Below are 134,000 nucleotides of genomic sequence, written 5' to 3'. Positions count from 1 at the left end.
AGATCTCCTGGAACCGTAAGTGACCAAGATAGCTTGACAAGGCCTATGGCCATACCCCCCCGTCGGTTCTTGCGATGGGCTGACCTTGGCCCCATTCCCCCCCTGGCCGTGGTGTAACGTGGAAGCTGGGTCCCTGGCTTCCAGTTTTCACGCTAGGATGGGGGAATGGGCAGTCCTTTGGGGGTGATGTTGCAAGGGCTGATGCCGAGGGGATACGCCTTGGTCGGGAAGGTGGTGGAGTGATGGGTCAGCTCCCAGATACCTTCTTGGTGGTTGCCGGTGAGTGAGGTTTGTCTCCTCTTCTGAGGGAGGAGTGACGTAGGCAAGGGCAGGGCTAGGAATCTGTGACCGGCAAGCCCATTTTTCAAGTGCCCGAGGAAAGTGACTTGGTGGACAAGAAGGCTGGGTTTCCCCCGGACCTTGCGCCTGGGGAATTCAGCAGAGCTCTTGGATCTCTCTGAGCCCACGTAAGGTGAAGACGTAGGGGATGGAGGCAAAGAGGAGGTGAAATGAAAGGTGATCCTTAGAGAAGGGCTCAGGGGAAGGGAGGGCAGCTGCCCCCCAGTCTCTCCCCCTCCCTCTGGCAGAGAAGCTCCCCTGGGCAGGAAGGATGGGATGCTGAGGAAAAGGCTCATTAAAGACAAGGCTGCGAAGAGCCCTCTGGCCCGGGGCTGCAGCCTGGCTCCGAAACGGCTCCAGCAGGAGGCATTTCTTTCTGGGAGGAACTGCCCGGGCAGGTGAAAGCAAAGGAGCTCCTGGGGGCGCAGCGCAAGCGCACGCAGAGGGAGCCGAGCCTGGGCCCTGCATCTGCAGCGTGGAGGGGCCGAGGGGCACCTCAGCCAGGTCCCAAACTGCCGTGGGCAAAGCGCAGACCCTTTGCCCTCCTCCCCGCGAGGGCTGGCACGGGGCTCGGGACCTCTGCGCGCTGCCCGCCCCCTGGGGCGGGGGGTTAGACCCGGTCCCCCACCCGGCTTCAAGCGCCAAGCGGGGCGCTTGGGCCCGTCCGCTCCCCGCCAGCGCAGCCCCCCCCCCGCCGCCGTTCTCCGGGGGCTGATGGCGATGCTTTAACTGCACTCAGGACGTGTCTGAGGCAGCTCCGCCACGTCCCCCCCCCCCGGCCTCCCCGCCCCGCCCCGCCCCGCCCCGCCGCGGGGATTAACGCTGCCGGGCTCCCGCCTGCTGACTCCCGCTTCTCTCCCGGCAGCCGGGAGCGCCGGGGCTGCACCCAGCCCTGGGAGCGGGGCCGCAGGCGGGGGCCGCCCGCGCGGCCGCTCTGCCCCGTGGCTCCAGGGCTGTGGTTGGGATTGCCCCCGGCTGGGGAAGGGGCCTTGAGGCCCCTCCGTCACTCCTAGCGAGCGTTCAGGATCTCCCCTCTTTGCTCCTCTGGATGTCCAGGTCCCCTCCTTGCTGCTGCGCCTATTCCATTTCCCTCGCCCCCTCCATCTCCCTTCTGGCCCCTGGACCCGTCATCCTTGCGCTCAGAGCCCCTCCTTTTGCCCCCCATCTTCCTTCTCCGCACGTTCTCATCCCCTCCCTCAGTGCTCGGGTACCTCCCGCTCCCCTCCGCAGGCTTGCACGAAGCAAAGTGGAAGGGGGAAGAGCAGGAGCAAAGGGGAACGACCGGGTCCGAGTACAGATCGAGGGGAGCGCAGAAAAGTGGGCACGTGCCGGAAGGCAACTTCTCCCAGTTTCGTTTCCAAACCTTGTAATTTTGGACTGGACAAGGAACTGGGGTTCAGGGGGAGATCCGGTGGCTTCACCCCCTTCCACCCCTCTTCCATTTTACGGAGTTTATCTACAAATGCCAGCCTCCGGGGGGATCTGGGGTGACGCACGCACACCCTGACGCTTGGGCGAGTTGCAAAAAAGCTGTCGAATCCTGTGGTTGAACTATATGACAGAAATCGCCAGGTCAGCCGATTTGGCGATTGCCCCAAGAGCCCAAAAGCCAAGATTTCACAAACCTCTTTCCCCGTGCAGCTGCGCCATCAGGGTGATTAGAAAAGGGAATCACTGTAGAATCTTCTGTCAGGTTAACATCCATCCCCTGTAATTCCTCCAAGCGGTCAGATGTAAAAGGAAAGAACTTCTGGTAAAGCACATGTAATTGAAATTTCAGTTTTGGAAAACTTTTGCTCTCCTAAGATAAAAGCAACAAGCAGTCAAACGACCGACCTGTTTTAACCCAGCTTTCAAATATTTCCCCGCTCTGACTACTAGGTAACAGGCATTGCACTTGGTAATCCAAACAATTCTGTACTGTCCAAATGTAGGCTGGTAGTAGAGGACTCTTCCTTGAACAATTCACAGACAGTAATGCTCTCCAAAACACGCCACTGTTAAAAACACTCCTATATTTACAAACGAGTGCTGATGCTCTGGCTCTCCTGCAGCTGGAGGCTGTGGTCTCTCCGGGCAAAGCTACGTTCAAGTACCCAATCTCAGAAGCTTGCGAGGGGGACAAGCCTGAGGATGAGTCTTGGCTTGCGGCTTCTCCTTCAGGCTTCACGTCTCGCGTGGCCTGCAGGGTGCTGAGAGAGCCTGGTGGTTCTCGTGATGGGGAGCTGAAAACAAAACAAAGTTCCTCTCCTGAGTCATTCTGCAAACTCCATCTGAGCCTCCGCCACCCGCACGGCCCCAACGCTCCTCCCAGCCTCTCTGTGAGGCAGCGCAGGGCGACAGTCGGTGCCTTTCGCTTGGACCAAGTCTGGGATACTCCTCCTCCTCCAGCCAAGGAGCTGGCGGCCCTCATCTACCCCAGAGCCTCCTCAGACTGTCCGTCACCCTCCATGGCACCCGCAGGCCGTCACCGAGTCCACTGGGCTGGGTCTCCAGCAGGCAGGGAGCGGAGCTGCAGAGCCCCTCTGCCTTCCCTTGCCCATCTGGCGCGGATCGTGGGGATCCCGGCTACACCAGCAGAGAAACAGCTCGAGCTCCCTCCTGCCCCATAGCCTGGGACGTGAGTCACGCAGTCCTGGGCAGCAGCGGTCCTCTACGGCTCATCACCTCTTGTGTGAAGACACGCTTCCAAAAAGCCTGGGCACCAAGCTGATCTCTAAATCCCACCGTGGGCCCCGACAGAGTTTGAAAATGTCACTCCTCCGTCCCATTAGCTTCAGTCTTTAAACACAGTCTTTAGAAACGGAGTCAGCCGCCAGCACGGCATCTCCCCGGCTGAGGAGGACCCGTCTGTGCGGCAGCTCACCTCGCTCCAGTCGGTCTTGGCTGGCAGCTCCGTCTGGGTCTTGGCCAGCGACGTCTCCGTCCCCCAAATGCTGGAGCTGCTGCTGCAGCTCCTCCACCTGCTGCTCCAGGGGCTTCCTAAAAGCACGTTGGGCTGACAGTGAGACACTGACATGGAGGCCTGCCTCCGTGAATTTAAGGCTGGCTGGGATCTAAACCCAACACCACGCTGCTCTGCACCTGCCCTGGGCAACAGCGAGGGCAGAAAGAAATCAGGACGTCCTGGCTGTCCCCACCTCCCAGTGGCACGTGAAAGGTGCGTGCTGTGTCCGGGATCCTCAATGCCAGCGGCACAAGAAAGGGCCCTGCCGGCAGCTGGAGGGTAAACCAAATCACTGGGCTGGCAGGAGGGGCCACGCACCTTCTGAGGCAGCTGAAGCCTCCAAAGCTCTTTCAAATCTGACACAGAGGGGATGTGGGGAGCTCTGCCAGGGACACTGGCAGGTCCAAAGGACACAAAGGAGGTAAAACCCGTGCTGCCCTGACTCCTTGAGCCCGCCTAGGGCCAGCCGTGGAGCTGCAGCAGGGAGCTGCAGGCTGGCCCAGCAGCATTTGCTGGCACACGCCTCCCCTCCGCACCCAGCACAGCCCTTCCCCAGCTCTGGGTACCTGTTCAGCCGCTCCTCGTGAAGTTCTTGCTGCGCACAAGCTTCATTTGCTCGGGTCCCCTTCAGTTCCCCCTCCGGGAGTTTCTTGTCTGAAACACGGGCCTCTGCCAGCAGGAGTTGGTGTTCTGAATCCTTTAGCTTTTGCTGCAGCTTTGAAATCTCGGACTGAATTTGGACATGGATTAAAAACCTTCTGAATGTATAGGCCAGGATCTGATACGGATCCCTTTGATCCCTCCCTGTCTGAGTCACAGGAACAAAAGGTTTCCATGCTTCTACTCAAAGCACTTCTGCACGTCTTGGTGTCAAAGCCCATGAGAAGCACCACCTCTCCAATGGCTACCAGACACTTTATCAGGAATTAGCAATAATAATCCTTTTCTGCACCTCATTTGATCCTGCACACTTCAGAACCCAACCCACTGATTAGTGCAAGAACACGGCAGAAGTGATGCCACGGAAAACACAAGCTTTTGCCATTTACCAGGTAGCAAACTGCAGCACATCTCCTCGGCAAGAAGGTGGTCTGGGCTTCCTGGCCTGCCAGCCCTACTGCCAGTATTTTCAGAGACCCCGAGTTTTAGAGACAAGAGTGGAGCCATCAGATTTGGCTTCTATTATCTTGGGTATGCTCCCACAAATAACAGACCTTTTTCCTAAAATATTTTGGGAATCTTAAGGGCGTTTAAGTAGGAAGCGGGGTAAAGCCAGTCAGTGCATACGCGTACATACAGATGTCTAAGCGCGTCTCAGGGCTTGCCAAAACCTTTGCAATTCCATCAAAAGGGGGCAGTGCTCACCTCACCCCTTCTTCTACTCTGACGGCCTCGCTTCCTAAGGCATCACTCACCGCTTGTGCTTGGGCGGTCTCCTGCGCCTCTCCCAGCTGCCGACGGAGGAAAAGGTTTTCACTTCTCAGCTTGGCCAGTTCCTCCTGCAGCTCTTCTGCCTCCTCGATGGTGTCTTTCGTCTCCTGGTCTGTCTCAAGGAGTACAGCATGCTGCTCCTTTGCTTGATTCTGGACCTGAAGTAATTCTCTTTGTGTTACGTGTAAAGCCAATGTCTTTTCCGAGAGGGCTTTTCTCAGTTCTTCCACTTCTCTTTCAGCTCTGCTCAGCTGCTGAGACAAGCTCTGGTTGGTTTCTTGCACCAGAGACATGTGCTCACGCACGCTGAGCAATCGGACAATTATTTGAAGCACTTCCGCATCAACGATATCTGACGGCTGATGGCTTCCAGGGCTCGGGTGGGAAGGGGATGAACCCGACCCTGTCTGTTCAGAGATAAAGAGCACAGATTGGCAGAACTTAGGAAAGCAGCTCAGAAGAGGGGAGAGGGGCAGCATTTCCGAGAACCAGGACTCCCACCAGCTTGACGTCAGCTTAGAAAAGAGTTGTCAACAACTCTGCATCGGACATGACTCGAGGAAAGGTCTGATTTCACGCTGGCGTGTAGCGCCGTCCTACGAGGAGGACGGCAATTTAAAATGTTTGGGTTTACGTACCGCCCCCCCAGAGCTGTTGCTCTCCTCGACGGCTTCTTGGTCTGGTGGCGCCTTACGGAGGGCAGACTCCTTGCCCCAGCGGCCGGTGTCGGGCTCCTGCACCGGCCGCAACGGGGCGCAGTCGATGGTGGCGGCCGCAGGGTGCAGCTGGTCCCGGCCGTGCGGCCGGAGCTCATCGGCACGACGGCTCCCGGAGGGCTCGGGCACCACCCGCGCCGTCCTGCGCCGCAGGAACCGCCAGATGCTCTTCATGGCCCCGTGGGAACGGGCACTGCACGGCCTCGCCTCCCCTCTCCCCGGGCAGCAGGGGCCGGCAGGACTCGGCGGGCGCTGCCGGGGACCGGCTGCGAGCGGCGGAGCCGAGCCCCGAGGATCGGCAGGGCACGGGCAGCTGCCTACGGGCTGAGCTCCACCGCCAGCACCAGCTCCACCAGTGACACCAGAACCAGCACCGCCGGCACCGGCAGCACCGCTTCCACCAGCTCCACCAGCAGCAACAGCACTGGCTGCACTGGCAGCACCAGCACCGCCAGAGCCACTGGCACAGCACCAGCAGCACCAGCAGGTACGGTGTGTGCAGGGACTGTGCCAGCGCCCCAGGTCTAGTGGACCTGTGCGCTGACATCATGAACGGCTGAGTGACATCATAAGGCTCTGGGGGCTGGGCGGGGCAGAGGGGCCCGCACGCTCAGAGCCTCTCTGCACACACACAGCCCACGGGGCCAAGGGGAAGCGACTGGTGTGCCCAGCCCCCCTGCGCATGGATTTGGGCACACGCTGCACCCCTGGGTGTGATGCTGGGTCTCCCCGCGCCCCTCAACGTGCCTTTCTGTGCGCCCAAAACCCCTGGGTGTGTGGGTGTGCCCTTTGGTACACCGTAGAGCCTTCTGTCTGTCTGCCAGAGGGCTACCCCAGGCCACCAGGGTACATTTTGGGCTGCTCCGAGACCCTTGCTCGGCTTTTTGGGCTTCCCCTGCACGTCTCACTTAGCCTTTAGCTGCTCCTGCCGCCCGCGGCTGTGCTTTTCAGGGTGCCCCAGCCCCCCAGGTGTGAATTTCAGTGATCTCCACGGCAATTGCACTGCCATTCAGGACGATAAAGCCCCTAAGGACGCCTTTCTGAGCAGCCCAAGGCCCCGCGGTGTGCCTTTCGGGCTCCCCCAACTCCTTGCTGTGCCTTTGGCTGCATCTCCAGGCCCCGCCGTGTGCTTTCTCCTGCACCCCATCTCCCTTGCTGCACTTTCTCCTGCACCCCGTCTCCTTTGCTGTGCCTTTCACGACTCCTCCGTGTACCTGTCGGGGCAACCCAGTCACCATGACGTGCCGTTTGGGACAGCCCGGACCGCTCGGGCTTCCTTCTGGAGCACCCACAACCCCCTGGCTGCTGCCCTGGAGCCACCTCTGCTGAAGGCTGCCGGAGGCTGCAGTTCCCTGCTGTCGCTCTTCCTTCGTTTCCGCTCCGTCCCGTTGGGCTTGGGGGCAGACGGCCTCGAACGGTGTCGATGCTCCTGCTGGGTCTCTGGGGGCGTTGCCATCCCCGCGAGCAGGGAGAGGCAAGGGGCACTGGTGTGTCAGAGCTACCCCCGGCAGCCCGTCTGCAGTCAAAAGGGATCTGTTCTGGGCACTGCCTTAGGGTTGGACGCCTCCTTCGAGGGCGGGCTTAAGAAGAGGCGCAAGGAAGGGCACCCTCAAGGGGCCTGGTGCTTTTCTTGCGTTCCCCGTGGGCTCGAGGGGGTGAGCGGCGAGTGCTCTGTCCGAGGCTGAAGTCTGGATTGGGGCCCCTTGTCAGAGTCTGGTGGAGACAGAGGATGGGGATGGGCTGGGAGCGGGCACTCAGGAAACGAAAGAGGGTCCCGGGTGGAGTCACCCTGGGGCAAAGCCTTAGATGTTCCTGGTGTGCACGCAAGGGCTCTTCCCCCGCGGGAGACGCGGCGGGGAGCCAGCGGGGCCCACGGGGACAGCAGAGTGCAGAGGGAGTCCCGTCGGGGTCTGGATCACGCTGCACGTCCTCCGCGGGCACCTCCGAAGCGCCCCAGGACCCCGTACAGAAGCCTTGCCCGCCAGCAGATCAGCAGCTCCCCCTCCACTTAGGCTCCTCGGAAAACTCTCCAAGAGTGGGTTCCTCCCCAATATCCAGGTGGTTAACAGAGAAGGTAATCCTTAGTCAGGGTCCCCGTCGTATCCACAGAGCACCTCAAGGCCCCTCTCCTTCCTGGGCGCGCCGGGATGCTGATGTTCTCCAGCAACAAGCCCAAGGCCTTGCCTTTGGTCAAGGGCCGCACAATGACTTTCACGGTCGCCTGGGTGCATGTCAAGCCCTTCTCCCCAGAGGTGCTGTTGCAAATCTGCAGCGGTCAGAAAAACTTCTTGGAAGAGTTAAACCCCTGACAATCCCTGACTAAGATACCGAAAAACTTTACTTGCATTTCTCCTGAGTTTTTCTTCCCCTGCAAGGATGGTTTTAGCTGTTTGCTGAGCAAAGCTGATAAATAGCTGACATCTTGCCAGACCTTAAGTAGACAAAGCTCCAGACATCAAGGAGACGCCTCTAGTACAGGACTGATTGTTACAACAGGTTGCATCAGAGAAGGGGCCCAGGTTTGTGCTCAAGAAGAAGGATTCAACTGGTGGACAGGTGAGGAAGACTAGGAACGCTGGGAACTCATCACCATCAGACTGCCCTTCTCAGGGAATCTGACGGAGGGGTATGATTTTTGTGTATAGGAACTGATGTGTTTTGCTGGCCCGTTGGAGCACGGATGGAAGGAGCTATCCCCCGTGCTGCCCGGCGCCGTCATAAAGAATCCCCGCTTGATAACGCTGAGTTGTTGTTGAGTTTTCTCAGATTCATTCTCTGCACCCAGTTAGAGAAGTAGGGACGTCCTTTATTAACACTGCGCACCGGGGACACGGGATCCTTCCCAAGGATGTCCGCCTGCACACTGCAACCAACGAGTATTTCTATATTCAATTCATACGTATTTAGCTTATACAATGCATATTCATTCTCTTCCTCTCGATGACTGGTTCTTCTTTCCTCGCTTCTGATGCAAATTAGCGCACAGCCTCTGTCCATTGTTCCCCTTTGAGTAGGGGCTATCATTTGGGCAGGTGGCCCGTGAGTCGGAGGTCTCGACCGCTCCTCGAATTGACTGCGGATGGTCAGGGAACACGTCCTTGGCTCGCAGCTGCTTTGGTCATGATTCAAGGATTACACACAGCGGGTACCGTAATAAATCCTGTCTGGCAGACATCTTGGACTACAACAGACTGTCCTTGTTTCTAACCACGAACAGAGCATTGGTTAATGAAGACCTTCGGTCTGGGATTTTACAGGGGCGTGCTAGCAGCATTGGCAATAGAGATTGTATTTCGTATTTGATCATTTATTCCCTTTGAGACTTACTTTCCCAGCATAATCATTCGTCTCTCCTACTGCTATTCGCCAATTAGAATTCTTGCTCTTCAAGGCAAGGTGGGAAGAGCAAGGGGGTCGCTAAGCAGTAGCCCCAAATCCTCAATCTGGTGATGGCCGCAGCAGTGCCGCTCGCCAGCGCTCCCTGAAGTCTCCCGTGGGGCACTGGAGCTGGCCTGTCTACCCTCTGCGCTGCAGCAGGCCCGCACTAAGGCAGGAGGAGACGTGCTTGAAGGCCAGGCCCTGCCCCCTGCTGAAGCCCGGCCCTGCCAAGCTGCCCAGGAAAGCCCCGGGGGCAGGAGCCATCCTGGAGGCAGCAGGCTGGGGTCTCCCCCGGCGGGGCCGGCGCCAAGGGCCAGAGGGCAGCAGCCCGGCCCTGCCAAGAAGGGAGCCGAGAGCTGCCCACGAGGGACAAAGCCCAGGGGAACGCCAATCTCCTCAAGCCCTCCGCAGGCCCCTGGCACCCTCCCGGCGCCGCCCGGCCTGGCGGGTCGACTCCGGGGCGGGCCGGGGCCACAGAGCCCCGGCTGCGGGGCCGCCAGCCCCCGCCGCTGCCCGCCGGCAGGCAGGGAGGGCAGCCGAGGGAAGGCGCGTGCGCGCCCCGCCTCCCGCTGCCGCGGCCGCTGCCGGGAGAGGCGGCCGCGATGGCGGTGCTGGCGTCCAACCCCAACAACCCCGTGGTCTTCTTCGATGTCGCCATCGGCGGGCAGGTGGGCGAGGGCGCCGCCGCCCCGGCCCCGGCCCCGGCCCCTGGGGCTCTCGGGAGCCGCGCGGCGGGGCCGGGGGCCGCGGGTGCAGCGGGAGGGGCCGGCGGGGGTGCGGTGGGGTGTTGCGGGGGTGCAGCGGGAGGGCGGGGGGGGCTTGTTGGGGAGGGGAGGGGAGCGGCCAGGGGTGCAGGGCGGGGTCTTTTTGTTGGTGGTGCGGGAGGGGGTTGGCCGGGGTGCGGGGGGGGCTGTTGGGTCTCGTGGGGAGTGTAGGAGCGCAAGGGTGGGGGTGCGCTGGGAGGGGGCGGTCGCAGGGTCCGTCGTGGGGCTGTGAGGGGCGCAAGTGGTTGGAGGGGCGCGTCGGGGTTCAGCGGGGGCTGTGGGGTTGCAGGGGCGCGTGGGCAGGGGCTTGGGGCAGTGCTGCGGGGGAGGGGTGTGGAGGTGCAGGGCTGCATCGGGAGGGGGCTTGCAGGGCTGGGGTTGCAGCAGGAGGCTGACTTGGCGGGAGTTGCCTGGGTGCAGCGGTGGGGAGGCCGGTGGGTGCGAGTGGGGCCCAGAAGGCTCATGTGGCCGCCGTCTTGCCCAGGAGGTCGGCCGCATGAAGATGGAGCTGTTCGCCAACGTTGTCCCCAAAACGGCGGAGAACTTCAGGTGAGGAGCGGCCGGCGTTCCTGCGGCTCAGCCTGGAGCCGGCCTGCGAAGGGTTTTCGGTGCAGGAACGTCTCTGGTGGCAGAGCGACTGCCTGCCCCCGCGAACTGCTGCACCTGCTTTGCTCCTCTCTGCGTTGCCAGAGAGATGTGACGGTGCAGCATGCTGATCCCCGGGGGAGCCCGTCTGGCTGGAAGGTGAAGGCCTCCGGTCCCTCTCTGCTCCCTCGGTGGAGCTTCCGATAGGCCCGGTGCATCTATGAAGGGGGCTGCCTTAAGGTCACGGTAGGGCTCTCCTCGCCGCCCGGTTATTTTGCCACGGGCCGACGGATGTGCCTCACGCTCTGCTCTCTTTTTTGTTTTCCAGGCAGTTTTGTACGGGGGAATTCAGGTGAGTGGGTTCTAGTGGGTCTTTTTAAGTAGGCTACTGCGAGGAAGAGGGCTGGGCAAGTAGGAAGAAGGGTCACTTGGGATTTTCTCTCACTGTCCCAGTACAAAAGGAAAGAGGGAGAGAAACCTGCTGGGATGAAGTTGTGCCGGGCTCATCGGTGAGTCGCGGAGGTGGCAGACTTTGCCATTTGGGCATGACTGTGTTCGTGCTCAGGTCGCTCTAGAACGGCCTGTCTGCAACTCGCAGCCGCCCGTGCTGCAGCTTGCCGCGGGATCCCGTCAAGGTGATGGTGTGGAGGTTGTAGGGAACGACGTCAGTTCATGTGCAGGGCCCACCGGAGGTTTCCCTGTGCCTCCGAGAGCACCAGCTGAGAGCCAGGCTGCAGCGCTTGGTTGTGTATCAAGGCAGCTGCTGAGGTACAGGGCAGCCCTTTGGGGCTCCGGATCCCTGGGAGGGTTTTGCGTGGGCTGTCCAGTGAGTCGCAGTGATGTTCCTGTTTATTTCCTTGCAGGAAAGATGGTGTCCCTGTGGGTTATAAAGGAAGCACTTTCCACAGGTAATTCCCCTGCTTTTGTTCAGGCACCTAAATAGCAGCCTGAGCCAGCTGGGGTTTTGAGACGCGCCTTCAAGGCGTTACTGGTCTGGGAGGCCTTTGTGGGTGGCAGCTAATTGTCCTTCTGTAGCTGTGGGGGATTTGGGGGCGCTGTCAGACGTGTACGCTGGGGTCACTGGGAGGGATCCCCCGTTCCTGGTGGGCCAGGTCAGAGATCATTTTCTGGCATCTGTCACCTAATCGCTGTCCCTGGTCGAAGAGCAGTGGCTCCCAAATCACCTGATAGCAACCAGTAGTTAATATTTGTGGTAGACTTGAGACTGTAGCGTTCGTAGGCCCTGATAACTTCCGTGGTGCTGCTGCGAGGCCAAACTCCTTTTTACCACGTAGTATTCTTCTTGAGGCATTTGTCTGCTGAGAACTAAGTATTCTTTTCCTTGTTTAGGGTAATAAAGGATTTCATGATCCAAGGAGGTGACTTTGTAAACGTATGTACCTCTGTATTCCTTTGGGGCTTCTCCTGCGTGGTGTAATAGGCACTGTTTCCAAGGGTGCGTGCTGATTTGGGGGATCTGTTGGCTCTCTTTTGAGGTACCCAGTAGTCACTGGAGGTTTCCTTGTAGCTTTGCTGCCATCTCACTGCAGCAGGCTGTAATGTACTTGGAAAGGAATCGTGAGTCTTGTGTGCACATACCCTCTCCTCCCCCAAAGAGTTCCTCTCTAAAAAGCCCCGTGGCAGTACAGCTCGAGGCTTTTCAAATTGGCAAAGATTTTTTTTTTTTTACCCTGTTGTCCTTCCCCGCCTTCTCCTGTCCCCCCGAACAAGAAACCCTGCGAGTTTGCTTTGCGGAGAGAGACCTTAAGTAGAGAACCGAGAAGCATGTGGTGCAAGAGATCGTTTCTGTGCAATTTTGTCAGTGAATTGTGCCAAAAGAGGACAGAGTTTGTGCCGGCAGTGGTGGTCGTGCTCTGAGTTGGGGAGAAGCAGAGTGTGTGGGGAAGGCTGGAGGACCGTGGGGTCTCTTGGCTGTCCTAGGACCCAGTAAAATGATTTCATTTCTGGAAGTGTTTCAAAACGTGAGGGGGCGTGATGAAGGTTTTTTAATCCAAACTTCCTAAAACTTGGTTGTCTGAAAGTCACTGAGGGGAGTGACCGCACGGCGGGCGGCTCAGCCGCAGCAGACTTTAGGTGGTCGCTAATTGCGATGCTGCTGCGATGCCCCCGCGGGCTTTATTCCTTCCCCTGGAGCTGCTCAAGCATTAGGGCTTGCACCAGACATTGAATGTGTTGGCTCCTGGTGCGTATGGAGGGCAGGGGAGCATCCATTTGGGGCAGAGTTGAGCCCTGTCCTTTTGCGTGGGGCTTTTAAATTTGTGTTTTAATAAACTGAACCGTTGGGTAGCGCTGGCTCAGAACAAGCGCTGAGGCTGACGGGGCACCTCTGTCACCCAGGGAGACGGCACCGGAGTAGCCAGTATATACAGGGGTCCTTTTGCCGACGAAAACTTCAAGCTGAAACACTCTGCTCCTGGGCTGCTCTCTATGGTGAGTAGAAAACACTGCCGTTGTAAGACGGAAAAGCTTTAGGTACTTTCTCTGTGCCCTTTTCCTGGGTGTATCGGGTATTTGCCAGGCAACAGACATCTCCACCGCTGGACCCAAGGGCTGAAAGACCGGCTGTGTAAGTGCTCGTCAGAAGGCTGCTCGTGGGTTAATGCGTGGAGGAACAGCGAAGTCCCGATGATGATCCTGCAGCATCCTTTCTTTTCCCCCGTTGGAGGGCTGGGGCAGGCTTTGCTCGATGAGCTTTGAGAAGAGCTTGGTGGCTCTTGCGGTTTGTGTAGGGTGGCAAGCGGTGGGGTTTTCTTCCTCCCCGATGCTGTTACCGAGCACTGACCTCAGCAAGGGGGAGGCAAAGAGGTGGGGCGTTCCGAAGCCGTAGCAGCGTTCCCAGGGTGCCTTTGCTAACATAGGCTTCCTGTTCCACGCTGTAGGAAAAACTGCAAGCGTTGCCCGTTGCCTGGTAGGAACAGTACCCTGACTTTGGCCACAGACAGCAAGCGGAGCCGGTGCTGCAGCGTTCCTGTCCGCAGCTGCTTCTCGCCCAGCTCTTTCAGCTGCCCTGCCCTTAAAGCACTTGCTTAGAGCATTCGCCATGTGCATTAGTTACTCCTCCCGTTCCAAGCACGGCCCAGAAAGAGGTGTCACGACACAGCTAAGCGAGCAGTGTGCCGTGGCGTGGGACGAGGGATCCCGCGCTGGTCTCGGCAGCTTTGTGTGAAAGCGGCGTGGCTCCGGAGTCGCTCTGCCGGGCCAAGCCGTGGTCCCTCCCAGCTGGGTCCTTCCGCAGCTGGCTAGCGATAAGTAAAACTGCCACGGGACTGTGTCCCGTGCAGCCCTGCAGCTGCAAAACGTGCCCAGTTCACTTGCCGGCCCAGAAACGGGCTTTAGTATCTCCTGGGTGTCCAAAGAGCTTTGAAAAACCGGAATGGACTTAAGCGTGGCAGAGCCGTGTTCTTAGCAGAGCGCGCACGCTCCGGGTGCTGCGCTCAGGTGTGAATTCAATTTGCCGTCCGCATCGCGCTGTTCCGTGAGCCCTGTGCCGCTGGGATCGTTGCCTTTCTCATCCTGGTCGTCAGAACAGACATGTTTGGGTTGGTTTGTCCTGAGGAAACCTTCCAACTAGCAGAAAGCTGCTTTTTTTTTTCTGCCCTGGTTTCTGTCTCTTCAGTTTTCCCCGGGACAATACTGCAGCCAGGAAGGACTCGCCACCAAAAAGTTTGGCCTTTTTTCAGGAGCGTGCCCTAGAGCCCAGATTTCAGCGCGATCTTGTGCTGAACGTGCCTGCGTAGAAGTACGGTGGGAAGTTGGTGAGAGCGGCATGACCAGACTGGGTGGCGTGCCGCGTCCCAGCCCGGGGTGCTCTCCTGCGGATGCGTATCTGCTGCCCGTGGTTTGTGTAGCCACAAGCTAAAAAGAAGCTAGGCTGGGTCTAGAGCAACAGCTTTTTCCTACGTGAGGCGCGTCTGCCTTCGGTTTTGGCAAGTCTTTGATTGTACACTGTTGGTATTTTGCCATTCTCCCCCCAGGCAAACAGTGGTCCCAGTACCAACGGCTGTCAGTTTTTCGTTACGTGCTCCAAATGTGACTGGTTGGATGGGAAACCCGTCGTGTTCGGTGAGTACCGGCAGCGGCAGCCTGGCGTCCCGGCTGAGAGACACTGCCTGTGGCGCAGCTGCTCGAAGAAACAGCCGGGGACTGCTTGTTCTTCGCCCCTCGCTTGTGGAGCACGTTTTAAGAGGGATCGTTTCCTTTGCCCGTTTAGAGCTCGGAAGCCAGCCCTGACGTGGCCAGTAGCTTTACACTGCACCAGACTTTCCAGCGGGACCAAAAGTGCATGTACCTGTGATGAGTGGCGGGGAGCAAAGGTAAATCCGGCCGTATTGAGATGGAAGAATTTTCTCATTCTAGGTAAAATCGTCGATGGGCTGTTGGTCATGAGAAAAATGGAAGTAAGTTGAATTTGCCCATTTCTCCGCGAACGTCCCCTTGGGCAAGTGGTACAGAGGATTGACAAGGGTGGTTCTGTTCTCTGCCGCTGTCTGTTTAGAGGGTACCAGGGAACAGCAGCGTTGATAACTGGTATTACTGGTTGTCGTTGTTATAAAATGGCAGGAAAGGCGTTGAGGCAAATGCTATCCTATAGATTGACTTTAGAAATGCTGTGCTGTCGTGGTTGCTGGTTGGTCTTTGAGCGGGGATTGTGTTCCTGTGGCTTTATGTGCGACGCTTTGCATTTGTTGGGGAAGCTGAATTGAAAAGCTGTTCCGTCAGCAACCCAGACGAGGGTGTGAAGCAGATCACTTCTGTGCCGTTGCCCGGGATTATTCCGTGGATGCTGAATGATCAGTTCTGCTGATCCGTGATCAGCGTGTTTGATAAGAAAAATGAAAGTCATCTCCTGAAGGGCTTCCAGCGTCGTGACTGGGTGTCTGAGTAGATGAGGAGATGTAACAAACAGCGGTGAGATCGAGACGGGCGAAACTTAACTCCCTGGCCCGCGCCTGGCTAATGTGCGCAAGGGCCTCCACCCTCGGTCTGGGAAGCGGGGCGAGCACAGAGCTGACCCCCGTCCGGTGTTGAGAAAAGGTCCCGTGCAAGGAAGGGTACGGCGCGGTGTGATGCACGTGTTGCTGACCCTCTTTGCCAGGAGCACCGATGGCAGGGTTGCGGTGTGCCTGCCTTGTGCGTCACTGCAGCGAGGGGCGAGTTGAGGGAAATAAGTAAGAGACTCAGAAAGGAGCAGCTGAGTCCAGCAGAAGGAGAGGTTCAGAATGAGGGTTGCTGTGGGACTGTCTGGTGTTTGGATTCCGCAAAGGCCGTACAAAGGCAAGTTTGCTTCGCGTGTTGCAGCTGTAATTAGTAACTTTCAAGCTTTAGGCCAGAGCAGCCTCAAGCGACGTGATGCCTGCTGTATCTCAGGAGGAGCTCTCTGGCTTTAGCTCTGTGCCTTCCCTCCCCTTGGAGGGATCGGGGTCTGGTCTGTATCCCAAACCTCTGCCCGCAGAGAGAGTGCAGCAGCTTATGGCTGGGTCCGTTGCCCAAATGCGTGATGGTGCTTCTGTGTGACTCGGAGCTGTGTCTGGATTTCCCGGTTCCTGATGCTGTAGGCATCTCTCTCTCAGCCGGTCTTGGAGTACCTGTCACTCGCGGGATTTGCCGAGCTTTTATGAGGTTTAACGCTATACGTTTGTCTGTCCTCAGCATGTGCCGACGGGTCCAAACAACAAACCCAAGCTGCCGGTTGTGATCTCCCAGTGCGGGGAAATGTAGAGCAGTGAAACAGAAATGGGGTAAGTGTGTCTTCGCAGGCCGCCAGTGCAATCAGCCTCTGGGCTGCTCTGCTCCTTTCCTTTTCTCTTGACTTAGTTTCGCAGTCCTTTGAGTCTGTAGAGAGCTGACTCAGCTCAGTGAAGCGCCAGCAAATCCCCACCGTTTTTGGCCTTCCATTCGATGATTTCCAGAGAGGTCTGGAATTGCCCACGAAGACACTTTGTCCCCGCTTCCATAACAGAGTCTTTCAGATCTGTGGCACTCCAGACTCTGGGGAGCTCCTCCTGCTTGATGAAGTGACAACAGGGGATGTAATTGTTCTTTCGTTTCCCTGGTACTTCTGGTGGCGTCGATAGGCTTTTGAAGAGAGGGACGACCTTGTTCCCAGGCTTTCTTGCAGATGGGCAGACCCGTGCTGATGGGTGGGGTCCCCTTTAGGGCTGTCCTCAGGCCCAGGCTTGTTCATCATTTCTGCTTGGAGCACATGATCTCTGGCCAAGATCCAGCTTGAGACCGGCAGCTTTTCCCTTCTAGGGACGAGGCCGGTGCCACCTCGCTGACTTCCCAGCCAGGTTTTAGGAACTGCCTTTCTGCAGCCTGCTGCCTCTCAGCTGCCTGGAGACAAGGAGGGCATCTGCCTTGCCCAGCTTCAGCCAGCTGAGTCAGTTACTTGTCCAGACCCTTTAAAATCAGCCGGGAGAAAGAGGCGCTGGTGGGTTTGGGTTCGGAGGCGGGTGCAGAGGCCCGGCATGGAGACCCAGGAGGACGCCCGCGTTCTCTGGCTCAGGGTGAGCTGATGCGTGCAGCAAGTAGCGCTCCCGTGAAAACCGCTGAGGCGGCACCCAGTGTCACTGCACGGTCTTGCTGTTGTAGGATGAGTCGGGAATGGCCGTCCAGCGTTTCGGACCTGTTTCTTCTGCGTTTCAGCGTTCCTTTGCCGGTGCTTAGGCCTGTGCTGGCTCCATGCCGTTCCATCTCCAGCCGGTTCCCCCACTGCCCCAGTCCTCTCTGCAGGCCAGATCCGCGCTCTTGACGTTCTCCTGAAATTACTTCATCATTGGCATCTTACCTTTTTTGGGTTTTCTCACAGTTTGAAATGTAAATAAAGAATTTTGTTAAATATGCGACGTGCTCGGGAAGAGATGCTTCTTCAGGTGAGGAGGACTGCAGAGTCTTCAGCAACGTGTGTTGTCCCTAGCTGGTTCAGCAGGGAGCTTCTACTGGGCGTGGTGGTGCGGGGCCCTGCTGCTGGGCGATTGCGAAATGGGCAAGAAGGGGTGAAGGGAGCATGGCAGAGCACGGCAGTGCCGTCCTACAGCAGCTCCTTTACTGGGCAGGTAAGTCGGGCTGCCTGGCAGAGAGGTTCTTGGCGTCTTGGGAACAGCCAGAGCCTTTCTACACGCAGCCTTGCTGAAGCACAAGGAATTGGCGCGGCGCAGGCTCCATCCCCGTGAGTTTGCTGGGCTCTGGGGCGAGTCGTGTTGTAAACAAGCGTTTGTAAAACCTCCCCTGGCGCGTGGCGGCACGAGGCCGTCGGGCTGTCGTGTGGCACGGGCGTTAGAGGAATTTACCTGGGTGCGACGTGGGTGTTAGGGCAGGGCTTTGGGCTGGGAAGCCAAGAATGCTTATGCTCTAGGAGCAGAAATTGGGCCTCCTTATCCTGCACGGTTACCGAGGGCGCAGCTGAGGCTGCCGGTCGGTGGAAAAACTGACTTTCTCCTTCCAGAATTGGGTTGCAAGCTGACCTACCTGCTGGGGGACACGCAAGCGCCCCTCGGGGGGGCTGGGCTACGGCGTGAGTTTCCTCATCCGGCAGATGAAAACGTAAGGGAGCTGGGACAAAGCCTGTTCTGTCACCTGCAGGCGCTTCATACCGCCCGGGGACGTCCCGCCGCTCCTCGGGCAGCAGGAGTGTGTTGTGTGGGGCTGTCTTGGGGAGGTGCGGGCCGCGCCCTTTGCTTGGGCGTTACCCAGCGCGAGGTGGCAAGCGCTGATGTGCTGGAGGACAGATCCTGCAGGCGGGCTTTGGTGTGCTCTGTTGTCTCGGGGCTGTTTGAAGTCCTTGAAGCAGGCTCCGGCTGTCGGGATTTCCAGGTCTCCATTCCTGGGGCTGCACAGCTCCTGAAGTCACTCGTGCTCACTTCTGTCCAGCCCGAGGCATCTCGCCTGCTTGTACCTGCAGAATCCCAGGTGATGAAAGAAACACAAAGCACACCGCCCCTTTCCTCTGCAGCCCCGAGAACGCTTTCCAGAGGGGTCTCTCCTGTGGGAGGAGGGTTAAAGATTCCCAAGAGCGAGGAGCAAACTGGAAGCTGGTGACAGCTGTGAAATAGAGGTGACCAAAAAGAGAGAGGCTGGGCTGCCGGTGCTGCTCGGGAAATGTGTCCAGATGGCCCTTCCCTGGGGGGCTGCTGAGGCAGGAGCTTGGCTGCAGGCGGCTCGGGGGAGCTCTGCCTGCCAGCTGCAGTGCTGAGGTTTGCGCTGCTGAGGCGGGTACCCAAATTCACTGTACTTTTTCCTGAGGGAAAGCAGCGTATTGCTGGCTCCAGGCTTGATCTGGGGAGTAAAGAGTGAATTTAGCATAGCTTAGTAGTGAGCAGCAATTAGCTAGCTAGACCCAGCACAGGATAAGGGAGCAGAAGCAGCCTTGAAATGTTTGAGACAGTAGGAAGAGCTTGGATGAGAAAGTACACGATGAAGAAGACTCTGAGCCTTCCTCCGAAAGTCCCCAAAGGACGACCACCAGATGACAGCACGCGCGCGCCAAGAGGAGGAAACGTGTTATAATACTTTCTGAGAAACAATTATAATATCCCCAGCTATTCTCGGAACTAATTGCAGACACTCATGAATATGCATGTTTTGAGGTAATACATAGAGTTGTAGAATGTGACCCGTGTGCCAGCTAGGAGGAGCGACCCCCCTTGCACCCAGCGCCGTGCTAAACAGACCTGCTTTGGAACTCTCTGCGAGTTAGAGAGTTTGTCTCCACGCTTCAGGGGCAGCAGCTCTTTCTCAGCCTGATGCATGTGTTTCTGTCACTGCGATCAGCTAGTCTCGCTTCCCGCGTAGCAGGGGTCACAGAGCTTCCCCAAATGAACATCCTCGCAGGCTTCATCACCGAGATTTGAAGGTGTCTCCACAATTTCCTCCCCTAGGGTCCCTTGCATGGTGGATTCCCTATTTGCCATTGTATTTTAAGGCTTGTTTTTCTCTGGACTTCCTGAGCATCGTCCAGTTTTGATATCCTTCTGGTTTCAAGGTCACGGTCCCGATGCAGATCCCTTGCGGGACTGTATGACTGTTGGAAAGCTCTTTCCTTCGTTAGCCGACTTGGAGATCTCCTGGAACCGTAAGTGACCAAGATAGCTTGACAAGGCCTATGGCCATACCCCCCCATCGGTTCTTGCGATGGGCTGACCTTGGCCCCAGTCCCCCCCTGGCCGTGGTGTAACGTGGGAAGCTGGGTCCCTGGCTTGCAGTTTTCACGCTAGGATGGGGGAATGGGCAGTCCTTTGGGGGTGATGTTGCAAGGGCTGATGCCGAGGGGATACGCCTTGGTCGGAAAGGTGGTGGAGTGATGGGTCAGCTCCCCGATACCTTCTTGGTGGTTGCCGGTGAGTGAGGTTTGTCTCCTCTTCTGAGGGAGGAGTGACGTAGGCAAGGGCAGGGCTAGGAATCTGTGACCGGCAAGCCCATTTTTCAAGTGCCCGAGGAAAGTGACTTGGTGGACAAGAAGGCTGGGTTTCCCCCGGACCTTGCCCCTGGGGAATTCAGCAGAGCTCTTGGATCTCTCTGAGCCCACGTAAGGTGAAGACGTAGGGGATGGAGGCAAAGAGGAGGTGAAATGAAAGGTGATCCTTAGAGAAGGGCTCAGGGGAAGGGAGGGCAGCTGCCCCCCAGTCTCTCCCCCTCCCTCTGGCACAGAAGCTCCCCTGGGCAGGAAGGATGGGATGCTGAGGAAAAGGCTCATTAAAGACAAGGCTGCGAAGAGCCCTCTGGCCCGGGGCTGCAGCCTGGCTCCGAAACGGCTCCAGCAGGAGGCATTTCTTTCTGGGAGGAACTGCCCGGGCAGGTGAAAGCAAAGGAGCTCCTGGGGGCGCAGCGCAAGCGCAGGCAGAGGGAGCCGAGCCTGGGCCCTGCATCTGCAGCGTGGAGGGGCCGAGGGGCACCTCAGCCAGGTCCCAAACTGCCGTGGGCAAAGCGCAGACCCTTTGCCCTCCTCCCCGCGAGGGCTGGCACGGGGCTCGGGACCTCTGCGCGCTGCCCGCCCCCTGGGGCGGGGGGTTAGACCCGGTCCCCCACCCGGCTTCAAGCGCCAAGCGGGGCGCTTGGGCCCGTCCGCTCCCCGCCAGCGCAGCCCCCCCCCCGCCGCCGTTCTCCGGGGGCTGATGGCGATGCTTTAACTGCACTCAGGACGTGTCTGAGGCAGCTCCGCCACGTCCCCCCCCCCGGCCTCCCCGCCCCGCCCCGCCCCGCCCCGCCCCGCCGCGGGGATTAACGCTGCCGGGCTCCCGCCTGCTGACTCCCGCTTCTCTCCCGGCAGCCGGGAGCGCCGGGGCTGCACCCAGCCCTGGGAGCGGGGCCGCAGGCGGGGGCCGCCCGCGCGGCCGCTCTGCCCCGTGGCTCCAGGGCTGTGGTTGGGATTGCCCCCGGCTGGGGAAGGGGCCTTGAGGCCCCTCCGTCACTCCTAGCGAGCGTTCAGGATCTCCCCTCTTTGCTCCTCTGGATGTCCAGGTCCCCTCCTTGCTGCTGTGCCTATTCCATTTCCCTCGCCCCCTCCATCTCCCTTCTGGCCCCTGGACCCGTCATCCTTGCGCTCGGAGCCCCTCCTTTTGCCCCCCATCTTCCTTCTCCGCACGTTCTCGTCCCCTCCCTCAGTGCTCGGGTACCTCCCGCTCCCCTCCGCAGGCTTGCACGAAGCAAAGTGGAAGGGGGAAGAGCAGGAGCAAAGGGGAACGACCAGGTCCGAGTACAGATCGAGGGGAGCGCAGAAAAGTGGGCACGTGCCGGAAGGCAACTTCTCCCAGTTTCGTTTCCAAACCTTGTAATTTTGGACTGGACAAGGAACTGGGGTTCAGGGGGAGATCCGGTGGCTTCACCCCCTTCCACCCCTCTTCCATTTTACGGAGTTTATCTACAAATGCCAGCCTCCGGGGGGATCTGGGGTGACGCACGCACACCCTGACGCTTGGGCGAGTTGCAAAAAAGCTGTCGAATCCTGTGGTTGAACTATATGACAGAAATCGCCAGGTCAGCCGATTTGGCGATTGCCCCAAGAGCCCAAAAGCCAAGATTTCACAAACCTCTTTCCCCGTGCAGCTGCGCCATCAGGGTGATTAGAAAAGGGAATCACTGTAGAATCTTCTGTCAGGTTAACATCCATCCCCTGTAATTCCTCCAAGCGGTCAGATGTAAAAGGAAAGAACTTCTGGTAAAGCACATGTAATTGAAATTTCAGTTTTGGAAAACTTTTGCTCTCCTAAGATAAAAGCAACAAGCAGTCAAACGACCGACCTGTTTTAACCCAGCTTTCAAATATTTCCCCGCTCTGACTACTAGGTAACAGGCATTGCACTTGGTAATCCAAACAATTCTGTACTGTCCAAATGTAGGCTGGTAGTAGAGGACTCTTCCTTGAACAATTCACAGACAGTAATGCTCTCCAAAACACGCCACTGTTAAAAACACTCCTATATTTACAAACGAGTGCTGATGCTCTGGCTCTCCTGCAGCTGGAGGCTGTGGTCTCTCCGGGCAAAGCTACGTTCAAGTACCCAATCTCAGAAGCTTGCGAGGGGGACAAGCCTGAGGATGAGTCTTGGCTTGCGGCTTCTCCTTCAGGCTTCACGTCTCGCGTGGCCTGCAGGGTGCTGAGAGAGCCTGGTGGTTCTCGTGATGGGGAGCTGAAAACAAAACAAAGTTCCTCTCCTGAGTCATTCTGCAAACTCCATCTGAGCCTCCGCCACCCGCACGGCCCCAACGCTCCTCCCAGCCTCTCTGTGAGGCAGCGCAGGGCGACAGTCGGTGCCTTTCGCTTGGACCAAGTCTGGGATACTCCTCCTCCAGCCAAGGAGCTGGCGGCCCTCATCTACCCCAGAGCCTCCTCAGACGGTCCGTCACCCTCCATGGCACCCGCAGGCCGTCACCGAGTCCACTGGGCTGGGTCTCCAGCAGGCAGGGAGCGGAGCTGCAGAGCCCCTCTGCCTTCCCTTGCCCATCTGGCGCGGATCGTGGGGATCCCGGCTACACCAGCAGAGAAACAGCTCGAGCTCCCTCCTGCCCCATAGCCTGGGACGTGAGTCACGCAGTCCTGGGCAGCAGCGGTCCTCTACGGCTCATCACCTCTTGTGTGAAGACACGCTTCCAAAAAGCCTGGGCACCAAGCTGATCTCTAAATCCCACCGTGGGCCCCGACAGAGTTTGAAAATGTCACTCCTCCGTCCCATTAGCTTCAGTCTTTAAACACAGTCTTTAGAAACGGAGTCAGCCGCCAGCACGGCATCTCCCCGGCTGAGGAGGACCCGTCTGTGCGGCAGCTCACCTCGCTCCAGTCGGTCTTGGCTGGCAGCTCCGTCTGGGTCTTGGCCAGCGACGTCTCCGTCCCCCAAATGCTGGAGCTGCTGCTGCAGCTCCTCCACCTGCTGCTCCAGGGGCTTCCTAAAAGCACGTTGGGCTGACAGTGAGACACTGACGTGGAGGCCTGCCTCCGTGAATTTAAGGCTGGCTGGGATCTAAACCCAACACCACGCTGCTCTGCACCTGCCCTGGGCAACAGCGAGGGCAGAAAGAAATCAGGACGTCCTGGCTGTCCCCACCTCCCAGTGGCACGTGAAAGGTGCGTGCTGTGTCCGGGATCCTCAATGCCAGCGGCACAAGAAAGGGCCCTGCCGGCAGCTGGAGGGTAAACCAAATCACTGGGCTGGCAGGAGGGGCCACGCACCTTCTGAGGCAGCTGAAGCCTCCAAAGCTCTTTCAAATCTGACACAGAGGGGATGGGGGGAGCTCTGCCAGGGACACTGGCAGGTCCAAAGGACACAAAGGAGGTAAAACCCGTGCTGCCCTGACTCCTTGAGCCCGCCTAGGGCCAGCCGTGGAGCTGCAGCAGGGAGCTGCAGGCTGGCCCAGCAGCATTTGCTGGCACACGCCTCCCCTCCGCACCCAGCACAGCCCTTCCCCAGCTCTGGGTACCTGTTCAGCCGCTCCTCGTGAAGTTCTTGCTGCGCACAAGCTTCATTTGCTCGGGTCCCCTTCAGTTCCCCCTCCGGGAGTTTCTTGTCTGAAACACGGGCCTCTGCCAGCAGGAGTTGGTGTTCTGAATCCTTTAGCTTTTGCTGCAGCTTTGAAATCTCGGACTGAATTTGGACATGGATTAAAAACCTTCTGAATGTATAGGCCAGGATCTGATACGGATCCCTTTGATCCCTCCCTGTCTGAGTCACAGGAACAAAAGGTTTCCATGCTTCTACTCAAAGCACTTCTGCACGTCTTGGTGTCAAAGCCCATGAGAAGCACCACCTCTCCAATGGCTACCAGACACTTTATCAGGAATTAGCAATAATAATCCTTTTCTGTACCTCATTTGATCCTGCACACTTCAGAACCCAACCCACTGATTAGTGCAAGAACACGGCAGAAGTGATGCCACGGAAAACACAAGCTTTTGCCATTTACCAGGTAGCAAACTGCAGCACATCTCCTCGGCAAGAAGGTGGTCTGGGCTTCCTGGCCTGCCAGCCCTACTGCCAGTATTTTCAGAGACCCCGAGTTTTAGAGACAAGAGTGGAGCCATCAGATTTGGCTTCTATTATCTTGGGTATGCTCCCACAAATAACAGACCTTTTTCCTAAAATATTTTAGGAATCTTAAGGGCGTTTAAGTAGGAAGCGGGGTAAAGCCAGTCAGTGCATACGCGTACATACAGATATCTAAGCGCGTCTCAGGGCTTGCCAAAACCTTTGCAATTCCATCAAAAGGGGGCAGTGCTCACCTCACCCCTTCTTCTACTCTGACGGCCTCGCTTCCTAAGGCATCACTCACCGCTTGTGCTTGGGCGGTCTCCTGCGCCTCTCCCAGCTGCCGACGGAGGAAAAGGTTTTCACTTCTCAGCTTGGCCAGTTCCTCCTGCAGCTCTTCTGCCTCCTCGATGGTGTCTTTCGTCTCCTGGTCTGTCTCAAGGAGTACAGCATGCTGCTCCTTTGCTTGATTCTGGACCTGAAGTAATTCTCTTTGTGTTACGTGTAAAGCCAATGTCTTTTCCGAGAGGGCTTTTCTCAGTTCTTCCACTTCTCTTTCAGCTCTGCTCAGCTGCTGAGACAAGCTCTGGTTGGTTTCTTGCACCAGAGACATGTGCTCACGCACGCTGAGCAATCGGACAATTATTTGACGCACTTCCGCATCAACGATATCTGACGGCTGATGGCTTCCAGGGCTCGGGTGGGAAGGGGATGAACACGACCCTGTCTGTTCAGAGATAAAGAGCACAGATTGGCAGAACTTAGGAAAGCAGCTCAGAAGAGGGGAGAGGGGCAGCATTTCCGAGAACCAGGACTCCCACCAGCTTGACGTCAGCTTAGAAAAGAGTTGTCAACAACTCTGCATCGGACATGACTCGAGGAAAGGTCTGATTTCACGCTGGCGTGTAGCGCCGTCCTACGAGGAGGACGGCAATTTAAAATGTTTGGGTTTACGTACCGCCCCCCCAGAGCTGTTGCTCTCCTCGACGGCTTCTTGGTCTGGTGGCGCCTTACGGAGGGCAGACTCCTTGCCCCAGCGGCCGGTGTCGGGCTCCTGCACCGGCCGCAACGGGGCGCAGTCGATGGTGGCGGCCGCAGGGTGCAGCTGGTCCCGGCCGTGCGGCCGGAGCTCATCGGCACGACGGTTCCCGGAGGGCTCGGGCACCACCCGCGCCGTCCTGCGCCGCAGGAACCGCCAGATGCTCTTCATGGCCCCGTGGGCACTGCACAGCCTCGCCTCCCCTCTCCCCGGGCAGCAGGGGCCGGCAGGACTCGGCGGGCGCTGCCGGGGACCGGCTGCGAGCGGCGGAGCCGAGCCCCGAGGATCGGCAGGGCACGGGCAGCTGCCTACGGGCTGAGCTCCACCGCCAGCACCAGCTCCACCAGTGACACCAGCACCAGCACCGCCGGCACCGGCAGCACCGCTTCCACCAGCTCCACCAGCAGCAACAGCACTGGCTGCACTGGCAGCACCAGCACCGCCAGAGCCACTGGCACAGCACCAGCAGCTCCAGCAGGTACGGTGTGTGCAGGGACTGTGCCAGCGCCCCAGGTCTAGTGGACCTGTGCGCTGACGTCATGAACGGCTGAGTGACATCATAAGGCTCTGGGGGCTGGGCAGGGCAGAGGCGCCCGCACGCTCAGAGCCTCTCTGCACACACACAGCCCACGGGGCCAAGGGGAAGCGACTGGTGTGCCCAGCCCCCCTGCGCATGGATTTGGGCACACGCTGCACCCCTGGGTGTGATGCTGGGTCTCCCCGCGCCCCTCAACGTGCCTTTCTGTGCGCCCAAAACCCCTGGGTGTGTGGGGGTGCCCTTTGGTACACCGTAGAGCCTTCTGTCTGTCTGCCAGAGGGCTACCCCAGGCCACCAGGGTACATTTTGGGCTGCTCCGAGACCCTTGCTCGGCTTTTTGGGCTTCCCCTGCACGTCTCACTTAGCCTTTAGCTGCTCCTGCCGCCCGCGGCTGTGCTTTTCAGGGTGCCCCAGCCCCCCAGGTGTGAATTTCAGTGATCTCCACGGCAATTGCACTGCCATTCAGGACGATAAAGCCCCTAAGGACGCCTTTCTGAGCAGCCCAAGGCCCCGCGGTGTGCCTTTCGGGCTCCCCCAACTCCTTGCTGTGCCTTTGGCTGCATCTCCAGGCCCCGCCGTGTGCTTTCTCCTGCACCCCATCTCCCTTGCTGCACTTTCTCCTGCACCCCGTCTCCTTTGCTGTGCCTTTCACGACTCCTCCGTGTACCTGTCGGGGCAACCCAGTCACCATGACGTGCCGTTTGGGACAGCCCGGACCGCTCGGGCTTCCTTCTGGAGCACCCACAACCCCCTGGCTGCTGCCCTGGAGCCACCTCTGCTGAAGGCTGCCGGAGGCTGCAGTTCCCTGCTGTCGCTCTTCCTTCGTTTCCGCTCCGTCCCGTTGGGCTTGGGGGCAGACGGCCTCGAACGGTGTCGATGCTCCTGCTGGGTCTCCAGGGGCTCGCAGCTGCTTTGGTCATGATTCAAGGATTACACACAGCGGGTACCGTAATAAATCCTGTCTGGCAGACATCTTGGACTACAACAGACTGTCCTTGTTTCTAACCACGAACAGAGCATTGGTTAATGAAGACCTTCGGTCTGGGATTTTACAGGGGCGTGCTAGCAGCATTGGCAATAGAGATTGTATTTCGTATTTGATCATTTATTCCCTTTGAGACTTACTTTCCCAGCATAATCATTAGTCTCTCCTACTGCTATTCGCCAATTAGAATTCTTGCTCTTCAAGGCAAGGTGGGAAGAGCAAGGGGGTCGCTAAGCAGTAGCCCCAAATCCTCAATCTGGTGATGGCCGCAGCAGTGCCGCTCGCCAGCGCTCCCTGAAGTCTCCCGTGGGGCACTGGAGCTGGCCTGTCTACCCTCTGCGCTGCAGCAGGCCCGCACTAAGGCAGGAGGAGACGTGCTTGAAGGCCAGGCCCTGCCCCCTGCTGAAGCCCGGCCCTGCCAAGCTGCCCAGGAAAGCCCCGGGGGCAGGAGCCATCCTGGAGGCAGCAGGCTGGGGTCTCCCCCGGCGGGGCCGGCGCCAAGGGCCAGAGGGCAGCAGCCCGGCCCTGCCAAGAAGGGAGCCGAGAGCTGCCCACGAGGGACAAAGCCCAGGGGAACGCCAATCTCCTCAAGCCCTCCGCAGGCCCCTGGCACCCTCCCGGCGCCGCCCGGCCTGGCGGGTCGACTCCGGGGCGGGCCGGGGCCACAGAGCCCCGGCTGCGGGGCCGCCAGCCCCCGCCGCTGCCCGCCGGCAGGCAGGGAGGGCAGCCGAGGGAAGGCGCGTGCGCGCCCCGCCTCCCGCTGCCGCGGCCGCTGCCGGGAGAGGCGGCCGCGATGGCGGTGCTGGCGTCCAACCCCAACAACCCCGTGGTCTTCTTCGATGTCGCCATCGGCGGGCAGGTGGGCGAGGGCGCCGCCGCCCCGGCCCCGGCCCCGGCCCCGGCCCCGGCCCCGGCCCCTGGGGCTCTCGGGAGCCGCGCGGCGGGGCCGGGGGCCGCGGGTGCAGCGGGAGGGGCCGGCGGGGGTGCGGTGGGGTGTTGCGGGGGTGCAGCGGGAGGGCGGGGGGGGCTTGTTGGGGAGGGGAGGGGAGGGGAGCGGCCAGGGGTGCAGGGCGGGGTCTTTTTGTTGGTGGTGCGGGAGGGGGTTGGCCGGGGTGCGGGGGGGGCTGTTGGGTCTCGTTGGGAGTGTAGGAGCGCAAGGGTGGGGGTGCGCTGGGAGGGGGCGGTCGCAGGGTCCGTCGTGGGGCTGTGAGGGGCGCAAGTGGTTGGAGGGGCGCGTCGGGGTTCAGCGGGGGCTGTGGGGTTGCAGGGGCGCGTGGGCAGGGGCTTGGGGCAGTGCTGCGGGGGAGGGGTGTGGAGGTGCAGGGCTGCATCGGGAGGGGGCTTGCAGGGCTGGGGTTGCAGCAGGAGGCTGACTTGGCGGGAGTTGCCTGGGTGCAGCGGTGGGGAGGCCGGTGGGTGCGAGTGGGGCCCAGAAGGCTCATGTGGCCGCCGTCTTGCCCAGGAGGTCGGCCGCATGAAGATGGAGCTGTTCGCCGACGTTGTCCCCAAAACGGCGGAGAACTTCAGGTGAGGAGCGGCCGGCGTTCCTGCGGCTCAGCCTGGAGCCGGCCTGCGAAGGGTTTTCGGTGCAGGAACGTCTCTGGTGGCAGAGCGACTGCCTGCCCCCGCGAACTGCTGCACCTGCTTTGCTCCTCTCTGCGTTGCCAGAGAGATGTGACGGTGCAGCATGCTGATCCCCGGGGGAGCCCGTCTGGCTGGAAGGTGAAGGCCTCCGGTCCCTCTCTGCTCCCTCGGTGGAGCTTCCGATAGGCCCGGTGCATCTATGAAGGGGGCTGCCTTAAGGTCACGGTAGGGCTCTCCTCGCCGCCCGGTTATTTTGCCACGGGCCGACGGATGTGCCTCACGCTCTGCTCTCTTTTTTGTTTTCCAGGCAGTTTTGTACGGGGGAATTCAGGTGAGTGGGTTCTAGTGGGTCTTTTTAAGTAGGCTACTGCGAGAAAGAGGGCTGGGCAAGTAGGAAGAAGGGTCACTTGGGATTTTCTCTCACTGTCCCAGTACAAAAGGAAAGAGGGAGAGAAACCTGCTGGGATGAAGTTGTGCCGGGCTCGTCGGTGAGTCGCGGAGGTGGCAGACTTTGCCATTTGGGCATGACTGTGTTCGTGCTCAGGTCGCTCTAGAACGGCCTGTCTGCAACTCGCAGCCGCCCGTGCTGCAGCTTGCCGCGGGATCCCGTCAAGGTGATGGTGTGGAGGTTGTAGGGAACGACGTCAGTTCATGTGCAGGGCCCACCGGAGGTTTCCCTGTGCCTCCGAGAGCACCAGCTGAGAGCCAGGCTGCAGCGCTTGGTTGTGTATCAAGGCAGCTGCTGAGGTACAGGGCAGCCCTTTGGGGCTCCGGATCCCTGGGAGGGTTTTGCGTGGGCTGTCCAGTGAGTCGCAGTGATGTTCCTGTTTATTTCCTTGCAGGAAAGATGGTGTCCCTGTGGGTTATAAAGGAAGCACTTTCCACAGGTAATTCCCCTGCTTTTGTTCAGGCACCTAAATAGCAGCCTGAGCCAGCTGGGGTTTTGAGACGCGCCTTCAAGGCGTTACCGGTCTGGGAGGCCTTTGTGGGTGGCAGCTAATTGTCCTTCTGTAGCTGTGGGGGATTTGGGGGCGCTGTCAGACGTGTACGCTGGGGTCACTGGGAGGGATCCCCCGTTCCTGGTGGGCCAGGTCAGAGATCATTTTCTGGCATCTGTCACCTAATCGCTGTCCCTGGTCGAAGAGCAGTGGCTCCCAAATCACCTGATAGCAACCAGTAGTTAATATTTGTGGTAGACTTGAGACTGTAGCGTTCGTAGGCCCTGATAACTTCCGTGGTGCTTCTGCGAGGCCAAACTCCTTTTTACCACGTAGTATTCTTCTTGAGGCATTCGTCTGCTGAGAACTAAGTATTCTTTTCCTTGTTTAGGGTAATAAAGGATTTCGTGATCCAAGGAGGTGACTTTGTAAACGTATGTACCTCTGTATTCCTTTGGGGCTTCTCCTGCGTGGTGTAATAGGCACTGTTTCCAAGGGTGCGTGCTGATTTGGGGGCTCTGTTGGCTCTCTTTTGAGGTCCCCAGTAGTCACTGGAGGTTTCCTTGTAGCTTTGCTGCCATCTTACTGCAGCAGGCTGTAATGTACTTGGAAAGGAATCGTGAGTCTTGTGTGCACATACCCTCTCCTCCCCCAAAGAGTTCCTCTCTAAAAAGCCCCGTGGCAGTACAGCTCGAGGCTTTTCAAATTGGCAAAGATTTTTTTTTTTTACCCTGTTGTCCTTCCCCGCCTTCTCCTGTCCCCCCGAACAAGAAACCCTGCGAGTTTGTCTTTGCTTTGCGGAGAGTGACCTTAAGTAGGCAACCGAGAAGCATGTGGTGCAAGAGATCGTTTCCGTGCAAACGAACTTTTTGTCAGTGAATTGTGCCAAAAGAGGACAGAGTTTGTGCCGGCAGTGGTGGTCGTGCTCTGAGTTGGGGAGAAGCAGAGTGTGTGGGGAAGGCTGGAGGACCGCGGGGTCTCTTGGCTGTCCTAGGACCCAGTAAAATGATTTCATTTCTGGAAGTGTTTCAAAACGTGAGGGGGCGTGATGAAGCTTTTTTAATCCAAACTTCCTAAAACTTGGTTGTCTGAAAGTCACTGAGGGGAGTGACCGCACGGCGGGCGGCTCAGCCGCAGCAGACTTTAGGTGGTCGCTAATTGCGATGCTGCTGCGATGCCCCCGCGGGCTTTATTCCTCCCCCTGGAGCTGCTCAAGCATTACGGCTTGCACCAGACAATTGGGGCAGAGTTGAGCCCTGTCCTTTTGCGTGGGGCTTTTAAATTTGTGTTTTAATAAACTGAACCGTTGGGTAGCGCTGGCTCAGAACAAGCGCTGAGGCTGACGGGGCACCTCTGTCACCCAGGGAGACGGCACCGGAGTAGCCAGTATATACAGGGGTCCTTTTGCCGACGAAAACTTCAAGCTGAAACACTCTGCTCCTGGGCTGCTCTCTATGGTGAGTAGAAAACACTGCCGTTGTAAGACGGAAAAGCTTTAGGTACTTTCTCTGTGCCCTTTTCCTGGGTGTATCGGGTATTTGCCAGGCAACAGACATCTCCACCGCTGGACCCAAGGGCTGAAAGACCGGCTGTGTGAGTGCTCGTCAGAAGGCTGCTCGTGGGTTAATGCGTGGAGGAACAGCGAAGTCCCGATGATGATCCTGCAGCATCCTTTCTTTTCCCCCGTTGGAGGGCTGGGGCAGGCTTTGCTCGATGAGCTTTGAGAAGAGCTTGGTGGCTCTTGCGGTTTGTGTAGGGTGGCAAGCGGTGGGGTTTTCTTCCTCCCCGATGCTGTTACCGAGCACTGACCTCAGCAAGGGGGAGGCAAAGAGGTGGGGCGTTCCGAAGCCGTAGCAGCGTTCCCAAGGTGCCTTTGCTAACATAGGCTTCCTGTTCCACGCTGTAGGAAAAACTGCAAGCGTTGCCCGTTGCCTGGTAGGAACAGTACCCTGACTTTGGCCACAGACAGCAAGCGGAGCCGGTGCTGCAGCGTTCCTGTCCGCAGCTGCTTCTCGCCCAGCTCTTTCAGCTGCCCTGCCCTTAAAGCACTTGCTTAGAGCATTCGCCATGTGCATTAGTTACTCCTCCCGTTCCAAGCACGGCCCAGAAAGAGGTGTCACGACACAGCTAAGCGAGCAGTGTGCCGTGGCGTGGGACGAGGGATCCCGCGCTGGTCTCGGCAGCTTTGTGTGAAAGCGGCGTGGCTCCAGAGTCGCTCTGCCGGGCCAAGCCGTGGTCCCTCCCAGCTGGGTCCTTCCGCAGCTGGCTAGCGATAAGTAAAAATGCCACGGGACTGTGTCCCGTGCAGCCCTGCAGCTGCAAAACGTGCCCAGTTCACTTGCCGGCCCAGAAACGGGCTTTAGTATCTCCTGGGTGTCCAAAGAGCTTTGAAAAACCGGAATGGACTTAAGCGTGGCAGAGCCGTGTTCTTAGCAGAGCGCGCACGCTCCGGGTGCTGCGCTCAGGTGTGAATTCAATTTGCCGTCCGCATCGCGCTGTTCCGTGAGCCCTGTGCCGCTGGGATCGTTGCCTTTCTCATCCTGGTCGTCAGAACAGACACGTTTGGGTTGGTTTGTCCTGAGGAAACCTTCCAACTAGCAGAAAGCTGCTTTTTTTTTTCTGCCCTGGTTTCTATCTCTTCAGTTTTCCCCGGGACAATACTGCAGCCAGGAAGGACTCGCCACCAAAAAGTTTGGCCTTTTTTCAGGAGCGTGCCCTAGAGCCCAGATTTCAGCGCGATCTTGTGCTGAACGTGCCTGCGTAGAAGTACGGTGGGAAGTTGGTGAGAGCGGCATGACCAGACTGGGTGGCGTGCCGCGTCCCAGCCCGGGGTGCTCTCCTGCGGATGCGTATCTGCTGCCCGTGGTTTGTGTAGCCACAAGCTAAAAAGAAGCTAGGCTGGGTCTAGAGCAACAGCTTTTTCCTACGTGAGGCGCGTCTGCCTTCGGTTTTGGCAAGTCTTTGATTGTACACTGTTGGTATTTTGCCATTCTCCCCCCAGGCAAACAGTGGTCCCAGTACCAACAGCTGTCAGTTTTTCGCTACGTGCTCCAAATGTGACTGGTTGGATGGGAAACCCGTCGTGTTCGGTGAGTACCGGCAGCGGCGGCCTGGCGTCCCGGCTGAGGGACACTGCCTGTGGCGCAGCTGCTCGAAGAAACAGCCGGGGACTGCTTGTTCTTCGCCCCTCGCTTGTGGAGCACGTTTTAAGAGGGATCGTTTCCTTTGCCCGTTTAGAGCTCGGAAGCCAGCCCTGACGTGGCCAGTAGCTTTACACTGCACCAGACTTTCCAGCGGGACCAAAAGTGCATGTACCTGTGATGAGTGGCGGGGAGCAAAGGTAAATCCGGCCGTATTGAGATGGAAGAATTTTCTCATTCTAGGTAAAATCGTCGATGGGCTGTTGGTCATGAGAAAAATGGAAGTAAGTTGAATTTGCCTATTTCTCCGCGAACGTCCCCTTGGGCAAGTGGTACAGAGGATTGACAAGGGTGGTTCTGTTCTCTGCCGCTGTCTGTTTACAGGGTACCAGGGAACAGCAGCGTTGATAACTGGTATTACCGGTTGTCGTTGTTATAAAATGGCAGGAAAGGCGTTGAGGCAAATGCTGTCCTATAGATTGACTTTAGAAATGCTGTGCTGTCGTGGTTGCTGGTTGGTCTTTGAGCGGGGATTGTGTTCCTGTGGCTTTATGTGCGACGCTTTGCATTTGTTGGGGAAGCTGAATTGAAAAGCTGTTCCGTCAGCAACCCAGACGAGGGTGTGAAGCAGATCACTTCTGTGCCGTTGCCCGGGATTATTCCGTGGATGCTGAATGATCAGTTCTGCTGATCCGTGATCAGCGTGTTTGATAAGAAAAATGAAAGTCATCTCCTGAAGGGCTTCCAGCGTCGTGACTGGGTGTCTGAGGAGATGAGGAGATGTAACAAACAGCGGTGAGATCGAGAGAGGCGAAACTTAACTCCCTGGCCCGCGCCTGGCTAATGTGCGCAAGGGCCTCCACCCTCGGTCTGGGAAGCGGGGCGAGCACAGAGCTGACCCCCGTCCGGTGTTGAGAAAAGGTCCCGTGCAAGGAAGGGTACGGCGCGGTGTGATGCACGTGTTGCTGACCCTCTTTGCCAGGAGCACCGATGGCAGGGTTGCGGTGTGCCTGCCTTGTGCGTCACTGCAGCGAGGGGCGAGTTGAGGGAAATAAGTGAGAGACTCAGAAAGGAGCAGCTGAGTCCAGCAGAAGGAGAGGTTCAGAATGAGGGTTGCTGTGGGACTGTCTGGTGTTTGGATTCCGCAAAGGCCGTACAAAGGCAAGTTTGCTTCGCGTGTTGCAGCTGTAATTAGTAACTTTCAAGCTTTAGGCCAGAGCAGCCTCAAGCGACGTGATGCCTGCTGTATCTCGGGAGGAGCTCTCTGGCTTTAGCTCTGTGCCTTCCCTCCCCTTGGAGGGATCGGGGTCTGGTCTGTATCCCAAACCTCTGCCCGCAGAGAGAGTGCAGCAGCTTATGGCTGGGTCCGTTGCCCAAATGCGTGATGGTGCTTCTGTGCGACTCGGAGCTGTGTCTGGATTTCCCGGTTCCTGATGCTGTAGGCATCTCTCTCTCAGCCGGTCTTGGAGTACCTGTCACTCGCGGGATTTGCCGAGCTTTTATGAGGTTTAACGCTATACGTTTGTCTGTCCTCAGCATGTGCCGACGGGTCCAAACAACAAACCCAAGCTGCCGGTTGTGATCTCCCAGTGTGGGGAAATGTAGAGCAGTGAAACAGAAATGGGGTAAGTGTGTCTTCGCAGGCCGCCAGTGCAATCAGCCTCTGGGCTGCTCTGCTCCTTTCCTTTTCTCTTGACTTAGTTTCGCAGTCCTTTGAGTCTGTAGAGAGCTGACTCAGCTCAGTGAAGCGCCAGCAAATCCCCACCGTTTTTGGCCTTCCATTCGATGATTTCCAGAGAGGTCTGGAATTGCCCACGAAGACACTTTGTCCCCGCTTCCATAACAGAGTCTTTCAGATCTGTGGCACTCCAGACTCTGGGGAGCTCCTCCTGCTTGATGAAGTGACAACAGGGGATGTAATTGTTCTTTCGTTTCCCTGGTACTTCTGGTGGCGTCGATAGGCTTTTGAAGAGAGGGACGACCTTGTTCCCAGGCTTTCTTGCAGATGGGCAGACCCGTGCTGATGGGTGGGGTCCCCTTTAGGGCTGTCCTCAGGCCCAGGCTTGTTCATCATTTCTGCTTGGAGCACATGATCTCTGGCCAAGATCCAGCTTGAGACCGGCAGCTTTTCCCTTCTAGGGACGAGGCCGGTGCCACCTCGCTGACTTCCCAGCCAGGTTTTAGGAACTGCCTTTCTGCAGCCTGCTGCCTCTCAGCTGCTGGAGACAAGGAGGGCATCTGCCTTGCCCAGCTTCAGCCAGCTGAGTCAGTTACTTGTCCAGACCCTTTAAAATCAGCCGGGAGAAAGAGGCGCTGGTGGGTTTGGGTTCGGAGGCGGGTGCAGAGGCCCGGCATGGAGACCCAGGAGGACGCCCGCGTTCTCTGGCTCAGGGTGAGCTGATGCGTGCAGCAAGTAGCGCTCCCGTGAAAACCGCTGAGGCGGCACCCAGTGTCACTGCACAGTCTTGCTGTTGTAGGATGAGTCGGGAATGGCCGTCCAGCGTTTCGGACCTGTTTCTTCTGCGTTTCAGCGTTCCTTTGCCGGTGCTTAGGCCTGTGCTGGCTCCATGCCGTTCCATCTCCAGCCGGTTCCCCCACTGCCCCAGTCCTCTCTGCAGGCCAGATCCGCGCTCTTGACGTTCTCCTGAAATTACTTCATCATTGGCATCTTACCTTTTTTGGGTTTTCTCTCATTTTGAAATGTAAATAAAGAATTTTGTTAAATATGCGTGCAGAGCGCATCAGTTGACGTGCTCGGGAAGAGATTCTTCTTCAGGTGAGGAGGACTGCAGAGTCTTCAGCAACGTGTGTTGTCCCTAGCTGGTTCAGCAGGGAGCTTCTACTGGGCGTGGTGGTGCGGGGCCCTGCTGCTGGGCGATTGCGAAATGGGAAAGAAGGGGTGAAGGGAGCATGGCAGAGCACGGCAGTGCCGTCCTACAGCAGCTCCTTTACTGGGCAGGTAAGTCGGGCTGCCTGGCAGAGAGGTTCTTGGCGTCTTGGGAACAGCCAGAGCCTTTCTACACGCAGCCTTGCTGAAGCAGAAGGAATTGGCGCGGCGCAGGCTCCATCCCCGTGAGTTTGCTGGGCTCTGGGGCGAGTCGTGTTGTAAACAAGCGTTTGTAAAACCTCCCCTGGCGCGTGGCGGCACGAGGCCGTCGGGCTGTCGTGTGGCACGGGCGTTAGAGGAATTTACCTGGGTGCGACGTGGGTGTTAGGGCAGGGCTTTGGGCTGGGAAGCCAAGAATGCTTATGCTCTAGGAGCAGAAATTGGGCCTCCTTATCCTGCACGGTTACCGAGGGCGCAGCTGAGGCTGCCGGTCGGTGGAAAAACTGACTTTCTCCTTCCAGAATTGGGTTGCAAGCTGACCTACCTGCTGGGGGACACGCAAGCGCCCCTCGGGGGGGCTGGGCTACGGCGTGAGTTTCCTCATCCGGCAGATGAAAACGTAAGGGAGCTGGGACAAAGCCTGTTCTGTCACCTGCAGGCGCTTCATACCGCCCGGGGACGTCCCGCCGCTCCTCGGGCAGCAGGAGTGTGTTGTGTGGGGCTGTCTTGGGGAGGTGCGGGCCGCGCCCTTTGCTTGGGCGTTACCCAGCGCGAGGTGGCAAGCGCTGATGTGCTGGAGGACAGATCCTGCAGGCGGGCTTTGGTGTGCTCTGTTGTCTCGGGGCTGTTTGAAGTCCTTGAAGCAGGCTCCGGCTGTCGGGATTTCCAGGTCTCCATTCCTGGGGCTGCACAGCTCCTGAAGTCACTCGTGCTCACTTCTGTCCAGCCCGAGGCATCTCGCCTGCTTGTACCTGCAGAATCCCAGGTGATGAAAGAAACACAAAGCACACCGTCCCTTTCCTCTGCAGCCCCGAGAACGCTTTCCAGAGGGGTCTCTCCTGTGGGAGGAGGGTTAAAGATTCCCAAGAGCGAGGAGCAAACTGGAAGCTGGTGACAGCTGTGAAATAGAGGTGACCAAAAAGAGAGAGGCTGGGCTGCCGGTGCTGCTCGGGAAATGTGTCCAGATGGCCCTTCCCTGGGGGGCTGCTGAGGCAGGAGCTTGGCTGCAGGCGGCTCGGGGGAGCTCTGCCTGCCAGCTGCAGTGCTGAGGTTTGCACTGCTGAGGCGGGTACCCAAATTCACTGTACTTTTTCCTGAGGGAAAGCAGCGTATTGCTGGCTCCAGGCTTGATCTGGGGAGTAAAGAGTGAATTTAGCATAGCTTAGTAGTGAGCAGCAATTAGCTAGCTAGACCCAGCACAGGATAAGGGAGCAGAAGCAGCCTTGAAATGTTTGAGACAGTAGGAAGAACTTGGATGAGAAAGTACACAATGAAGAAGACTCTGAGCCTTCCTCCGAAAGTCCCCAAAGGACGACCACCAGATGACAGCACGCGCGCGCCAAGAGGAGGAAACGTGTTATAATACTTTCTGAGAAACAATTATAATATCCCCAGCTATTCTCTGAATAATTGCAGACGCTCATGAATATGCATGTTTTGAGGTAATACATAGAGTTGTAGAATGTGACCCGTGTGCCAGCTAGGAGGAGCGACCCCCCTTGCACCCAGCGCTGTGCTAAACAGACCTGCTTTGGAACTCTCTGCGAGGTAGAGAGTTTGTCTCCACGCTTCAGGGGCAGCAGCTCTTTCTCAGCCTGATGCATGTGTTTCTGTCACTGCGATCAGCTAGTCTCGCTTCCCGCGTAGCAGGGGTCACAGAGCTTCCCCAAATGAACATCCTCGCAGGCTTCATCACCGAGATTTGAAGGTGTCTCCACAATTTCCTCCCCTAGGGTCCCTTGCATGGTGGATTCCCTATTTGCCATTGTATTTTAAGGCTTGTTTTTCTCTGGACTTCCTGAGCATCGTCCAGTTTTGATATCCTTCTGGTTTCAAGGTCACGGTCCCGATGCAGATCCCTTGCGGGACTGTTTGACTGTTGGAAAACTCTTTCCTTCGTTAGCCGACTTGGAGATCTCCTGGAACCGTAAGTGACCAAGATAGCTTGACAAGGCCTATGGCCATACCCCCCCGTCGGTTCTTGCGATGGGCTGACCTTGGCCCCATTCCCCCCCTGGCCGTGGTGTAACGTGGGAAGCTGGGTCCCTGGCTTCCAGTTTTCACGCTAGGATGGGGGAATGGGCAGTCCTTTGGGGGTGATGTTGCAAGGGCTGATGCCGAGGGGATACGCCTTGGTCGGGAAGGTGGTGGAGTGATGGGTCAGCTCCCAGATACCTTCTTGGTGCTTGCCGGTGAGTGAGGTTTGTCTCCTCTTCTGAGGGAGGAGTGACATAGGCAAGGGCAGGGCTAGGAATCTGTGACCAGCAAGCCCATTTTTCAAGTGCCCGAGGAAAGTGACTTGGTGGACAAGAAGGCTGGGTTTCCCCCGGACCTTGCCCCTGGGGAATTCAGCAGAGCTCTTGGATCTCTCTGAGCCCACGTAAGGTGAAGACGTAGGGGATGGAGGCAAAGAGGAGGTGAAATGAAAGGTGATCCTTAGAGAAGGGCTCGGGAAGGGAGGGCAGCTGCCCCCCAGTCTCTCCCCCTCCCTCTGGCAGAGAAGCTCCCCTGGGCAGGAAGGATGGGATGCTGAGGAAAAGGCTCATTAAAGACAAGGCTGCGAAGAGCCCTCTGGCCCGGGGCTGCAGCCTGGCTCCGAAACGGCTCCAGCAGGAGGCATTTCTTTCTGGGAGGAACTGCCCGGGCAGGTGAAAGCAAAGGAGCTCCTGGGGGCGCAGCGCAAGCGCAGGCAGAGGGAGCCGAGCCTGGGCCCTGCATCTGCAGCGTGGAGGGGCCGAGGGGCACCTCAGCCAGGTCCCAAACTGCCGTGGGCAAAGCGCAGACCCTTTGCCCTCCTCCCCGCGAGGGCTGGCACGGGGCTCGGGACCTCTGCGCACTGCCCGCCCCCTGGGGCGGGGGGTTAGACCCGGTCCCCCACCCGGCTTCAAGCGCCAAGCGGGGCGCTTGGGCCCGTCCGCTCCCCGCCAGCGCAGCCCCCCCCCCGCCGCCGTTCTCCGGGGGCTGATGGCGATGCTTTAACTGCACTCAGGACGTGTCTGAGGCAGCTCCGCCACGTCCCCCCCCCCGGCCTCCCCGCCCCGCCCCGCCCCGCCCCGCCCCGCCGCGGGGATTAACGCTGCCGGGCTCCCGCCTGCTGACTCCCGCTTCTCTCCCGGCAGCCGGGAGCGCCGGGGCTGCACCCAGCCCTGGGAGCGGGGCCGCTCTGCCCCGTGTCTTCAGGGTGAGAGCGAACCCCGCCAGGGCGTCCGTTGGGCCGAGTCCCTGTGACACCGGGCGGGGGCTGCCGCTCTGCTGGGGGGCGGCGGGGCGGGAGGCCCCTGGCTTCCGCGGGCGGGCCCACTCTTGCTGGCGCGGCGGCCAATCAATCGCGGGGGCGGGGTCTCAGGGCAGGCTGGGAAGAAAAGCGAGCCTGCTCGGGGCGGCCGTGGTAGCCAATGGGTGTTCGCTCCTTAGGAAAGGCGTGTTGGTCCACCAATAGGCTCCCGGCGAGGGGCGGTAGCCGGCAGGGCCCGGGCCAACGGGCTCTCTCGGCGCTTAACGAGCGTTCTGAGCGGCGAATAGTGTGGCGCGCGGGCGGGGCGCGCGGGGTGGCTAGCCGGTGCGGGCCGCCATTGTGGCCAGTTCGATCGGTATCGGGAGCGGAGAGCGGAGCTCAGCGAGCCCGGAGCAGGGAGCAGCCCCCCCACGGCCGGCCTCAGTCACCATCACCCCGCGGGAGGCGGCGCAAACAGCCAGTCACCACCACCGTCCGCACCGAACAGCCGCCGCCATGAGCAGCGAGGCCGAGACCCAGCCGCCCGCCGCCCCCGTCCCCGCGGCGGCCCCCGCCGCCCCCGCCGACTCCAAGCCTAACGGCGGGACCGGGAACGGGGGCAGCGGTCTGGCCTCGGCGGCGCCTCCCGCCGGCGGGGACAAGAAGGTCATCGGTGAGGAGAGGGGGGGTCCTCGGCGGTTGGGAGGCCTCGGCGGCGGCGCGAACCATCCTCCTCCCCGCCCCCCCCCCCCCCCCCCCCTCCCGTGCCGCCATCGCTGAGGGGCGGCGCGCGCGCCCCCTCGCTGGCGGCCGTTGGGCGCTCTCCGCCCCCTCCCCCCACCGCCTTCCTCCTCGTCCTGCTCCCGCGCGCGCCGCCGGGCCCCGCGTGTCGGCGGGTGGGGGCGGGGCGGCTCAAGATGTCCGCCACGCGGGGCCTTTGTGTGCGCCGCCCCGCCACGTGCCACCCTGACGCCGCCGCTCTCTGCTTTCTCCGCTCCCGCCGCCTCCTCCCGCAGCAACGAAGGTTTTGGGAACAGTGAAATGGTTCAACGTGAGGAACGGTTACGGCTTCATCAACAGGTGAGGGCCCGGCGGCGGCACGAGCATCGGGGAGCGGGCTCGGGGCGGGGCGGCCTGTGCTGGGGCCCCCGCGGGCGCTGGAGCCGGGATCGAGCGGGCGCGGGGTGACGGGCGCTGCTGGGAGCGGGGCGGGCGGGCGGTGGGTGCTGGCGGCGGGGCGCTGCCGCCGTCGCCTCTGTCACCCGGCCCGGTGGCATTTGGCAGGAGCAGCCGCCAAGACGCGTCCTGCCTCCTGCCAGCACCCCTTCCCCCGCCGGCGTGTGCGGGGTTGGCTTCCTGGTACTTCTCTCGCCCTCCCAGGAGCTTCCCTTCGTGGCGGTTTTTCTTACGTTAGGGTTCTTTTTGACGTCGGTGTGGGTTTGGAGGGGGTGGTTTTGGTCTTCAGGGTGTAAAAGTCTGCTGGCTGTTACCACACGTGAAATATTTGCTTAAGTTCAGTCACATCAACGCAAGCAAAAACGGCTTTGAGTGCTAGGCAGCTAAAAGTGCGCTCTCTCGAGGAAGCTCTAAATGGGATTTCTGTTATGTCACCGGAGTGGAGTGTCTAAAGGGGTCTCAAGAAACAAGCGCCTAGAAGATTCCTCTTGTGACGGTAGTTGGTTGAAAGAAAAATTGGGCCACTGAAAGAGTTGTGTAAACACTTAAAATGGGCCTATTGGTTAAGCTCTGGGGCAGTGGAGGAGGCCTGGAGCTGCTTTGCAAACCAGTTCTGGGAAAAGGGCCTCCCCGCGGGTGGGTTTGCAGAGGCCATATTCCACAGATCTGTTTGACTTGAACACCTCGTACCTCAAGGGCACAGTTCCAGAATTTGGCTGAAGACTTCCGAAGTCTTGAGGAAAGGGAAGCAGGTGTAGACACTGGTGCTTCTGTCGGGCCTTTTATTTAGGTTTGGTTTAAATACTGCCTTTTTGGAATGGCCTGTTCTGTTATGACCCAGTCCTAAGTGTCTGCCAAGCTCCTAAATTGGTTTTGTGTCTGCCACTTGAAAAATGTGGCTCTGAGTCTGCCCAGTTTGCGTTCTTCATGTAGGATTTTACATTAAGTGCCATGTAGTCGTCGGTGCTGCAAGCTTTGGTGTCTTTGGCTTTTGTAAACGTGTTTAAAGTCACAGGCCACAAACTCTGCCTCTAGGGAAGGCTTTTTCCCTGTTCCCCTGGGTAGTGGAAGCGCTTGGTGATGTGAGTCAAGCAAGGAAGCAACAGCAGCCCGTTAAGACATTTGAGTGGCTTCCCCAGTCGTTGATTTGGCAGCTGCTTAATCCCTGAGGTTGCCATTTTTAATGAGAAACCCAGTGTGATCTGGTGTTATCAAGAGATTAGCGCCGCAGCCTGAGAAGCCAAGTGGAGGACGTTTCCTCACCTCTGGAATCTCTCTGGCTTATTGCAAGCGAAGCTTTGCAGGAGCTCCTGCCCTTGTGTGTCTCTGCTTCAGCTGGGTCTGCTGGCAGCTGCAATCGGCTGCGGAGCTTCAATGTAGGTGCGTGTTAACTTCCAAGTAGTTCCTGTGTTCTTTTCATGTTTAAAGTGCTTTTTTTGTGGTTTTGTTTCTTTGGTTTTTTGTTTTTTTTTTTTTTTTTTCCCCAAAGTACTAGTTGGAATTCTGAGTATATCTGTCAATTGCTTTTCACAGTTCTCAGAACAATAAAAGAATGTGCAGGCCACTGACTGGGGCCTGTTACCATGACTGGAGCCGCCCGGTGAGATCTGGCTTTGCATTTAGTGCTCCGCTGGACTGGACAGGGGCGTTTTCTTAATCTCACTGCTTGTCCAATGCTTTTTTTTTTATGAGTTAAAGATCTTGAGGGGAGAGTCAGCAAAGATCAGCTAAAAGGCTTGTTAGGCCCTCAGAACGGGGGCGTCTCTTGTACCATTTCAAATTTTCTTGGAGAAAGCGATTGCTGTTACTACTGCACCATCCCAGCGGCAGTATCCTTGCTGCTTCTGGGTGTGCTTGCTGGAAAACTGCGTCAGGAACTGTGTGGAAGGCCCTGGGCTTTAAAAATTGACCAGTATATTGATTCACTGTGTGATATGCCTTGAGCTGTATCTGTGTAACTGAGTCATTTGTTGATCTAAAACCCCAGCATCCTCTGAAATGGAAATTGCGTTTTGAAAAGGACTGCAACAACAAGCAGCTGATGTGGTTGCCCAAAATCAAACTTGGGCGAAAGTGTGGAGCATCCACGCTTGCAGAGCACAGGCAACAAGTGCTTCCTACCACCGTTTTCCAGTTGAGAGTGAAGGCAGGTGCTAAGCATTTTTACTGAAAACCTGTTACAGGACTCATTTCCCCGTACATTTAGGGTTTCCTCAGGAGAGTGGGCTTTTCAGCTTTTGGAGCATCTGGTAAGAGATTGGGAAGAAGAAAGTATTTAGGCTCAGGCGTTGTAAGGGCTTCTGGAGCCACATCATGGGGCCTTGGAGATAAGCCGCTTTGTTGCCTTTTGACTGCCTTTTTCTGGTAACCGTTGAGGCTTGTAGGTGTCAATTCCATGAGGAAACGAGGTGACTGGTGCTGTCTGACAGAATAGCCATAGCTTAGCTTTGAGTTTTTGGAGAAGTCTTGTCATATTTTGAAGTCAGTGTTGAGGAACACCTGGCTTTATCTTAAAAACAAAAACAAAACAAAAACAAAAACAAAACAAAAAAAAAACCCCAACCCCCAAAACAAAAACATTCTTTATTCTGTTAGCCATGCCTGTAAGCTCTCCAGTGCTGAGCACGTTTTTTGCATGAGCTTGCTTTGCAATGTCTTTAACCAGTCACTTGTAGGAAATAAAAGCCACTTTGCTGTTGATTCAAACTGTTCTCTGGGCTGATGAAACTGAGACTGCAGCGAGGTTCAGTTGGTGCGACGCGAGCTTGGATGTGTGGTTGTGAGTTTGTTATAACAGAGTGGTGGAAACGGCACGTACAGCGCTCGCGCCAGTGCGGAGGCTATTTCGGCCGTACCTCTTAATTGCGGAACAGAAACTTGTGACTTCAGTTGGTACCGTGTTGTGGTCATCCAGCCTCAGCATGGTAATGGTGGACGCTGTCGCGATCACACTGAAGGATGCTTTTGGATCCTTGTAGGTACAGACTTGAGTGGTTTTCTGTTCCTTATGAGGGGAGAAACCCAAGCTCTTCCCTCTCTGCGCTCACAGCTTGACTAACCCTACTGCCTTCGGTGGTCAGCTGGTGGTGTGCTCCTTGGACGAAGGAGACCTCGAGGCTGAGAGGATGTAACTCTGGAAGAGATCACACAAGGCTTGGGTGGTGTGACCGTAGCCTGTTTCAAAGACAGCGACAGCTGATCTCCCCCACCAAGCGCTGCCAGCAATGGGCGACTGCTCACCGTTGGGTGTTCTTTCTTCAAACGTCCCCGTTGGTGGGGTGTGAAGAGTGGGGGGCTGTGCAGGAGGGAGGGAGAAGGCTTTCGCGTGTGACTTGTGGACTCCAGTGTGTGCTCTGAACCTTGCGTAGGCTCCCTGACAGCCTCTTTACTTCCAGCAGCAAGTTGGTAGGGGACTAGTTGAGGAGCAGGGCTGATGCTGAAAGCTAGTTGTCCTGACAGATCCATGGTTTGGCCCCACCCCAAACAACTGAATTTTTAATTTACTGTGAATTTCAACTTCCCGTTGTCTTGCAGGAACGACACCAAGGAAGATGTGTTTGTCCATCAGGTAAGATTTCTGTGAAACTGAAACTGTGTTGCCTCTCTGAACCTTGCTGCACCTGACCTGTGTAAGTAGGACTGAAGTTGTGAAAGACCCTCACATTTTCCCAGAGCTGTTACGCGGACACAAACAGCTGTTCCTCGCTGCTGGATTGCAAGTAGAGCCCACTTGCAGGGGGGGGGGGTTTGCTGTGCGCGTACATCCATCGTGAGGACGTGAGATAGGTGGGGTTGAGCGGGCTGGTGCTGTGTAGTGGTGACAATGGCACTGTCTGCCGGTGTACTTTGCTGGCTTGGGGATAGCTGTTTGAAGTCCAGTGAAGTCGCCTTGTGGATTCCTGTAGTTGTTAAGTAAGCGTATGGAAATAAAGTTAAATGAAAAGCTTTCAGCAGGGAGAGAAATTAATTGGGCTGTAATGGGGATGAAGTGCCAGTGAAGATTTACTTTTTTTTTTTTTTTTTTAGGCACAACTTTTATAGAAGTTGTTGCTCCAGGCTTTCAGTGAAAGTCTGCAAACATTTTAATAGGTACTTTTTCAATTTAACAGGCAGGTACACTTGGATATAACGTGTGGCGAGCATGTAAACCTCTGGAAACTAGCCCAGAGCGAGACTGTGCACCCCACCTGTGGCTTATTTCACGGAGCAGGCTGGCCTTAGTTTAGTCCTTTGTCTGACTTGCCAGGCTGTGACCAGTGAAGCGCTTTGCAGCCTGTCTGTCTTGGGATCTCTTGTTGCAGAGCAGCCCACAAAGAGTTGGTTTATTTACTTCTGGCATTTAGGAGTCTGTGGATTGTTCTTTCGTTTCGAGTCAGGGATACACCGCTGATGTGAACACAAAGGGAGGAAAAAGTAACCCCTGGAAAGTGTTTTGACTGGAGTTTGGTTTGCCAGCTCTCAGCTTCTTGCTTATGCGATGGCTGAACTACCTGTTATTAAGATGCAGAGGCCTTTGTTTATGAAAGGTTATTCTGTAATGGGCAGTGGAGAAACGCCAAGCACTGTGCTGTGTTTCTGCGTACTGGGGCAGGAATCCATACCCTGAAGGAATGTTTTCAGGCTCTCTTACCTGCACTTGACTTGCAGGTCGGGTAACCCTGGAAGTGACCTTAGCTGACAAGTCAGATTTCAGGACTTGTCATGTAACTGCTGTCTGTGTTTCTAAAAGCACAGTTCGGCAGTGATTTCTTTTAATGTAATAATTTTCATTATTAAACTGTCATAAGCATCTAATCTGAAAGAAATCAGCTTGTTTGGGGAGTTACAGCTGTGTATGCTTTTTCCCATCCTCATTATCAAGCTTGGGTCTTGTGAAGAGCTGTTAGACTCAGCTACTGTTGTAATAAGGCTTCCTGTCTTTCCCCAAAATCGCTGCTTTATAGGCTGAGACGTGGGCATATTTTTCCATAGATTTTTTTTCCATTTAGGGGGAAAAAAATCTAGTGAAATTCTGTTGCTGGTATTTTTTTGTAAGGTTGTTACACTTGTATTACTGTTCACTTAGTGTTTGGTAAGCAGAATGTGGCTGAGAGCAGCGTATATTGAGTATTAACTCCTCTGTGAAAATTTTAATCCACTGCTGAATAGCACAAAATTCAGTGTTTTCTAGTAATGTCCTTTAGCGTGCAGATACTGATACAAAGGCTCATCTGCTGCTGACACCTTGGAAGGGCTAATCCTTGGTGTGTGATGCGCAGCTAGAATAGATTTGAGATTAATCGGTAAATGCTGTGGCTGAAGTGATGGTGTTGGAAGCCTCAGAGAAAGAAATGTGATTTCTGGCCATGGGTGTGTTTACATAGCTTGGGACGTGTGGGCTGCTGCACACTGCGGTGGTGTGGGAAAGGGGAGAGGGCTGGGAAGTGAGTGTGTAATTGGGAAGGCTGTGTATACTTCAGGGGAACCCATAAGTGCTATGGGGTGTTTAATGCTAAACTCTGGTTGGCAATACTGTGGCCAGCGTGTGGGGTTGGTTGGTTTGTGTGTTTTCAACCAGCAGTCAGTGATGAGAGGTGTTTCCAGTCAAGGGTAAAGCTGTTGCACATTTCAGAGAGGCCAGAGCTATAGTAATACAGGTAAATTTTATGGCTTCCTGGATTTTCACAGTGGTTTCATTGTTTTTTTGGGAGTGCAGGTCTTCTTCCTGAGATATTAAATACTCAAATTCCTTAATATTTTTTTAAATTTTTAAAAATTCTTCAGATATGCAAAGTAGTATTCTTGTGCTGTGCCTGTCAATGTAATTCTGTGATGTTATGTTGTTAGACTGCCATAAAGAAGAATAACCCCAGGAAGTACCTCCGCAGCGTAGGAGATGGAGAGACCGTGGAGTTTGATGTGGTTGAAGGAGAAAAGGTAAATGCATCTCTCGGGCGTTAGAGTATGCACAGAAAACCTGGTCTGCAGGCTTTGGTGTGGTGCCTGTGGTTTGAGTCGATGCCTGATGACCTCCAAGGAGGCGAATGGTTTTTCATTGCTGTACAATGCTGGGTGTCAGTCGTTGCTCAGTGCTAACCTGTATTACGCTGGAACTGGTCTGATGCTGACTGTTCCCCTGACACTGTCCCTGCTCTTCAGGGTGCGGAGGCAGCTAATGTTACAGGTCCTGGTGGAGTCCCAGTGCAAGGCAGTAAATACGCAGCAGACCGTAACCATTACAGACGATATCCACGTCGCAGGGGTCCTCCACGCAACTACCAGCAAAACTACCAGAACAGTGAGAGTGGGGAAAAAAACGAAGGAGCAGAGAACATACCAGAAGGTCAAGCCCAGCAACGCCGTCCCTATCGCAGGCGGCGATACCCACCTTACTACATGCGTAGGCCCTACGGGCGTCGACCACAATATTCCAACCCTCCCGTGCAGGGAGAGATAGTGGAGGTAACATTTGCTTTAAGCGCGGCGCTGAACTGATTTGATTGCTTTGGAGCAGGGTGACGGGACGCGGCTTTCTGCTGCTTTTTGTGGAGACTCAGGGTGGTTTTGGTAAGGTTTGGCAGTAAGGTGAAACGTTGGAGCAGATGTTGATGAGCTGACAGTTGTAATGTTACAGCTTCTAAAAAGCAGAGTGTGTTCGAATTTGTGTTAACTTCCTGTATGATTAACTGGAAGAAACACAAATTCTACACTGTGCGTGCTCTTGTGCCTTGGGACCGCTGCCCACCTTGTACCCCTCAGACCTGCCTTACAGCCCCTTTCCTCGCGGCTTGGCCAGCTGTGGTGGTAATGGGCTTCTGCCTGTGGCTGAGATGGTTTGTTGCCCGATGTCTTCCAGGGTGCTGACAACCAGGGTGCAGGAGAACAAGGCAGACCAGTCAGGCAGAACATGTATCGAGGTTATAGACCACGATTCCGCAGGTATGCTGCAGATCAGCTGTGGGGTTTTTAAACCTTGCCTTTTAGCGACAGAGACAGAACATGGTGATGGTCAGATGCTGCATTGTTAAAGCCTAGCTTGACTTTCAGGGGTCCTCCTCGTCAAAGACAGCCTAGGGAGGACGGGAACGAAGAAGATAAAGAGAACCAAGGGGATGAGACCCAAAGTCAGCAGCCACCACAACGTCGGTACCGTCGTAACTTCAACTACCGACGCAGACGCCCAGAGAACCCTAAACCACAAGATGGCAAAGAGACGAAGACAGCCGAACCACCAGCTGAGAACACGTCCGCTCCCGAGGCCGAGCAGGGCGGGGCTGAGTAAATACCGGCTTACCATCTCTACCATCATCCGGGTGCGTGTCCGGGGGTTCTGGAGGGATGGGATTTGATGACTGACTTTTTTTCTTTTGATGCTTTCCTTTAATTTTTGCCTTAAAAGGTTTGGACTGTTCTTGCTCACGCGCATCGTAACTGAACTGGCCGCACTTGTGAGCGTGCCTGCAGAACTGAGCTGTGGGACTCTGCTGTACAGATGCTGATTAGTTGGGAGGACTCAGTTACAGGCTTTGGTTTTCATTGATGGTGTCACTGCCCCGAATACTGTTAAAATCTTGTCTGTGCTCAGTAGTTCAGGCTTACGGCAGTCTTTGTTCACCCCAAAGCAGTTAAATTCCAGCGGTGCTGGTGTAGTGACTTGGGAGTAGCAAGGAGGTGCAGGTCCTGGGATTTACTCAGCTCTGTAAGTATCTGAGCTTTTACCGCTCAGTTCCAAAGGGGAAGTGAAGAGCATTAAGACCTCTCTAGAAAGCTGATGCAGAATTTGCAGGAGCGTCTCTATCAAAACAAAAAAGTGCTGGAAAAATTGGTAGAGACGGTCAGTCCTTTCGATGGAGCGTCTGGGGTGCCTGTGGCTGAAGTGCTCCTTGGGTTGCGTGAAGGTCGGTGTTGGAACATGGTGTTTGTGGCAAGGTAGACGTGGTGCATGCTTGGTGCTGTCTCCTGATGGCCAGTTTTGCTAATTTGGCAAAATTTTAATTGCTAGGACTCTTTCTACTTATTCTGCTTTTTTTCTGGCACCTTCCTCGTCTGTTTTTACTCTCTCTCTGTGTTTCCTCTCACCAGCGTTTGTATCCCATTCCTAGTGTCTCACTCGCCACGTGTTGCCTGGAGGGCAGGCAAAAGGAAAGACAGACACGCTTAGGCTCCGGTGGGAGCGGGTGGTCACGTTGATGGGATGAACAGGGGATGCAGGAGCTGGGCGTGGGGAATGGCTTGGTGTCAGCAACAGTGATGGGGCTGGGGAGTGCGTGGTGCAGGTGGATCGCTTGGTACCACCTCAGGCCTTGCTGCAGTGTTGTCTGTGTGCCTGATGCAAACCTTTGGTTTATCCTGGCGTTCATCTCGATGGTTCAGACCTGCTGGATGAATTCCTAATGCCACAGGCTTTGAAGAAACACCAAGATGACACTTGGTTGCTCTTTCTGTCTGCTGATGGTATTGGAGACCGTAAATTGTGGTTTCTGTGGTCTGGGCAGTGGCTTGCCGACGTCACGCTGCCTCTGTTAGGCACAGGTAGAAATCTTCAACTGTCTTCTGAAGGTCTTCAGTTGTCCTCCTGCCTTCCCAGGGGTGGCTCGGAGTTCACAGCTCCGTTTCCAGACCTGCTCCTGCAGTGATGTGAGCAGCTCTCCCCAGGGGGCCGTCACGAAACAGGCTGAAGCAGGAGGCCAGGCAAGGGAGAGGTGCAGGCAGGATTCCTTTGCGCTTAGATGTAATGTCTTCTCTTTCTGGAGTCCTTTGCGTTCGTTTTGTGTGGAAGATGCAGTTCTGTCACGGAAGTGAGCTGGCGGTGGGAGGCTGGCGGGCTGATCGGAGAGCTGTTGTGGTGAGGTGTCTTCCGTGTGTGTGCCAGTGGCTCAGGGAGAGTTGTGACCTGCAGGTGAGCCTTGGCAGCCCAAACACCCGCGTAACCCTCTGACACCTGCCTGATCATCCTTTTTTTTCTCTCTCTCTTTTTCAGTTTAGTCATCAAAGAAAAGACTTAAGAAATGAAGAAGAAAATGAAATTCCAGCAATAAGAAATGAACAAAAGAATTGGAACTGAAGACCTTAAGTGCTTGCTTTTTGCTGTTGACCAGATTACTAGAACTATCTGCATTATCTATGCAGCATGGGGTTTTTATTATTTTTACCTAAAGAAGTCTCCTTTTGGAAACAATAAACAAGTTTTTTAAAAGCCTGTTTTTTCTCAATATACCTTTAAATGTTTTTAAATTGTTTCATATCTGGTCAAGTTGAGATTTTTAAGAACCTCATTTTTAATTTGTATGGAATATACACCTGGTTTTTTCAAGTCAAACTGCAAGCATCTGTTAATAAAGGTCTTAAAGAGTTACCTTGTGTGCTTGGTACTTTTACACCCGCTTCTGTGTGAAAGGTTTTAAGTTAAGTGTTTGTAAGAGGTTTGGGAAAAAATGGCTGCTTTACTCCTTCAGCATACAGGCTGTTGGGGTAAAACACAAAAAAATTCAAGTAAAAATCCCTAAAAAGTAATTGAGCCGTGCTGCAGCTGGGTGAGAAGGCTCCTGGAGGGTGAAGAGGGGAGGTGCTCGGTGTCAGACTGGTGCAGCTCAGCTGTGTCCCTGCTTGGAATGTGTCACAAAACTGAGGTAACAGGAGGGTGCTTGGGGAAAAAAACCACACACAAAAAGCCCCCACAAGTTGGCACTGGCAGCACGGCTGCTCTGCTTCGTACAGCACAGAGGTGAGGTCTTTACAGCTGCTTCACCACGGAAGTTGCTGGTGCCTTGTTCCTGTTGTGGGGGAAGGGGAATTGAGGGAAAAGCAGGGCAAAGGGGGGTTCCCAGCTGGATTTGGAACCCAGAGCCTTGGCCAGCAGCCTTGGGGGGGGGGAGGCTTGGTTTAACCAGCGTGCTTGGCCTGCCGAGGGCTGCTTTGCCTTGAGGCAGGTGTCAGAGAACCCAAACTGCTGCTGCCTGGACGGCTCCTCAGGTGACAAGGGGCTCCTCGTGTCCCTGCGGGGGCCGGCTGCCCTCGCGCCGGGGCGAAGGGGCACTGAGCCCAAGCTGCACCTCGCAGCAGAACCGCGGCGAGAGCCGAGTGGGCGCTGGGGCTGCTCCACCAGCGCCCGAGCTGTTGCTTCTCCCGGTCGCTGCTCGCTCAGCCCCGCAGCTGGTGGTGTACAGCACCGGTTACAAATCCCCGGTAATGAGCACAACTGCCATCGAGGCGGGTGCGGTGGGTGGCAGCTTTCTGTTCTCCGCACTAACGAGCTCTACGCTTGCATCAGGCGAACGCTTGTTCTCTTTAATTGTTTCCCTGTGTGCTCAAGTGCCAGCCATTAAATGCACGGGGCTGTTGGGTGGTGGTGTGCCTGACCTGAACCAGCAGTCCTCCCATGATCACCCCGAGGTGACATCAACAGCGCCCCAGGCTGCCAGCTTTACCCAGTTTTAAATGCCAACCTTGTGCTGCCAAATTTCCGAGCGTGGGGGGCGGTTTCCAGCAGGGCTGGTGCATGAGTGATTGGGGCCACCAGCCACACGGAGTCAGTGTTGCTCCGTGCAGAAGAGAAATTTAATTTCCGTTAAATTCCTCCAGCAGCTGAGCAATGTTGAAGGAGCTCTTTTGCCCTTGGTGTCCCAACAGCTTCCCCAGGGTGGTTGGGGGTCATCTTTTCTTACAGCAACACTTTCCTGGGGTTCATTTTCATGAAACCTAGCTGGTAGTGGGGGGAAAAAACCCTCCTCTGTGAGTGACTTCAGCAGCACACTTGCTTTTTTGCAGCCACTGATGCTACAGCCCATGTGGACCCTGCGACCAGCGCCTTGAAGCAAGCACAGAGATGTCCCAGTATAGGTGATAGTGCTTTAATGGGGTCAGGCTGCAGGAGAGAGCGTCCCACAGCAGGGCCGGGTGCAGGAGGTGCTGCTGCCTCTCACACGCAGGAGTCTATGGCGTACATCTTGCTGGTGGCCGTCCGGCCCCAGGGCTGGGGAAGCCTCTGGGTTTGACAGTGGCTGCTGGGATCTGCCAGGAAAGAGTTGGGGTTGTGTAAGCTCCAGCATGATACAGCTCCAGCATGTAGGCGTCAACACACCTCCACCAGGACCTCAGAGCCCCACAGATGTAGGTGGACTACTTCTGCACCCCCTCCACGCCCTTACAGAGCTTACGGGGTCCTCACTGAGCCCAGTCCTGCCTGGTGTGACCTAGCCTCCACCACCAAGGTGCACAGGCCAGACACAAAGGGGTTCCTCTTGATTTGGCTGGACCCTGCAAGAAGCAGCTGCACCCTCTGAGCTGGTCCTTCACCCCATGTACATCGCTGGAGGAAAAAAAGCTACTGAAGGAGGGATGGGGGGGGGACAGGGCAGACTGACCCACGCAGGTGTAGAGGCAGCAGGTCAGCAGGACAGATGCCATGAAGCAGCCTGTCGAGCCAGCCATCCCCAGCCAGCACGACCACCCAAAGTCGTAGTGAACTCCCAGGAATATATTTTGCGACACCAGCATGGCCCTCTCCATGTAGACATCCACTGCGTACCACACGGAGCCCACAAGGCCCAGGATACCTAGGAGGAATGGGGCTGGTTAAGAAAGAGACATACAACCCCCCCATGCTCCCCAAGACCCATCTGAGGGAGTGTCCCTGGCTCCCAGCATCCGCCCCACTCCCTGTGGGATGCAAGGTCCGTCTTCCCCCAAGCTCTCCCAGCCACGCACTCCCAACGCCAAGAATGACACCAGCCCCGTAGCACATCTTCAGTTTGATACGAGGATCTTCCTTGAGGAATTTGATGCAGTCGAGTCCAAGCAGCAACATAGCCAAAGCCAGGCCAGCCAGGAGGTCCGCTGTGATCAGCAGGGTCCGTGTCACCACGATCTTCACTGGGCAGAGAAGGAAGAAAAAAAAAACAAACCAGAAATGGGACAGAGGAATGGTCGGAGGAACTGGTCTCCCCGCTCCAGATTGCTGCCTGTGTCCCTGCTAGAGTCACCAGCTCACCAGTGGCCATGTCCATAGGAGATATCTGCACTGGGATAAACCAACCCCGTGCCTGCCATGAGCCACAGGCAAGGTGCTCACCATGCTCATCGGAAACTTTGCAACAGGACTTAATAAGCACGTTATTAGACCAGCTCAAGAAACCAAACAACTTAAGGTGCACTAGTCAGCACCCAGGATGTGGTCACCTACTGAAGACCTTCTTGCACAGGCTTGGACAGAAGACGCTGCTGTCGAGACTGTCTTTTTTTTCCTCCAAGTTGTGTAGCTGGTGTTTTGAACGGCAAACATCAACATACCATTAAAAAATATGAGTGCTGGCATCAATTGCTGATGTGACTCCTGCCTACGAAGCTTTTTCCCCAGAGCAGCACAGCAGCCCCACTTAGTCCATGCTGACTTCTTGTTCCCTTCTCCACTGCTCAAATCCGTGTTGTCCCATGTCATCACCCTATACAGACATTCTGTGCAGGACCTGATGTGCCCTGCGCAGGCCAGGAGAAGTCTCCTTAGCACAATATGACTGTCCATGAACCAAGGATGCAAGACCTCGGCCAGTGGGAATGGTCTTCACCCCTGCATGCAACATGAATGGGGTTGCAAATCCCACCATGCAACGGGGAGCAGGAGCTGTGCCTGGGCTCTAGATGCCAAAACACCTTTATTGTGAGGTGGCACAGCTTCATGGCCTCTCCTGCTTGGTGACTCCATGGCAGATCTGGCTGAGCCATGGGTTGCTGTGCAGGCTGTGCTGATGGGGCAGGAGACCGAGAGAAGCCCTGGGCCTGCATTGCTAACTGATGAAAGTCAGCCCTTTGCAACGAGGATCATCTTCTCGAAAAGCGAAGAGGGAAAACTCTTAGCTGTGAACTTAAAAAATGCCTCCAGGCCATGCCAGCTTACCTGGATGGTCGGCCAAAATGGAGTCATACTGGTCACAGGTCCTGACCCCGTCCTGCATGTTGGTGACACACTCCCTCCAAAGTCCCCTGCATTTGTGACTTATCTGGAAGCAGGAGGAAGACATTCAAGCAAAAAGCACCAAAAAGCACCTCAGCTCCCTGGGGATATCCCAGCCCAGCAAGGCAGATCCTCAGGCTCTCGCCACCACAGCTGGACATGTGCTGGTGACTCCCTACCCATACCTTGCTCTCTGTCTCCTCCTTCTGCTCCAGCATTTCTCTATCTCACTAATCCAGCTCATGCAGAAGGCGGTGGGTTTGTCCTTTCCAAGCCCATGGAGGCACAGTGCAACCCCATGGATGTCAAGGCACCCACCTTGCTCCCGACTGCTAACCTTGAAGATGGGTGCTCTGCTCACCTCCAAGCTGTCGTCAGCATTCACCATCCAGCAGTCGGTGCATGTGGCAAGGAGCAGGAAGAGGGTTGAGAGAAGAGCAAGACCGAACGCTGTCATCTGCAAGGCTGCGCTCATGGGGTTACCTGCAGGGGCACAGAGACATCCGCCACCTCTGCTCTGTCCACTTCCCAGGTACCTGATCCATCAAGGACAAAGTGCCACTTAGGCCAGGGTGTACTCTGATCCCCATGGGTCACCTGGGCCCCATCTCATGGTCCTCAGTGCTGCCAAAATGCTCTAAACCCTTAGCTGAGGTTGGGGCACCAGGTTTGCATGTAGAGAGGGCCTTCGGGGATGCATTAATTTTGCAGTGGAGACATACCCACATCGGTTGCTCTCTAGATGTCCTCTCTTCCAAACAGACCATCTGAAGTTGCCAACTATTAGTATTTGCCCTTTGGGAATCCAGAGCTGCTGGAAACCATTGTTGAACAGATACTGTTGTCAAAACCTGTGATCCGAGCACGTGTCTCCTGATACCCCAAGGTTTTCTTGATGCCTCCATCCCTGCAACCGTGTGATTCAGTGGGAAGATCACCTGCATCCTCTTGCTTTTTTTTCTCCAAGAAAAGGAATGAAGTGTTCAAACATCCAGGTTGGAGCGCAAGGAAGTGTTCCGTGGAGGTGTCCTAATCTCAAGCCACAAGCTCAAAGAAAGCGTCTCCCGTTACAGAGGTGGATGAGGACTGCTGGGGCTTGACGTGGGTGCCCTTAAGTGCTGCCAAGGCTTTCCAAAAACCAGAAGGGATGGGACCATCTGTTTTCCATCCTTGCCGGAGGTGGAGGGACTTTGCAGAGAGGGGAGCTGCGCTCAAGGTATGGAGCAGAGGACATTGTATCTCCAAAACCAGGACATGAATCCCCCTTTGCTGTGTTTCGCACTCCAAGATGCTAAATATTTTAGTGCCTGAAGTTACAATCACTGCAAGAGGGGGCGGAGGTGTTCCCATGAGTTAATTAATGAGACCAGATGCGTCTCTGAGCTGCATGGGTTAATTATTGTAGGTGATGACTCTTCACCATGGCCAGGTTTGTGACCTTCAGCCCCATACTGCCCACTCGGACACGGCACAGGCTTCCCCATGCAGCAGAGGTGGGAAGGAGGGGCATGGTCCTCACACCCAGAGTGCAACATCTCCCACCATCACCCCTCCTGGGATGTCGCTGGGAGCAGAGGTACCACATTTCCATCAGCTTCACTCTGAGAGCATACCTTATTAACAGGCAGCCTCTCAGACCCCAATTTACAATGTTTTTTTAATTTCCCAGGCTCCCTTCTGAGCTAACTCTACACAACCTTGTCTTTTTCCACTAGACCCTGGCTGTTCTGGAGCCTTTGAAGAAAATCTGTTCAGCCATTCCAATTATATGAGCAAGGAAAAAAAAAAAAAGGAAAAGAAAAGAAAGAAATCCTTAACCCTGGCGAAAACCAGCTCTAATCCCTGTTAGCAAGAAAAATGGGCTCGGGGGTGAGTGTTACCTTCACCGCAGGCTCATCCTTGCTGGGGTGAGTTGATGGCAAAAGCTCTTTGTCGCTGATGGCTGGGGCTGGGGATGTGGGTCTTGAAGGCTTTCCAGTGCCAATGGGGTTCAGTCCTGACCCATCTGATGGAGTCGGGGAAATGCAATGCCTGCTGGAGCCTGTGCTGGGCTATTTAAGGTTTTTCCAAGGCTTTGTGCTCCAAGGCGTGAGGGGCAACCCTGCGGTTAAAACGGTAATAGGTTGGAAATGGAGCCTTCCCAAAAAATTTCACGTGGGGAAACCTGTGGGAACCCGCTGGGAACGCTCCCTAGGTGGGGGACTCTCTGTCCCGGGCTAATATCCCACATCTTTTTAATTAGACCCTTTAATTACTGCCTAGGAGTGAGTGGCCTAAGATACGTCGGGTCCCCAGGAGTGGTGCAAGAGAGTCAGAGGGGGTGGAGGTGGATGGATAAAGAAGCTACAATGTGATCACAACTGCAGTGGTTATGGCTCAGGTAATGTGTCTGGTCAGCCCCCGAGCAGGTTTTTTGTGACCCCGGAAAGTGGTACCCCAGCTGCCTGGCACTTGGAGCTGCCCGAAAAACTTTGGGTTTGTTCCCTGATCCCCTGCTATTGGGGGAAAAAAAAAGTCACTTTTACTCTCACTTTCTTGCAAAGTGTCATGTGGCTGCAGCCTCCGAGCATCCCTGCGACCAGCTGTGCCCCACGGCCCTCAGGCATCGCTACACCCTCATCTCCTAGACCCATGGAAAATGCATCCGTGTTTCCATTCCGTGGCTTGTACCTAAGAGATTCACTTGGGTTTTTCAGGTTTCTTTGGGGTTTGGTTTTTTTTTTTTCCTCCAGATAATCCTCTGCAGCATTGAACTGTGGGGATTTTGGCAACGCACCAGGGTCTTGGCAAATCCTTGAGCTTCAGCCCCGCAGAGGCACCCAGGTGCTTGCCGTGTGTGATTGCTGTGGCTTTATTTTGGGTTGTTCTGTTTACCCGGGGTTTTGGCACACGGCAGGTCGAACGCTTCGGCAGGTAGCAGTGAATTAGTGCTGAGAACGTCCAGGAGGGTTTGTGTAGCTTCATTTCCTAACATTTAAATCTCAGGGATTTATGGTACTTGGACACCCATGACATGAAATTCTGGTGTGACCCCAAGTAGTACAGAACTGCAGCTGCGTGTGCTGGCAACACCTGTAAAATAGGTTTATTTTTATTTTCTGCTTGTCTAAACAGTTTATTATATATCAACCTAATCTACCTTGTCAATCCTCAATTGAAACCTTTCGGGCGGCTGAAAAGATGCAGACAGAGGAGCAGATCTATCAGTAGTTGAATAATTAAGCTCATTTCCCTGGTTAATGGAGGTGGAAATCAGATCTTGTGTCCCATTAGGTTTGTAAAACCCGTATGTTAAAAAAATGGTACTGACAGGAGACCCAAATCTTCGTGTTTTAGCACACATTGTTCAGGGGAAACCTGCTATGGTTGGAAGGCAAAAAAAAAAAAAAAAAAAGTAAAGATGTTTTCTTTGATGGGACCATCTGATAGGGGTGGAGAGGACTCTGTAGATGCCATTGGGACAGGCCAAGGAATAGAAATGAATCAAAACACCATCGAATTAAACCAGTCGTGGCTCAGAGGGGTGAGAGAAGCCCCTCTGCATGCGGACTGGTTGTGGGTGCTGGCCAAGGGCAGCACCACCACAGAAACGTCTTTGTGTTAAATATAACGAAGGGCACTAAAATGGATTTATAAATTGTTTTAATAATTTTTTTTTTTTTTTTTAAGAAGAGAAGGTATGTGTGTGGGTTTCTACTCTATTAGCCACGTGGAATTTCAGGGTCATGGCAATTTGGTGAGATTTGCTGCGAACTTGGCATCTGGGGGTTCATTTTCCCTTTTCCCTCATTTCTGCCTATTTAACAACAAATATTATTTCACAGAGTTTTAGATGCAAGCAAGAGGTATGACCAGAAACCTAAATATCGGTCATCATCACACTGGTTTTATTAAATAAATGAAGTGTGTTGGGGGGGGGGGGGAATATTTTTGCCTGGATGTGTGCGGATGGAGGCAGATCCCACATATCGCAGCGAGCCCTGCTGTGTCCCATTCCCGTATTTTATTCCTCTTTGCCCTGTCCAAAACTCACAAGGGATTGTCCAGAGGACAGTGGGGGCCTTTATACCCCCAAACACATTATCACCACTCAGCCATTTTCCCACCCGCCCCCCCTTGATGTTCTTCCAGCCTGGGTGTCCATCCACAGGGAGACCTTGGGTGACCCATGGAGATGCTGTGGGGAGCCATTGAGGACCCCAAATCCCTGCTTTTTGAGGTGGAATGTGAAGTATTTGTGGATGAGGATGCTGAGACAAGACGGTGGCTGTGCAAAACCTGGATGGAAAGCACCAGCCCCCCCCCCCCCCCCCCCCCAGGAACACCAGGCACAGCATCACGAGGCACGGGGTCCTGCTGCTCCACGAGGAAAGCAAAGATCAGCTTCAATTAGCAAAGTGCCTGATTAGGCACAAGCCAACTCTGAATTCATGGACAATGGGAGAAAACAAGGGAGAGTCCAGCTTTGAGGATCCATCAGAGGAGGATGCTGGTGGCGTTTCAGCCTTGGGAAGAGCCCTGCAGAGGGACCATGGCTGCAAGCACGAGGTGCAGCCTTACTTGCATGGGACATCTGGGCTTTTCCACTAGTCCAGACTTAAACTGAGCAACTTTTAAGGCCACATCCCCTCCTTCAAGAGCAACACATGGCAAAAGGCTTGAGATACTTATCTAACACCTGCCCAGGAGAGCAAAAAACGTTCAGCAAAGGGGAGAATCTCCTGCCTGGATCACACTGCAGAAGATGCTTTCACCCAGTAAAGGAGTCACTTGGAGTGGACTGGCCCAGACTTGGAAAGGGGAAGAACAAAGAGAGGATTTTAGAAAGATGCCCATGATTGGAAATATTTTAATATGACTGAGTCACAATTTTTAGTAAAAACAGCAAAAAAAAAAAAAGCATTTAAAAATCCCGACTGGTCCCATTCCCACGGCCATGCATTCCATAGAAAAGTTACTGCAATTTTGTATTAAAAGAATAAAAAACGTTCTTCTACACAACACTCTGCTCTTGATATAAAAAGGCCTTTTTGCTTGACTTTTTTTTGTTTGTTTGTTTTTAAAAGCACGTGTTTCCTTTTCAATCCTCACTGCAGGAGCTTTTTGGTGTGTATTTTTGGAGGGGAACCCCATAAGCTGGGTTCAGCCAACCAAGCACCTGATGGGTGAAGACAGACTATAAGCACTGCTCTCCCCTGATGGGTGAAGAAGACATTTTTACAGGGGGTCTGCAATTTAAAAGAGAAAGAGGGCTGTTAGTCCTGCCTGAGAGAGAGAAACCATCCCCCCCCGCAGGGCAAAACCAGCATCGCTTCCCCTCCAGCATGGATCAGGACACAAAGCAGCACATGGGCATAAAACTAAATAGAGGAAAATGAAATAAAATAGAGGAAAATAAAAATAGAGAAAATAAAATAGAGAAAATAAAATAGAGAAAAATAAAATAGAGAAAAGCAAAATAAAACAGAGCAAAATAAGATTTAAAAAATCAGCTACTTCAGCTAATTGGGATTAAAAAATAATAATAATGATAATAAAATCAAGCTCTTTGCATCATTTCCACCGTTTTTTCCTGCAGGTTAGCTGGCATGGACGGCTGGAGGTACTGGGGGGTTTTGGGGAATCTACAGATGAAATTGGAGCCACAGCGTTGGCAGAGCAGTTAGTAGCGGTCAAGACGAAGTACAAGGAGGTGGAAGCAATTAGCACGTCGGCATCTGAAGACTTCACCGCCTGCTCCAGGGGACCCTGTCAGGGGAAGAGGGATTTGGACACAGCAGGCAGCCATCAAAATTCAGGGGTCTGTCCCTCTGTTACCTGAAATAGCTGCGCTGGGCACCCAAAATAAAAACAAACCACTGTTTTGTGTTCCAAGGCCCCTTTTTTGCCTGTTTTAATTTGCCCAGCACCATTTATTCTTCTGCTTAACAAGGCCACATACTTGTGCCTGGTGAGAAATAAACCCAGGGCAGATTTTAGCTGGCAGAGCTCAGCTGGAGCACCAGCAACCGGGCTCGAATCAAGAATTAATAATAATTAAAAAAATGGTGCTTTTGGGTGGCAATGAGGCAGGGGGGACGCTTGCATCCTGAAGGCATCCCTCTGCCAAAAGCGGGGTGCAGGGATGCTCAAGCCCCGGGTTGTGCTGGGTCTGATGGAGCTGGGCAGCAGCTTCATCCCGGGAAAATCACACACCGGCTTTGCTCCCCGCTCGCTCCCGAAAACGGCAGGAAAGGGGGGGGGGGGGGGGGGTCACAGCACAAAGCGCTTCTGTGCAGCACACCCCCGCGGGACCGGCATCGCCCCGCTGCTGCCGTGGCTCCGCAGAGGGATGCGGTCCAGCCACCCACAGTCCTGGCCACCCCAAGGGGGGCCAACCCGCCCGGCTGGGGGGAGCCTGGCAACGACGGGTACGGGAGCTACCACCCCCCAAAACCCTCCTATTTTAGAGGAGGGTGTTGCAGAAGGCACTGAAACCTGGAGGAGGAGGAGGAGAAAAGTCTCATGGGGCATCCAGGGACCACGCGGGGTGGGAGCGCCGGGGTCTTGCCTGGTTTTGGGAGGGGAGGGAGGCGCTGGGCGGCAGGAGGGCAGGGTTGGGGGTCAGACGTACTCCCGAGCCGTCGAAGGCTGCGACTGCCGGTAGTACTGCTGTCCTCGCCGCTCCTTGGCGGGGCAGGAGCAGCACAGGAGGGAGCCCCCCAGCACGGCGAGGCTGGCGGCCCCCCAGCCGATGAAGAGAGCTGAGCCGAATTCGTACCTGGGGCGAGAGAGAGAGGGGGTAGCATCAGGGAGGGGAGAGCAGAAAAGGGAGAAGTGTTGACTGAGATGGACACAAAGATGCTCAAAGCCCTGACAAAGCTACGGATGATATTGAGGCAGATGTGGTTCTTCTTCTCTCTGTCCATCCCCACCTTTCACGTTGGATGGATCCAGCTACTAGGTTTCCCCGTGCTTTAAGCCTCCCTTGGACTGAAACTCCACCTAAGCGCTCCTACTCTGTCCCAGCATGAAGTCAGCGGTGGTACTGACTGAAGCTTTAGCATTGAGGAGATCTTCTGCAACGTGGCAGCTGTGGGGTGGCACAGGTCCCATCACGGCTGCCCGGTTCAGGTGCCTACAACCCCACGCATTGCCAAAGCCGGCATGGGAAGGTCCTATAAGAAGCGCAGGGACAAGGTGGGATCCAGATACAGAGCATCCCCTGAGCTGGGCTCTTACCTGGCGTTGATGGGGACGGTGCTCTCTCTGAAGAACTCGTAGGTCACCTGCGTTGCGTACAAGGACACAGCAGCCAATGTGCACAGACCTGGACACAGAATCATAGAATGGTTTGGGTCGGATGGGACCTTTAAAGGTCATCTAGTCCAACCCCTGCAATGAGCAGGGACATCTGCAACTAGAGATCAAACACTGAACATCAGCAACGCACAGCCGATGCCCAGACCTCTCCCCTTCCTCCATCAAAGAGCTTTTACGAGGTGTTTGAGGTCTTCTGCATCAGAGAGGTGCAAAGGCTGGAGCTGCCTTACCAGAGAGGACAAAGAGGACACCTCCAGCCACAGCGATGCGGCTCTTGGTAACAGGATCCTCTTCACCAACTTTGGTGCATTTCATGCCCACCACGCTCACGATGATGCCGAAGAAGCCCAGGAGGAGAGAAATCACCATGAGAGCCCGGGAGGTCTGGATGTGAACTGGAAGGGAGAGGGGAGGAAGAAAAGCTGCTCGCCAGCGTGTGTTTTCGGCCACAGCCAGTCTCTGAAAGCAAAGCAAGGTCACCACGTCCCACGCTGGGGATCAACCTGTCCTTAACCCTGTCCTCGCTGCATGGCCCCCATGCCACCCCTTCCCCGCACGGCTGGTGGGGAGACCTCAGCTCAACGCAGGGCACTCCTCCCAGTGCCTTCCTCGACCTTCCTCCCTGCCACACTCATCCTCGCCCTGATTTCCTGGGCGGGGAAACACCTTGCCCACGGAGGCACCACACTCCCCAAATGCCACAAGGGTGATGCACAGCCCCAGGGTTGCACGTCCCCAAATGTGACGCCCACCCTGGAGCTCAAACCCACAGGAGCCGGGGGGATCTCAGACACACAAAGGGGCTCAAACCCAAGGGGACAAGGGGGGCTCAGACCTGGGGTGGGGCGGGGGGGTTGGGGGCAAAGAGAGGCTCAGACCCACAGGGTGGAGAGGGGAGGTTTGAACCCACATTGTGGCTTAGATCAGTGGAGAGGTAAAGGGGGCTCAGGTCCTTTTGAGGGGGGTTCAGGCACATCAAGAGGGGCCAGCCCCATAGCTGGGGGGGCAGGGGTGGTGCAAGAAGGGCTCAGACCTGCCGAGGACTCAGACCACTGGAAGGGCCAGGGGAGCTCAGAGCCACGGGCACAGTCAGGCGTGGAGAGGGTACGGACCTGTTGGGGGGCGGGGGGGGGGGAATTCAAGTCCATAGGAGGGGCTCAGACCCATGTAGGGGGGGTTCAAAGCCACAGAGGGGCTCAGACCCATATGGCAGGCGGGATGTCAAAGTGATAAGAAGAGCTCAGATCCATGGGGGGGGGGGGTTGTCAAATGCATAAGAAGGGGCTCAGACCCATATCGGGGAGGGGGGGGAGGTTTCAAATCCACAGAGGGGGCTCAGAGCCGTATGGGGGTGTCCAGGCCCATAGGAGGGGCTCAAACCCATTTGGGAGGGTCAAACCTACAGAGGGGCTCAGACCTGCCAGGGTCAAGGGCAGCTCGGGCACATCGGGGAGCTCAGACCCGCGGCGGGGGGCTGTCTCCGTCCCACGGAAGCAAACGGGGGCTCATCCCCAGGGGGTCCCGGTCCTCCCCTTCTCCCCATACCCACCGTCGAGGGAGAGGAGCGAGTCGTGGAGGCGGCACTGGACCTGCCCGGTGCTCTGGGCGGCACAGCTCATCCACAGCCCCTCGTGGAGCCCCACGGCCGTGATGATGGCGTCCCCGGCGTACGAGCTCTGCCTCCACTGCGGCAGCACGGCCGCCGCCAGCGCCGCCACCCACCCGCCCAGCGCCGCCAGGTACCCGGCCAGCTCCCGCGCCCCGCCGCCCATCGCCGCCGCCTCCCGCCGGCCCGCGCCGCGCTGCCCCGCCACGGCCCGCCGCGGCCACGCCCCTCCCGGCCACGCCCCCTCGGCCACACCCCGGGGGGGGGCTGGGAGGGGGGGAAAGGGGCGGGGGGGTGGGAAGATTGGGGTCCGAGCGGGGGGAGATTGGGGAGGTCTGGGTTGGGGGGGGGTTGGGTACTGGGGGGGGGCGGGGGGGGAGGTTTGGGGGTTGCGAGGAAGGAAAAGGCCGGGGGGGAGGGGATTGGTTCTGGGAGGGGGAGATTGGGATCCGAGGAGGGGGAGATTTGATTCGGCAGGGGCGAGGGTAGAGGTTTGGGGTGGAGTGGGGTGGAGACTTGGGTCCTGGGGGGATTTGGGTCCTGGGGAGGGGGAGATTTGAGACCTGGTGTGGGACTTGGGGCATGGTTGGAGGGGGGGAAATTTGGGTCTGGGGGAAGATTTGGGGCCCGGGGGGAGGATTCGTGTCTGGTGGAGGGGGGGAATTTGGGGTCAGGAGGGGAGGTTTGGTGCTGGAGTAGGGGTGATTTGGGGCCAAGGGGGGAGATTTGAGTCCTGGGGGCAAGATTTGGCAAGATTTTGGGGCATGAAAGGTATTTGGGGCTGGGGGGGGGTGAGTTTTGGGCCTTAGGGGAGATGAGGACCCCTCAAGGGATGGTGGAGGGAGATGGGGAAAATGGGGGTCCCCGAGGGAGATGGAGATCCCCAAGGGAGGCGGGGAAGTGGGACTGGGGGCGGTGAGTCCTCACCCCAGCCATCACCCCTTGCACCTGTGGGCCACCCTAAGACCCCCCCCCCAACCCCCACTCCAGCCACAGAGGCCCCAGGGGTGTCTTCAGGAATTTGGCACTTGAGCGGGAAAGGGGGCTTGTGCCCCCCCTCCGCCGCCAGGCCTGACCCTCGCCTCTCCCCAGGGCAATCCGAGCATGCCACTGCAGCATCAACAACAGCCACCATTGATGGTGGCGTCTGCCCCCGCAGGAGGGGGGGACACGGGGCGTGGGGGGGACACGTGCCACTGCCCCGGTGCCACCAAGCAAGTGGCAGCCCCAGGCCCTGGCAATCGTTAACCGCCCCGGCCTCATCAGCAGTCTGCTCACGCGCTCGGCCAGCCGGGGTGGGACACCGGGGTGGTGGGCAACCACTGCTTGGACCATCCATTCGTCCTGGAGAAACCATCCCCCAAGACCCCCCCCTCCTCCCACCCCGATGGTGAACAGGACCCACCCCATGCCCTCTCCAAATATTATGGGGGTGTCCGGCTCTGGGGCAGGATTTATTTACTCACATTCCCCAGATGGTTATGGTAATGGCCAGTGCTCGACACCCGCTGGAACAATTCGATGCCCTGTTCCAGGGGTGCCACGGTGCTCAATGTCCTTTCTGTTCAAGGACGTTTCCCTCCTCTCTGAAATCGCGGGTCCCTGCCCACGCTACAGGAGGTCCTTCCCACGGGGGTCCAGGGGAGGCCACGGGGCTGACATAGGGGTTGCAGCACCCATGGCACCTGCTTGCCCCTCAAAAAGTCCCCTTGTCCCCCAAAAACACCTTCCCAAGGTTGCATGGCTGCAAAACCCTCGGGTAAATGTTGGCAAGGAGAGAGGGATGCGCCTCAACACTAGGCAACAGCCGAGGGCAGGGGGTAGAGGGGAGAGGAGCCTGCAGCCCCCCACTCAGCAAGCAACAGTTTAGAAAAAAACCACTTTTATTCACCCATTTTCTGCAGAAGGCACTTAAATAGCCGCAGGTTCAGCTGAGGGCAAAGGCATGTGTCTGCTACCCTGGCACTAGGTCCTCAGCCCTAGAAGAACATCCCTCCCTTGTCCCCCATGTCACCCCCCCCAGAGTCTTTGTGATACCCCCAGACCAGCTCCTAGGGGGGGATGCTGGATGCCACAGGGGTGGTGCAGGGCATCTCCCAATTCCCCATCCCATGGCGGCTGGGGGCAGAGGGGGGCCCCATCCAGCAGCCCCATGGCTGAGCAGCCTGAAGCCGCAAGGCTGGTGTTGCTGGTCCCAGCAGGGACGTCCTGGTCCCCATGGGACATCACAGCTCGTCCTTCCCTGGACTGATGGCAGCCGGTGATTCCTGCTCCAGTTCCGTCTCCCGCAGCAAATCTCCCTCTTCTGCACCAAAAAGCATCTTCACCAGGTCGTCCGCCTGCACGCGCTCCTGTGGGGCACACCCATAGGGATAAGCCTGGCCATTGTCCCCCAAAAACACCCACCCACTGCTGGGGAGGGAGCTCACCCGCTCGCTGTGTCGAGGGTCCAGGGTGAACCAGAGGGCAATGGCGCAGCGCTGGCCCTTGGTCACGGCTTTCACCCCGTGGGGGTTCTCTGAGCCAGAGGAGAAGCCCACGGCACGACCACACTGTGGCTGAACCTCTGCCTGCAACGGATGGGAGACCCCGGTCAGGATGCACCCAGTGGGTGATGGGCTGAGCTGGTCCCCCCCAATCCAACTTCATCCCTTGCGGTGGCACAGAGGATGGGGCCAGCAGGCCGGAGCTGGGTTTGGTGCCGCACAAGGATCCTCAAGGAGCCAAGCTACTTACAGTCTCCGTTTTGGCATCCAGCTCAGTGAAGTAGAAAGCTCCTCCTTCAAAGTCCCCGTTGAGGTAGAGGATGGCACTAAAGGAAGCAGGGGACAAGCAAAGGTGACAACCATCACCACAGCTTCAGTAAGCTGGTGAGCTTGGAGCTCCCCCAACACCACGGCAAGAGCCAGGAGCAGGACAGCCCAGGCTGAGTTGTCCTCCCACCCTGCTCCTCCCAACCCCTCAGGTGGGGAAGCTCCGGCTGATGGACACCACCAATACCTGTAATCCCGGAAGGTGTAGGCTGGAGGTTCCTTCACACACACCAGGGCCTCTGCATTGAGGATGCAGTTGTCCACATGCACCTCGTGACTGTTGTCACTCCGGCCTTCTTGCTTCTCTAGGGTGGAATGAGACCTGGCACATCAGGACCCTTTTGTCCCTGCAGGACCAGGGTCTGTCCCTAAGTGCCATGTGCTTAGAGGTGACAAGAAAGTCACCTGTAGCCTCAAGTCCTTCCATTTGCTGGAGTGTGGACCATGAGAGGCCATTCAAGTGACACAAGCCTCCATTGACTTGTTCCATGGCATCTCCGTGGCCCTCCAGACACAGCCTCTCCCAGCACCCAATCCCAAATGCCTCCAGGTGCTGAAATCCAGTACGGCATGAAGCCACCTGCCCCACTGGAGGCAACCAACAGAGCTGCACATTTTCCCAAACCAGGCTTAGGGATAGGCTCCCTACACCTTTCTTTTGGGAAAAGGAGCAGGTTAGGGAGTAGCAAGGAGGAATCCAAGGACATGTCCAAGAAGACCACCCCAGCTGTTGGAGGGGACGCAGACAGGACAAGAGGCCAAAGGAGACTTGCTTCTCCTTGGGCTGTGCTCCTCTGGGGCCTTGCTCACCATCGATGGCCGTGCGGCACACCAGGTGGGAGTAGGAGAAGTGGAGCGGGACCTCCAGGCGGAAGTAGGACTCCATCATGTGCCGCACCTTCTCCGTCACGTTGTAGTAGAGGTAGGCACTCTGCAGGGGCACCTTGCCCTCCTGGCCCAGCTGCAGGGGACAGATGGGACACAGGCTCAGCCCTGGGTGTGCTGGGCAAGCACAGGCAGCTGCCTGCTTTCAACCCCTCTCTCCCTTGTCTCCACAGCCTGTTTCTCCCCCTTCCCCATAGCCAGCCTAACCTTGAGGGCCTTGAGGACAGTCACACCATAGAAGGTCTCGCTGGGGGTGTGAGGAGATGTCTTCCCACGATAGCCATCCCCGGCTGAAGCAGCTGCCTGCAAAACCCAGCTGGTGTTACCGGTCTGAGCCGCAGGATGGGATCCTTCAGCATCCCCTGCCCCACCTCTGCCCGCTCCCCCTGTCCCCGCGCTCACATTGGTGAGTCTCTGCAGCTCCCGGCACTCCTCGGCGGAAAGGACCCCGTCCACCACAACGCGCTGGGAGCCGTTCAGGGCCTTGGAGTTCATGGTGACACTGGCTCCTTCGTACACCAAGGGGCCACCTGTGGCACAAATGGTATCAGCAGGACATAGGGATGGGCGCCACCAACCCTGGGGTACAGTGCTGGGTGAAGCTGTGGTCCCGTCACCTGCTCCTGCCACCACCCATGTGGAGGGACTGTCAGCTAGCGGTGGACATGGAGGTCTCCATCCCACCTCCCCTCCCAGCCCTCCACACCTTCTCGGATGAACTTGCTCATATCGGCAGACTCCTTGGCCTTCTCCTCCACCAGCGTCTCGATCTCCTTCATGAGGTTGCCGATCTCCTCAGAAATGCGCGCTGCCGTCTCCCGCTCCACCCTGGGCATGCAGCAGTCATCAGCCCCTCTGCCCCACTGTCCCCATGTTGGGAATGAGGGGCACCAGGACAAGGGCAGGACAAGTTGTCTCCAGGGGCCGGTGACAAAGCCCAAGGCTGGAGAGAGTCATCTTAATACCACCCTCATCCCAAGCTGCCTGCGATGAGCTACCCACCCCCAGGGGCTGATGGGGAGCAAAGTTCTGCTCCCCAGAAACATCTCTCAGCCCCAACACCAAAAATCTTCCCTAGCAGCAGCTCCATGGCTGTGGCCTTTGGCCCAAACCCCATGGAGGAAGAGCAGTGTGTCCCATTGGTCCTCCTGATGGGTTGACCATCAGCTTGGGAGAGCACTCACTTTTGTTTCTCTCGCAGCCTTTTTGGTATCACTTCTTCAGGTGTCCACGTGTCCTGCAGCCAGAACAACAACATCAGGAACTGCACGAAGATCTGGCTGGGATTCAGACCCCTCATCCCCTTCCCATCTGGCCACTGCATCCAGCCTGGTCCAGCACAGCTCACCGGGTCCACAAAGGGGATGCCGAAGACATCGTAACTGAAGAAGAGCAGCTCCTTCTCCATCAGGCTTCGCTGGTGGTATGCCTGGATCTCCTGTGGCGAGGGGCAGAGGGATGGGGTAAGGGCTGTGGAAAGACCCCGAGCGAGGGCAGGAGGGTGCAGGGTTTACATCATTCCCACAGTCCTTGCTCCAGACCCGCAGCCCTGGTTTCCTGGTCCCTCTGGCAGCCGGGAAGCAAGTGGCTTTCCCCATCCTGCATGAACTTCCCTGTCCTGTGTGGATGAGCCCTGGGGAGAGTATGGAGGAGACAGAGGCACAAGCACATCCCTCCTGCAGGAAGCTTAGAAGCAAATTCTCCTCCCTGCTCCACGTGACATGGGGTAGAGATCTCCATCCCTGCCTGTCACCTCCCAGGCAGCACGTGAGCATCTGGATCCAGCCATTTTGAAGCTAAATCCTCTCATTCTTATGCAATTTCACTTCAGTTGTAGAAGTCTGTAGCAGAGGTGGGCTCAGATCCTCCTAAAAAGCCTGTCCATCTGCCTCTTGCAGACCTCTCCCACAAGAGCTGGTCCATTTGTGCAAGCCATCAAGCCTTCACTTGGCCAAAGATACTTTGCCAGTGATGTTTTTCAGTCTCTCAGCTATTTTCCAGCTTGTTGGGTCTTGCACCCCTCCATTCCTCTCCACCTTGCCACCAAAGAGCAAACCCATCCAGAGCACACCCCAAAACCTCTGCAAAGGTCTCCAAGGAGGGGAGAAGATGTCCCCTGCAATGGCTCACCCCAGCTGGTCGCTCACCTCTCGGGGTTGGATGGGTCCTGCCAGGTTTTCCCCCAGGACAGCAGTGTAATAGGCCAAATTCTGGTTCATCACCTCATCGTTCGGGAAGAAGAGCAAATAGGTTTTGGCACATTCAATGGCTTTTTCATAATTCCCATCTGCAAAGAGAAACGGGGCCGTTCACAGCACGTCCAAGAGCATCAGAGACAGAGCAAACACAGGTATGGAGGGGAAGCAAGAGAGAAAGTCCTTGCTGTTCTCAAACTGTCTCCCAAGTAGGGCAGACACCCTGGAGCAAAGATAACTGCTGCCACAAAGGCAAAATTAAGAGTACGAGGTGCTCTCCTCCCTCCAGAAATCGCCTGACCAGAAATCAGGCTCATGGCTTGGGTAGTTTTCTCACTTGGAAAACATCTTGAAGCCTATTTCCAGACAGCAAGACCCAATCACGTCCAGGCTAACCTGCAATTTTCAGCCACTTAAGCACCCTGACCTGCTTGCATCTACAGGATTGCAGCCTTTCAATCTTCTTGGACTTAATTCCCCCCCCCCCCACCCCTCCTTTTGGAGAAATTTTGTCCGAAACAGTTTAGATTTTTCTAAGGAGGTGAATAAAAAATAAAATAAAATTTGGTATATTTGCCTGGGTTATAACTGGCTGTTCTGGTGGGGGAAGGGTGCCTCTGTGGTTTGCAGCAAGACATGGATAGCTGGCAGGAGGAAAAAATCTTCTCTAGGCTGTTATTTCACTTGGAAAGCAAAGCTGCTTGGGAACTGAGCATCTGAAGTGACATGGAGGGCTCTTGCAAGCAGGCGCAGCAAGACCCAGCTCTCCAGTGCCACATTTCAGGCTGGAGGAGTGGGGCTGCCTGAATCTCAGGAAGACAGTCAAGTGGAAGGTCCTCCACCAGCATCAGTAGAGACTGGGGAAAGGATGGGTTCAGAGCAGCCCTGTGGAGAAGGACTTGGGGATACTGGTGGACAACAAATTGGACGTGAGCTGGCAACGTGCACTCACAGCCTAGAGAGCCAAGAGTATCCCAGACTGCATCACAAGAAGTGTGCCCAGCACGTCCAGAGAGGCGATGCTTCCCCTCTGCTCCACTCTCATGGGATCCCACCTGCAGCACTGCATCCAGCTCTGGGGTCCCCAGCACAAGAAGGATGTGGAGTCAGAGCGCGACCAGAGGGGGCTGCAAAAATGGTCAGAGGAATGGAACACCTCTAAGAAGAAAGGCTGAGAGAGGTGGGGTTGCTGAGCCTGCAGACAAGAAGGCTCCAAGGAGACCTTCTTGAGGCCTTTCCATATATAAAGGAGGCTTACAGGAAAGATGGAGTCAACTTTTTACCAAGACTTGTAGTGACAGGAGAATGGGCAACAGGTTTAAACTGAAAGAGTGTAGGTTTAGGTTGGCCACAAGTAGGAAATTTTCTGTGATGAGGGTGGCGAGACACTGGCACAGGCTGCCCAGAGAAGCTGTGGATGCCCCATCATTGGAAGTGTTCAAGGTCAGGTTGGACGGGGCTGTGAGCAACCTGATCCAGTGCAAGATGTCCCTGCATCTTGGGTTGGACTAGACAATCTTTGAAGGTTCCTTCCCAACCCAAACCATTCTGCGAGTCTATGATTTCTGCTAGCAAAGAACAGCCCATGTAGAGCACGATGTCCAGTGCCAACAGCCAACGGAAGATGGGACAATGATCCGCTTACTGTTGTAGTAGGCAAACTGCAGGTAGTTGAAGTGCGAGGGCAGGAAATCCTCCAAAGGCTTCTCCCGGCCAGGCTGCGAGGCCAGCTCCGTAACGCAGCCCTGCTTGCAGCTTAGCACCTGCATGTAGTGATCTGGCGGAAAAAAAAACGTGTCACTGCTTGCGGTCACCCGAGGGCTGGTGGACAGGACCTTGAGGGGTCTCCACTCCAACCTCCTGCTCACAGTGGGGCTGTTGACAGCTTTCTGGTGGTGGAAACCCTCAAGGACGGTGGTTGCCCACCTCTGCGTGATCAGTGGTGGGGCTGTGCTGCTCTCTGAAGCCACCCTCAGCCTCCCACCCTTGCAACCTGGTGACCCTCTGCTGGCCCCTCCTGTTTTTCCATATCCCTCTGGAACTGGGGGGAAATGTGGGCATCATCCCCAGCACCGAGTGCGGGCAAACACCTCCTGCCATTTACTGGCCACACTCCTCCTAGTGAAACCTAGGATGGGGTTTGCCCTCTTTGGGGACCCACCACCCCCCAGGTCTTTAAGGACCTCTTTGGGGACACCCTCCACCCCCCCACCCCCCCCCAGGATGGTCCCCAGCTCTCGAGATGGGCCACAACACGCACAGCTCCCACCTGTGATGGCCTGGAAAAGGTCCGCGTTGTACTCCAGGTAGTTGTAGCCCTCGTAGTCGTAGGGTCCCTCACAGAGCGCACGGCACTCAGTGTCCGCCACAAAATACTCCTCCAGCGCCTTCTCTAGGTGCAGGACGGCGGCAGCCGGCTGCTCCTCTGTGTAAAACCGAACGCCCAGCCGAAATTCGCTCTGTGGAGGGATAAGAAATGATGGGGGGGGGGGGGGGGGGCCTCCGCACCCCGCTCCCTGTGACAGAGCACCCAGGGCGCGTTGTCCCCATGGGATGAACCTCCAGTACCAAGGTGGCATCTCACGAGCTTGCCGAGCCAACGGTCCAGCAGGGGAGGAATGTTTTGGGAGGGGTTGCCCAAGGCATGTGTGTGGGGTGTCTCACCATGTGGGGTTTGGCCTCCAGGTCGGTGAAGTCATCCTGGCGGACGCCGGCCATGGCTTGGTAGTACTCCAGGTTCTGCCTCATCTCCTGGTGCCCAGGGTTGGCCACGAAGAAGGTGTGTGCCGCTGCCGCTGCCTGCGCCGGCCGGTTCATCTGGGCCGGACGGGGGTGGGGGGGTGAGACAGCGCCCGCCCCACGGCACGGCCCCCCCCCCCCCCCCCGGGGTGCGGAGGGGACCCTCGTCCTCGAGGCATCCCGGTAGCCCGGAGGGGTCCCGCAGCCGGAATGGGGGCGGTGACGGGGGGCGGCTCCGGCGAGCTCCGACGTGGCATGGCGGGGGGGGGTGAAGGGGAGGGACGGGCAGGGCCCGGGGCCGCCGTCCGACACCCCCCCACCCCGCCGGGGCGGACGGCCGGCACCCTCCCGGGTCCCGGGACCCCTCCCCTCCTCTCCGGGATCGCCCCCGCCCGGTTGTCTCAGTCCCATCCCATCACCCCGTCCTCTGCGCCCGGGATCCCTCCGGTCATCCCGCATTCCCCCGCACCGGGACACCCCCCCTTCTCTTCCCGGGGTCGCTGCGGGTCCCGCAGGTCCCGGACTCCCCCCGCTTCCCCCTTCCCGGTCCCGCCACGGGTTCCGTACCTTGAAATAGGCGACCTGGAGGTAGTTGTAGGGGCTGCGCTTGCTGAACTCGCGGTCCAGCTCGTCGCCCAGCCGGTACCGGGAGGGCGCGGCGGGCCCGCAGCCCCGTAGGCAGGCGGCGCGGCGCAGCAGCCCACGGAAGAAGAGCAGGTCTCGGAGCACCGGTTCGAGCTGGGGCTCGGCCCCCTCCGCCGGTCCGGCCGTGGCGTTGGCGCAGTGCAGGCGGCACCGCGCCAAGCGGGAGCGCACGGCCGCCCGGGCCCGCAGCGCCCGCTCCATCTGCAGCACCACGGCGGGCCAGTCGCCCCGAGCGTACGCCTCGGCGCCGGCGGCGAACAGAGCGTCCGGGGGCTGGGCCGGCAGCGGGAGGTCGGCCGGTGCCGGTACCGGTACTGGCCTTAGCCCCGGCCCCAGTAACGGCTCCGGTGGCGTCCCCGCCAGCACCAGCAGCGGCAGCAGCGGCAGCAGGGCGGGCAGCGCCATGACCGAGCCTCGGGGCCGCGCCCGCGGACGCCCCGCCCCCGAACCGGGCACCGGAGCGCGCCTCGCCCCGCCCCCTCCGCCTCGCCCCGCCCGCCCACCAATCAGCGCCCGCAACCGCTGGGCCTCTGGCCTCTCTCCGGTGCCGTCCGTAGTCGCGCCCCGCGGCGGAAGCTCCGCCCCGTGGCGCGGAAGGGGCGGAGCTTGGCGGGCCGTAATGGCGGCGGAGGACGGCACGGAGGGCGGCGGTGGCGGCGGCGGGGTGGGCCTGGCCCTGGTGGAGGGCAGCGCAGGCCGCGCCGCCCGCGTCGGAGACCCCGGGGACCTGGTGGCCCTGGCCCGGCAGGTGCAGCAGGTGAGGGCCGGGCCCCGGCGGCGGGACCGCGGAGACGGTGCTGGGACCGGGGCCGCCCTCCCTCCCGGCCGTTTCCAGGGCCTCCTCAGCCGGCGGCGGGTCTACTGCCTGCCAGCACGTCCCGCCGTTCTCCGGTGCCCCCGGTGTTTTCCGTGGTCCGCGATGCTTCCCACCATATCTCACTGTCCCCTCCCAGTATGCACCAGTGACCCCCGAGTACCTTCCCGTGTTCCACAGTTGGCCGCTATTTACGCCTCCAGTACCTCCCATTGCACCTCCGTGCCTCCCACTGTGTCTTGCTGCCTCCCAGTGACTCCCGGAACATCCCGCTAAGCTCCCAATCCGTCCCAGTATGCTCTGCTGCCTCCCAGTATGTCCCACTGCCTTTCGTCTACCCGAGTGTGCCCAGATGCGTCCTACTGCCCACTATCCCAGTCCGTCCCAGCACTTCCTGGTATGTCCTATTCACCCTTCAGTGACTCCCAGTCCATCCCAGTGCCTCCCAATATGTTCTACTATCCCCCCCCAGTGCCTCCTAGTACATCCTACTACCTTCCAGTAATGCATCTTGGCCTGGTATGTCCCCCAGAGCTTCTCAGTCCACCCACTCCACCTAAATACTTCTCTGTAAGTCCTACTGCCTCCTCCCATTGCGTCCCACTACCTCTCAGTCCACCTCAGTGCCTCCCAGTATGTCCTACTGCTCCCTTCCTCTGCCACCCAGCATGTCCAGGCAGCTCCCAGTGCCCGGTCCCTGCTCCACAGTTGTCACCCCACTGCCCGGGGGTGCCGCAGCTCCCGCGCTGCCCGCAGCCCTGTTAAACCCCCGAGCAAGGCCACGGCCGCTGCTTTTCCAGCCCCCACCCAGCGTGGCTGGCTCCGGGGGGCCGTGGCTCTTCCCCATCCTGACCAAACCCTCATTCTTCCTCGCAGGCGGACGACTTCATCCGAGCAAACGCCTGCAATAAATTGACCGTCATCGCCGAGCAGATCCGGTACTTGCAGGAGCAGGCTCGGAAGGTGAGGATGTGTCCGTGGGCTGGGCAGAGGGCTTGTTGCCCTGGGCTTGCGAGGGGAGGGAGATCAGTGTCTGTCCTCACTGCCAGACGCTTGGGAAGAGCTGTAGCCTGGGTGTGAATCGTGGCCAGGAGCCAAGTAGAGAACATTCAGTGGGAAAATAAGGAGGGTTTATTGTCTGGTATCAGCTGGGGACGGGGGAGGGTTTGTTTTGGTGCTTTCCCTGAGTCCTCTGGACATCAGGGAGGACTTCTGTTAAGGCAGAGGAGCGAGGGTGGCTAGTCCAAGCAGCCCAGGTGTCAGGAAGGACAGATAAATGACTCTGGTGTTGGGGCAGATGACTCCTGTCACCATGGTGTGTGTGCTGTGCTGCTGGGAGGACTCAGCACAGTGGGGTGACTATATGGTTCTGGCTGGATCTGAGCCCCTGGGAGAGATGAGCTGTTACCTGACAACGGGCTTGGCTTTCCAGTTTGTCCCAGCACATTTGCGGGAGCAGGTGGCCCCAGCAGCAAGCCCAGCAGGGCTCACCTGCCCAATCCAGACTTCACCCTTGGGGGTGAAATCTCAGAGCCTGAGTGGGAGAGGATCTGCCAGTCACTGCAACTGGCCTGCTGCCATCAAGGCCACTATGTCACATAATCGTTAACTGGTGGAGCTGGAGCTGTGGAGCAGTCAGCTGGTGGAGCTGGGGAGATGAATGCCCCTTTGTTTTCTGTCCCTTCCCTTGGGGACTGCAGCAGGGAAGCCCCCAGGGGCTGTCAGCTGTGTACAGAAACGAGGACACGGTGGGGCCGGGCACAGAGGTGAACGTGGGGCTGTGGTGAAGAGGTCCTTGATGCTTGGAGGTATCTCCGCTCCTGTGGAGGGGTGCAGGAGCTCTGAGGTCCAGCTGATAGGGGAAACTTGGAGAAAACTTAATCTCTTTGGAAGGCACCTCCTTGCTGGGGCAAAGATGTGCCGCCCGAAGCCAGGTGTGCGCTGGGGAGGACAAGGCCTCGCGAGCGATGTGTGAAATGATATATCTCGGGCTCTGGCTGAGAGGCAATAGCGTGTTGTCGTTTTATTTCAAGTGTGGAAGTTTTAAATTTGTTGTTTTAGGTCTTGGATGAAGCTAACAGAGATGCTGATCTGCACCACGTGGCCTGCAACATCGTGAAGAAGCCAGGAAACATTTACTACATGTACAGGCGGGAGAGTGGCCAGCGATACTTCTCCATCCTGTCTCCTAAGGTGGGTGGTTACAGCCCCTGAGGAAGCAGGGAGGGGAAAAATACCTGTTTGTGGTGGTTGGACACTTCTGGACCTCAGACAAAAGCACCAGTTTGATGGGGGCATTTGTTGGCCCCTGCTCAGTTGCTGTTTGTCCTTGGTCTGAGTTCCTCTGCTGGTGTAGGAGCCATGTTATGAAGTTCTCTCAGCTCTTAGTGGATGGTGGGCAAGCAGACCCTGGATGTGTGGACCTGAATTCTGCCTTTCAGTCCCTGCAGTTCTTCCTCTGGAAGTAAAGAGCTTCAAACGTGCCCTGGGCCTTCGCTGGCCGGTGTGGCTGTCTGGCAGTGCGGCCTCTTCAGGTGCTTCAGCCCAGGGAGCGAGTTTGTCTGCGGCTTGGTAGGGGTGGTCTTGGAGGTATCCTCCTTCCAGGCCACCCATTTTCTTACGTGCAAGGTGAAGGCTTCAGAGCAAAGCACTGAGCGTGTAGAGGAGCTCTGGGCAGGTCCAGTACTTGCAGGAGAGGGAGATCTTGTATCCCCAAGCCCCCCTAAATCAGCAGCGCTGTAGCTTAACCTGATCTTAGACTCAGGGTAGTTGAGCCTAATTTTTAGGCTGAAAATGGGATGGTCACATAGCTGGGACTGCTTCAAAGGTGGGCTATCCAGCATGGGCAGAGCAGCCCAGCTCCAAGGGAAACTGAGCAGTGATATGAATCTCTCCTTTCCCTTCCAGGAATGGGGGACCAGTCCCCACGAATTTCTTGGTGCCTATAAGCTCCAGCACGACATGTCCTGGACTCCATTTGAGGACATTGAGAGACGAGACGCTGAAATAAACATCCTGGACAAGGTGTTGAGCCAGCAGGCAGCGCTGCCTCCGTGTACAGAGCCCAACTTCCAGGGCCTGACCAAGTGACACAAGTGACCATACAGGACCTCCTGAGCAGAGTCCCTGCGTGAGGACATGCAGTGCCTGCGTGCTGCTGAAGGCACGGCGAGGAAAGAGACCAAGAAACAAAAATGCTGATGGTGCCAGTACTTGCTCTGTGCTTTAACGAGACTAATTCTGCATTCAGTCTTACTGGATTTTCTAGTAATTGAGCAATTTATTTCTTTGACTTACGCCAAGCTGTAGGGAGAGGCAGATAATATCAGGTGGAGTCAATTCCAAGAGGGCTTGGGGCAAGAAGCAAAAATGCTTGGGGCAGATGTGATAATGCTATAAAAGATATCCTCCCTGTCTGGCTCTGGTGTACTGTCGCGTTCCACTCCGTGGACTCGTGGTTGTTCGTTCGCTGTGATCTCAAAGTGCAAAATTAAGGCGACCACGCCAAAGGGGTTTGCTTCAATCTAACAGTGGGGCTTTATTGTTTGCCCGTGAAGTGGCGTGCGACAGGGAAAGGGGGAGAAAGGAAAGGGGAAAGTGAAGTGACAAGAGGACAGAGATCGATAGCTGCCGCCGCAGGTCCAAGGCGTCCCGATGGTCCCAGGTCCAGGCAGTGTGCTGCTGGTCCTAACGATCATCATGATCCTTGGTGGGGAAAGCTTCCACAGTTGGGGTGCTGAGGAGCCCCTTTTTATGCCCAGCAGCACCCCTTGCTCCTCCTCTCTGTCTCCGCCTCTTTTTGGCTCCGTCGATGCTGATCGATCCTTCTTGATAACGGTTCTCAGGCTCGACCCTGGCACTGGAGAACGGCACAGCACTCTTGAGCCGAAACAGAGCCCTCTTGCCTCCACAAGGCTCCCTCCTTCAGCTGTTCTCTCCCCCCACCAGGTTTCTAGAAGGGAGAAGCAGACAGCAGCATCTCCATCCTTCTGCTGTTTCCTGCCAGATGAACAAGTTGCTCGGCTCTCATCCTTGCTCTGTCCAGGGCACAATGACCTCACCAGCCTGGCATTCAGGATCAGCAACTGCTTCTCAGGCAGGCCGCTGCAGACTCATGTCAAGATGTTAGCCTCACTTTCGGGGTACTTTACTGTCCATATCCCTGATGACAAGGTTGAGACGATGCTGTTTTCGGACCGACTCTTACTGTGACTGCCTGCAGCAGATAGTGATTTCAGGGCTGGATTTTGCCCCTCGTTAAAATGCCCATAATTAGGAAGCTTGGTGGCTTGGGAAGGGCAGTTGAAAGCCTGTGCAGAAGGGTCTGTTGTGACCGGAGTCTGTTGGTCCGAACCCCTTGAGCCTGGCACGTGAGGTGGCCTGGAGCTTCTTCTCTGGGAAGAGCATCCTCAAAAGGGCCATGCAGGCTGCAGGTGCTCTTCAAAAGGTGGGTGTTTCACAGTCCTTGTGTGTTCCCCTGGGCTTCAAGTGCTTGACTTGCCAGGGCGAGACAGGAGCGTGCAGGGACACTGAATGCCTCTGTGCCAGAGCAGTGGAGAAAATAAAATAAATCAGTTTTGATCTCCAGTGTACCTCCGAGACAGGCCCCGTGTCCCATCTGCATGGCAAGCATCCCTTTGGCTTTACCAGGGAGACTCCACGGCACGTGGGGCTGGTAGGACACCTCCAGCCTCTCTTTTGCCACCAAGAATGGGGGAGAGGCAAAGATCAGAGCTGCTGAGGAGATGTCCTCCCTCTGTCCAGCCACACAGGGCTCCTCCAGGAGCTCTCCTGCTCCTCTGGGAGGAGCCCAGGTGGGAATGTGCTGATGGAGAAGGAGGTATCCAGGTTGGATCCTGGCTCAGCTCTGGTCAGATCCTCCCATGACTTGTTCGCCACCTGGAGAGAGAAAGGTAGTGACCTTACATGCTGCTCGAGGCGCTGCTCGAGGCGTTGCACGTGCACGCTCGCCTTGGCCTCCTCCGCTGGCGACGTGTGAGCATCAGGAACTGTTTGGAAGGGGAATTGTGACCCTAAGGTCTGGGTCACCAAGGGTGGAGGTGGGGCTTCTTGGTGGAGCTTCCACCAAGAAGCACCACCTCCACCTGCATTTGCGGCTGGGCTCTCCTGGCTTCCGAGGTGGTGGTGGAAGAGCAGTGTCCTTTGTTCCCCATGGCATGGCCGTGGGTGCAGCTGTCACTCACCTTCCTGGCGGCTTGCTTGTTCCAGGCAGTCACTCAGCTCCAAGTGACCTTCCCAGGTGCTGTCCCATCTCTCCTTACCCATCGCCGAGGAAGACGCCGCTGCCTTCAGCTCTGGTGGGTGATGCCTGACAATCTGGGGCTAAGTCTGTGCACCGGGCTTGGATCAGTTCATGCATATGCTCTCAAAATAGTCTCTTTAACTCCTCTACACTTCCTTGTTCCCTTTCTAGCATTAACTTGTTCTTCTTATGCCAAGTCCCCAGAGCGTCCTGCTCCTCCTGCCCCTTGCTGGCAGCTGGGAAGGGTTTGGGTGCCCCACTGGGGTCCTGCAGAGGAGGGTGCTGCAGCACCACATTCTCCCAGGTCACCCTCGACTCATGTCTCTCCAACTCAATGTCTGAACCTACTGCTTCAGGTTAGGTGCTCCGGTGACTGTCGAGGGGAAGGAGGACCTCCTTGCATCCCCAAGAGACCCTCGGGGACCAGCACCATGGCTGGGTCTTGCCATTGCTGCAGTTTCCCCCTTCAGCAGGGTCCAGCCTCTCCTCCAGCCTCCAGTGTCCCTCTCTTCGTGTCCGCACAGCCCTGGCAGACCCCGGGAGTTGCCCTGAGAGGTGCTCGAGGCTGCTGCTGGCAGCACTGACGCCCTGCGGGAAGAGCCGTTCCCTGCTAGGATCGCAAAGGGATGGGAGGTTTAAGACAGCCCCTCGGCAGCCCAAGATTTTTTTTTGTCTTAGATTTTCTTCTCCCAGCTCTGCCAGATGCCGGAGCTCAGCCCCATCCCGGTGTGATTGAGCCTCTGGTTGGCAGAAACCTGGTCCTTGGAGTCAATGCGGGACATTTTCAGCACCTTTTTCCCAGCTCACCCTCCCTCACTTGGAGCACAAGGGCAGATTAAAAGCAATGTAGTATTATTATTATTATTAGACCAGGGTATAATTAATTCCTGATCGAGTCACAAGTGCCTACTTTGATGGGTTTTTTCCCCACTTGTTTCATCGCCCCAGGTCTTACTTGACGGCATGTTATTAAATCTTAACTTGGAAGGGAGAAAGTTAATTACTGCATGGGCTTTGCCATGATGCTAATTACAGCAACATCAGAGATCTTCACATGGGTTGATTTATGCTCCTCTGGGAAGAGGGGATTCCTGCCCCAGTTTTATTGCTGTTTCCCATCATTAAAATCCGTACAATGACATGCGCGAGGGCATCGGGGTGATGTTCATAGACCTCCACAGCTTGTGATTTCACATGCTGGCCTTTGGTGGGATTTCACACGTGCTCTCCTACGTCTCCAGCAAATGCCCCTGACGCTCCGTAGCCTCTAACTCCCCAGTGTCCTGCAGTTCCTCTGGGTGCTGGCAAGTCTTTCTCTTGGATTTGCCCCTAAAAAGCGCAAACCCACTGTGTTTTGTATGACAATACACAGACGGTATCAAGAGGCAAGACATGGAGATGGTGGGCTTGTGCTTGGTGCTCTCTGCGCTGCGGGAGGCGGGGTTGCAGCTGCCGAACGGTCCTGCTGCAGAGCAGGGAGGTGATGGTGGAGAGGGAGAACCGTTCCCCTGAGACAGCTCACCCGGCGTTGCCATCTTGGCTGGTTTTTAAGCTGATTAAACCCAAAGAACTGAGGCAACGTTATAACATGTTGCTGCAGAACCGAGCAGCCTACCCTGTGGAAAGTTGGCAAGGATGGAGCTGGTGGCAGGAAGGCGAACTGGAGTCTCCTGCAACACCTGCAGCAAGGATGAGTTTCTGGAGAACTGAGGTGCTCGGTGGAGGACTCCTCGAGTCTCTCCAGGTTCACGACCTCATCTGCTCGGCTCAGCCTCTACCAAGCCATTGCCTTTGTGGGTTTTTGACTCAACAGGGCAGTGATTTCATCCAAAAATCAACTGGGAAGAGTCAGTGGGACATGGTGCTGGAGGGCAGAGGTTGTTTGCAGATGAGGTGTGGACCACGTCGCGCCCCTGCATGTTTGTCAAGTTTTTCGTTTGGGCGAGCGTGTGCCCTCTGCTTTGCTTGGAGGAACAACCATGTCGGTAAGGAGTGAACAAGGCAGAACCAGGGGCTGCAGGCTCGCAGCTGCTGTTCCAGCTGCAGTACGTAATGCATTCCCCGGATAAAAAGGTTAAAAATCAGCCACTCTTTGGCCCTTTTTATTTCCGCTTCAGCTCCAGGCAGGGGACAAAAAAAATAAAAAGAAGAAAAAATTGAGGGAATTTGGAAACGGTGATGAAGGGGTGCGCGTGCACCCTGTAACGGAGCCTTTGTGCCCTCCATGGGCTCCTGCAGCCCTTGGGTGCGTGCAGGGCGGTGCAGGGTGGGGGGTCCTGCGGGGTGCATGCATGGCGGTGAAAGTGCGGGGAGGGGGGCGTGCGGCGGCCCCCGGGGTGCACGCCCGGCGGTGCGGGTGCGGGGTGGGGGGTCCCACATCCCGCGGGGTGCACGCCAGGGCCGTGGAGGCCGCGGCTCCCGGGGGGGTCAGGCCGGCAGCCGCGCTCACCCCCGCCGCGCCGTGCCCCGCCCTCCAGGCAGCGGCGCGCGCCCGCGGTGGGGCGGGCCGTGCCCGCCGAGCAGCGCCCCCTGCCGGTCGCCCCCCCCCCCCCGCCCCTCCCCTCCCCTCTCCTGCCGGCCTCGCCCCTCGCCGTTCGCTCCGCCCGGCGCCGGCTGCGCGGTGACGTCAGCGGCGGTGTGCCCCTGTGCCGTAGCGGAGGAGACCCCGCAGCGAGCTGCCAACGCCCGGCGGAGACTCCGAGGTGAGCGGCCGTGCCGGGGCGGGCACGGTACCGCTGCCGTCCCCGCCGCGACCACCCTCCCGGTTTTCCCCGTCGTCCCACCCGGCGCCGCCGGCCGGTGCGCCCGCCCCGCGGGAGCCGCCCTCCCGGGCCCGCGGTGTGTGTGTGTGGCCTCCCCGGGCAGCCGCCGCCGCCGCCGGTGGTGGGGGGGGTGACCCTTCGCGGAGGGGGCGGGGGGGTGCGCGGTGCCTGTGGAGGGCGGAGGGGGGGCGGGGGGCTCGGCCCCGGTGGGGTCGGGCCTGCCGGGGGGCGGTGGTGGCGGCGGGCCGCCGCCTGCTCCTCCCCTCCCCCGCTTCCTGGCGCGGCGGGCGGGGGCCGGACCCTCGGCGCTGGGGAGCGGCGGCAGGAAGCGGCCCCGCTCCCGCGCGGGGTCCGTCGGCCGTCACGGGGGCCCGGGCCTCGCTCCCCGCCGGGACTGCCCTGCCCTGCCCTGCCCCGGCGGCGGCTTCCCGCCCCTCCGTGCGGCTCGGGGGCTGCGGGGAAGGCCCCGAGGGTCAGCGTCTGCGGGGGGGCTGCGGGTTGGGCTCTCCCGTCTTGTAGGCGAGGAACGCTCGGAGCCGCAGCGGGGGTGCGGGCGGTGCGAGAGGCGCAGCTCGAGCTGTGTGTGCGCGGCCAGAGTCAGCTCCGCAGGAAAGGGAGCTGGAGGCGCCTCTTGGCTCTCGCCGCCCCAGGTGCGGGGTCGCTGGCTCGCTCGGAGAGCGTCGCACGGTGCCAGTGATGCCGCTGGGTCTGGCCAGGGTGGGAGCCACTGCTGCTTCGAGGGTTGGCGTTGACCTATGTTTCTCCTTTGAAATCTCGTCAAGGTCTATATGCTGCAGCAGCGTGTCGCCCAGCCGCTGTTTTAAAGGTTTGTTTTGGTGATCTGGACTTCAGTCGTGTTTTCTCCTGTAAGCGGGTACAGCTTGCAGCCGGTGGTAACAGTGGGAGTCACTGGTATGGCCGGGTAGCTGTGAACGTAGCAACTGGCATTGTGAAACCTGTGCTTAATGAAGAATTGCCAAATGATCAGAATTCCTGTTGCCCTCTTGGTGTGGGTACTGCAACTTGTGGAGCCAGAGCAGCTTTGCTACCCTCCTTTGACAAAAGCACACGGAAGACAAGGCCTTAAAGAGGAGGCCATGTTAGATGACAACTGGGTAGTCAGAAGTAGTTCGGTCTGGCCATCTGTGGTTGTCTTTGTCTTGCGTTCATCTGTGTTTCTTCTCCCCTAGGAAGGAGGTGCTAGCTGGCTTTATTCAAAGTGTTAAATTGCAGTGCACTGAACGTCCCTTTTTTTGGAAGGGTGTTTAAAACCTGGATCAGGCTCCCTGTATTGCTAGTTGGAATAACTCGGTAGAGCACTTAAAGCTTTGCTCTTTCAGTTCAGGGTCTTACGCAAAACCAACTTTAGATAGAAAGCCTTTGTATTCCGCTGGCTGTATGTGGAAAATCTGTTGTTCTGCTTTGTAAACTGTTCCTTCTTGTTAGCGTAGGATTGTGGGGAAGGCCGTATAGGCAGAGGTATACTTGAAACGGGTCTTATGGGTGCACATAAGACTTGAATGCCTGTATTGCTAACTGCAGAAATGGTTCCGTGTTTGAACTGCTTACTTGTTGTATGCTTCGGTAACAATGAGGAAAAGGATTTTTAAGTCTTGGCAAGGAATAAAAACTACTGTGATGCAAGATAAAACATGTTTGCAGTTTGGTAACGTGTTCTAGGCAGAAATTTTAATCGTTAGATTTGCATGCTTTGAACTTGGTTGTTCATGACCTGCAACTGATGCTTTTTGTTCATTATATACCCTGCTTTGGGGTTGGTTGTTTGCCTGAAACTGATGGCCAGTCTTGGGAAGTTTATGATGATTTCACTGTTTAATAGAAATGCCCTGGAAGTCATAGAGTGTCTGGAGTATCTAAAATGGAAACTGCAGATCTTCTGCTAAAAGAACAATAGTAAACAGAAATGGAGCCCATCTGAAACTCGTAGGGATTTCCCTGATGAGTGTGCAACTGTGCTTCTTGTCCTTTCCAGTAAAGCATCTGGAAGGCCACTGTGAAGTGCGACGTGAAGTTGACTGCTAATCCTGATGTAGAAGTTCCTTCTGGTTAAAATGCAGCTGTAGGACTAAAACAAATTTCCAAGTCCTATGAACATAGACAGGATGTCTTAATTAAAACCTTCTCAACAGCTATCTGTTACCCTACAAGCTTCCAAGTTAATATGCAGCGTATTGATGTAGCTGGGTTCCAACCCTGCTTCTGCCTCCTGAGAACTTGTACAACAAATGAATATGCATCATTGCAGCCGAGGTGTGTGTAATCTGTTTTACACTCATGGGAGTGCTCACAGCTTTTAAAAGTTGTCTGTGGGCTTGTGTATTTGAGCCCTCTCTGTCCTCTGCCTTGCTTCTTGTGGTCAGTGCTGTCGTTAGGCTTCATCATATGAATTTCAATGATCTGAGCTTCTAGAGTAATAGCCTGTAAAGGGATGTAGTTATCCTCACTTTTGAGGCTCTGTTCCTGAGGAAGGAGCAACACCTTTTTTTGTAGAAGGTGACAGTGCTGTCAAATTAAGTGGAAGTGGAATTGATTTCTGGTATTGCAGATAGCAAGAAGTTCACTTTAACTACTTAGTGTATTGTAGACTTCTGCCCTGACACTTCTTACGCCGTTATGCTAAATGCAGGTGAAAACCGCCCTATTTTTAGTATTTAATATGTGACAAAACAACTTATTGACTAGGTAAGCTTTTACACTGAATTTTTAGAGGAATTTAAAGTATCTTCACACTTCTGCAGTGTATGGTCATTTAATTAGGTGGCTTCCTTCAGGCCCTGTATGAAATAGCTTACACCATGCTAGCTAAGGGTCTCCATCAGAAGGGGTTACTCCTAGAAATGGCAGGTAAAACCTGAGTTTCATCTAGGGCTAAAGCCTGGCACAAAGTTGTCCCTCCTGCAGTGCGTATGGCCACCCCTGAGTAGTGGTCAGCTGCCTCTTGCAACCCTTGTGGCGTCCTTGTGATGGTGTGCAGGCAAATGCCCAAGAGAAGTGACAAGAAATGGCATTAAGACGCGGTATCCCCAGCTGCTGGTGGTGGATCCCTTAGGTGGTTGTGGGGTGGGAGAACTGGGTTTAGTTATCCAGCCCTGGGTGTGCAGTAAACTTCAAATTGTGATTGCAAGAAGCAGAGTTTCAATGTTGTTGTTGTGTAATTAATCTTTGTAATCTTCCCTTTAAGTTTCAGATAGCGACTCTGTTTTTAAAGAGTTATAAAACTTCAAAATTCTGTTTGGCCTGTTGTCTTTTCAGTAAAGCAGCTGTCCTGTTCTTGAGATGTATTGACTTTTCTTCTAAACAAGTGACATTTTGCAAAGAGAAAACGAAGAGCTAGTTTTGCAAAAGCTTTTGAAAACCCTTGTTCTATTTTAAGCTCTTGTGCTGCTAATTCGCCCCATTACTTTTGAATGTTGTGGTGTAATTCCTAGCAGGAGAGCTGGTCCGTGCATTGTTCTCTTGCCTCATGAAAAACCAACCCAAAACCTTTATTAAAAAAGTAACTCGGAGGCTTATGTTGAGCCTTTCTGCTAGAGGTGGTGTGCAGGTACCAGCTCATCTGTACAAAGACTTCTCTGCCTGTGCTCAGATTGCGTGGTGTCAGAGCGTATTTTCTAAGCGTAGACCGAACTGTGGCAGGGTGAAGGTTTTTAGCAGCTGGTGATGTGTTAGAGCAAACCTTAAACTGTGTAGTGCCGCTCGGTGGGAGTCGAGGCCCAGTGGCAGAGTGCGGGATACGACTGGAGAGGGTCGCCGTCGCTTGTGGTGCCAGGCTCGCAGCAATAGCTGCGGCTGCCCGAGTGGCCTTGGTTTTTAACAAGCTGCTTTGAATTGCTCGGCTCCAGTTGAAAGACGCTGTGCGGTGGTTTTGGCCAACGAGCGTTCTGTTCTGGGGGGGGAAGTGACAAAACTGCTCCTGCAGCTTTGGGTGTAAGGAAAGAAGGCGGCACGTGCTGCTTGGGGGACTGGTGTCGCTGTTTGCGTTGGGCCGGCTCTGGTGGGTAAACAGCTGACTGCACAAGGGCTTGTTGTGGGAGGGCTGCGTGCTGGGCTTGGATGTGGCAGCGGGCGTGCTCTGGTTGTGGTTCACCTGGGTGCGTTTGAGCAGTTAGCTCGAGTTTAGGGATTTATTTGTTTGTTAGTGCTTGTGGAGTGTTGCTGAGCTAAAAGCGTAGTTCCTCACAGAAGGATCCTCTTCCTCAGTGTCCCGGAGTGGCGGCTGTTACTTCTTGAGTCTCTACTGTGCGTACCTGCTGCTGAGAAGCTGCCGTTGCCTGCCAGGCTCTTGGCCCTGCTGCCTTGGCCGCCATCACGGCGCTGCGAGTGTCCTGCCTTCTGCCGTGCGAGGCGGGTGGTTCCAGCTGCTCTGGTCCTTCCTCTGGTTAGGTGAGTGCAGGGCAGCCTCTCCCGCGTCAGGCCTGGTGCTAGCGAGCTTTTCGGCTACTTCCTTAGTTTTCGTAGGAACACCAAGATAGCTCGATGTCTGGGAAAAGTTGCTTTTGCAGTGTTTTTAAACAAAGCGTTATCACTTTAGCCCTCGGACAGTTTGTCACTACTTGGCCTGAGCTCTCTCCCCGCCCCCCGAACACACCGCATCCTCAAGGCACCCTTCAGGTGGTGCGTGGAGCACCCACAACCATCCCATTCCTTGGGCGTACCAGGAATGAGGGGTGACCTGTTGCAACTGGTGTGCATGCAGGGTGCTTCCCATTATGCAAAAATGTGCCTTAAAATAGAGGAACATCTGCTGGGGTCTCTTTTACCACTGTTAAATGTGGTTGGCAGTGGGTATGGGGAGAGAAATGTAGAGTCTAGTGCGCGCCATGAGTTGGTAGTGTATGCAAGGACGAGTATAGGTACAGCTTGTATCTTAAAATATTGAACAGTATGAAACTAAGCTAATAAAAATAGGTGGGTTTTTTTAGTGTGTATTAAAATACCGAACAGGATTTTGTAGGTAAAGCAAAGCAGCTTTGCTGTAGAGTCTGAAAGTGAAGAGTAATAATGTAAGATTAAAATGCCTTTGACAGAAAAGGACTTAATGTAAGCCCACATATTTCCCAGTGTTCAATGTGGGGCAGGCTTTCCCAATGCTGACAGCTGGTTTTGACAGTGTAACCTTAACCAGAGTGATAACGGAGAAGTTGATGCTTTTGCTTTTCTCTGTGGAGTTGGTGATAAAGTTAAGGTAGTTGTTTTGAGCCACGAAGTGGGATGGATTGGCAGTGCTGGTGCTCAGGCAGGTGGGTGGATGGAGGCATGTCGGCACCACAGCGTAACTGGTGCAGCAGCAAAGAGCCCACTGACTCGTACTCTCCATCTGACCAGGCTGCACAGACAGCTTTCCTGTGTTGAATTTAGGGGGATGACATGGCTTTCCTCTTCTTTTTTTGAAGTTGCAGAACTTGAAACATGTTACGGTACTGCTGGTAGCTTAGGTTCAGGCTTTTAAAATTCCCCCACCCAACTGTCTTCACTTCCTATTTTGTGTATGTCTCTGCTTTACCAGTTCCTTGTGAAGAGCCTTTACAAAGATGTGCGAAGTAGCTGTCATTTCTTACATAATTAGAAAAAGAAAGTCGCATTAAGGGTAGAAAATACCAGTTAATTTCAGACAGTTGCATTTTGAGAAGAGACCTCTTGTTTCTTCCTTGGTAATTCATAGTAACTTGTCCAGAAATGGGTGCTTCAAAGCCACAGAGGTGTTGGGATACACAAGCTCTGTCGAGTGGCAGGCTTAGGGATGCTGCGAGATCCCAGACACATACTTTATCTTGAAGAGGAATTCCTGTAATGGTAATGAATTTTGTGGGTTTCAAGAACACCATCAGTCTGAGAGCTCAGGTAGGTCTGTCATGGTGCCAGTCTAGCTATGTTGGTGATCCCGTGTCTCCGTACAGCTCGCTTTTGTGGACCTGCCTCAATGTTTCCCAGTCTTGCATCCAAGGCCAGGTTGTGGGTGTGGGCAGGCAGGCGAGTCGGAGCCCACTGGTGTGCTCTGCTGCTGTGGGTCTCTGCAACTTCAGACTGAGACCCACCGGCTGCAGATCTGGATCTTTACTTGAATCCTTGCTTTTTTCTTGATACCACCTTGTAGTGCAACTGAGCCTTTTGGACAGTCTGTCTCGTGATTAGACATCTTCCATATAAACCAAATAGCAACGCTGGGTTTTGGAGGTGGTTCTCCATTGTGGAGTGCAAATTCTGAGAGAGGATTTAAAGGATTGTCTGACTTGTTAGTGGCAGTTAAAAAAAAAAAAAAAAAAAAAACCCAAAACCAATGAACAACGCTTAAAAAACTTCCCCCCCCCCCCCCAAAGATCAGATCCTGAACTGGTGTGGTACAAGATTTTTTTTTTTTTTTTTTCTTGAGTTTGTCTCTTCTGCTTTTTGCAGGTTTGGCCTTGGACTTTGTGATTTGCCGTGTTCTAAGGGAGTGCAACTCCTGTGCTGGTTTGTAGTTTTACAGCTTTTTTAAGCTCTGTTTAAGAAATTAAATACCCAGGCCTTAAGCTCAACTTGGGATCTTTGGGGGTGAATGCATTTGTGTATATAGCTTGTGTGCCTGCTGTAGTCTGAGCTATGGGAGGGTGATCGTGGGCACTAGGTGGTTTAGAGCATAAGATACTATTTTAAATTTCGTTCCCCGCATTGCTAGCATAGAAATGGCAGCTGTGTTTAGTTCTGGGGTGAGATCTCCTGAAGAAGAAGATTCCTAGCAGGCTGAAACGTGGCCTTTAGGCTGGAAGATTTAGGTAAAGTCTGTAAATGGCTGCTGTACACCTGCAGAGGAGAATACTGGCCGTGGTAATGCTGCTCTTGAAACCAGTTTTGCCTTCTGTGCCAGTTAGTCTTTCTGCTCTTAATTAGAGGGCAGCTTCTGTTGGTGTTTTGCATCAGAGGTTTGCGACAATATCAGCGTGTGAAGAGGTCCGAGGTCTCTTGACTCTACGGTTGACAGCTGAACTTGTGCGGTCTCTTCACGAGTGGTTTGTGATCTTTGCCGAGAACTGGCGCGTTGTGTGCGGGGAACTTTGTGATGAAGTGTGTGCTGTGCCAGGTTTGTAGTACAGGTGTGCAACTAGGACCTTCTCTGTATAGTGCTGGTAGGGATCTCTGGTGGGGATTGTAGTAGCTGATTATCTCTTTGGTGCCCCTGATCTGGGAGACTTGTCACTTTGAAAAGCAAAATTGTTCGTAGTAGGGATAGAGGAGGTGGCACAGAGGGCCAAGACCTTGAAATGGTAGGACAAGGGTGCCTTGAAATGGATGGCATTAATCTAGGAACAAATTACCAAATACAAACAAGTACTTTATTTAGTAATGTGTTTTTTTATAAGATATGATGTGGAAGTAGTGTGGAAGGGTAAAAGTGGTTAACAGATCATCCTGGGAATATTGTTCCTTTCATTGTGGACTCCTGAATGCTTTGGCCACACAGGAGTTAGGTGAATGACTGTTTACTGTATAACTATATTGTTTCGGGGGAAAAAAAAAAAGGTCTTTACAGAAATGGCTCTGTTGTGCTGTGGAGCGAGCTCTCAAACGGGATCTGGAAGCTGTGATGGGCTGGTTAAGCTTTGCCTTGTGAGTTAATGGTGTGTACTAAAGCATCGTGGAATGGTTCTTGGTCATCAGGTGGCAGTTGCTTGCAGTGAGCTGCATTTAGCAGGTACCTGTGATGAAATGGCAGCAGTTTCAGTCCTGCCTGAAAGAGGAAGTCGTGGTGCTGCTGGGGCTCGACAGGAAGCTGGTGCAGGATGTGTAGACAGATTTGACAGCTCAGTTTCCTTTGGCTAGGAGAATGTACACATTTTAACCTGAAAACAGACTTTGGTAGCTTAAAAATAAAAGGAATCTTAACAAGCTTGAAGGCTTGTGGTTTCTGCTTCAGATTGCACGCACAGCAAGAGCGAAGGCGAGATCATGCAGATTTTTACCTCTTGGTTTAGGAGGGAACACAGGTTGCATACAAAGACCCACAAAATTTCGTTTACTTGTTCACAGTCAGTAGTTCACGTTGCTGCTAGAATATATTGCAACCGCTCTGCATTACTGGCAGTTTTTAAGACTAAGAAGCTGCTGTAGTAACACCGTGTTTCAGGTACTTGCCATTAAAACGGGAAAATTAGGTTTGTGCAAGAGGGGTTGTGGCCCTCAGTGCCAGGGAGCATTTGGGACAGTTCTTGCAACTTGTGCTTAGTAAGTGAGGACCTGCTGTAGGTACCATGGATTTCTTCAGCCTTTTGGTCTTTTGGTGTGTGCACAGGCCTGTGCGAAGAAAGTGCATAATTCCAAGTTTTCCTTTGCACCAGGAAGGATTACGTGCCTCAAACATCCCACTGGAGACTGCAGTTACCTGTTCGTTGCAGCGCTTGCATCTCTGTTACTGCTTTTTGGGAGTAATCCTAGATGCAGATAAGCTTGCTTTCATAAAAGTGTAATTGAGCTTAAAGCAAAATTCTGTAAAATGGGCCTATTCAGTCTGGAATAGGCTCATTGATGAACTTGACGAAGCTTACAAGGCTTTGTAATCCGCAGTTCCCACGATGCGAGATCCTGGGTCTCCAGAGTACTGTCGAGGTCTGTGAAGTCCTGCTGGTGCAATCGTGTGCTGAACAGGTTAAAATCCACCAAATATGAGAAGTCTGATCGATTAACGTGTACTTTACTGAAGCACTGGAGTTTTTATGATTAGGCTACAAAGAGGCTTGAAGAAATTAAATCAATTTGGTTGTTTTTAAAAGAAGTCTTTAGATCTTGTTGAACAGAACGAAGTCATATTGACTGGTATTACATTCCCTGTCTTTGTCAGCTCTCCTCTCTGGGCTTGGCCAGATGGCTCACAATTACATGGCTAAAAATCCGCTCACTGCAGTCCAACTGGGATGACTTCAGCGCTTTCCAATCGGTTTCAACTCCCTCAGATATTTGAAACTACTCGGGGTGTTTTCTAGTCCTGCTGAGTGTAGTGTATGTAGACTTACTTTTATTAGGCCACTTTGGAGGGGAACAAACCCAAACCCCCTTTAGCTTCTTTGTTTCTCCCTCCCTTGGTGTTTCACTCTGGGAATGAGTTACTCTCTAGTCGTATCTCATATTGGACTAAATGACTTTTAAACAACAAGTCCATGATGTATGCGTCTTTAAAGGTTTTCCTGTGGAAGAGTAGTTCCCAGGATGGTGCAGCTAAGCTCCCTAAAAATGAGCTTGTTTTCAGCTGTGTTCTGTGGACCTCTTAGAAGTGGGAAACATAAAGTAGCTTATCCAGCTAATCTAGAAAGCCTGCTAATCCAAGTAAAATAACTTACTCAACAACTCCACTTTCCCACTGCTAAGACTTTGGAGGCCTGTGCTTAAGTGTTATATCAATTTAAAAAAAAAAAAAGGGTGAGTGGGATCCTGTTACCTAGAGATGTGCTTGAATGCATTTTGGTCCTTTAAAGATGTGATCCTGAAGTGTCGGGTGGGATGTGGGGAGGGGCAGTTAAACAACCCTGTAAGAGATGTGGTAGTCACTTGGTACACAGAGAACTTCTGGTGGGCCAGTTCAGTGTTTTTCATGGTAACTTTTAATTTCTTCCTTTAGAAAGAAAAAACCAAACCAAAACAAAACAAAACAATCCCCCTGAGGCTTTTCTGGGTCCCCTGTTGTGTGGTTCAGGTTTTGCTTCGTGCTGCAGAGTAGGGCCTCGGGTTATTTGCGCTCCGTTTTGTTCCTATGGCCAGAAAGCTGAAAGGATCGGGCCAGTGGGTAGGAAAAAAGTGGTGTGTGGTTTGAGTTCAGAGCCTTTGCCTCACGCTCACGCCCCAGTGTAGGGGGGTACACCTTGGAATCGGTGGTGTGGACCATGCTAGCTCTTTACCTTGGGAGTGAGTTTGAGGTGCAGGGTGAGAGTAAGCAGTGCTTTCCTAGGAAATACCCTTCATTTGAACTGCTGGTGGTCTCTGCTGCACGAGAGTAATTGCATAGAGTTGGTTGTTCGATGCAGGAGTCAGAATTGACTGCTGCAGGAATAGTGCAGTCTGTGTGCATGGCGTTGTGTACACCTTGTGCTTTACCTTCGCTGGAGTCTTTGACCTGGGCCCTTACCAGAGTACAGCAGCTTCTCTTCCGGAGCCCGTGTGGGGACTTGGCTGTGTCTAAGGATGGGAAAAAAGTGGAGGTTTGCAATACACTAGTGTGATCTGATGTGCTTTCTGGTACTGTGGTTTCGTTTTGTTGCTTGCTCGATGCTCTCTGGAGTAATGAATTTTGAAGAGTAACACTAAACAACTTTCTTTAAAGAGGCATATGTGAGCTTTTCTTGTACAAGTGCATATACAGAATTTGAAGGTTTATAGTCATTCATGGATTGGTATGCTGCAATGAGCGTAGGAAGTGCTTTACAGCCTGGATTTTTCCTCTAGTGTGCTTTCCAGGTTCTGGAAGGGCTGTCTTCAAGCGGATGTGTAACCTGCAAATTATGGGTAAACAAGGAAATGCAAATAATTGGGCATGAGGGTAGAAGAGGAGGTAGAGCAGGAAGGGAGGGGAGGAGTACAGAATGGAGGAGGAGGTGTCTGCCAGGGGGAGGGCAGGGTGGGACGTGAGATTGGGTTTCTCTAAAGGGGTGGTGGCGTGGTGCTGTTAACCTGGAGGTGGACACGGGGTCTTGTGGTAGCACTGGGGGTGAGCAGGGACAGCTGGAGCAGGGGTTTCCCGAGTCTGGGCGGGCAGTGTAATGAATTCCAGTTGAAACTGAAAAAGTGTGCAACAAGTGGCTGGGAAACCCAGGGTGGAGAGTTGTTTTGTGCTTCATTTATTCACTCTGAAAGGAATACATGAAGGCTGCCCGCTACCCATGCTGTGCAGTGCCAGGGCTCAGTGGCTGTGTGGGGCAAATCCCAAAACAAAAGGCAGGTGATGGTGCCTTACTGTATGGATAAGGCTGGCAAGCTAGCGAGGCGTGTGGTAATTTAGGCTGGTTTAGTTGGAGTGTGCTTGAGCTGGTTTGCTAGACCTGGTACCTGGTGTGATGTGTTTTCGTTTTAAAATCTACTTAACAAGTGACTCATCCCTTTCCACCTTTGTTTTGAGCATGAAGCCTTTCTTAATTTGAGACTGGGCTGCTCTCTTCCATTGCCTGCTTGATTTCTGGTGACTTTTTGTGCTCTAAAGTGTGACTTCTCTGTGATCAGTGCCACCAGCGTGACAAGGCAGAGCTATGTAAGCACCCTCACAGTCGAGGCAGTATTGGCTAATATTACTTAGCTAGAAATGGTTGAGCTGACCTGGACACAGAAAATGTCTTTTGAAATGGAAACGATTGCTTTGTCCTTCTGGGTAAATGTGTGTTTGCTTCAGGGCCAAATTTCAGAGCTTTTTGCATTATTAATGAAGGGCCTGTTGATACGGCTTTGCTGCGTGTGCTGCTGGTCGTCCTGTGTGAAACTGCAGTCTGCTGCATAAATCAACAGATTCTGTGGTTTGGATATTGAAATAGGGCACCAAGCAGGGGACTGGTGATAACACCTGATGTCTGTGCCAAGCCTTCGTCTCTGTGTGTATTGAAAGGTGATGTATGGATAGCAGTGTTGTGAGTGCTGATGTGCCAGGTGCTGGCTGATGTCCTGCTCTGAGAAAGTCTTTGCTGCCATTTCCTAAAACTGACTGCTTGTGGATCTCTCCCTGACTTGTGGGAATGGGGGTGATTAGTGTTCCCCTACAAGTACTGTTTTCAGGAACTTTCAAGGATGTTTATTATCAAGGTAGCTGGCTCTGTCTAAATCTTTGAGCATCCCTGAAGCATCTGAAGAAAAGCTGGTGCTATAAGGTTTGTTTCGAGTCACTAGCAGTTACCTTTCCTTGCAAGCGTGAGGCTGTGATGTGCAGTACCAAATCATGTTGCTAGCTATGACCAGAATGCTCAAAAACCCGGAATTCCATTGTATTTCTTCCAGATCACTCTGAGAAGTGAAATGCCCGGGAAGTGCCCAAATGCATAGTTTAGTAGAGATGGATTTTTTTAATGCCATTGCCCAGAAATGAGCGCCATGGCAACATCCTTGCTAGGCTAAAGCATTGCCGCCGTTCTGAGGGGAAATCTGGATGTCTCTTCTTGTCCTCTCCCCCGACACCCTGGCAGGGGGTAACCCAGTTTGCAAGTCTTTGCTGCTGTAAATAAAAGTACTTCCAATAATATGGAAATGTTGGAAAATTAGTGGGAGCTTTGCCACTAGGCTTGCTGGGGTCAGGTTTCACACCTATATGTGAATAAATGGCCTGGTACTTTTTTAATTGAAGTAATATATTAATGAAGGGCAGCAGTGTCTGGCTCTGGAGATAGCGTACTAACGTTTGGAGGGGGTATTGATGGCAAATACTGATTTAGTTCATGAGCTAAAGTCTGCTGGGACAGTGCTGAAGTAGTTGGGTGCATCATGATTTTGTAATGTCTGGAGAGTAACGTGATTCCTTGGGCGCCGGATACCCTGCTGAGCTGCTCAGTGCTGTTAGCCACTTCCAAGTGGGGATAAAGGTGTGTGGGAAGTAGCAACTTCAACCAAAAGGCTGTAGAACTGTACTTAGGCCTTAAAAAAGGTGAGGGGAGGAGGAATGAATCGTGTTTACCTCTGTCTGTACCTGCTTATTTCTGTCCCATACACTAGTTTCAAAGCTCAGCAGGAGACACAGCAGTATGAGCTTTCTTTACTGAAGTGCTCTCCACGGGGAAGATTTCTTGGGAGGCACGTGTGTTACTTAGCAGCTAGCAAGACCCAAGCTTACGCTTTCAGCTTTTGCTGCGTCTAAGGCTGGATGCTTCTGTGCATTAAAAACAGAGTCTGGAAAAGCCTAAAGACCTTTTTTGCCCACCTCTAGGTAACGAGGCAAAAATCGCGCTGTGTATTTGAGAGACTGAATTTACCTGGTCCTTCCCAGGAAGAAGAAAAAGTGACTGTGCCAAACGTAGGTTGTGTTTGACAGTTGTATGCAGTGGAAGGGGTCTGGCTGTAGGGAGGAGGTATTTGCATTTATGAAAATGAGCAGCCTCCTATCGTGTGTGTGATGGAGGGAATGGATCTTCCACCTCCTTTCAGAATGTCTTGTTTCAGATCTCAAACGTGCTGTTAGTGGTTTGGGCTCCAGTGGAAGCTCATCAGTGACATGTACTGCTATCTGGTGAGCGTGAGAAACATCTGAATATCTTTTTTTTTTTTTTTTTTCTCTAGGTTCTCGTTGGAGTTGATATTCTAGTAACTTCAGCTATGCAGACGATCAAGTGTGTAGTCGTGGGTGATGGTGCTGTTGGTAAAACCTGTCTCTTAATTTCTTACACAACAAACAAATTTCCATCGGAATATGTACCAACGGTAAGTGTGAGAATGGCTCCAGTTGTTCTTTGGGCATGATGGGGTAGGGCAGCATGTTTCCTTCCTAACTAACCTTTAGGGTGTGCGCACCTTCATACTTGTTCTTACAGCCTGTTTTCCACTTGGAGATAACTGTCACGTCTTGGAAGAGTAATGATCAGTCTGATCCCCTGCTGCTGCCTGTTGTTCGTACTACCTGGCAGTGCTGCGATGCCTTTCCTGTATCTGAGCAGTTCTTGCTGCTTGACTGCTCTGTGGGGTGTGGGCTTCTGTTTGTTGATGGCCACCAGTGGATTCCATGAACAGGTTTATTTGCAGTTGTGAGGACTGCTGAGTGGAGAGCAAGCAGCAGGAACACCTGCTCTCCAGCTTGTGCTCTCCGTTCTTGCCGCATCTTCGTTTTTAGGGAAGGTGGTGTTTTATGTTTAGAATAGTCAGGGACTACAGTTAACACTTTCTGATGCTTGTTCTTTGCAACTCTGAAAGATCCAGAGGTCGTGCAGTGAACTATGGAGTGTGGCTGGTTAACTTCAGCTAAGCATGAAAAATATGTTTGGATTTGGACTGTGCAGTCTCCTTCATTTGTACTTCCAGCCATTTGCTAGCTTTGTGGGTAGTCCTTGACTATTTCTAAGTAACCTTTTTGAGTTTTGCAGGCTTAGTTTGCTGAGGTACTGACTCACTTATCTAAAGATCAAGTTGGGAGCAGTTTGCTGACTGCCCGTGAGGCATGTGTATTATCTCTCTAATAGAAAAGTGCTTTTCTTCTTAATATTGCATATGCAAGAGCAGCGTACTGATGCCGTGGTGGTTCAGTTTTTTAGTGAGGTTGCTGCCAGTGACTTTGACATCTGGATGCTCTTTTTGCTCGTTTTCTCTGTTATAGACCTGAACAGGGCCATCTTCTACTAATATAGAAGTTGAAGAGTGTACCTAGGTACCTCAGACAAATTTGGATCTGGAAACGCATCGCAAAGATGTTGAACACCTGCTGGTGAAAGGGTTGATAACCTCTTCTGCTATTATAAAGCAACATAAAAGAACAGATAGCCCCTCTGAGATGTCGAGTAGCTCTGCCTGATAGCTCTTTTGGAGCAGTTACTTCTTTATAAAAACGTCCTCTCTGTGTGGAAAAGAAGTTGTAATGAACATCATTGCCGCTTTTTGAGGTACTGGCTTTGCACGCTATCCAGAGATTTTTAACTGGCCACACTTGAGGTTTGTTAAGAGTAGAGCAGGCTTCCACAGAGTTAAGGTGTTTGTGTTTAACTGTAGATCAGGATCTAAAGATGAAAGGACTCCCAAACCTGAGAGTATTCAGGTTGGATGCAGTGGGCACTGTTAGGAACCTGAGGGTTGTGCTGTAGGCATGGAGACCTATGTTCATGTCATGGAGATCCTCTCACTATGGACTGGTAGGGAAGAAGTTGCATTTCAAACTGCGTTTTGCCATTCTTGAGCTTTTGAGAGTGGTGTCAAGTATCCTTCTGTGATGCTTCTAGGACAACCACATCCTGTGCTGAACCTGTGGAAATCTGCTTGCCCTATTTAAGCTATTCTTTATGGTCAAGACAAAATGAAAGGGGTCAGTGAGTTCAGGCAGTGATTGTTTCTATACTTAACCCTAGTGAAATGACCCTTAATTATGCTGAAAAATGCTATAATCTTAAAATATGTATTTTGAAAGCTTGTGAGTTTGTCTGCTGTCCTGCAGATGGTAGTACTGTCTGTAAATCCCTGCTAACATGCAGTGTGGAAAAGCCACTCAGAGTTACTTGCCAGTAAAGTGTGTTCAAGGTGTGCTAAGGCTTATTTATAGTGCCTTTTAAAACTGTCCCGTGTTTCTGCAGTAGTATTTACCTCTGAACCTTGTGGCTATTCTGGGGGTATCACAGGCCTATTTTTAATTTTATGTATGGCCTAGAGGTGTATTTAATGCTCTGGAAACTGGTAAGTAACCTTTGATATTTCAGCTAATACTTCTAGTAATAAATAGGCAACGAAATATAGCCGATAGTACTGTTGGTCCTAAAGTGAAAGGAAGCTGTCGGAGTCAACGAACCTTAATGTCCCCATAATGTTTGTGGCTGAATAAGGACCCTAGAGTAAAGTGGGCAGGACTTAAACTGCTTCACAAAAACATTTAAGCAGGAAGAGAACCTGGAGATAAAGTTCTGATTTTGAGAACCTGGTAAATACTGGTGGTAGCTCAAGGTCAGCATACTGACAAACACTGTGAATCCAGCTGCAGCAGTTACTGTGAAGTCTCTCTTGAGAGGAAGGTGGTACCCTCCTTCCGTGAGCGTGTGCAGGGGTACAGAGCACAAAGCAGTGAGTAAAGGTGGGGGTGCTGTGGCAAATTGGCAATGGTCTGGCTTCAAACTGAGCTGCTCTGCATGTGCAGGCTGCTGTAAACTGCCCGTGCTGCTGCCCTGCGTAGCTGCACTTGTGCAGCCGCGTGGCCAGCACATCAGTGGAGGATGCACCAGTTCTGACTGATAGATTAGTTTCTTTCACTCGGCTCTGTTTTACAGCTCTTTCTCTTTTTTGAGGATATTTCCCAGTGGGAGATGGGTTTCATACTGGTACGGCACATGGTTTGTCACCTGCATGTTTTTGATGTCATTGCTGTTCTCGAAAAAAGCAGCAAGGGACATGTCTGTGGAAAGGTGCTGGCAACATCTGGGCGGTGGCAGATCAGGTGTGAGTCCTGTAACACGGAGGCTCGTGCCACCTGCTGCAGTGGGCTGCCTGGCACTGGCAGGAATTGAAACTCTTTGTTGGGCTAGTTGTTGCTCTGGTTTTTAGCCTGTTTGGCACAACTGAGGGTGACATTGTCTGTGGATTGTGCTGTGAAGACTGTAGGTGCTAGGCTTGGAAGCTAGCTCTGTAACCCTGCACCTTTTCAATAGTGGCTGTACCTTTAAAAAAAAAAAAAAAAAAAGAAAAAATTTTAAAAAATATAATTTTGCAGATAGGGAGCTTAAAAAAATCACGATGGGGGAGGATGCATGCTAATCCCCTAAAGGGCAGCTACAAGTCGTGTTACTGACTTTCTGTTCACTGGGCGAAAATGAGGGGCTGTCTTGCGGGACTGAGCTGCTGCCCACCTTCTGACATCTGAAAGAGCAAATGCTCTGACCCTGCGCGCGGCGCATACAAGTTTCTTGTTCTGGACCTGGCAAGAGGTGAGTTCTCATCCTGACCTCTCCTGTGGAGTCTTGAAGTAGCAGTCACGGCGTGTCAGACATGCTCTGTGGAATGGCTTCTGCCTTCCTCCGGCCTGAAGGTCTTGTCTGTAGCTGGACACTTTCTGGGGTGTTCGGTAAGGCAAACTTGGTGCAGTGGGTAAAGGGTTGGGCTGCAGGTAGTGGAGACAATGGAGAGATCTCTTGCAGTCCTTTAAAATCTTGGATGCTAATCCCAAGTCGTATGAGAGGTGGATTTATGCTTCTAGCTGATGTTCCTGGGGATATGCAGCATGCTGTGGCTGTAGCTGCTTTCTCAGTTGCTGTGAGTTGTGAAAGGTTGAAAAAATCAACGTAGTGTCAGGTATTGCTTTAACCAGGACTGTCAGGTGGAAAGGAGACAAATCTGGACTCTGGGCAGTTCAGCTCTGAAGTGCTGTCTCGCTGGTCTTACCTCAATTTTTAGTGTTAACAGATGCATGTGACTGCTTATTTCTCCACATCCTTCCCTCCTCACTTCCCTGAAAAGCTTTTGAGATGATTGCTGGCCTCTTTAATGTTGCAGTTAACTTCAGCAGTGGGAGCTGCTCAGGCTTCAGTTTTGTGTGGAAGCAGAGCTTCCTCGTTCTTACTCGGAGATCTCGGTTGTCTCTGAGAACCTTGCAGCACAGTCTGCAGGGGCAGGGTGGTTGGTTTTGTCTTTTACAGTGGGAAGGTGCTTTCTATCTATTGCAGTTCTGAAGATAAAACAGTTACTGTAGTTGAGGATGCTGACCTCCGACAGTATACTCCTTAATGCTGAGCCTGCGGGTGCTGAAGGAGGCTGCTTCGGGTAGCTCCTCATGCTCAGCTGTTAGAAGTTACTGGGTGAAACATTTTGACTTTTGACCTGTGTAGCAGGTCTGCCCTTGAGGACAGGGCTCTTGTGCCAGGTGCCGTATAGGGCCCATATAGCTTGGTCTTCTGAAGCTGCATTCTTGCTTTAGATTGAGAGTAAATTTGACACAGACTGATTTTTGACCAACTCTGTTGTTTCCTCTGAAGATGGAGGATAAATTCCTGTTGAAAAGATGGACTCTGTAGTGAATTCCCTACGTGTTCAGAAAGATGAACTTTAGAGGACTTGGGTCCCCTGAGAAGAAGCCCCATAGCTCTGTGCCCTGCAGCGCAGTGCTGAAGTGGGTCAGTTCTGTCTTTGTGGGGACATGTTTACTGTGTCAGACCGAGTGTGAAGGTTGAAATTGCTGTGGCAGTGTGGGAAACCTCTTTGCAATTACAGGCAAGAGCAGTTGCAGGTGTCTTGCTCAGTGGCCTTTACCCTGCTATATGCAGTGGTATGCCTGCGGTGCCTTTGCTTTAGATACCTCACGGAAATGGCTCGTGAATCCCTATTCCAAATTGAATTGTCCTGTTAACCGCCTTAATGGCAATAGCACTGTATGTCTGACACCTTCTGTTGTCCTGTGCAAATGACTCTTGTACAAATCAGAGAGGTGGTCTGGCGAGGTGAGTACAATGGTGTTCTGAAAGCTGGCTTAATCGTATCCTCTTAAATGTGTTTCAGGTTTTTGATAACTATGCTGTAACAGTGATGATTGGAGGAGAGCCTTACACCCTAGGCCTCTTTGATACTGCAGGTGAGAAATGAAGTGCTTGTGTCCTTGTGTCATTGTGACTGCCCAAGGTTTAGCTGAGGTGATGTTGCACATGACATACTGTTCGTTCCTTTTTTTTTTTTTTTAATGAAAGGGAAAAACCTTTCTTGATTCTTCTTTCTTGACCTTTGGGGAGTTGCTAAGTCGAGTTCATTTAAAAAAAAAAAAAACAACAAAAAACAAAAAACCAAAACCAACAAAACAAAAAACCAAAAAAACCCCAACCAAAAACTAAACAACCAAAAAAACCCAACCAAACAACACCCCCCACACAACCTCCTTTTCTTTTAGAGCTGTTTTATTTGGTGACACCAGAGGACCAGCTTCAAACTTTCACCTCTAATCTAGGGGATAACTGGAGGAAATGGGGTTTCTATTTTTTTTGGACAAAATTTAAGGAGAAAATTGTGTTGAATAAAATATGTGGATTGTATGTGTGTTTTGTTTAGTAAATAGCATATTTTTGACCAAATGTCAAGACAGAATGACTAACATCAGAACATCTTAGATGTGTGTGGCATGTCTCTGCATTCTTAACAGGAATGAAGTCGGGGTGTTGTGTGCAGTTTCATCAGCCCTCTCGCTGTGTGCTTTTTCAAAATTTAAAAATAAATCTGCAAGCTTCTTTGTTTACGGCCGTTAGACTGTATCTCAGTTTCTGGCTGGAGAAATGTGCAATGATTAAACAGCTACTGCTTTGCATATGTGAAAATTTAGTAAGAAAGGGTAGAAACTGGTTCAACTACTGGTTACCCCGTCCCCAACCCGTAACGATACCGAAGTGATATGGCAGCGTCTGGTATTGTAAACTGTCCTTCAGGAGAGTCCTTCTAGGGGGCTTAGTTGGTAAGCTGTTACCTAAAATTGTTGTGATAGAACTTAAACTGTTTCCAGCTGTAATCTTACAGATGCATCATTAATGTCTTATTTGATTAATGAAACTGTCTTATGCTTCCAGTTAAACATTATAGCTTCAATTAGCTCTTCACGTTCTTCTCCCAAATGTGATTTGTGTGTTAGTTATTGCAGACCCCCTAGTTCATGGATAAGGAGTTAAGTAGAGAAGAGAGGCTCCTTCCTGACACACATCGTGTAGGCTGCTGTAGGGACCAGTGCTTAGCTGGGTCTCGGCAGTAGCGTTCTGGTACCTGCACAGGTAGAAGCTGTGTTGGGTCCTTCTCTGCCTGTTTTCCTGCTCTGAAACCCCTCTGGGTTCAGGCTCCGGGAAGAGGTTTGTGTGTGTAGATACACATACCCACGTGCTGTCTGTCAGCGTAAGTGCAGTAACCCATCTAGTAGTTCTGAAAACTTAGGAAGTGGCTTTAGTGCGTGTAGGTGACCACACACTTGTGAATATAAAGGTTTTCCTTTTGGAGCTGGGCTTTTGTTCTTTAAAGGTCACCTGCTTTTTGCTAAACAGTAGCCAGCACAGGTTACTGACAATGGATAAAACCCCTGTTACTAAGCGTCAAATTAAAAAATAAAAAAGTCTTTGTTTTGAGCTTGTGCTGTGAAGACTTTTGGAGTAGTCTGTTAATTGCAACGAGACATTTTGGTCAGTGCTTGGCTCCTCTGTGTCCAGCCAAGCATGATAGCTGTAACAAGCTGTCTAGACCTCCATCTTCAAACTGTAGATCTTCCTCCACTGAGATGTCCCAAGCGCTGAGTCGGCTCCTTCAAGATCTCAGAAGTCGTTGTCCTGTATGATAGGCAAGAGAGCAGCAATTGAAATCCGAGGCGTTTTGAGCAAGCATTTCTGATTTGGTTGCCAGCAAGTACAGCAGCTTCTTCAGTGCTAGGTTTGCTTTCTAAAACACAGAGTGCTACTGAGTTGAGGAGGAGGAGGTTTAAGTATGAGCTCGGGCAGAGTTGGGCTGGTGGGTCGGTGCCTGTGATGCCCTGCAGGACTGCCTGCTCCCTTACAGACCCAACGGGAAGAGCCTGGCTTCCTCTGAAGCACAGCCTGCCCTGGGACTTTGGTCCCATTTTAGGGGAATGCTGCTGGATGGCCTGAACACGCTCTCACTCGTAACAGAGAAGCATCCTCCAAGCAGTAAGAGAATGCTGCTAAGTGTCTGCAAGCATGAGTCAGAGCATCCTAGTGAACAAAACTGCTTTTTTTTTTTTTAATCCGAACTTAAGGGTTTTTGCAGGGTAATGAAACTTAATGGCATAGTACTTCTAATGAATGGACTAGGTGCAGAAGACCTCATCTATAACCAGATCAGTGTGCTGCAACTTTTTGTTACAATTGAGGAAAGCCTTACGCAGTCCGAGGATGTTAGAGCTAAAAACTTACTAAAGTGTACTCCTGTCAGGCTTCCCCCTCTCCTGTGACTTTAAGCAGCTCCTTGTTACATAGCAACTGAATGAATTCTGTATTTGAAAATGAGGGTCTTTGAATGTTTGGGTTCAGGGCATGGGTAATTTGCTTAAGAGTTAGGATTAATCACAATAATGCTGTTGTGCTGGAATATGCATTCTAACCACCTGTAAAGGGCAGTATTTTATTGTCTGGGTCTAATACAGTGTTAATTTTCTCTTCTTCTAGGTCAGGAAGACTATGATAGATTACGACCCCTCAGCTATCCACAGACAGATGTATTTCTGGTCTGTTTTTCAGTGGTGTCTCCTTCTTCTTTTGAAAATGTGAAAGAAAAGGTTGGTCGAACTCTGCCTAAAAGGGGAGCTGCTGCAGTGGTTTCAGAAACATGTGAAGAGTTATCTTAGGTGGTTAGTAACAAATATTGTGTCTTCTCTGTCTTTAGTGGGTACCTGAAATTACTCACCACTGTCCAAAGACTCCTTTCCTGCTTGTCGGGACCCAAATTGATCTAAGAGATGATCCCTCAACAATTGAGAAACTTGCCAAGAACAAGCAGAAGCCCATAACTCCAGAGACGGCTGAAAAACTGGCCCGGGACCTGAAGGCTGTCAAATACGTGGAATGCTCTGCACTTACGCAGGTGAGGGTTGGTCTTTGACCTTTTCTGCTTGCTTGTATTCCATGCTTTTTTTCAGTTGCAGGGAAAATCAGCTCCATATGGATGTGAAAGGGTATGAGCTTTGTTTCTGCTGGTGACACAGGAGCTTTTTCTTTGTCCTGTTGTTCTAAAGCACAAGGAGCTGGCAGTGGTAGAAAGAAAATCAACCTGTGGAGATTAGGCATAGTGTAGAGGGGTGATGGAGGAGGATGTGCTCTCTCTGTTTGCTTTTGTGTTGGAGGAAAATAGCTATTGAAAACTTTGAAAGTGCATTATGAACGATAAGTGGGTTAGGACACAGAATGCTACTCGCTACTGAAGAGAGCAGGCGAAGAAAAAACCTCTCTGAAAAGTAAGTTCTGGTACTCCTGAGACTAGAAACCTTCATACTTGTGAGAGCTGCTTTCTCTTCCTGTGGAGTTGGTGGTGAGCCATGTTTCCTGTGCCTGCCTTAAGACAGAAGTTCTGTGAAACAGAAAATAAAAATGAAATAGTTCTCAAGACATAAACAAGGTCATGTTGTGTGAACCAACTTGTGAACATGAGTCTAAAGCCAACTAAACCAGCTCATTTGAGGCCAGGAAACCTGATTATCCTTTCCCATTAAGTTAGGAATATTAAGGTGTGGTGAATGGGAGCCATTGGCTGGCTAGCTGGCGTGCTGCCTTGACTTTGGGTGCCCTGGGAACTTCATCTTGTGTGCCTGCCCTTGCGGAATTGACTACAACTCTTAACAATTTCCTTAATGCTCTTTTGTAAAGAATTTGTCCCTACCTGATGTGTGTGGCAATAGGGGTGCACAGTATCAAGTCCCTCCCCCTTTGTTCAGTCTTGTGCATTCACCTCTAGTATCTTGAGCACAAGGCTTTATTGCTAAACCCCCTGAAGGCCGAAGTTCTGCTTATCTTGCACCTTGTGCCCAGGTTGCATGTTGACTCTTCCGTTTGGGATCGTGAGACTCTTTTGTAACAAAGCTTTGCCTGACTGTTTGCTGAGAAGGAAGAGGCTTTTGATGGACTTGTGCAGGACACTGGCACGAGAGGTGGTGTGGCAAGGCACGCTGCAGTTCATCCTGGGAATTCCTGATGGAAAGGTGGTCTTGGCTGTGCTTCCTTACTGCCCACGGGCAAGCTGAGGGTTGTTTGTGCTTGAGCTGTAGTTCTCTTGGATCTGTTGAGTTCCAAAATAGTATTTTAAAAAAGGTGTCTGGTACGTCCTGAATACTGCTCCTAACTAGGCTGTAGAGCCTGCTAGTTGGATCAATACATACCAGGACTTTTTGTCCTGTATTACTCACTGAGACCCTTTCCTCTGTAGTCTTAAACTTGCCTTGTTTAGTCTGCTCAGATTGCATGGAAGCACTTGGAATTACCAGAGTAAGAGCTGATGTGATTTTAAAAATGTCAGTGTTTATCCATTCTTTTTATTTCCAGAGAGACTAAACTTTATCTGTCGCAGAGAGCGGCTTTGTGCCCTTGGAAGCTCAGCCTGAATTTCTTCCAGAGCACCCGTTGATGGTTTTAGGAACCAAGAATAACCTGAGAGGAGGGTTCAGAAGCCTTCTCACCTGGGAGGCTAGTCGGTTTGCATCTGCTCTGTTCTTCCTTCATTTGTTGTTGACTCCCCTCACAAAACACCTTTTTCCTCACGCTTTCAGTAATAGCTGCCAAACAGAAACGCAGATTATCTGCGAAGGGTTGTTTGAAGTTCCCAGCAGTGATCTAGCTGGCAGCTTGCTAAACGCAGAAGTCAGCTGGCTTTCCTAGCCAGGAGGGTTGTTTTCCTACCTGCAAGGCAATGTTGTAGTAGCTGCTTTCAACTGGAGCTAGACTCAGCTGGGCAGTTCAGTCTCTCTTTACCTTGGCTTCCATCTACACTGTTCACCTCAGCAGTCTAGAGTGGTGTTTTCCTTCCCAACTAATTTACAAATTATTTTGACGCCACAGTAGCAAGTAATCATAAAAGCGTGGAGCCAGGGCATGGTGGTGTTTTTTTTTCCTGGGAGGAAGAATTTGCTTGTCTGTCTGGCAGAGTCGATGTTCTGAAAGTTCTAGGTGTGTGGTAAGAGGCTGAGTTTGAGCCTTTTCTGTAAAGACGGAGTATCTTCTCCTCCCTGAGTCTGGATGACGGCAGTGCTGAGGAGTCACAGAATCACAGAATGTCAGGGGTTGGAAGGGACCTTGAAAGATGATCTAGTCCAAGCCCCCTGCCAGAGCAGGACCACCTAGAGTAGGTCACACAGGAACGTGTCCAGTCAGTTCTATCCTCCCTTTCCTCAGGTTTGGAATCTTTTTGTGATGAAGACACTTCCAATGTCTGTCTTCATCCTTTCTCTATAGAATAGTACCCAATATCACTGTAAAAAGTGGGAAACACTTTGCTATTAGGAAAGGCTGACTGATAAACAGACTCAACTAAAATGCTCGTTGCTTCCGCTCCACTTATGAGTTAACTGTCTGAGCGGATTTTCCGAAGCTCAATGCTGGTACCTAACGCAAGGGAGAACTTTGAATTCGGTTCCTTTCCCGTGCCCTGGTGCTGGGTTGACAGTTTGACAGTCAGATTTATAATGAGTCTTACACTCTCGGTGCACGGAGGGGGTGGGGAGTGTGAGCTCAGCCTGGTCCCCGGTGCAGCACAGGAATATCGATGCCTGTGTGCTGCTGGTATCGAGCACAGTTCCCTTCATCTGGTTACTCTCGCATCACCCAGGCTTTTAACCTCAGTCCCACTTTCACAACAATTTTGTCCCTTTCCTGTGCTTTTTTTCCTCCTCTTCTCAGTTTTTTTGATGGGTCCTTCAAAACAAATCCCAAATTCTGTTCTCCTGAGCAAATTAATTTCTCCTGTGCAAGAGGAAAACAAAAGAGGAGTCCCCGAGTAGGAGATTAAGGAAGCATGTTTTCTTGACTCTTGCCCTGCCTGGGCTCTTAATCTATCTAACAGTACATAATTGAGTTTATACTACAGCCTTATTTTCGCAGAGAAAGAAAATCTAATTAGTACTCAGACTTCACATAGGCATTATTTATCTGAAGTCTCTAGCTCTTTGGTCAGCCTGGGTTGCAACTCATTAAAAAAAAAAAAGTTGCCAGGGAGGATGTACAGAATGATTGTACCTACTAATTTCCTTAACTTCTTTTCTTTCAAGTATAATCTTGCATGTAACATGATCGACTTAAATGCTTCCAGATGGAATTGCCTTAGAGATCTCCCATGTGTGTGCTTCAGTAAAACAAAATTAAAGCCTTTCTGAAAGAGATATATCCAGTCTAACCTGTGAGGGAGAAACCAGTTACATTTGAATGATTTTAAAAAAAATAATTTTGTAAAGACTGCAATTGTTTACAGGAAGTAATTTAAACTTTTCAATTTGCCTTTAGCTGGGATAAAGCAGTTCGTCTGAATTTATGAAGATTGCACTCATGACAGTAGATTTAGGCGAGTCCAGTTAGCATAAACTGAGCCAGGTTTCACTTCTGGTGTTCTGTGTAACTTGGCGGAGTTGTGTGGGAGTGGTAACACACTGCAGTGTTCCTGTTGTGCTTATGGCAAATGCAACGCATGCTTCGTGCTCCCGTGTAATCCCTGCAGACTCCTCTGGTGTTGAATCTTGGTTATTCCAATCCTTGCGCCGTTTTCTGTCTTCCCATGACTTGAGTGGTTATACTTGCTTTGGTAACTAAACTGAATAACTGAAATGCACCATTTCCATGCTGGCTTTCAACGTCAGAATAGCAGCACTGCTAAGGTACTGCATCGCTTCTTAAAAGACTGATAGCTGATGTCTGAAGATGACAATGGCTTACCAGAAAGGTACTGCTTCAATCCCAGATCATGTTTTCCCAGCCATCTGGAGATCTTCAGTTATTCAGGGGCTGAATTCACAAAGCAGAGGAGTTGTTTGAAGCCTTTGCTCCAGACTGTGCCACTGGAGGAGCTGGGAGCAGTAAGTCTGTGCATCTGAGGTGCTTGCTTATCCCCAGTGGGTGACTACAAAAGGTTTACCTGACCTTTTGCATCCCTGTGGTGGGGCAAGCTGCTCTCTGCTGTGTTTATTCCCTGTAAACTCCCTAGGTGTATATTTAGCAGTTAAGTGGAAACCACAGTCTTTTGTGCGGCTCCTCCCAGCCCCGTGTCCTTGCCAGTTGCCGCTGTGTTTGTGCCTCTGCCCTTCTGGGTGTTCATTCTGTCTAACTTGGTCTGTCACATGCTCTGTCCGTCTTTGACGTTGACTTCTGGGTCATCTAAATAAGATTTCCTCCTGGGATCTACTTTGTTTTTTTTGCAAAGTAAATCTGTTTGCTGCCTCTGTGAATTCAGCCTGGTCTATCCTGAATGCTCTTTGTATCTGCTTGTTTTTCTCTAATCCTCTAACCTGGCTGCTGTTTTTTCTCCTCCCCTCTGTCTTGTAGAGAGGTCTGAAGAATGTGTTTGATGAGGCTATCCTAGCTGCCCTCGAGCCTCCGGAAACTCAGCCCAAAAGGAAGTGCTGTATATTCTAAACTTTCTCCTTCCCCTCTTGCTGCTGCTTTCTCTGTCCCACTACTGTAGAAACCTGGTTAAAACAATGAATAAAACCACCTTGATTGAAAGCTGTTGTGCCTGCTTACCATCTTAGAGCAACCTCTGTATTAGTTCTTGGACTGAAAACACTACTTAAGCTCTTTAGTAAAACGTTGTGACCGTGGAACACGAACTGGACTCGCTTAACTCTCTGCTGCTTGGGTTGCCAGATGTGGGTAGCTTTATAATTCAGGCTGTTGGGGGAAAGGATCTGGTTACGTCATTATTTAAAGAAAGATCAAAAGAATAAGACATGAAGTTTGATCTTCCTGAATCCAACTGGAAGAAACGATGCGTGTGTTTTCAATTTCTACTTGTGACTCTTGTTAACTGTATTTGCATGACAAAAGTACATGAAACAGTGATCTGCAAGTTACGCTGTAATGTGAAGGGTTTTCTGGTTCTCCTTTGTGCAGTGAGATGTTTTTCTGTTGCTATTGCTTTGGCTGTCTGTGCTGTAGTGGAGTATTTGTCAGTCCTTGGGGGGAAGGAAATATCAATGTACTTGCTACTGCTTTATGAACTGTTAAAATTCTTGCTTTCACTAACATGGTAGACCTCTTCATTTCAATATTAGATCCGTAAAGCCTGTTACTGTAAGATGTAAAGCTGCTTCTTACTATCATGCTTCTGATTTTTATTGTTTTAAGGAGAAAACATCAATTGTAGCTTGTCTTTAAATTTTGAAATTAAAAATTGCAGTTGTTTGTATAAATGACTGATGAAGCTTTATTCCGATTTGCACTTCCTGGCTTCAGTGTAACACGTAACGCAATGTGCAGTGCCCGCTTCGTCCTCCTCCCGTCTTGACTTCTCTGATGCCGTGCACAGTTTCTGGACTCTACCTGGCTGCTTCTGACGGTCGGGGGTTGGGGCTGGAAGCCTGCCCAGAGCGTGTACCGGACCGATCTATCGCTGCATGCTTGCCTTGTCTCTTCCTCTCCCCGACACACGGGTGTCTGCACCGCTGCACCCGGGGTGCTCCAGATCGAGCTCTTGCATTTGAACGCAGCACTCTCTGCTTTGTCATAAGCATGTGAAACGTCAGTAGCCAACTGCTCACAAAAATTGCCTTAAGGAAATGACGTTGGTATGTGTGTTTTGCTTCTCATGAAGTGTGCTGGTCTGGGCTCGAAGGATTCGCGTTCCTGTTCAGAAAACCAGTTGCTGTGCTAAGGAGCTGCTGACGGCAGCAGTGCGGCTTGGACAGGGCCTAGCTGGGCACAGGAGGCTCTGGGAGTTGTGGCTGGCAAACCTCGATCCGTCGTTAGAGGGCTTTGCTGCCACTTGGCTGTCTGTGGTTTTGTTTGTGTGAAAACTCAAAAATGAGACTGCCCCTTTCTCTCTTTGCCCCTTTTCAGAAAGGCCTAAAGAATGTATTTGACGAAGCGATATTGGCTGCCCTGGAGCCTCCGGAGCCGAAGAAGACTCGCAGGTGTGTGCTGCTATGAACGTCCCTCCACAGCCCCTTCTGCAAAGCTGGTGTTTGATGTCATATTAAAAGCAATGTTTAAATCAAACTAAAGATACAAATTTTAAAATTTGTTTTTCGCAATAATGACAAATGCCCTGCACTCCCATCTCCCCCACACGATCCCTGTGTGAGATAAGAATGTTAGTGTTTATTCCCCAGTGCCCCCTCAATTCAGTTAAACTAGTTAGTTTTGAGTAATTATATATTATCAGAAAACACTGATCAGTACTAGTTTTTTGTTTTGTTTACTGTTTCTAATTTTTTTGGTTTAAAATCCAGGCATGCTTGTGATGACTTGTTCTGTAACAGACTAATTCTGGGCTGTTTTACTGAAGCCTTGTCCCTTATGCCAGTCTGGCAAGACTTGGTTCTGGTTTCAAGAACTTCTAGGGCTGTTCTGCAGCCAGCCAGCAGCCTGGGTGTGAGCAGACTTTAGTACTAAAGAAAAAACCAGGAAAGTAAAATGTCCCAAGCTGGTGCTCCTCTAAGGAGGAGTGTAGAAGATGTATCTGCATCTCCTCTGAAGTTGCCTTGTATCTCTTCCCCTGGCTTTCCACTGTGCAGGTCATAAATTTCTACCCCACCCTTGTAAGTTATGAGCCTTAGGAATAGGAGAATCCTTTTCTCTGGATGCACCATCAGACTTGAAACTAGCTTGCCAGTCTCTTCCTTAATCTTTGACATCATAAGCTTTTGTCATGTGGTGAAGAAATAACTGCACCTTTTTAAGCATGCCCAACTGGTTCAGTTGGCTTTTAACAAATCCATCTTCTGCCAATCCTTAACTATTAGAGAAACGCTTACAATGACCAGCATATACACTGTTGTTTGGATGCTCTGAAAGGACCTGGTGTATGTTAAGACGAGTTTTGGAGCTGGCCCTGGTGGTGCATCTCTTGCTGAATGGCTTGGCATCCTTCAGGGAGGGGTGGAAAGACAGACCTATGTCAGTAGGAGGGAACTGCAGGGAGCAGTTTCTAGTGTTTAGTGTGGCACCATATAGGGACCAGTTAAGGGAATCCCCTTTTTCTGCATTTTGCTCGTAAGTAACCTTGAACCTGTAAGATGGGCTCCAGCCCGCTGAGGATTGTATGCAGTCTTCATGTGGGCTGGTTGCAGTGTCATAGGGATTTTACCAAAAATATATTTTGGCTTGCAAATTCAAAGTTTTTTAAGACTTAGGGAATCTTCTCCATCCTCCAAAATTCCAATTTCTTGTAGACTCATTAGTGTTGAACCAATGCTTTTTCATGTCTAAGTTCTTTGTATATGCATTCTTTTCAGATGTATTAAACATAAAGTATCTTCACAAGCCTGCCTGAGGGTAGTTATTTCCCTTGCCTTTCTCTTGAGTGTGAAGGACTTGTAAATACGGCTTTTATCCCTTGCGAGCCCCACTCTTCTCCTTGCACGTTAGTTTGGGTCTTTCCCTAATGCTTAAACCTGTCAGCTCCTGTCTTCCCTCATCTCTGCTGCTGGCCTCAGTGCTGTCAAGATGGCTCTGATCTTTGGTGCAACGTCTTTGCTGTCATACCCAACTCTGAAGAGAGGGCACGGTGGTTCTTAATGAACGGAATGCTCGTCGTTGTGCGTGTTCTCAAATATTAAAAGTTGGCTTTTGGGGGTTATTTGGCTCTTGTATCTCTGTTGTTAGGAAGCTAGTGGAAGTTTCCTGTGGTTCCCTGTTTATGGGCCGATAGCAAAGCCCCTAAAGGGACAAGTGACATCATACCTATCTCCCTCTCAAAACTGCACAGGATTTATTACACCTTTTTGTTAATTCTCCAAGGAAATGGTGAAGTCTTACGCTGTTGATGCATAACTTGTATTTAATCATTAAAACACATTCCAAAGAGCCTCATTAAAGGTAATTTTTATTTTAAGAAGTGGGCTTGTGGGTGCTGTAATCCAAAAGCTCAGGGTAGAATGTGTGATTTTCACTTTTTTGTGATTAGTGCTGCTGTTCAACTTTGCAGTTCAGTTTTTAATTGCTGTCTTCTGTGGGGAGGCTTGGCCGTAGGTCTGTGGCTTGCAGTTGAAAATGCTGCTGGTACTCGTAACGTTTGGTGACAGCTGAGCGTTGGTGGCTGCTCCGTGTCCTTACAGCAGACTGAAATGGGCTTCTGCACCTTCAGATAGCTAAACCTAATTCCTGTGTCTAAAGCCAGCAGCAGGACTGATGAAGGGGTTGCCTGCATGAAATCGGGCAGGAAGCTGCCTGTGAAGTGGAGGGAGAGCCCTTTAGGACTTCTGCTTTAAGCAGCAGGATTGCCCTGTCAAGCTTTTTCTGTCTTGGGTGCATCCTTACATGGGGGTTGCCCGTAGCTATCTGGTCCCTCTGCATATCTTCTTATGGCAGTGATCTCTGCCAGTCCTTTCATGCAGGTCCATTTGGCTGAGCAATAAAGTCTGTGCTGTTAAATAAGTGCCGTGAGGTTAACCTTGGCTCTGGTGGGAATCCTGGAGGTGCTGAATGGTGGAGAAACATCCTTTTTGTAAGTGCAGTTCTGCTTCCTTCCTCTCAGTGCTGCATTAGCTTTGCAAAAGTCTGTCTGATAGTTCCATGACTTTGCTAGTACAAAGCTGTCCCAGTCCAGAGAGAGGAAAAGGTGCCAGAACTGGTTAAACAAGCTCAAACAGCTTAGCTTGTGGGCTTTTTCACACCATGCCTTTTTGTCTGGAGCTCGGTAGTGAGGTCTCTCTGAAGCCGAGTGTGTGAGCTGTGCTCTGTGTTGCCAGGTTGTGTGAGCCTCTGGTCAGAGCTCCATGGTGACTGTCCCCCTTCCTGTGTGAAGGCATGTGAAACAGGGGCAAAAGCAGGCAAAACCACCGCGCTCTTCCTCTTCTGGGACTGCTGTTTTCAGCTAGCAGATTGGAAAGCAAAGGTCTTGGAGGCAGGTGGGAATACTTGGCACTTCCCTTGATGCTAGTGTGTGGTATGAGCTGGGATTGCCTCGTGTTACTGCTTTTACAATAGGGGACTTGCCTGTCGGAAGAGGCTCCCGCAGCTCAGCGCTGTTTTCCTGCTCACCAGTGGGGATTCTTGAGCTGCCCCCAGCAGCTCACTAGCACAAATTGTACCTGAGGTCTGGGCTGCTGCTTAACCGACTGCTATGTGTAGCAATGGTCTCCCTTGTAAAAGGCCAGAAATATCTGAGGGAAAGGCATCTGAGAGTCATATTAAAATTACTTTAAGGACTGAAGACTGCATGGATGCTGAAGAGCAGCTTCTTGTTTTAATGGCTGGGACACCCAGCGGTTTCTTAATGAAGTCTTTTGGTTATTCATGTAACTCTTCTACTCAACAGCCTCATCTTCCTGCACAAGGAGTAGGTTAGTGATTTCTGGGTTTCACTTGTCTCTCATGTGAACCTCCAGTTTCTAATACTGAATCAGTTTTGCTTAAAAGCAGGTAGTGAGCGGAGCTCTTGCTTCTGTTGGCTACTCCAAACAAGTGGATCTGTGTCTGTAGCAGGTGCTTGTTGTCTCTGAAGCAGTGATCGTTCCCTTTCCGTGCCTCGGCTGTGTGTTCCTACACCATCCTTCACATTATCTCCATTAAGCTGTGCAGGAAGACAATTACATCCGCTAATTGCACGGAAATATCTTGCAGAATACTTTCCTGCTGAACTGGTGGGCTCTGCCACCTGTTTTCCTGGTCAAGCTGATGCCAAAATGACTGCAAGGGAGGATGTAGGAGAGCAGATCTGGTGTAGAGGCTTAGGGAGGAGGTTGGAGTGTGCACACAGTCTGACCAGTTCAGCTGTATTGGGTAAACACACGTAAGCTGTGGTGACAAATAGCATGAATCAGTTTGTTTTCCTACTGCACTGTTGTCAACAGAGTTGAAATATGGAAATTGAGGACTATTGGCTGAAGAGGCGAGTACTTAATGTGGAGAAAAATCCTGCCTGTCTTGTAAGGGACATACTTGCATCAGAAATCCAAAACAAGAGGTCGGATTCCACGGTTGATGACTGGTGGGAAGAGTTCTCCAGGGCAGCAGTTGCTTTCTTGAGCAGGAGATAACTTGAAGCGCACCCTTATGCTCCGTCCCTCCCTTGCTGATGTAGTTAATAGGTGGAAACGTCCCACTGTGTATGAGCTGGTCTAACTAATCCTGCTGTCTCTGTAGCTTCTGGGGCAGGCATGGTCTCTGCCTGGCTGCTGTAACTCAGACTGGAGCTAAGATTGTGTTAAACTGCTGGTGGCTGTTCTTTCTCTCCACGCTACCCTGCACTGTGCTATCAGGCACGTGTTGGAGACATGAACTTTTTCTTGCTCTCCCTTGCCTGCTTCCTTGTGGGGCAGTGGGAAACTCTTTCGTGCCTTGGAAGAAATGGTGCTGCTGAACCGCGTGCAGCTAGGGTCCTGTTAAGCGTTGGGAGGTCAGTGGGACAGGCTGAGCTCTGTGGCTTTCCCAGGAGGATGTTCATCTGCTCAGCCATATCCTTTGCTCCTCCCTCTCCTTCCCAGTAATGCACTATTCTTGCCCTGAGCATACTTACCACACCAGCAAGGTGTGGCCCTTGTTAAAAGCATGGGTAGGGTGTCTGTAAGGAAAGATGAGCACGTTTGATAAGACCTCTGAGAGAAGTTTTTTTTTTTGGAGCAACTCTATCTTTACCAGCACCAGTGAGTCACTCGGGCTTCTTAGCAGTTTGTTTCACAGCATTGTCCAAACCGTGGTACACCACGGGGCAAATGCTGGCTGTTGCCTGAAAGGCTTTCCAAGCAGTGTGCTATCTCACCTGACCTGGGGGTGGTCCTCTTCATCGTTTACTGCCTCTGCTTGGGTTATGTCTGCCTGCTCTTCCTCTTTTAAGGGACTCCAAAAGGGGGATTTGACAAGGTGCAGCTACTTTATTGTTGGGTCAGGTTGATGGGTAAATCTCCAAGTTGTCTGTACTTGATGTGCTCTGTTTCACATCCTGGAGTGTTTTGAAGTGTGCTAGTTGGATTGGTACTTGGTAAAATGTAAAGGGATGTTGTCCTCCACCAGCAAATGGAGTTTGGGTCTTTGGGACCTGGCTGGAGTTAGTTTGAAGGGCCCCTGAACAGCGTGCAGTGTTGCCGTTGGGTTTCACTGGGCAGATCTGCTCCTGCAGTCTGCTGTTCGCTGCTGTAGACGCAGCTAAAACCAGACTGATGATTTTGGCGTGTTCCCAAGAGGCAGCAGAGTCCTCTGTTACTTGGCCACCATCTAGGTCTCACTTTGCAGCTGGTAGCAGCTGCCTGCTTTTAAAAACAGTCTTTGAGTGGGATTTGCGAGAGCTGTTGTGTCAGCGCTGCCCTGACCCTGCCTTCCTGTTGCCTTAACTTACGTGAACCAGCCTCTCTCCCACTGTGCAGCTCTTTCATGTGGGGTGCTTCTGGGGTCCTGTGCTGGGGAGGTGCACTGCTTTGCTTTCCCTTGCTGCCCGTACTCTTCTCTGCTTCCTGAGGAACATTCCTCACTGTTGTTCCTCTTCAACCCCTGGTTTCCTCTCTGAGGACTCTGCAAGTCACCATTTGGGTGCTTGGAGACCTTCCTGCTAGTGAGCAGTAAAACAAATAGAGAAGATCAAGCATGAAAGAGGAAGGTACTGCTTCAAAAACTGTGAAAAATAATCCTGAAGTGATTAACTAAGAATAAATTAGTTCTAGCTGGTGAAAGGAGCAGGCCCCCGCTCCTGGCAGTGTATTTCTGCTGGTTTTGTCACCTTAGTCCCTTTCATAAGCTGAATCAGTTCCCGAAACCCAGCTTGGGAGAAAAGAAACCATGAGCAGGGAGTAGTTGGTTGGCTGCAGAGCTCCTGTGAACTCCTGCCCTAAATGACTTGGCCAGGATTATGCAAGAAACTGGTAGCAGGGCACAGGCTTGAGCTCAGCAGCAAGGTTATCTCAACTAGAGATCCTGCTGCCCTGTTGTAAACACACTGGCGAGGCCAGGACCTCCTCCCTCTTCTTCCCTTGTAAGCTGCTGCCAGCTGACCAACTCCTCACTATAGTGAGGTGAGATAAAAATATCATTTATCGTGGGCTTAGACCAGGATAAAAAGCCTGTATAGGAAAGAAATTTGCTTTAGCTCCAGCAGAGGAACCTGGATGAGGGGCAGGGGAATGAAACTCCTGATGCTGCAGCAGGGCTTCTGTCTGGTTTTGAAGACTCTTGGGTATAGATTCTGTTTTGGTTTTTTTTTTTTGGGTGGTGTGTTATTTTTTTTTTTTTTTTTCCAGTCCTAGCCTTGCGCTGCTGCCCTCTGCCTGCTTCTCAGCCTTGTCAGAGGTTGAGAGTAACAAAGGCAGTGTATTTGTCTGATCACTCCCTAATCCAGTGGTCCCTGGAAATTAGTAGAGTCTTTTCTTTACCCCAGGGAGCTGTTGGGCCTGAATTGTCCAGGTAAGCCATGAGAACATACTGCTAAGCACCAAATTGACACAGACCCTCTGCGGTGTGTGCTGGCAGGCCACTGGGACTGCTGTGCTCCGTTTGCTGAGACATGAGCCCTCGTCTCGCCACACCTGAAGCCTGTCTAGAGGGCAGAGAGTGTGTGGTGGGGTGTCTTACAAGTCACTGTGGGGCGGCAGCTGGGCCAGCAGGTTTCAGTGCTCAGAACGGGATATTTAAGTGGCCCAGCAAATGGTTATGTTTCAAGCTGCCCTCTGGTGGTTTCAGCCAGAAGGACTGAGATGAAAAATCATCCTGTGTTACTGACGTCAGCCACTCGTAAGAGATTCTGCAGCAAATTGGACCGAGCGCTCCCTGCACCACACCCAGGGACCTTCCGGAGCTGAGCCACGCTCGGAGCAGGAGCTGGCAGGGTGGGACATGGGGGACTTAGTTCCAGCAGCCCTCTGGGCTGCTTGGATGGCCTGCGGTGGTGCCTGGGTCACCTGTGCTGCTGATAAAGCCCGATGAGGGACTAAATCAAATCGGCTGTGAGGGTCACACAGCTTGGTATCTATCTGCATGGGAAGTGACTGGATGTTTTGGGGTGAGGTGGTGGAGTACTGGAGCAGGAAAATGCAGGCTGAAGGCCTTACAGCTGCTTCTTCATGGGCTCTCTGATAAGAAATGGGTTTGAGCTCTAAAGCACAGGTTTACAGTCACCTTTAATCCTTTGCCGTCAGTATTTGTGCTGGGATAAGCTACATAAAATTGGACTTGATATTTATGAAGTTTCTGACTTGTAGACTTTATGCGTGTGTGAACATCCTTCTGTTAGTTTTGAGTTTCCAACTTTCCGTTGGGTTTGAAGAAGTGAGGACTCTGGTTGTGTGGTGCAGCCTGGGGTTACTGCCTGCACATACGGGGAGTGTGTGTGTATCTGCTCGCTCCTCCTGTGCCTCTGCTTGCTGCCTCTCTCAAGCTAGAGAAGTGCCTGTGTGAAAGATGTAGTTGTAAGTGTGCGAGCAAAAGGCCTAAACCCCACAACACCAGGAGCCTACCGGTCCCATCCGTAGTCACTGGGGATACTGGTCGGAGCTGGATGAGCACCGTGCAGGTTTGCGTGGTCTGTCTACCTGTTGTCTGATGGGTTGATAATTCCCTGGTAGCAGTTACAGTGGATGAGCTGTGTGAAAGCGTAGGACATCTGCGGGTACCGTGCCGACATCCCAGCAGTAGAAGAGTTGCAGGCTTTGCTGCTGAGACGTCTGGCTCCTCTCTTTCCTGAATAAAAGTGCTTTCTGTACACGTCCAGGATACTGAAAACCTGCCAACGCTCACCATGTGGGAGGGTCAGCAACTCTGATCTTGGGGTGATGGTGCTCGCCAAAGCACACCCGTGATTGCATGGGAAGGGGGTTTCTCTCATGTGCATGCAGAGGGGAACGATCGCTTTATCTGTGATACAGCCCTGCAAACATGGACGGGTAGTAAGCAGAGTGCTGCATATGTCCCCCTTGAATTCAGCATGGGTTCTATAGAGTCTAGGGTGCTATTTCTCACATAGATGTGACCTCCCCGTGCACCCAATGACTTGGATGCAGCTAGAGGGAGCTTACCCAGGAGAAACTCACAGCTCTTGACCCTTCCTGAATGTTTTGGGAGCATCAGTTGGGTGAGGAGGTTCCCTTGCCAAGAGCTGTGGCAGCAGCGAGGCAGGTAGGTATCTTGCTCCCTCCATGATGCTCTGCTGGTTTGAACGCATTCCTCTGCCCCTTCCTATCAGGTAGGAGCCTTCAAAAATTCCTGCATCCCTGCTCCGCAGCTAGTCCTGGTTTGGGTCATTTGTTTCCCAAATCTGATCCCTCTTACCATTTTGGTTCCCCCAAGGGGAACTTGAGATGCCAGCACAGCGGAGTGTGTTTCCCAGAGCCATCACCAGAGTAATCTGCTACTTCTTGATGGTTTCCAAGTTGTTTGCTGTCCTTCATCCCCCTGTCCCAGTTCTGGGCTGTGTAACTTCCTTGCATCCAAGGGTCAGTGTAGGGTGGGAAGCAATTCCTTGTAACGGCAACTGTGGGCACAAAGTGGGGCTAGTGCGGGCAAAACCAGCAACATGAAGTGGCGGTTGGAACCTTGCAGCGAGAGCGCCTTCGCACCCCAGTTGAGAACTGACGTCTTCCAAGCGAGGTAAGTGACTGCTTTGGCCCTCGAGGAGCGTTTCGTCCTTCTCCTCAACCATGGTCGGCTCCTTCCTTCCCGCCCTGGGCGCAGCGGGGGTGGAGGGCTGTGCGGGGTGCAGGGGGGACGGAGCTAACAGCACGTGAAAGGCTTGCCCTGGGAACATGCTCTGGCTTCTTCCTTTCTCCAGGGGAGCGTCTGACTCGGGCACCACTTTTAGAAACTGCTGAGGCATCGTCCTGGCAGCCGAGAGGCTGTTGCTCGTTCCCTGCGAGGAGACGCAGGGGAGGGGTCTCCGGGGCACTCCTGTGCTGACGGGAGGTCTGGCTGTGTCCGAGCAGCGGGGGACAAGCTGCTCCGCTGTCTGAAAAGCAGAAGCGGGAGGAGGCAGAAGGGCTGGTGGATGGGGGCGGGCTGCGGGACGGTGGCGTGATTGCTGCTCTCTGTTTTCATCCGAAGGTTGGTTTTGAGGCGTTGGCTGGCCCGCCCTGGGGCACAGCATCCCTGTCGTCTCCCAAAGTGGTGGCAGTGTTGGGATGCGTGGGTGGCTGCTGAGGTCGCTGCCGACAGCGGGGATACTTGGCAACCCAGGAGGTGGTTATGGCAGATCGTTGGAGGCGTTCAGCACTGCTTAGGAGTTGGAGCCTCCGGTGCCAGCAAAGGGTGAGCTAACAAGTATTGATTCAGCCACAAATTTGTCCTGGCCCTGGGTCCGATCCTGGTGGAGGATGGGGTCTGCTCAGCTCTCCAGGCACAGTACGCTGCTGTGTAACAGGAACTGGACACTTGGTGGCTTCTGTAGAGTCAATTGGATACTGTGAGCATAACTGAGGTGGCACTGCAGCCTCTGCTGGCTGGCAGGATTTGCCTGTGCGTAGCTCTGAAGCTTGTCCTTCATTCAGTGTAACTCACCAGAGCGTGTAGCAGCAATCGCAGCTTTCTAGCATCCAAAGATCTGGCTCTGAAGCACAAGAAAAAGCCTTTCTCCGCTCTGGTCCATTTCTCCACTCACGTTCCACATCGGGAGCGGGACTCTGGGGGTAAACCATGCAGGTATTGCTTGCTGTAGGCACGTTTTTACAGCACTTGCGGCGTTTTTTGGATTTTAGGGGCAAAGAAATGAGCCCACCAACCTCTTTTGAGGATGGCCACCTCCGCATCTCAGGCAGAAAATCGGGGCTGCTGCACTGAATCTGCTCTTGGTACCCAAGCTATGCGAATGCTCTGAGTATCGCACACCTGATGCCTGTGGGAGACCAGCAGCCCTCAAGGCTGATGCGGGTCTCCGCTCTGCCTGGCGTGGAGAGCATCTGCGGTGCAGACTGGCATCTCCTGGGAGCTCTGCTCACTGGTGTGGGGTGAGGCAAGGCCAGCCCTGTTGGTACCTGGGGCTTGAGAAGTACTGCCTTCCGTGTGCAGGCAGGGATTTAGCCTTCGCTGCCTGTTTCGGGCTCACGTGGAGGCAAGGGCAAGCCCAAGCTGTGCATAAGTCATCGCTGTACAGCGGAGCTGGCGTTGCTTAGCACAGTGTTTGTCCTCTGATGGGACAGGAATCCTTCCTGCTGCCCCTGGAGGCGGCAAGCTTTTTTTTTTTTTTTTTTACTTCCTTTGAATTAATGAAAAGAAAAAGGGAGGGAGAAAAAAAAAAAGAAGAAAAATAAGTCTCTTGTGGCAAACCAGAGCCAATCGTCCCAAGAGGTGCTTATGAACCTGGCACTGACTGATGTTTAAAGCCCTGTTAAAATAAACCTTGAAATGTTTTGCGCAATATATTTTTCTTCCCTTATTTGACAAATACTGATCACCCTGATTTGGTATGTGCTCGAATAACAAAGATGGTAATTTGTCACCTACGTGCAGTGGGGGAACGTGCAGGGACAGAGGCGGCTGCAAGAAATAATCTGGGATTTCTCACGGCTGCTCAGCGTGTGGGTTGTTACGGCCCATGCAGCTAACCTGACGGCGGCGTCCCGTCAACAGCCGTGCTGTGCCCTTCCTCTGTTCATGGCAGCTTTTCCTGGGATCAAATCCAGCATCTGGGATGGAGATTTTCCATTTTCCTATTCACTCATGTTCCTGTCACATGCAGGATGACTGCGGCACCATTGCTAGAGCTGTGGATGAAGCTGGAAGGGACTGGGGGCAGCAGGGTCTGAGGGAGGTGGTGCAAGCCCGGTCTCTGATGCGAGTGGATCCTGTGGGGATAAGCCACAGGGGGGTTATATCTGGGGTTATGGGGTTGCAGGGGTGGGCAAGGTACCCCCTTTTCTGTGGATGCTTGTTGCCTGCTCCTCATGGGCTAGTTGGCAGATCTCTGGTGACCTGAAAGGAGCGGTTTGGGACCAGCCTGGTTTTTCCAAAGCGGGTGTCACTGCTCCAGTTGATCCCAAGTGAGCCCTGCGCTGCCACAAACTGTCCCTGGGAGGCTGGAGGAGAGGAGGGGAAAGCTCATGCTGATTTCCCTCTGCCTTTCCTTCTCCCACCAGCAGTCTTCTCCCATGCCTTGGTTCCCCACCTATCTTCCCAGTGTCCTCTGACCCTGTTCCTCTTCTCTGTGGTACCTCTAACCCCTTCCACCTGTCTCATACTCTCTGCAGTTGCTCCCTTCCCATCTATCCCTCCCTCCGCAGCTTCTTCCTCCTTCCCTCTGGCCCCGTTTTGCCTTCTGTCCTTTTGAGCTGCCTCTTCTTAGGTACCCCCTTCCCCAGAGCGGGCACCTGTTTATGGAGCGCTGTGGAGAGATGCAGGCAAGTAATGTCAGGAGATGGGGTCAGGCAGCAGATCCCGTGTGCCCAAGCCTGCTCGCAGACGTCTTGGCATGCCGTAGGATCTGCCAACAGTTGTGCACCTGATTCCCGCAGGGTTGTGTATCGTTGAAGCCTTTAGGAGGGTGAAAACGTGCTGCTGAAGCTGGGCTGGCCTTGCTGCAGCCTCCCGAGCAGGTGTAGGGAGAGCTGGCTGCTTGCTCCGGGTTACAGCGAGACTTCTAAACCCCTTTCTTTGTGGGGGTGAAGCTGCACCAGCTCCTCGGAGCATTCCCAGGGGCTGAGAGTTGGTACTGTTGTGGTTTGGGTTTTTTTTTTTTTCTTATTTTCCAAATGTGACACATTTGTAGAGCCTTTTCCAAGAGGCGAGGCAAAAGTGATTAGTGTTATGTTTGCTCAACCTTAACTACAGCTGAACAAACTTTGTTTTTCCTCCTTAGGAATTATTATTCGTGTGAAAATTAAAACAGTTTACTTGTTAGTGCCATTGCATAGTATCATGTGTTTTTCTTTCTTTTTATGTCCCCTTTTCTTTACGATCCTAGAGACGCTCCAGTGGGCTATGGGGCAGCAGGTCCATACAGCCCAAATGATTTTTAATTGAGCTAGCGGCCAAGTTGGCTGGGAGCACGGTGGAAATGTTAAGCCCCTTCCCCTTGAAACCGCTGATTCCAAAAATGAAAATATTATTCCTAAAAATAGTATTTAGCCTCTTCTGTGAGCAGGCGAAGCAGATGTAGGGCAGGCGGCAGCCTTGCTTTTGTGAAATGCGGCCACCTTAAACTTCCCGGGGTGGATTTTCAGGCTTCTACTGTGCAGGTACAGACCCCTTGCCCCTGCTGGATGTTGACTTGTCCCAGAGCTGGGGTCTCCTCAGCAGGATGCTTTGCAAGGTCCTGGTCCACCCCCTTGCCTTGACTCCGTTGCAGAGTGTCGGTGGGCTGAACAGCGACCAAACAGACCTGTCTTGGCCAAATCATAGAGATTTTGTTCCAGTCCTGCAACCTGGCGAGGCTTTGTGCTGCAGGGCAGCATCTCCATGCAGGCTTTCCCAGAGCCCGCTAGATGGCAAACACGTAAAAGCTTTGCTCCTCCGCTCCTGGCTGGAGTCAGGCCCTGTTTGCAGTGCCAAAGAGTGGGCTGGAGGCTTTTTTTGGTTGGTTGTTTTTTTTTTTTTTTTTTTTTTTTGCCAGGGACCGTCTGCACCAGCAGCCACCGGCTGTAGGTCTAGTGCAATCATTTACATTTCCAGCTCCTTTGTATAACATCAATACTGGGGAGTGTACAAACTGCTGAGCTGTTTACAACTGCGCCGGGGCTCCGCCATCAACAGAGCGTGGCTGAATTAGCAGCGTCCAGCTGGGCTCCGACTGCTGCCGGGCTGCAGAGAGCGGCCCAGGCTCTGTTGTTCTTGGCTTCCTCCGGATGAACCCGGCCCTGGTCAAGAGAGGGTCGGGAGGAAGAAGAGAGAGGCGAGGGGGTTGAGCGGGGGAGTTTGTTCCCCTGACGGGCTGTGCTGAGCAGCCTGGGTTTCCCCATGTCTTCCCTGGCTGCAGAGCAAGCTCATCCGAAGCACGTGTTTGCCCTGAAGCTGTGTCCCCGTGGGGTAGCTTCTGTGGGGACGGGAGAGCGGGCACAAAGCCCTGAGCCCCTCTCGGGTACCCTGATCCAGGGCTTGTAGGAGCTTGGGCTAGCTGCGATGCTGCCCAGGTGCCCCCTCCCTCTTTGCAGCTGTCCCTTGAGTGCTGCTCTCTTGTCCCCTAGTGTCTTAGTCCTGGTGAAGCTGGGGTGGCTTGGCCTCTTCGGTGAAAGGAATTGCCAAGGTGGATGGGACACTTGTCCCGGGGAGGACACTGCCCCCAGGCTGATGCCTCTCTCTGCCTTTGGCTTCTGGACTTTTCACCTTCTCGCGTGAAGGGAAGATGCCGCTCAGGTTTGTGAGCTGGGGCTTGTCTTTTGAGGGTTCAGCGGCACAGTGGGAGCATCTTTTGGCTCTTGAGAGCAAGGAAGCTTGAATCTGCTGCGCTGGCATGTCTTCTGGTGTGGAAGAGCTGCTACGAGCAGCCCAGAGAACCTGGGGACATGGCTGCCAAAGGAGATTTTTTTTCAAGATGCTGGAGTAATTCAGGAGCTTGATGGATGCAGGTACAGAGATGCCCAGAGAGCTTCCAAGACTTTAATCTGTATCCTGAGAGGCTGAAATATCTTTGAAAAAATCTGGCCATGGTGTCTGGCCAGAGCTCAGCTACCATGCCTAGGAAGCACTGTTGCTTTTGAAGATGGGACTGTGTTGCTCGAGGGGGCTTTTGGATATGCGAGCTTTGACCCCACGCCCTGATCAAGCCTGTCCTGCTCCTGAGCCCTGTCTGGAGACATGATGGGGGATGATTTGCCCTGGGGCTGCCTGATCTGACCGAGGTGGGTGTTCAGATGCACTCCTGACCCCAGGAGGAATGGGGAAGGGTCTGGGCCGTGTGATGTGTCCACGGTGCTAGTGGGGCATGCGTGGAGTGCATGCAATGCTTGTGTTGCCCTTCAGTGATGAACTTGGCTGTGAATGCAGGAAAGCCTTAGCTGGTGCTGTGGGCATCTACTTTTTGCCCTGGTCCTTTCTTGGCCGCTGCAGCAGGGTCCCTGCTCCGCTGCGTGGTGCAGGCTTTGCCTCTGCAGAGGATGAGCCCCTGGATCTTGATTCCTGCCTTGACCTCACTTGTTTTAAGTGTCTGCCCCTTACTCTGCTCCCTTCATTCTGCCTTGGCTCTAGCCTGGCTCCAGCATGGGTTAATCTGTCAAACTGTTTGTAACAAACCCACCCAGACAATGAACGATCTCGGATCTCTGCTGCTTCTCCCCTCCTGTGACCGACTGCAATTTGGGTTCGAAAACAATAGTCCTGGTCTGACAGACCTGATTTCATTCTCTGGGGAGATTGCAGGTTTGGTTGATAAAGATAACTGAGTTTACGTGGTAGGCTCCAGCTCTGCAAAAGGGTCGATTTACTATCGTGGTGTTTAAAAATTAGCACAGCCCGCTGCAAAACGAGGGTGTTGCTCACTCAACCTGCTGCTCATGTCCCGTGTGGGGACAGCCTGCAAAAGGGAGCAGCGATCTCTGCTGACAGACATCCCGGCCGTGTGCCTAGGGTGCTGGCGGGGGGGTGGCTTAAGCTTTGGCCACCCTTCTTAGAGCTTCAGGGCACTGCCTCACAGGCAGAGCGCTGGGATGGGAAGGGGGGTGCAGCACTGCTCATCTCTGCTGTGGGGAGCTCCAGTGCGACGGCAGTCTCTGAAATCACTTTTAAGTCACCCAGTGGTGCCACTGCTGTGGCCAGAGGTGACATACAGCACCCTTTCCCAGCTCCCCATCTGCAGAAGAACTTGCACGGGTGCTTGTGGAGGTGCGTTGCCAACGCGGCAGCGCTCAGGGCAGCTCTTGCTTGTTGGAGGTGCAGGTGAGCCTGGCTCCCGCCTTGCCTTGCCTGGCAGGAATCACAGCCCAACCCCGCAGCCCGGGACTTGCTCCAGGCTTGCTCGGCGCAGGCATTGTGAGCAAAGCCAGGTTTCCAGTCCCTTCCTTGCCCGCCCCCTGCCTTCAAGGGGGGAGATCTAATCGCGTGCAGATAACGAAGCCCGAGAGCTACAACCATATTATTCCCCATCTGCACCAGATGCGTTTTATTACTGTCTTGGGTGGAGTTAGCAAAATGTCAGGCTGGAGGGAGCACAGTGCACCCTGCAGGTCCTGTCAGGGCTGGAGTTGTAGGGGAGGCTCTGTGTGCTGTGCATTCATCGCCAGAACCCCTTCTCTCCTCGTGGCTTACCCCCAAGGTACCCCAAGAAAGCTGGGGGGGACCAAGGCTGCTTCCTGGGTACCTAAGCAGTCCTGTAGCTTTCCATGGATGATGTCTGCATCCAAAGACCAACACTGGGAGCTGGAGTCTTGGAGAATGAGGACGAGTAAGGGGTAACATGAAAACAAACCACACTGGAGGAGCTTCTGCTGGCTCTGATGACCCGTGGGAATGTCTCGGGACCGGGATGCTGGTTTAGGAAGGTCTGCATCGCTATATTTTCATTCTGGGAGCAGCTCAGAGAACCAGGGCTCTGGTGTGCAGCTGGGTCTGTCAGTCTTTTGACACCATCCTGTCCAAAAGGTCCCTGAACCTGCTGGCTTAGCTTGCCAGCTCTGGCTCCTTGCCTGCTACTCTGTGGAAGTCCAGTTGGAAGGCACAGATATGGGCAGAGGGAGCACTTACATCTGTCGTGATGTCGCTGCAGTGACAAAAGAGATTGTTTTGGCCCCTCTGGGTGGTGTCAGAGCTTGAAAGACCAGAGACTCCCACCACAGCCAACACCAGAGGCTGAGACCTGGCTGCGTGTGGGCTGGATGGCTGTATACTGGGATCTCAGAAGGGCTGGCTGGGAAGGTCTCCTCTGTTTTAGGGAGGTGCTGGCAGTTGGGGAGCTGAGTCAAAATGGAAGCATTGGTTTATCCAAGCTTTCCTGAGCCCGGGCAGTGCTTGCAGCAGGTTGCTGGTTTCAAGGGGTATTAGTGGGTGGCAACATGCTTTGTGTGTCCTGTCTGCAGGTGTGGTGATGCTGGGGTAGAAGTCTGCTTGGCAGCACTGCTGGTGGCAGAGCATGCTGGGTCAGACCCAGCTGGGTTGGAGCTGTGTTTGTTCCTGGCTTTTGGAGGTTTGTTCCTCTGTGGCCCTGGCTCTTTGCTTGTCCCTGAAGACCTCGTGTGGGTAGAGCGGCGATCTGGTGGGTAGATGTCCTAGGAGTTTTCCTGTCTCCTTGACATTCCTGGAAGGAGCTGGCACTGCTATGGCATCTGTATAGCCTGTCTCAGGCTTCTTTCCTCCCCCTGCCCAACCTGCTGAGGATGAGACCCTGGGGATGTGGCAGCAGCCAAATCCCAGCCACTGGCTACACCGGAGCACTGGAATACGCTGAGGAGACACTGAGCAACGGGCCAAGCCCTGCTGCCTGGGGTAAGTGCCCAAGAACAGCCTGGTCCTGCCAGGTACGGCTGGCTGGCTCTCCTGCTGAGGCCAAAATGTGCATCCATCCACCCCATCCATCTGCCAGCCTCTGCCCTGGCCCCCTCACGTGTTCCTCTCGGGTGGCTTTGTGGATGCATTCAGGGGCTGGAAGCTGCTGGGCGCACGCAGGCATGGTGGAAAGGAGCCCAAGGGCTGGGCAGAGGTGGAAAAGGGGCTGCTTTGTGCTGCGGGGCCTTCGCAGCCCGCTGGCAGCCCCCCAAGCCCTCCACCTCCTGCCACTCCCCCCCGCCCTGTCCTGGCAGCCCCCAGTCCTTGGCTCCTTGGGGTGCTTGCATGAGGCATCGTTTGCTGAACGCCCCTCTCCCTCCCCACCATGGGCTCTAGCTCGGGGATGCCTGGCCAAGATCACAGGACAGCTTAAGGGTTTAAGCAGATAGGAGGCTTAATAGCTTGACCCTGGGACCTCTCCATTGCCTGCTTGGGGCAGCGGCTATGGTTTTACAGCGCGTGTGGGAACGTGTCCTGAGCCAGGCGTCACTTCGCTGGGGTGGGTCTCCAGCTGTGTGTTGCAACAGGGGCTGCAGACCAGGGGCTGCACGGACCTCTGCTCGCAGCAGAGGACTGAGCATCTGTGGGCCAAAGGCTTGTGCGTGTGCTGTGACTCTTGGAGATGTCGGTCCCTCGGTCTAGACGGGCTGTGTGAGCCTGACTTCATGGGGCTGGTTGGGGGAGTTGGGGCAGGATGGGCAAGGAAGACCCTGCCTGTCCCAATGTACTTGAAGGGACTTCATGGAGGTGGGGGTTTCTCCCTGGCCACAATGGGAGGTGTGGATTTGGGGCTGATGCTTGGTGACACAGCTCTCATCTCTAGCGGGTGTCCCCAGTATGATCCTGGCCGTGTTCTGGCATGAATGACGGGTGGAATAAATGCGGCCCCAGCTACAGGAGCAGTGAGCATTGAGGAGGAGCTGGGACACCGGGGTCCCAGGCTCTCTTGAGGCCACCTGGGATCCTCAGTACATGCTGATCCCAGGCGAGACATGGTGTTCAGCGCTGCCGTAACCCTGTCGGCTGCTCTCCCGCACCACTCCTGACACGTCTCCTTGTGTGCTGGCTCTGATGGGTGCTCGGCTGCTGCCCTGGGGCTGTCTCGGCATGCTTGCACAAGGAGGGCAGCCCTGACCTGCTCGGGGCTGCGTGGGTGGCATCCTGGCCTGGGAACAGCAGTGTGGTGCCCTGTGCCAAAGGGCTCCAAGCAGAGCTGGCCTGATGCGGGCTGGCACGCCAAGGGGGAGGATTTGCTGCCATCTCCCCTCCTGTCTTCAGCCATCAGTGGGTTTGCCTTCTGGAGAGCAGCCTGGCTCCCTTTGTTGTCACAAGACATGTCCTGTGTTCTCTCCTTGGAGAGATGGAGCCTGATTTTACCTCTGCAAACCAGTGGCACCCAAAATCACAACGTGCGTCAGAAAAGCCTGCAACCCTGCTTGCGCTGCAGTGTCGTGAGGTTCAAACGGGAGCAGGAGCCCTTGGGTGAGTCCCAAAACCCTGCCAGGGTCTGTCACCAATCCCAGGAACATCCCTGGCTCCAGAAGGGATTGCACAATCCCTACGGTGACCCACCAGCCTGCATCCCAGCAGTGTCCGAGCTGAGCAGCGGGGACCAGCGCTGGGGCGAGGGGGCCCAGCAGCATTTTCACCCCCCTTCCCCACATTGTTATTTCAGCTGCTGGAGCCTCTGCGGGGCTGACAAACACCCTGCAGGTGCTGTTTGCAAGTACCTTCTCCCCTCCACGCCGAAACCCCCCCCTTCTCCTCGACTCGGGACTCCCTTGCCTCCTGCCCCCAGACCTCACGCCTCTCCCCACCCCGGCCCCCTGGGACAAGCACCGCATACATGAATCCTTGTTGCTTGCCTCCGTCCTGACCCGAGCTGTTAACAGAGGCTGCTTTTCTGCTGGCTTAGGAGCCGGCGGCAGCATGCACAGCCCCGGCCACCAAGCTCCAGCCCTCCAGGGCTGCCTCTTAACCTGGAGAAGCGGCGGGTTATTTGTGTTGCTCTTGGCAGGGACACCCTGGCCCTCCAAAACAGAGGTGAATGTGCGCGGAGGTGTGGGGCGCGGGCCAGCGTGTGCTGTTTGTGTTGGACCTGCCACGCGGGGAATTAGTTCAACTCAGCTGCTAATTGCTTCTGAAGTGCGGGGCTCTGTCAAACGGACGCGAACGCGTGACAGGGACAGCGGGCGCAGCTGGGGAGGAAAGCTGGCCCCGTGCTATGTTGCTCAGGGATCTCGAGACCTTGAGATCTCGCCTCTCCTGTCTGCATCAGCCCCACTTAATCTGCAGGGAGCGGAGGGTTTTTCGGCCGTGACCCTGTTGATCGGGAGCCCCAGGACTGAGATACGATGCTCTGCTTTGGTGGAGAAAGAGCAACCCCCTTCTCTGCCCCACATCACCTCTCTTGGGCTGGAGGGGGAAATTGGCAGGGAAGAGGCTTTCCCTGCCCCGAATCCCCGTGCTGAGCCCTGCTTGCTCTCTCTGCCCTGTCTCAGCCCGCTTTGCTCTCACGCTTGTCTGTAAATCCTCTGGTGCTCCAACTGGTGGCTGAGAAGGATGAGCAGCGGGAAAGGGTTTTGCTCCATAGAAGGGCTTCCCCCTTGCTCAAGCATGGGCTGACCCCCTCCATCCCAGTCCCTTTGCTGTGCCTGGTCCTGGCCTAGCTTTGGGGCTGGGGTGGTGGTGAAAAGGGGTCTGGTTCCCTCACGTCAGTATGAGTCCAGCTGAGGGCAGGCAGGAGAGGAGAGGCCTTGAAAGCACCACCCTGTGTGTTGTACAGAGTGTTTCTGGGACCTCCAGACATGCCAGCACCAAAGTCCTGGGTGTATGTTGTGGGGTGCTGCGCATTTCCCTTTGCAAGTTGGACACAGCATCATTCAGCATTGCTCCCCTTCAAGGAGGCCAAATTCACCACAGCATCAGCTGTCTATCTGTGGTGGGAGGGGATGTCCTTTCCCAGAGGTGAGTGGGATCCAGGGGGGAGGAGGACCTGCTGGATGCTCTCCTGGCCTTGGGAAGGAACCACCAACCCTACCACCATCTTCCATGCAGCCATGAGCATGCTGCTGACCCACGGCACTCCCAGGGCGAAGTGCAGGGAGAGGGCTCTCGGCCAGGTCAAGGACAGAAAGCCGCAGGCAGGCTAAGGTACCTCAGGTGGATGTGGTCCCCTGGTCCTCATTGCTCTGAGATTTAGCATTGACTGTTGCTTTGAGCTTCTGTGGGCTGAATCAGGGTGCCTGTCCAGTCCTCGCATCCCTGATGGATGCTGAGCACTGCTCGGCTCACTGCGCCTCTGGCCTCCATCCTGCAGTCCTGCCTGTGCCCTCTCCCACCCCTCCCTCCCTCCCTCCCTCCCCCTGCTTTCATTTAGTAGTTGTCCTTTAAAAGCCCAAACACCCATTGTCCAAACGGGGATTAAGCACCATCTGTGCAAACTTTGAGGCAATTTTCGGTGACTGGGAGGAAACGGATGACTCAGAGAGACATTGCGACACAGATAGGCTGTGACCCCAGGCTGAGCGGGTGGTTCTCTCTGGAGCAGCCCTGTTAACCCAGGCACCTCCCGGCAGCCTTTTGAGGCTCATGGCAAGAGAGCCAGCAGTGGTTTTCAGAGGGCTGAGGGTTCCCTCCAGAACTGTGAGGTGTCCCAGCTATCCCTCAGAGCTTTAGTCCATCTGGTACCATTGGTGGCTCCTGGGTTCTGGTTTTGAGTGGGAAGGGGATCTTGGCTCCACGGTGGAGCACTGAGGCCAGGAGGTCAGTCTGCATTAGTGTGGGACCCCCCAAGACCCTCATGTTTTGGCTCTTTTCTCCCAAAATGATGTCTGAAGGATGGTGAAGGTGGCCCTGGAGGATGGTGACGATAAGCGCTGCATCCACCGGTGAATACCAGGAGATGCTTTCACGTGGGAGCAAGAAAGTTGTGCTCCAATTAGCTTTTTTCTGTTACCGCCTCACCTGCCCCATGTGTGACACTTTCCCATGGCCCATCTGGACTGGGATGATGCCCAAACTGAGGACACGATGGTGGTGAGCTGCATGGGAGACAGAGGTCCAGGCTGCCGGCCATAGTGGCCCAGCAGTGAGGAGCACTTGGCCAAGGTAGGATTTTCAGCGGGGCTTAGTGTGGGTCCAGCTGTTGCAGGGTGAAGAGGGAGATGTTCAGTGCTGGTCTTTTAGCACACCTGAATGGCTGCTGTCGGCTCTGACCCATGCAGGGAGTCCGTGCAAGGTGGCTGGCTTCCCTGCAAAACCCCTGCCTTAGCAAACTCCAACCAGAAACTCCTTTGGTCCAGTGTCCTGAAGGAAGAAGTCTGGGGAAGGACAACAGATTTTTAAGGCGGTTAAGGTTGGGGAGACTTGAGGGGATCAGATGTTTTAAAGGATGGTGATTTAGCTGATCCCATAATTACAGGAGGTGGATCTGGATCCTGAGGAGGACAGGCACAGTTAAGCCCAAGGACCTGAATAGGTATCCCTGGTTAATGGATGTGAGAATGATGAGTGGTGTGCTCCTGATTTTTGTTTGTAGATGAAAAAGAGCTTTCTAGCTTGCAACTTGTTCCCTTTACCCCATGTATTTGTTGTTCTCCAGTTCCACCATGGCTTGTTTCTGGCTTGCCCGGGTGCTGCTGATGTGCCAGAGGGGATGCTGGAGCAACTCAGAGCTCAGATCCCAGCAGCAAGGATGAGGCAAAGCTGGACTTCGAGTGCTGGCAGTGATATGGAAGGAGCACCAGGAAAATATTCCTCATTTGGGATTGTTTTTCTCAGCTGCTGCTCTTGGTACTGTCCATGCCCATTGCATTGGGATGGGACGCGGGTGTGAGATGTGTCATCTCCCTGCTTACGAGTGCCTCTGTCTAAATCTGCTATCCTGTGCACAGCTCAGGGTCTTCAAATCCTGAGAGGTGGTGGTTGGGGCAGGAAATAAGTAGCCCTCAACAAGGAGCTGTGATTAAGACAGCTTTACACCACAAGTCCAGCCTGGACAGATACAATAACCCCAGAAGTTGGTGAAATTACTAGGCAGAGGTTAAGTAAAATGATCTGAAGACAGTGCTAAGGCAGGTGAGATTTTGCTTGGCTTAATGCACAAAACAGAGAAGAAAAGGAGAGGAAAGAATTTCCCCTGTGAAAGTCTCAGCTGGTTCAATTTCCAGTGATGGTCAAAGAGTTAAAGTGATATGTTGAGAGTTATGAGTGTTTATCTAAAAGAAAAGTGGCAGGTGAAAGGGATAAAATAACACAGTTTGTAAAGCAATGCAATATGGTTGAATTATCTGAGGATCAGAGCTGGAATTTGGAAGGTAATATTGGGTAGAAGGAAATGGGAGATGGAGACAGAAATAGGATGGGGAAAAAACAGCTTGAGGTGGCTTGCTCATTGGTTGCTATAAAGGAAAAAAAAGGGGTTGGCATTATTAGGACTGTTGTGAATCTGTTTATTAGAGGGGATTTTTATTGTACTTTCAGAATTAAGCTCAGGGCCTCTATTATATCAGGGCGCAGAACAGACCCTTCTGAGCTGGGTTTGGCTGGAAGAACATGTGCAGAGTCTGTTACCGTGCCTGAGAACATCCCTGGAAATGGCCGTTGTGCTCAGATAACCTGGGAAACACCCAGTGCCATCCCTGACCAAGTGCTGGAATCCTTCCCTTCCCCAGTGCACTGGGCTGAGCACCCAGCCCCATGGCAGAATGGGGTTCCCCCCAAATCTCCAATGGGCTGAGCACTTTCTCCAGCAGCGACGAAACAACTGCTCTCCACCTGCCCAACCAAGCACCTACTTCTGCACTTGTCTCCATAGTACTGGAGGATCTTCGTGGGGGAGTGGGCAGGCAGATGGGTCTTGGCACCATGGGAAGATACGGGGGATGCAGCTGGGAAACTGCTCTGCTAGGAGAGCTCGGGCACCTCCGAAGGGCTGCTCTTAAAACTGCAGCAGAGCCATGCAGGACGATTTCAAGTAGATTTGTCCCACTGCCCTCGCTCTTAACTGGCTTTTACGACCTCTGCTTCATCTGCTCTCCAGGCACCATCCTCACGAGTCCAGAGCTCAGCTTCTCCTGGGCTGTTTGCCCGGTTCTGGGAGGTTTCCAGCTCATGCTGGCTGAGAAACTCAGAGAGGGCTTGGGGAAGTCATAGCACCTCCGCTGCTGCCTCTGCCTTGAGCCTTCTGCCTGGACAGGCTCCCCAGCTCAAAATCTCCGTTTGCCTCCTCAGCCATGTCTTTGTCCTGACCTCTGCTCCCGTAGATGGTATGTTGTTGTCTCCAGCATCTTCACCTGGTAAAGCCTTTAGGTTGGCAGCTCTCTCATGGCCATGGAAGATCCCCTCCTGGTGCATGACTGCCCTCTTGTCAGGGCTTCTGTGCCTTTGACGCTCACCAAGGAGACGAGGATTGTGTTCAGACCTCCCCGTGGTTTGCAGATACAACAACAGACACCAGCCTTCTCTAGTCAAGAGAAAGTAAAAGGAAAAAGCCCAAGAGCAGAGTGTAATTGATGTATTGACTTCCTAAATCTGCAGGCAACCCAGAGCCAGGACTCAGAGGTGTACCATCATCCCAGCGCGCTTCTTTATCAAACTGACTCTCCCTAGCTGCGGCACATGGAAAATTGAGATGGCAAAATGACTTTATCGAAAAAAAGAAAAGACACAAAGGACCGATTTATTTTGCATCTAATTCAGCTCTGAGGCCCTCCCAGATGTTCTGAGTTTCTTGGTGGAAATGAAACGGCTGCAGATTTTCCAGCTGGCCACAGAAAGCAGAGCACTTACACCAGGCCAAGTCCCAAATGAGCTATCTGCAGGGCTTCCACTGCTGCTGTTTCACTTTGGCTGTTCTGCCTTTCCCCACGTTCATCTGAAAGTTCATTTTTCTTAATAGCATCCTGGGGGTCCTGTTTGTCCCCCTCTCCCCTTTGTGGTCCCAGTCCCCTTGAGGTTGTGCATCTTCTCTGCTGTGCCATGGGCTGTGTGTTTCCTTCCTTCTTTTGCCCTGTTGGTTACTCGTTCATCCTGCTTTCCATCCAGATCTGGTCTCTGTCTTCTCTCAGCTTTGATGAAACAGCAGAGATGTGGTACAATCACACCAGCTTCCACATATGCAAGAGGCAGCCCTGGAGCTTCCATGCTCATTCCCTCCTCGTCTTTATTACTGCAGATCTGGTGAGGTCTACTGATGGACTTAACAAGCCTGCCTGTTGCTCCAAAACAAAGCAAACTAGGTGGAAGGAAGCATGGCTCATTGCTAATGAAGCAAAGGATGAAGTGCTTGAGTTCACCTGCCTCTGCCTTTCCAGAGGGAAGACTTTGTTCTAGAATAAAAAGGTGCACCATGAAGTCTTCTGAGATGCATTTCCTATAGTCCCCCATGAGCCTGGAGAGTGTTGTTGCCAGGCAAAGTAAGTTCAATACCCTGCTGCAGGTAGAGACTCCAGAACATCTTCATGGGTCCTTGGAAGTGGCTGCAAACTGACAGTCACCCTGTGGTTGGCTTCAGGTAGCTTGTCTGTACAAAGTCTGTTACCCCTGGTAATTCTGTGAGGCAACGTGATTATTGATGTTCCTTTTTTTTTGCAGAATTCCAGATTTTTTCACTCTTCTAGCAGAGCTGCATATAAACCACAGTGCCTTGACCCCCAGCACTGCTCTGAACGTGTTCTGTATTTCTGTGGTCTTTCTTGGACATCTTGTTTTATAGCCAAGTTTCAAGTTTGAAAGCATCTATAATCCTACCAGATTTAATTTTCTGCACAACTTGCTTCCTGGAGAGTAGCTCAGCAAACAACTTTTTACAGTACAACAGGGTGCCTAAACTGTCTTTTTCAGAAGCAGCCTGGAAAAAACTCCCTTTAAAATTTCTAATTCTTGGGCTCAAGAGCCACTTGCTGATAAACTTCCATACACTAACTTTCTCTCCTTCAGAAAAGTTGAGGTTTTGAGGCTGTAAATTGAATGCTTTGTCAGGTGCTGAGTCTTTTGGGTTTCTATGGTGGAAACAGTAGGTAAGAGAGAAGAGGCAGTAGCACTTTTGGTGTCCTACATCCTTTCCTGGCCATGGCAATTTTACTGACAGTTCCTTGACAAGTGATGGGAGCAGATTGTGCATCTCTTGTTTCTGGACCAGCAGAGCGATGCTTGCACACGCATGTAGTTGAAATCATCTTGCAGGCCAAAGGATAGGAACTGGAGAAGCTGATGGCTTCTCAGGTTGTGGTGTGGGGAAGAAGTCGTAGTTCTGTTGAGCTCCTGCTTGGTGAGCAGTGGTCCTGTTCTGGCAAAGGGTGCATGTTCCTCTATGAGACCACTTTCTGGGCACTTGGGGATGATAAGGCAGGTGAGAGAGGTGACCAGTCATCATGGTTGTGGTTCTGGTCTGTACACCAGTAGTCACTTGTGAAGAGAGGTTATTTAACTGGTGGTTGCCTGCTTTGCAACGCTGCTTGATAGCCTTCTTTTGGAGAGGGCTGGAGTCAGTGGTGAGACCTTCTCATAGACTGGGTTTGGCTACCCGCAGCTCAGGGAGGCTGGGACACCTGAAAAGACAGGCCATTTCATTTTCCAGTCCGTTCTTACTATGCCTTGCTGTAATAGCTCTCACTTGTGGTGTGCATGTGGAGGAGCTCACATGGGTATTTCTGTGCTGCCTCGCCTCTGCATCGTGTGGCTGTGGTTTTGGGAGCAAAGCTGTGATAGTGCAACAACTGTCCGAGATCAGAGCCAGGAGGGCCAAGTGGGCTCAAAAGCCTCTGAGGGGTTTTGGGCATTTTGTTTGGTTCTTTGGTTTTTTTTGCACCGATGAGTAACTGGATCTAATTAAGGCTTGCAATTTGTGCTTTCACTTGTGGCCGGTGGAGATCTGGAAGCAGAGGTGTATGATTTAGCTGCTTTGGACCAAGCGTCTGGCGTTGAGGCACTGCCCAGGGCAGGTTGGGGATCTGCAGTGGTATGGAGACCCACCTAGCCAACACACCTTGATCATGCACTCCAGGAAATATTAATGGTCAGATTTGGGATGAGGGGAGGAATGTCTTGCCAGATCAGGAGGCCAGCCTAGGGGCGCTCGTGGCTCCTGAGGTCCAAGCACAAGCACAAGGATGATGGGGCTTGTGTGTGGCCACATCTCTGGGACCCATGAGGAGGGGCTCTGTGGCTGCAGAAACATTCCGGGCATACCTGCGAGAGATGAGGAGTGGGGAGCGCCTGGTGCAGGCGCTGCACAAGCACCAGATGTTATCATGGTCCAGCCTAAATGCTGAGGTGCAGGGCTTGATCCTCAGCCCGGCTCCTGCCCCTTCCTGCCCCTCCACCAGGCTAAGGCAGGTTGCACAATTTATTTTCCTGTACTTAAAGCAGGATTTTGGCAGTCAGGGTCGGGAGGCCTCTCTGAGGAGTGCTGGCTGGGCGCCCTCCTGCTGTCACGGGATCACGCTGCTGTCAAAGGCTCTGCTCCACCAGATATCCTTCAGTGTGGCCTTCTACTGCAGCATCACAGCTGATGGAGGCAGTGCCTGGGCAACCAAGATGCCGTTGACATCTTCAGCAAGTGTCGGTGGGAGCAATGGTCAGTCCAGTGTGGGTGCTCGTGTGCCAGACTGAGGTGAAACCCATTGCTTCCAGTTCCTGTGATGTGGCACCTATAAGAAGGACTCATCCTCTTCTGCCATCTGCCCATGCAGAGAGATACCATCCCATCCTTAGAGCATCTTTTCTCAGTGGTCCCAGGCTCTTGTTTCATGCTGTCTCCATCACCTGGCTTCCCTACAGCCAGCCGGTGAATTCAGGTGGATAAAGGGAGAGCAGGAGATACAGGAAAATCACTGTGGTTGCCACTGCAGGAATATGCAAAGGGATTTGCTATTACATTTGCTGACAGCGAAAGGGAGGAAAAGGAGATGAGCGCTAATTTGTGCTCTGTGTGAGCAGTATTAATGTCACCCGTGGTGATTTAATTGCTTTGTGAGGAGAGCAGCGGGTGAGGCTGAGCATGCTGGGGAGGGAGGATGAGATATTTGGGAGTGATGAAAAGTGTTTGTGGCCAATAAAGGGCAGGAGGGTGGTGTGGCCAAGACATCTGGAGAGAAATATCAGCTCTGCCCATGCACTTGGCTGTGTCATGCTCGTGGAGAGCAGAGAATTGGCAAATGTGAAGCCCAGAGCATGCAGTAGCTGTGGTAGAAGGTATGTGACATGTGGAGTGGGTTTTCTAGGGGAAAAGATGAAGAAAAAAGAAGGAATGGAAGATGGTGGTGAAGATGGGACTTTGGGGAACAGGGAAAAAATCATGGAATTACCCATCTGCTGGAGCAGGGTGGGGAGGACTTGGAGGGGATGTCCTGTTTTTGCCACGATGATCTCGAGTTGGCAGTGTGACATCCAGAAAGGTTTATGAGTGGGAGAGCCTGGGTGGAGATGTCATCTTGTGAGTCCTCAGAGGAGAGATGAGCTCACCAGGGAGAGGGTGTTAAGGGGGCCGAGGCCGAGGCCCTAGTGCTGAGCCTGTGGGGCTGGGATGGGGATGAGCATGTGGAGGCATGCAGTGGTGGGGAGAGGCTTAGCAGGATGTTCTCAGATGTATGGGGGGATGTAGAGGACAGGCTGAGCAGGTGGAGGGCACTGGAGGAGGAGGACGTGAACGTCTTGCTCCATCCATGGTAAAGAGAAGTTGGCATCTCCCTGCATTTTGTTTCAGCATGAGGGTGAAGCATGGGGTTTTTTCACCACCACGCTGGGGGAGTGGAGATAGTCCCTCACCTGGGGTTGAAGCTGGAGTAGGGAGGGGAAGGGATGGAGCTTGGAGGTTGTGGCATGGGATCTACCAGGGGAAGAGAGGAGCCGTTTGAAGGAAGAGTTTTTGGGAGGCTCAGGGCTCATTTTCTCCCATCCTACTGTCCTATTTCTGCAAAAATGGTTAAACTTAAAAAAAATAGCTCTCAACCCCTGCCACCCACAGAGACCAAAGTGAGGAAGCCATTGGTTTTACCATGAACACTGTGGAAAGGTGAGCTTGGAGATCACAAAAATGGAGAGCTACTAATAAAGAAAGGAGGCAGGGCAGGGCGTTAGTGCAGCCAGACCCAGCTGCAGCCCGTGCTGAAGCAAGCAGCTCCAGACCATAGGGAGCGGCATG

The 134,000-nt window shown here is 53.8% G+C and overlaps 8 protein-coding genes across 12 annotated transcripts; 5 read left to right on the top strand and 3 right to left on the bottom strand.

Moving 5' to 3' along the window:
* Positions 1-9,413: 9,413 nt before the first annotated feature.
* Positions 9,414-15,921, top strand: LOC147414019 (peptidyl-prolyl cis-trans isomerase H-like). The gene is made up of 9 exons (XM_086476237.1): positions 9,414-9,479; positions 10,060-10,124; positions 10,489-10,512; positions 11,024-11,068; positions 11,511-11,553; positions 12,519-12,611; positions 14,156-14,243; positions 14,538-14,578; positions 15,831-15,921. Exons 1-9 carry the CDS (start codon positions 9,414-9,416, stop codon positions 15,897-15,899), a joined length of 534 nt encoding a protein of 177 aa, XP_086332363.1. The 3' UTR covers positions 15,900-15,921.
* Positions 15,922-26,990: 11,069 nt separating this feature from the next.
* Positions 26,991-33,464, top strand: LOC147414018 (peptidyl-prolyl cis-trans isomerase H-like). Its single transcript, XM_086476306.1, has 10 exons — positions 26,991-27,056; positions 27,660-27,724; positions 28,089-28,112; positions 28,624-28,668; positions 29,111-29,153; positions 30,084-30,176; positions 31,721-31,808; positions 32,103-32,143; positions 33,199-33,297; positions 33,396-33,464. The coding sequence occupies exons 1-10, from the start codon at positions 26,991-26,993 to the stop codon at positions 33,462-33,464; spliced, it is 633 nt and encodes a 210-aa protein (XP_086332432.1).
* A 5,171-nt stretch (positions 33,465-38,635) lies between these two features.
* Positions 38,636-48,300, top strand: YBX1 (Y-box binding protein 1). 2 transcript variants are annotated; one of them, XM_086475960.1, is made up of 8 exons: positions 38,636-38,792; positions 39,136-39,199; positions 42,830-42,863; positions 45,122-45,211; positions 45,434-45,736; positions 46,131-46,213; positions 46,322-46,587; positions 48,260-48,300. In XM_086475960.1, exons 1-7 carry the CDS (start codon positions 38,636-38,638, stop codon positions 46,554-46,556), a joined length of 966 nt encoding a protein of 321 aa, XP_086332086.1. In that variant the 3' UTR covers positions 46,557-46,587; positions 48,260-48,300. The 2 variants fall into 2 exon arrangements, with proteins under 2 accessions (XP_086332086.1, XP_086332085.1); XM_086475959.1 differs by having other exon boundaries at positions 46,310-46,587.
* A 1,892-nt stretch (positions 48,301-50,192) lies between these two features.
* Positions 50,193-52,698, bottom strand: LOC104341178 (claudin-16). The gene is made up of 5 exons (XM_009956068.2): positions 52,585-52,698; positions 52,167-52,269; positions 50,981-51,145; positions 50,638-50,829; positions 50,193-50,284 (listed from the first exon to the last, which is right to left on the bottom strand). Exons 1-5 carry the CDS (start codon positions 52,696-52,698, stop codon positions 50,193-50,195), a joined length of 666 nt encoding a protein of 221 aa, XP_009954370.2.
* Positions 52,699-57,399: 4,701 nt separating this feature from the next.
* CLDN19 (claudin 19) lies at positions 57,400-61,303 on the bottom strand. Of its 2 annotated transcripts, XM_086476203.1 has the most exons (5): positions 61,075-61,303; positions 59,756-59,920; positions 59,445-59,532; positions 58,837-58,983; positions 57,400-57,451 (listed from the first exon to the last, which is right to left on the bottom strand). In XM_086476203.1, the coding sequence occupies exons 1-5, from the start codon at positions 61,295-61,297 to the stop codon at positions 57,400-57,402; spliced, it is 675 nt and encodes a 224-aa protein (XP_086332329.1). In that variant the 5' UTR covers positions 61,298-61,303. The 2 variants fall into 2 exon arrangements, with proteins under 2 accessions (XP_086332329.1, XP_086332328.1); XM_086476202.1 differs by lacking the exon at positions 57,400-57,451 and having other exon boundaries at positions 58,827-59,046; positions 61,075-61,297.
* Positions 61,304-63,337: 2,034 nt separating this feature from the next.
* On the bottom strand, positions 63,338-73,809 carry P3H1 (prolyl 3-hydroxylase 1). Of its 2 annotated transcripts, XM_086475967.1 has the most exons (16): positions 73,791-73,809; positions 70,331-70,821; positions 69,689-69,841; positions 69,294-69,483; positions 68,670-68,801; positions 66,977-67,116; positions 66,178-66,267; positions 66,014-66,066; positions 65,536-65,657; positions 65,232-65,359; positions 65,037-65,132; positions 64,755-64,905; positions 64,132-64,249; positions 63,868-63,943; positions 63,561-63,701; positions 63,338-63,482 (listed from the first exon to the last, which is right to left on the bottom strand). In XM_086475967.1, the coding sequence occupies exons 2-16, from the start codon at positions 70,811-70,813 to the stop codon at positions 63,357-63,359; spliced, it is 2,199 nt and encodes a 732-aa protein (XP_086332093.1). In that variant the 5' UTR covers positions 70,814-70,821; positions 73,791-73,809; the 3' UTR covers positions 63,338-63,356. The 2 variants fall into 2 exon arrangements, with proteins under 2 accessions (XP_086332093.1, XP_086332092.1); XM_086475966.1 differs by lacking the exon at positions 73,791-73,809 and having other exon boundaries at positions 69,294-69,505; positions 69,690-69,841; positions 70,331-70,813.
* C20H1orf50 (chromosome 20 C1orf50 homolog) lies at positions 71,028-74,658 on the top strand. The gene is made up of 4 exons (XM_086476305.1): positions 71,028-71,165; positions 72,099-72,185; positions 73,284-73,415; positions 74,130-74,658. The coding sequence occupies exons 1-4, from the start codon at positions 71,028-71,030 to the stop codon at positions 74,310-74,312; spliced, it is 540 nt and encodes a 179-aa protein (XP_086332431.1). The 3' UTR covers positions 74,313-74,658.
* A 4,497-nt stretch (positions 74,659-79,155) lies between these two features.
* Positions 79,156-107,797, top strand: CDC42 (cell division cycle 42). 2 transcript variants are annotated; one of them, XM_086476263.1, is made up of 6 exons: positions 79,156-79,187; positions 92,478-92,618; positions 97,371-97,443; positions 100,013-100,122; positions 100,230-100,427; positions 106,373-107,797. In XM_086476263.1, the coding sequence occupies exons 2-6, from the start codon at positions 92,514-92,516 to the stop codon at positions 106,460-106,462; spliced, it is 576 nt and encodes a 191-aa protein (XP_086332389.1). In that variant the 5' UTR covers positions 79,156-79,187; positions 92,478-92,513; the 3' UTR covers positions 106,463-107,797. The 2 variants fall into 2 exon arrangements, with proteins under 2 accessions (XP_086332389.1, XP_009953957.1); XM_009955655.2 differs by lacking the exons at positions 79,156-79,187; positions 106,373-107,797 and adding an exon at positions 104,861-104,956 and having other exon boundaries at positions 92,482-92,618.
* The last annotated feature ends 26,203 nt before the right edge of the window (positions 107,798-134,000 follow it).

The sequence above is a fragment of the Leptosomus discolor genome, chromosome 20 (assembly GCF_034619465.1).
Source record: "Leptosomus discolor isolate bLepDis1 chromosome 20, bLepDis1.hap2, whole genome shotgun sequence".
NCBI lineage: Eukaryota > Metazoa > Chordata > Aves > Leptosomiformes > Leptosomidae > Leptosomus > Leptosomus discolor.
This window is presented reverse-complemented; position numbering and strand designations above follow the sequence as displayed.

Coding starts and splice junctions, on each gene's coding strand:
- LOC147414018 (XM_086476306.1), top strand. CDS start 26,991: ATGGCGGTGCTGGCGTCCAACCCCAACAACCCCGTGGTCTTCTTCGAT. Junction 29,154..30,083: donor AAGGAGGTGACTTTGTAAAC/GTATGTACCTCT, acceptor TCTGTCACCCAG/GGAGACGGCACCGGAGTAGC. Junction 30,177..31,720: donor CTCCTGGGCTGCTCTCTATG/GTGAGTAGAAAA, acceptor TTCTCCCCCCAG/GCAAACAGTGGTCCCAGTAC.
- LOC104341178 (XM_009956068.2), bottom strand. CDS start 52,698: ATGAGCGCAGCCTTGCAGATGACAGCGTTCGGTCTTGCTCTTCTCTCA. Junction 51,146..52,166: donor CATTTTGGCCGACCATCCAG/GTAAGCTGGCAT, acceptor TTCTCTGCCCAG/TGAAGATCGTGGTGACACGG. Junction 50,830..50,980: donor TGTCATTCTTGGCGTTGGGA/GTGCGTGGCTGG, acceptor CATTCCTCCTAG/GTATCCTGGGCCTTGTGGGC.
- C20H1orf50 (XM_086476305.1), top strand. CDS start 71,028: ATGGCGGCGGAGGACGGCACGGAGGGCGGCGGTGGCGGCGGCGGGGTG. Junction 71,166..72,098: donor TGGCCCGGCAGGTGCAGCAG/GTGAGGGCCGGG, acceptor TCTTCCTCGCAG/GCGGACGACTTCATCCGAGC. Junction 73,416..74,129: donor TCTCCATCCTGTCTCCTAAG/GTGGGTGGTTAC, acceptor TTTCCCTTCCAG/GAATGGGGGACCAGTCCCCA.
- LOC147414019 (XM_086476237.1), top strand. CDS start 9,414: ATGGCGGTGCTGGCGTCCAACCCCAACAACCCCGTGGTCTTCTTCGAT. Junction 10,513..11,023: donor TTTTGTACGGGGGAATTCAG/GTGAGTGGGTTC, acceptor ATTTCCTTGCAG/GAAAGATGGTGTCCCTGTGG. Junction 14,579..15,830: donor TGGTCATGAGAAAAATGGAA/GTAAGTTGAATT, acceptor GTCTGTCCTCAG/CATGTGCCGACGGGTCCAAA.
- YBX1 (XM_086475959.1), top strand. CDS start 38,636: ATGAGCAGCGAGGCCGAGACCCAGCCGCCCGCCGCCCCCGTCCCCGCG. Junction 39,200..42,829: donor GGTTACGGCTTCATCAACAG/GTGAGGGCCCGG, acceptor GTTGTCTTGCAG/GAACGACACCAAGGAAGATG. Junction 45,212..45,433: donor ATGTGGTTGAAGGAGAAAAG/GTAAATGCATCT, acceptor CCTGCTCTTCAG/GGTGCGGAGGCAGCTAATGT.
- P3H1 (XM_086475966.1), bottom strand. CDS start 70,813: ATGGCGCTGCCCGCCCTGCTGCCGCTGCTGCCGCTGCTGGTGCTGGCG. Junction 69,842..70,330: donor TCCAGGTCGCCTATTTCAAG/GTACGGAACCCG, acceptor CGTCCGGCCCAG/ATGAACCGGCCGGCGCAGGC. Junction 65,133..65,231: donor AGCTGCAGAGACTCACCAAT/GTGAGCGCGGGG, acceptor TGGGTTTTGCAG/GCAGCTGCTTCAGCCGGGGA.
- CDC42 (XM_086476263.1), top strand. CDS start 92,514: ATGCAGACGATCAAGTGTGTAGTCGTGGGTGATGGTGCTGTTGGTAAA. Junction 100,123..100,229: donor TTGAAAATGTGAAAGAAAAG/GTTGGTCGAACT, acceptor CTCTGTCTTTAG/TGGGTACCTGAAATTACTCA. Junction 100,428..106,372: donor AATGCTCTGCACTTACGCAG/GTGAGGGTTGGT, acceptor GCCCCTTTTCAG/AAAGGCCTAAAGAATGTATT.
- CLDN19 (XM_086476202.1), bottom strand. CDS start 61,297: ATGGGCGGCGGGGCGCGGGAGCTGGCCGGGTACCTGGCGGCGCTGGGC. Junction 59,921..61,074: donor CTCGCTCCTCTCCCTCGACG/GTGGGTATGGGG, acceptor TCTCCCTTCCAG/TTCACATCCAGACCTCCCGG. Junction 59,047..59,444: donor ACCGTCCCCATCAACGCCAG/GTAAGAGCCCAG, acceptor TGTCCATCTCAG/TCAACACTTCTCCCTTTTCT.